Source organism: Primulina tabacum, chromosome 9, assembly GCF_025594145.1.
Source record: "Primulina tabacum isolate GXHZ01 chromosome 9, ASM2559414v2, whole genome shotgun sequence".
NCBI classification, from domain to species: domain Eukaryota; kingdom Viridiplantae; phylum Streptophyta; class Magnoliopsida; order Lamiales; family Gesneriaceae; genus Primulina; species Primulina tabacum.
Window position 1 is genome coordinate 37636833 of NC_134558.1, and position 135709 is coordinate 37772541.

The 135709-nt window shown below is 35.2% G+C and overlaps 19 protein-coding genes, 1 long non-coding RNA gene and 2 pseudogenes across 36 annotated transcripts; 13 read left to right on the plus strand and 9 right to left on the minus strand.

The window, feature by feature from the left end:
• The first annotated feature begins 1361 nt into the window (after positions 1-1361).
• Positions 1362-5638, plus strand: LOC142555833 (glucose-1-phosphate adenylyltransferase small subunit, chloroplastic/amyloplastic). The gene is made up of 9 exons (XM_075666938.1): positions 1362-1776; positions 3013-3309; positions 3523-3792; positions 3899-4078; positions 4176-4279; positions 4374-4485; positions 4572-4670; positions 5115-5234; positions 5356-5638. Exons 1-9 carry the CDS (start codon positions 1498-1500, stop codon positions 5470-5472), a joined length of 1578 nt encoding a protein of 525 aa, XP_075523053.1. The 5' UTR covers positions 1362-1497; the 3' UTR covers positions 5473-5638.
• A 644-nt stretch (positions 5639-6282) lies between these two features.
• LOC142555834 (26S proteasome non-ATPase regulatory subunit 11 homolog) lies at positions 6283-9179 on the minus strand. 2 transcript variants are annotated; one of them, XM_075666940.1, is made up of 2 exons: positions 9015-9179; positions 6283-7795 (listed from the first exon to the last, which is right to left on the minus strand). In XM_075666940.1, the coding sequence occupies exon 2, from the start codon at positions 7767-7769 to the stop codon at positions 6501-6503; it is 1269 nt and encodes a 422-aa protein (XP_075523055.1). In that variant the 5' UTR covers positions 7770-7795; positions 9015-9179; the 3' UTR covers positions 6283-6500. The 2 variants fall into 2 exon arrangements, with proteins under 2 accessions (XP_075523055.1, XP_075523056.1); XM_075666941.1 differs by having other exon boundaries at positions 8868-9125.
• Positions 9180-10241: 1062 nt separating this feature from the next.
• Positions 10242-14649, minus strand: LOC142555835 (calcineurin B-like protein 2). Of its 2 annotated transcripts, none has more exons than XM_075666943.1 (9): positions 14509-14649; positions 13195-13348; positions 12858-12940; positions 12676-12735; positions 12222-12330; positions 11833-11885; positions 10926-11006; positions 10600-10712; positions 10242-10506 (listed from the first exon to the last, which is right to left on the minus strand). In XM_075666943.1, the coding sequence occupies exons 2-9, from the start codon at positions 13316-13318 to the stop codon at positions 10449-10451; spliced, it is 681 nt and encodes a 226-aa protein (XP_075523058.1). In that variant the 5' UTR covers positions 13319-13348; positions 14509-14649; the 3' UTR covers positions 10242-10448. The 2 variants fall into 2 exon arrangements, with proteins under 2 accessions (XP_075523058.1, XP_075523057.1); XM_075666942.1 differs by lacking the exon at positions 14509-14649 and adding an exon at positions 13558-13819.
• Positions 13195-14455, plus strand: LOC142555836 (uncharacterized). The gene is made up of 2 exons (XR_012822463.1): positions 13195-13354; positions 14239-14455. It is a non-coding gene; the product is annotated as an uncharacterized LOC142555836 (long non-coding RNA).
• Positions 14650-19257: 4608 nt separating the features above from the next.
• LOC142555837 (protein phosphatase 1 regulatory inhibitor subunit PPP1R8 homolog) lies at positions 19258-22140 on the minus strand. Its single transcript, XM_075666944.1, is given in 3 exon segments — positions 19258-19971; positions 19973-20267; positions 20826-22140. Coding segments are annotated over 3 exon segments (1263 nt in total). The 5' UTR covers positions 21281-22140; the 3' UTR covers positions 19258-19458.
• An 830-nt stretch (positions 22141-22970) lies between these two features.
• Positions 22971-27046, minus strand: LOC142555838 (farnesyl pyrophosphate synthase 1). Its single transcript, XM_075666945.1, has 11 exons — positions 26794-27046; positions 25241-25265; positions 24986-25101; positions 24802-24888; positions 24592-24708; positions 24419-24507; positions 24074-24125; positions 23884-23979; positions 23697-23741; positions 23510-23599; positions 22971-23422 (listed from the first exon to the last, which is right to left on the minus strand). Exons 1-11 carry the CDS (start codon positions 26923-26925, stop codon positions 23222-23224), a joined length of 1050 nt encoding a protein of 349 aa, XP_075523060.1. The 5' UTR covers positions 26926-27046; the 3' UTR covers positions 22971-23221.
• Positions 27047-28706: 1660 nt separating this feature from the next.
• Positions 28707-30246, plus strand: LOC142504476 (phosphoglycolate phosphatase 2-like; annotated as a pseudogene).
• A 6003-nt stretch (positions 30247-36249) lies between these two features.
• LOC142555839 (SEC14 cytosolic factor-like) lies at positions 36250-39224 on the plus strand. Of its 2 annotated transcripts, XM_075666946.1 has the most exons (12): positions 36250-36546; positions 36660-36688; positions 36811-36864; positions 37092-37175; positions 37265-37318; positions 37428-37505; positions 37605-37658; positions 37788-37847; positions 37934-38029; positions 38141-38242; positions 38435-38515; positions 38605-39224. In XM_075666946.1, the coding sequence occupies exons 1-12, from the start codon at positions 36492-36494 to the stop codon at positions 38920-38922; spliced, it is 1065 nt and encodes a 354-aa protein (XP_075523061.1). In that variant the 5' UTR covers positions 36250-36491; the 3' UTR covers positions 38923-39224. The 2 variants fall into 2 exon arrangements, with proteins under 2 accessions (XP_075523061.1, XP_075523063.1); XM_075666948.1 differs by lacking the exon at positions 36811-36864.
• Positions 39225-39597: 373 nt separating this feature from the next.
• LOC142555840 (sister chromatid cohesion protein PDS5 homolog A-like) lies at positions 39598-54915 on the minus strand. Its single transcript, XM_075666949.1, is given in 34 exon segments — positions 39598-40048; positions 40139-40232; positions 40234-40501; positions 40750-40907; positions 40988-41050; positions 41512-41549; positions 41662-41748; positions 41858-41909; positions 42369-42436; positions 42935-43039; positions 43128-43751; positions 43817-43897; positions 44793-44939; positions 45105-45255; positions 47068-47267; positions 47389-47520; positions 47636-47753; positions 47877-48013; positions 48092-48151; positions 48235-48384; positions 48527-48653; positions 48734-48888; positions 49493-49675; positions 49781-49972; positions 50066-50114; positions 50236-50385; positions 50708-50853; positions 50951-51096; positions 51172-51388; positions 51617-51835; positions 51913-52039; positions 52795-52976; positions 53058-53261; positions 54674-54915. Coding segments are annotated over 34 exon segments (4959 nt in total). The 5' UTR covers positions 54770-54915; the 3' UTR covers positions 39598-40015.
• A 3639-nt stretch (positions 54916-58554) lies between these two features.
• LOC142555841 (tRNA (guanine(9)-N1)-methyltransferase) lies at positions 58555-62060 on the plus strand. Its single transcript, XM_075666950.1, has 3 exons — positions 58555-59163; positions 60669-61028; positions 61524-62060. The coding sequence occupies exons 1-3, from the start codon at positions 58579-58581 to the stop codon at positions 61839-61841; spliced, it is 1263 nt and encodes a 420-aa protein (XP_075523065.1). The 5' UTR covers positions 58555-58578; the 3' UTR covers positions 61842-62060.
• A 504-nt stretch (positions 62061-62564) lies between these two features.
• On the minus strand, positions 62565-71882 carry LOC142504477 (nuclear transcription factor Y subunit B-6-like). Its single transcript, XM_075617335.1, has 2 exons — positions 71757-71882; positions 62565-63202 (listed from the first exon to the last, which is right to left on the minus strand). Exons 1-2 carry the CDS (start codon positions 71815-71817, stop codon positions 62565-62567), a joined length of 699 nt encoding a protein of 232 aa, XP_075473450.1. The 5' UTR covers positions 71818-71882.
• Positions 71883-73380: 1498 nt separating this feature from the next.
• On the plus strand, positions 73381-77342 carry LOC142555843 (nudix hydrolase 2). The gene is made up of 8 exons (XM_075666952.1): positions 73381-73781; positions 74660-74725; positions 74848-74985; positions 75729-75806; positions 75895-75945; positions 76045-76079; positions 76300-76408; positions 76504-77342. Exons 1-8 carry the CDS (start codon positions 73614-73616, stop codon positions 76702-76704), a joined length of 846 nt encoding a protein of 281 aa, XP_075523067.1. The 5' UTR covers positions 73381-73613; the 3' UTR covers positions 76705-77342.
• A 793-nt stretch (positions 77343-78135) lies between these two features.
• Positions 78136-81674, plus strand: LOC142555842 (SNF1-related protein kinase regulatory subunit beta-2-like). Its single transcript, XM_075666951.1, has 4 exons — positions 78136-78691; positions 79453-79631; positions 79714-79876; positions 81122-81674. The coding sequence occupies exons 1-4, from the start codon at positions 78500-78502 to the stop codon at positions 81446-81448; spliced, it is 861 nt and encodes a 286-aa protein (XP_075523066.1). The 5' UTR covers positions 78136-78499; the 3' UTR covers positions 81449-81674.
• A 2443-nt stretch (positions 81675-84117) lies between these two features.
• LOC142555844 (uncharacterized) lies at positions 84118-85713 on the plus strand. Its single transcript, XM_075666953.1, has 3 exons — positions 84118-84298; positions 84387-84468; positions 84834-85713. The coding sequence occupies exons 1-3, from the start codon at positions 84287-84289 to the stop codon at positions 85472-85474; spliced, it is 735 nt and encodes a 244-aa protein (XP_075523068.1). The 5' UTR covers positions 84118-84286; the 3' UTR covers positions 85475-85713.
• Positions 85714-91672: 5959 nt separating this feature from the next.
• On the plus strand, positions 91673-95924 carry LOC142555845 (uncharacterized). 3 transcript variants are annotated; one of them, XM_075666956.1, is made up of 7 exons: positions 91673-91849; positions 92555-92847; positions 93500-93564; positions 93668-93784; positions 93866-94657; positions 94791-95007; positions 95276-95924. In XM_075666956.1, exons 2-7 carry the CDS (start codon positions 92556-92558, stop codon positions 95521-95523), a joined length of 1731 nt encoding a protein of 576 aa, XP_075523071.1. In that variant the 5' UTR covers positions 91673-91849; position 92555; the 3' UTR covers positions 95524-95924. The 3 variants fall into 3 exon arrangements, with proteins under 3 accessions (XP_075523071.1, XP_075523069.1, XP_075523072.1); XM_075666954.1 differs by lacking the exon at positions 91673-91849 and adding an exon at positions 92173-92328; XM_075666957.1 differs by lacking the exon at positions 91673-91849 and having other exon boundaries at positions 92710-92847; positions 93201-93564.
• Positions 95925-98420: 2496 nt separating this feature from the next.
• Positions 98421-101451, plus strand: LOC142555847 (uncharacterized). 3 transcript variants are annotated; one of them, XM_075666958.1, is made up of 5 exons: positions 98421-99032; positions 99928-100146; positions 100445-100543; positions 100788-100901; positions 100996-101451. In XM_075666958.1, exons 1-5 carry the CDS (start codon positions 98535-98537, stop codon positions 101209-101211), a joined length of 1146 nt encoding a protein of 381 aa, XP_075523073.1. In that variant the 5' UTR covers positions 98421-98534; the 3' UTR covers positions 101212-101451. The 3 variants fall into 3 exon arrangements, with proteins under 3 accessions (XP_075523073.1, XP_075523074.1, XP_075523075.1); XM_075666959.1 differs by having other exon boundaries at positions 101044-101451; XM_075666960.1 differs by having other exon boundaries at positions 101089-101451.
• A 1150-nt stretch (positions 101452-102601) lies between these two features.
• LOC142555846 (scarecrow-like protein 21) lies at positions 102602-105136 on the plus strand (annotated as a pseudogene).
• An 823-nt stretch (positions 105137-105959) lies between these two features.
• Positions 105960-109729, plus strand: LOC142555848 (heterogeneous nuclear ribonucleoprotein 1-like). Of its 5 annotated transcripts, none has more exons than XM_075666962.1 (5): positions 105960-106283; positions 106381-106506; positions 106813-107045; positions 108074-109133; positions 109356-109729. In XM_075666962.1, the coding sequence occupies exons 3-5, from the start codon at positions 106824-106826 to the stop codon at positions 109367-109369; spliced, it is 1296 nt and encodes a 431-aa protein (XP_075523077.1). In that variant the 5' UTR covers positions 105960-106283; positions 106381-106506; positions 106813-106823; the 3' UTR covers positions 109370-109729. The 5 variants fall into 5 exon arrangements, with proteins under 5 accessions (XP_075523077.1, XP_075523079.1, XP_075523081.1 ...); XM_075666964.1 differs by having other exon boundaries at positions 106381-106479; XM_075666961.1 differs by having other exon boundaries at positions 105961-106283; positions 106381-106488.
• A 2583-nt stretch (positions 109730-112312) lies between these two features.
• Positions 112313-115219, plus strand: LOC142555849 (inositol transporter 4-like). Of its 4 annotated transcripts, none has more exons than XM_075666967.1 (7): positions 112313-112426; positions 112787-112948; positions 113069-113139; positions 113220-113555; positions 113636-113743; positions 113872-114483; positions 114576-115219. In XM_075666967.1, exons 2-7 carry the CDS (start codon positions 112813-112815, stop codon positions 115041-115043), a joined length of 1731 nt encoding a protein of 576 aa, XP_075523082.1. In that variant the 5' UTR covers positions 112313-112426; positions 112787-112812; the 3' UTR covers positions 115044-115219. The 4 variants fall into 4 exon arrangements, with proteins under 4 accessions (XP_075523082.1, XP_075523083.1, XP_075523084.1 ...); XM_075666968.1 differs by lacking the exon at positions 112313-112426 and adding an exon at positions 112488-112604; XM_075666969.1 differs by lacking the exon at positions 112313-112426 and adding an exon at positions 112488-112506.
• A 62-nt stretch (positions 115220-115281) lies between these two features.
• On the minus strand, positions 115282-120199 carry LOC142555850 (putative MO25-like protein At5g47540). Of its 2 annotated transcripts, none has more exons than XM_075666971.1 (11): positions 119492-120199; positions 118913-119074; positions 118545-118663; positions 118129-118203; positions 117466-117559; positions 116906-116965; positions 116477-116545; positions 116190-116288; positions 115821-115865; positions 115643-115745; positions 115282-115547 (listed from the first exon to the last, which is right to left on the minus strand). In XM_075666971.1, the coding sequence occupies exons 2-11, from the start codon at positions 119072-119074 to the stop codon at positions 115471-115473; spliced, it is 903 nt and encodes a 300-aa protein (XP_075523086.1). In that variant the 5' UTR covers positions 119492-120199; the 3' UTR covers positions 115282-115470. The 2 variants fall into 2 exon arrangements, with proteins under 2 accessions (XP_075523086.1, XP_075523087.1); XM_075666972.1 differs by lacking the exon at positions 119492-120199 and adding an exon at positions 119305-119456.
• Positions 120200-122758: 2559 nt separating this feature from the next.
• LOC142555852 (uncharacterized) lies at positions 122759-124153 on the minus strand. 2 transcript variants are annotated; one of them, XM_075666974.1, is made up of 3 exons: positions 123995-124134; positions 123410-123426; positions 122759-123346 (listed from the first exon to the last, which is right to left on the minus strand). In XM_075666974.1, exons 1-3 carry the CDS (start codon positions 124007-124009, stop codon positions 123040-123042), a joined length of 339 nt encoding a protein of 112 aa, XP_075523089.1. In that variant the 5' UTR covers positions 124010-124134; the 3' UTR covers positions 122759-123039. The 2 variants fall into 2 exon arrangements, with proteins under 2 accessions (XP_075523089.1, XP_075523088.1); XM_075666973.1 differs by having other exon boundaries at positions 122759-123426; positions 123995-124153.
• A 3949-nt stretch (positions 124154-128102) lies between these two features.
• Positions 128103-130410, minus strand: LOC142555853 (uncharacterized). Its single transcript, XM_075666975.1, has 8 exons — positions 130157-130410; positions 129975-130068; positions 129414-129533; positions 129274-129322; positions 128886-128985; positions 128705-128766; positions 128503-128561; positions 128103-128359 (listed from the first exon to the last, which is right to left on the minus strand). The coding sequence occupies exons 1-8, from the start codon at positions 130306-130308 to the stop codon at positions 128255-128257; spliced, it is 741 nt and encodes a 246-aa protein (XP_075523090.1). The 5' UTR covers positions 130309-130410; the 3' UTR covers positions 128103-128254.
• Between the last annotated feature and the right edge of the window lie 5299 nt (positions 130411-135709).

Genomic DNA, 135709 nt, shown 5'->3' on the forward strand with positions numbered 1-135709 from the left:
TTTTAAAATTCTAATCAAACCTAAATATTATTATATATAAACCAGAATTATAATACAATCAGTCATGTAACATTATAAAAAGTAAATATAAATTTAATATAAAAAGTAGATAGCAATGCGTATTAAGGACGCGATATCAAACTGTACACGAAATGTGTGTATTTTTTTCATAATTTATATTATAATATCTATCTATATTTCTTTACCGTGCACAATATAGATAATGCGTGTATTTTTTTCATAATTTATATTATAATATTGATGGTACAAGATCAGTTATTTGTTGGGTTAATAAAATCAATTGGGTTTAGCATTATTGAGATCTAAAATATTGATTATGCTTGCAGAATTTCAAGCCCATTAGTGGCTCTTAAAAATCTATAAATAGAAGAATTTTCGGCCAATTCAATGTATGCTATCATTTTTATAAAAGTTTTTTTGTTCTCTAAATTTTCTTTGAACTACTTACTGACTTGAACTTCAGAGTGTCTTTGCCGGGAACCCTCCCGGCGCCCACTTAACAAGTGTTCGTGACACAGGTGATACCTCGCAAATTAACTGTATATTGCTTACGTAGATCTGTTTACCAGCTAGTTGAGCTCATTTACCGGTCAAGTGGGCCAGTTTATTAATTAGTCGGATCTCGCGTCCGCAATCTACACGACTCATTAGTTTTAGCTGCATCAAAAATCTATCTATATTTCTTTACTATGATACAATGAGTTATGCTGGATGTACATTTAAAGTTACACTAAGAATGATAATTTTCGTTTTGAAGGGTAATAGTCTAATAGAGAACTAAAAAATATAATTGAATTCAAAGGTAAATGTAACCTAAAGTATACACCCAGACTTTTTCATATTGTAATAGCCCATCACCTTAAAATAATCGCTTGAGGTCATGATAAAATATTGGACTTGCCTACGATACCATATAATGCAATATATTTGGTTAATTACATAAATGAATACTTCTTTTTCATTAATGAAGTTAATATTTTGATTATTTAATGTTAAATAATTTGTGACAAGAATATAATGTCGTTAAATTTTTTTATCATTGATATTAAATATCATTTACTTCAAAATACTTCAAATATATAAATATATTACATTAAAATTATATATAATATTCATGTATTATGTTACATACGTAACACGTTACGTGCTTGTTGTTGAGAAGTGATATGTTGTTTATCTGTGTAATTAAAAATATTAATTACAATTAAAAATAGTAAAGTGGGCATATTCCAAGATCTTGCCGGAGCTGAATCATCAACAATATCCTTCCAGAAAAGAGAATTAAATTAAATTTTAAATTTAAATAATATATGTGGCATACATCATCACAAATTTCCATGTCATTGTCAAATCGTCTCCATTGAATCCATCTCTCAACGCACACTCCCAAGTCCCCATCATTGTTATTAATTATTAATCTAGTATTATACTGCGGAGTTCGAGTGTACTTTGGTCTGTAGGTGGCGGAGTGCAAAAATGGCGGCTGTGGCATCGTCGTCGCCCATCGGATTCAAGAAAATTTGTGGGTTTTCAGTATCATCATCCTTTGATTTGAATGGACAGGGAAAGTTGCAGTTTATGCCCGGTTTTAGTGCATTCAAATCGGATCTGTTTGGGGGTCCTGTTAGCGTGAATTGTAGAGAAAGCAGTAGAGTTAATGGAAGGAGAAGAATGCCGGTTACCCGTGTGGTTTCTCCAAAAGCTGTTTCTGATTCTAGTTCTTCCCAGACCTGTCTTGATCCTGATGCTAGTTCTGTATGTATGCTTTCTCATTTGCTGATTTGTGTTTCATTGATTTTCTCATGTTGTGGCTTTTGGTTGGAATTTTGTTGATTTTATTGAGCTTTGTTGCAATTTGATTCCCATACTCTGGCTGATCTGGGATTCATTTTTTTTGGGTCTTGAAATTGTTATATTTTGATTGATTCTTAGAATGAGTGATGTGTAAGTTTTGGGTTGTTCTTAAGTAGCATGGTGATCTGTATCTTGACTCAAGAGACGTGATGTTTTTTCTCTTTTATTTTCTTGAAATTATTCTTCATTCAGTTTTGGCTGGCTTTTTCTCGATATTCTGTTGTGTCTTGAAGTTATTTTGTATAAATTTATTTTTACAAGGATGCATATAGATTGAACTGGTGTTCTGAAAAAAGCATGATGTTGTGTCTCTTGATTAGAGATAAATGCATCATTCAAAGTGAATAAAGTTGTAACTGAACTTTGTTGTAATTCAATCGAATGCATTATGAGGGATTCATTCTTTGTCTTGAAGTTGTTGTATATTTGATTCTTACAATAGGTGTGTGTATACTGAGTGTTCTTAAAACTCGCTGTACTTTTTATTTAAAATTGTCTCTAGTAAAATGGAGATCAAGTCGTATTAGGTTGGAACATGGAGAATCTCATTTCTAAGAACGAGCATTAAGAACTGATTTACTTGCTAAAAGGAAGGATCTTTACAAAATTCTTGAAATCGTTTTACCTGTTGTTTAGCTATTCATCATTATCTATGTTTCTGAATGCACATTAATTACATGCCTTCGTCTCAAATTCTATTCCAATCATCACATCGTAACTTCTTCTGTCAGCTACCTCAAGATTTTAGATTATTGTTTTAGACTTTTAGTGACAAAATCTAAGCATATGGTAGAGGATGTAACTTGTATGTTTGTTCCCCGTATGATTGGATGAAGGTAGGACTTGTATATCATCTTAACTTGAGTGGCGAAAGGCTGAGTATCTGTAAACTTTTATCATCAAAAACCAAACATTGCAAAATTATGGTGGTTTAAGCGCTCCATAGTTTTTTGCTTATGTAGCTTTGGATTCTGTAAAGTTTTCAGTTCATCTAAAAATACCTCTAGATTCCGCTTGCACTTCTTCGGTGGAAGATAGTACAATAATTCCAGTTCTCCAACTAATGATCTAATGCATGAGTTTGTGATTTAGCATGTCACCAAACAAATAAATTTTTCTTGACGTTTGCTTGTGCAGAGTGTTCTGGGAATTATTCTTGGAGGTGGAGCAGGGACTCGACTTTATCCTCTTACCAAGAAAAGAGCGAAACCAGCTGTCCCTTTGGGTGCAAACTATCGCTTGATTGATATTCCTGTTAGCAATTGTATGAACAGCAATATATCAAAGATCTATGTCCTCACCCAATTCAATTCTGCATCCCTTAATCGCCACTTATCACGGGCATATGCAAGTAATATGGGTGGTTATAAGAATGAAGGGTTTGTTGAAGTTCTTGCTGCCCAGCAGAGCCCCGAAAATCCTAACTGGTTCCAGGTAAGAACAATGGGAAAACATGTGCTTACCGTGCAATCTTGTTAGCGGGCTATGTGTGTAAAACTTGATGTAATTTGCATACAAATTTGTCAATAACCTTGATTACTCCTTCGAAAATCTTCGTTTCTCTGAATACTCCAAGTCAAATGGATAACGCTTGAGAAGATTTAAAATGTCAAATTCTTATTGATTTATTTGCTACGGATATTTTAGGGCACTGCTGATGCTATAAGGCAATATCTATGGCTTTTTGAAGAACACGACGTTCTCGAATTCTTGATTCTTGCTGGAGATCACTTGTATCGTATGGATTATGAGAGATTCATCCAAGCCCACAGAGAAACTGATGCTGATATTACAGTTGCTGCACTGCCAATGGATGAACAACGCGCTACTGCATTTGGTCTAATGAAAATTGATGAAGAAGGAAGGATAATAGAATTTGCCGAGAAGCCGAAGGGAGAACAACTCAAGGCAATGAAGGTATAAATAAGAACAACCATCATATTTCCTATATTGTCTCTTATAGCATTTATTGAAGATCTAATGACTGGCCCTTTTATTCATCTGTCTTTCGAGATTTTTCTAGGTTGACACCACAATTTTAGGCCTTGATGACAAAAGAGCAAAGGAAATGCCTTTCATTGCGAGTATGGGTATCTACGTTTTCAGTAAGGATGCAATGTTGAATTTATTGCGTGAGAAGTTCCCTGGAGCCAATGATTTTGGAAGTGAGGTTATTCCAGGTGCTACTTCTGTTGGCATGAGGGTAAGTCATAGTTAAAAGAGTCAATGTTTTCTGATCCACGAGCAAGTCATAATTTAATATATCAGTACTTCCTTTCTGTTTCAATCTTGTGTTTCAGGTTCAAGCCTATTTATTTGATGGTTACTGGGAAGACATTGGAACTATTGAAGCTTTTTACAATGCCAATTTAGGAATCACCAAGAAGCCAGTCCCAGATTTCAGGCCAGTTGGTGAAACATCTTAATGTAATGAATAAAAAAAAATCATCCTTCCACAGAACCAACTGACCTAGATTTGCATTTTATTTTATCTGCAGTTTTTATGACCGGTCTTCTCCGATATACACGCAACCCCGCTACTTACCACCTTCCAAAATGCTTAATGCTGATGTTACTGACAGTGTCATCGGCGAGGGCTGTGTGATAAAAGTAAGAATTTACATTACATACAATGAAAGGAAGATGATTAAGTGCAGAATGAGCTTAACTTAAATACTGGCTCGTAATCTTCGCAGAATTGCAAGATTCACCATTCTGTGATTGGTCTGAGATCATGCATCTCGGAGGGTGCGATTATAGAAGACACGCTGTTGATGGGAGCTGATTATTATGAGGTATTAATAGATTAAACAAGCTCAGGCAATGTTTGTTTCTTTCCTGAAATATTCTTGTCTTGCAGAAACCTAAAAAAATATATCTACATTCTTAAGTCTTTCCTAGAAAGATATTTTCAACTCATTTTGACATTTTCCAATACGATCATTATTTTATATTCAACTTTTTGACATGATACATTATATTTTAAAATAGCCATATAATATTCAAATAAATAAATAGTCAACACATCACGACGTGACTTGAACATTCACCGATTCATTTCTGAGAAATACATTTCGCAGAAAATACATTACATAACCAGACATTCCCTTGTACTTTCTCGCTGTCACATTGAATTCTATTGGGCTTGAACATAGTGTACCATGCATTCTCTTATGAAAATGCTATCTCCAACTATTTCATAGTCCTGGTGGTAATCTCGCTTTTTTCCTCTACACCAGACTGATGCAGACAGAAGACTCTTGGCTGCAAAAGGTAGTGTGCCAATAGGTATCGGCAGGGAATCTCACATCAAGAGAGCAATAATCGACAAAAATGCCCGCATTGGAGACTATGTCAAGGTAGATATCTTGAATGCTTATTTCTAGTGATATCATTCTTGGATCTTATTCTTTTGATTAGAGGATGCTAATTTTCGAACACTGAGATAGTGCTAAATGGCTATGGGCAATTATTTTACAGATAATTAACAGTGACAATGTGCAAGAGGCAGCTAGAGAGACAGATGGATACTTCATCAAGAGTGGCATTGTCACTGTGATCAAGGATGCTTTGATCCCAAGTGGGACGATTATTTGAAGATGCTGGATGACCAATTTTCTCATGTTCCTTAATCTATTTCACTTTGTTTTGTTGGATTGCACTTTCTCCGAAAACACTTGTAGGATTCATTCTTCTGTGGTACCGTCCTATAAATATGATGTTAAAAATGTTTTTTAAAGGAAAATTACTACTACTACTACTACCTACTTATGTTTGTCGATAAAATAGCATGTCTCGATCGCTTATGCTTACTGGTCCGCATATTTTTAACGGATTTGATATCTGCTGCGTTTGTCTATCTTGATATGCATTTTAACTGCACAATATGGTGTCATTTTCTTGTTTAAGTGGAGATTTTCATGGTCCAAACCAATCTAAATGCTAAAATAATGACCTGTTGCTCTCTTATCAATATTTTCTTTGATATATGTTTATTTTCCCACTTTCTCTGTGCCTTCACGCTCGCAAGATGGGGGTTTCATATATCATTTGATTTTAAAAAAAACAATGAAAAATAAAAATCACAAACAAGGATATGATCAGTTTGGGATGAGAATTGAATTCATCCGTCGGCAATTGGTCAGAAAATATATTCAATCAAATTGTCGTATGTCTCGAATTCATCAGTCCAACTCAAATCCGCACTTGGTCAGTGGAATATTTGATTGGTTGATCTAGTACTGGTTTTATAGAAGACCATGATCATGCAATGGGACATGGATTCATATTTTTCAATAGATTCCATTTTTGCTGTTGAATCCATACCCAAAACTGATGAATAAGTCGTGAATATAATTCTACTCCATGCAAACTATAAATTATCACAAGGCCATTGCACACACGAAAGAAAGAAAATGAATAGTGAAGTTTGACTTGCGATCAACACCTCAATATGTCCCGATACATGGCGAATTGACCAGTCAGTACACAAACAACATATAGAGGTAAAACATTAGGATGATGATGCCAGAAAGGAATTCAAAAATAAGTCGGTTTTGTCTTTGACTTGAAATGACGCAAAAGAAATTGGTACTGAGAAAATTTAAAGTTCGTCGATGCGATTCTCATGTCATTATTTTAGCAGACCTCATATAAAGGCTATCCACAACCTTTCCCATATTTGAAATAGTTTCAAGCGTTGCGGGATAGATTGCATCGGTTTTGGGATCGTCGAATATGATTAGACATCCAGCACCTTGGTCTAGAGTTCCAGCAAATTTCTTGTCCAGAATCATCTGAGATAGTTTCTTTTCCACATGGTGAGATGGCAGCTCGATCAACTCTGCGATATGTGCGATCTCAACTCTTGAAAAGGGCTCAATTAACCTGCAAAGATTTTGCTCCAACAGAGTGTCGTAAAGGGAAGAAAGGTGCCTGTGAACAATCGGGTCTTCGTCCAACTGAGTCTTGAAATTCTGAAGCGCCATTTCAAAGAGCTTGAGAGAGCGTTTTGAATGCGCATCAGCAACAGCTCTCATCGCATCAAGTTCTGGTCCTTGGTATTGTAAACCTACTTTAGGGGATGATATGATTCCTGCCACGTCATCAGCCTGATTAACCATAATTTTGCATAGTAACATATATTTGAGACTGAATATGGCCTGGCGATCTTCAAGAGCATTAAATGCTTCAAATGCTTCAAAGAAGTAACTGTAAGCAGTTTTGTAGTCCTTTTCCTCAGCGTGGAGAATCCCACTCTGCAAATCTATAGTACCCTGCTGAGCTGGAGGGACATATATAGCATTGGCGGCTGTCCTAGCTGCTGTAAGTGCAGCTTTGGCTTTGGGAAGGTTCCGCAGAGAGAAATGAAGTTTGCTTTCAAGCAAGTCAATCTCTACAAGCAGTAGCTTGTCATCTAATCTTCTGACCTCCTTAATTAGACCTGAAAGTAGATTCAATGCTTCAGAAAATTCCTTATTGTCCATCAGGAGGGCTGCAAGTCTTGCCTCAATTCGCTGCCGGAGAAAAGTTCGTTTTTCAGCACGTGTCCATTGTACTATTTCTTTACAAAGTGTAATCTGAAGATCAGAAGTGCCAGGGATTTTAGCAACTGCATCAACAATACCACGGACAATTTTTGCAGTTTTTGCCTTCGGGATCAAAGAAAAGAATGGCCGTAGCTTGGTGAGGAGGTCTTGAAGTTCAGCTGCTCGACCCTCTTGTCTAAGAAGATCCGAGAGATTGGTGATGGCCTGTTCTTTTATCCGTAAGGCTTCAGAAGAAGATGAGTTGTTTTCAAGAATCTGGTACAGAATGGAGATTGCCTCAGATGGAGCCTTGGCCTCAGCAGCCTGAATGAGTGAATCAGTATTGGCAGGAAGATACGAAGACATGATCACGACTTGCAGATTTTGAAGCTCTGCACATATAGACTCATTAGAATAACCAATATATAATACAAATGAGATGTATATATCTGCAAACACAAGTTGATTAAAATACTGGATAGTAAAAAATGCTGACTACTTGTGTCTTTGTGAAGACAGGCAGGTATATCAATTGTTAAAAATCAAATGGAAAAATGCAATCAGGAACAACAATACATGGAAGCAAAAAGTAGAGTTATTTTTACCAAAATAACAATGGATTATAGAGGAGATAACTTGTTCTACAGCAACCACCACAACATGATAGAGAATATGAGAGAAAACAAAGATTAAAAGCACAAACGTCACTTATGCAATCAAGAGTTCATACTTTAGATTCAATTTTCAAAATACAAAAAAGAGGGTGGTTGTGACTTGCGAGAGAAGCCAAGAAATTAATTGAATTTCTCTCGAATAACGATAAAGAAATTATGGGTGTTTTTGACCTGCTGCTAAATCAACAGACACTTGACACTAAATAATTAACATTTTCTCAGTAAATTGACAAAGCGATAACACCAGACTTATATCTTCCTTGCATATGATTTTGTTTATATTCTGTTGTTTGAATACTTATTTTCCACATGCCTAGACTAAACCCACGTTGACAAGTTGTCATCAGTTCTATGTAAACCTATTCTGCATATCCAATCATCAAGAGCTTCAAGCAACTGTTTTCCAGAAGAAAAAAAAATCAATAAATATTACTGTTACTGTTTCTGATTCTTGATCCAAACCTCTTTATTCAGCCATAGAGAAATCAAAAACCACATGAGACTTTTAGTATATAAGAATAAGAACAAGAATAAGAATTTTTTGTCAAAGTACACGAGTCAGAAGAGTCAGTTTTACCACCCTTAAAACCTGCAAGATTAATGCGTGTTCATTCAATTTGAAACGAAATGTGGAAAAATGATACCTCACGTACAGAAGCAAACAAACAGTACATATTATTGCACTCCTGTATAAACATACACGAAAAACTATGCACACGAACATACTTTGAAACCAGAATTCAGGGATTATACAAATAAAATACATCAAAGGCAAAAATCAGCGGCTTACAGGCTCGCAATAAATGGAAGAATATCAGTCTCCGATTAGTAAAATATCGTTCCTCTCCTCCAGTAAAATCAAATTGATAGGTACTGATAGAGAATTTAGAGGATCTTGTTACTGTGAGAAAGAGACAGACAGATAAGAAAAGGCTACCTGAATTTAGCAGTATGCTCCGTGAGGCAAAACCCTAGGCACCTAATTACGGAGGGAATCGGGAGAGAGAAAGCTTGCGAGATCGGCAACGAGGATGAGCATTTATCCTATTCCAGCCCTCGATATTTTAAGATATTCTACTTTCACCCATGGAAGATTAGTTATTTATATAAATCCCAGACAACGAAAAGTTGTTCAAATAAGCCATTAAATATCTATAAATTAAAACGCTGTAAATTAACAATCTCTAAAATAATTTTTGGGTATCGGCTATTTTCAGTATACTAAATTAATAATTCCGATAAATTAATAAAATAATATTTTTTTGAAAAACTCATATATCGAACTATATTTCTTCAATTTCATTAATGAATAATTATCTAAAATTACAAACATAACTAGAAACTTAGTAAAATATAATTAATTGCTGTTTTTTTACTATGAAATCCAATTATATTGTTGTTCTATTTATAAACAATGTTAATATAATTTACTTGTTTTTGTAAGTATATATGTACAATGAATGTATATTTATATTAATTCAAAGAATATGATGCATATATTGATATGCACAATGATTTTTTTTAATGTAATTCAATTTATGTTTGTTGAATTTTTTTTTTTAAAAAAAAAACTCTTTAAAATATTAACTTATCGATTAATTAATACTTCTATAAATCAATAAAATTTCATGATTTCGATATTATTAATCTATAGATATTTTATTGTATAAAATTTTCTTTTTGAAAAAAAAACATTATTTTTCACAAAAAACATTACTTTAATCATTTAATTACACACACACACACTCTTTCAATATATAGTTTATTTCAACATGTAAATAAGGTAGGCTGTCTGGATAGAATGTTCATTAATAAGTCTGTCTTCTATTAGAAAATTATTTTTAGATAGAAAGTTCTTTAAGAAAAAAAAAATTGAAAAAAAAAAAAAATATAGCTTTGCTTTACTTTTTTAAAACATTGATTTTTTGTTTATGTATATCCAAAACTATCGCTATCTTTTTAAATAAAAAAAAACAAGGAACAACACAAAAGCGTTATAAAATAATATTTATTAGTTATGGTTTTACATTCAGGTATATTTATCTAAAAAAGTAACATATGAATTGTTTGTCACAAAATTGAGATATTTAGCATTTTTGACATATTTATTGTTTTAGTCTTCAGTGTTGTTTTTACCCTCGTTCATTCTTTCAAATTGAAAACAAACCAAAACAATCCCAGAGAATCTCTTCAGGCTTGAAACAAGGAGTCTACCAGTGCTTGGTTTTGTACAAAGAAAGAAGAAAGATAGATAGTTTGCTGCTTAACAACGGAATAAAAGAATATGTTCTCGACAGATGACTTCAGAGAGGTTTCTTTTATAGAACACGGAGCACAAAATTTCCAATTTGTCTGCATGCATACCCAACACTTAAGAATCGTCGACTTGAGAATGAAAGACAAAGCTGGGGAATGTGGTTGTAATGTCTCTGTCGATCAAAAAGGAAGAGGGATTAGTTTGTCTGCCAGAATTTGTTAAATCGAATAGAAAATTTGTAATAGTTCTTGAAAATGAAACTCACTTGAGATATTGAAGGGTCATATTCTTCAACAGAGATGGATGCCTCAGAACAAGGCTCCTCCACTCTTCGCTGTCAATTTTTCCATCATGTTTGGTATCAGCTTCCTCAAAAGTCTGAAACCAAGAGATCATACAATGACTAAAGAAATAAAGGACGGAACATTGCTCAAACAAAATGGTCACATCATTGCTTCTAGAAGATTGCAAACATCATCATGTGAAGCCCCTGAAAAATCTTTCCTGGCCATTTAAAAACTTTTAAATGCACAATTCATGTTAAACTATAAAACGACTAAATGCTTGAGTTGTATGAGGTTATGGTATCACCTTATCGATGATAATCTCTATGACATCATCTAAAAGGTTCATGCCAGATTCGGCCAGCGTTGCCACAACCATTTGCTTTACCTGCAATATCCGTATGACATGATCACGACCCCCACAACACAGCCTTTAAACAATGGAAAGCAAAATTTCCAGGACACATTAAATTTACAAGTCGACAAGTTACTATTTGAGGACAGATTTTTTGTATGAGAGAATATAAAGGACCTCAAATATGTCATATATATAATAAAATATCAAGTAGCATCTAGCAAGAGGTTGTGTTTCATGTGTCATCAGTGAGCAGAGGGAAAGTAAAATTAAGGGAGCATTCGGAATGTAGAATTCGGAGAATTTGCATTTAAAATCATTAATTCCAATTTCCAAATGCACTCAATATGTCTGGAGAAACTCTTTAGCTCTCAATTTTTCTTTTTTCATTCATAATAATGAATTTCAAATCCTTAGTTCATTGAGGTGCTTAAAATCCACTATTTTGATTTCCTTGTGCAAATCCAATCGATAAATCCAAATGAAACATAAGGTTCAACCGTTCAAGACAAGTGAACCCAACTCCTAGGTTGTGTTTTTGAAAATTTCATTTAAGAATAGATTTTGAGGATTTGAAATGCACAATCATAATCAAATGGAAAGGCTTTAAATTATAGGTAAATGATATTTCAAAATTAGCTAAACAAAAGTAGCGAGTTTATATATGAATTTAAATTATTTGCTCCAAAGCCTTCAACCCAAACATACTGTATTACTGTTAATGAATTCCAAAAATTCTGAACGTTTATATATGAATTTAAATTATTTGCTCCAAAGCCTTAACCTAAACGTACCATTAATGAATTTCAAAAAATCTGAGCATGCATTTTTCGTCGTTTCTCAAGAATAAAAAATTTACCTCTTGTCTTTCAATGAAGCCTTGATGCTTGAGATCATATAATTGGAAAGAAACTGCAGGCATCATCAATTTCAAAAAACATCAGTCGTCAGAACACATGTTTCAAAACAAAACAGAGAAGGTAACATGTGATAGACTGCTAAAATTAATCAACTTTAATGGATACACAAATATTTAAGTCTTCATTCCCAAGATGAACTAATCAAAATGTCACAACAATTTTAGTTTATATATCGGGAAGAGTTACAACTTCCAGTACTTAATATTCATTATCTTTCAACAATTCCAGTGTGTGAATGACAAACGTTTGACAGATAATCAGATAGAAATACAGAGGTAAACTCCATTAAGACCAGAAAATGCGACTTTCTCAAAATTATGATACTCACAATTGATCTTGTCTTCAACAGGAGCATTTGGGTGAAACACTGAAAGAGCACGCGCAAATTCTTCGAAATCTAACATCCCATTATGCTTGATATCGAATAAGTCAAATACCTAGCAATCAATATGATTAATAGAAAAACTCCTACAACACCAGTATCAAAGAAGTCCAGAACACCAAAGCTAGTCAGGTAACATATATAACAAAAAATGAAATTTTATCCCAAGAAGAATAATAATGACAAAACAAAATGATTCCAATTAAAAGGAAGTATTATAAAAGAAAATTAGAAGGATGCGATCAAAAAGATGCCAAATATGGGACTGATAAAGAACAAAAACTTGTGGGCATGAAGACCTAGAAGTATTAGACGTTACCGTGATCTTAAATGAGAAAGTTTAGGAGACATTGATAATGAATAAATAATTCCTTTAGAAAATACAATGAATGAAACTAACCCTGTCTGCAAACAGGCTCTGCTTTTTATTTGTTTTAAATAATGCAAGCTGGAACTCTTCCTGTAAATAATAAAAAACAAGAGACAGGTGTACCAGATAAGATCCACTAATGAACCAAAAACAAAATAAAAGGCATAGGAAAAATTAAATTCTTTGGTGATCATGATAATGGCATCCATTACCTTGTTGATGAACCCATCATCGATCACAGCACTGCTTATCTTTTTAAATAGTTCATACAAGGCTTCTACTTCGTTAACACTGACTGCATCAGAGCATAAAACATGATAAAACACATGTACTGATTAGCAAGCAAATATATATTTTATTAAGTATCTGCCGGACGTCGGCGCACCAGATAACTTTAACAATGACAATAGAAAGTTCTGAAAATTATGCAACCAATTTTCCTGGATGAACACAGTGGAATCTTTAAAACAAACAAAACATGAAACATATCAGGCAATATCAATCTCGCTGTCATAAAAACTGAACATTTCACGCAATAAGGTCACGCACATACTGTCTCCCTTGCTAGAGCTTCGGGATTTTCCAGGTCCCAGTGTTGTTTGTATAGCTTAGAATCACAGCAATTTGCAACAGTTGAAAGTATATGCTTTATCCCATCTAGGCACTGCACCATGGTCTTTTTCCAGAAATCATTACTTGATGCCTGTAAGTCAATGAAGGTGAAATTTTTTATTCGATACCCAACACAATAAAAATAGATATAGTAGTAAACGCATCAACTGGTGTACAAGAAAGTAATGAATCTACTCAAAGATTACCAATACAGGAAAAAACAATGAAAATATTTCAATAATTTATCTATACAATTTCATCATCATAATTTAACCTCATTTTAATGGAATTTTACTAAACTATGCAAAACATCTGACATATACAATCTTCATCTTCGTGTTTTTGAAACTGACAAAGTACAATGCTCGTAAATATTTCAGTTCCAAGTTCCAAATACTATGATGGGGCAAGCAAGAACATCTGTATTAGATATTCAAATCACAGCAACCCGCAATCGATGGACCTGAAACTCAAATAGTTAATGTTTTAACCGAAGTTAAATTATTTGGAAATAGATTACGCAATCAGCAGGGGCTATCCAACTAATTTAAGAAGGTTATAAATTTGGAAATACTCCTCCTGTAGTCTTGATTGTTAATCAAAGCCTTTCCACAGAATCCTAAAAGGCATCGCTAGGAATCCAAGAAAAGCAATAACCTGCTAAATTACATTGCGTATCTACTGGGAAATCACAAAGTTAACACTAAGCTTGACACTCGACCATCTTACAACAAAAAATAATTCGTGAAAATCAGATTGTTGATAGCAAACTCACCAAATCGAAAACCGTTGAAAATATAAATCCAAATTGTAAGCAACATTAAATTTAACATGCATTATCCATTCCAACCCGAAATATAATACCACCCAAAGAATTCAAATCCATGGTTATTTTACACTTCCAAATTTGGTACCTGACAACTCAATCCTAATACGCATACGTAAGAACAGGCCAAAAAAAAAAAAAAAACCTGCCTTTAGGCAAAATTGGGAAGAAAAAAATAGACACGGAACATTATTCGAATGGCTTCCACTCTTTATTAAAGTTCAAATCTTGGAACGTCAATTTAACACAATTAGAGGGTTTTTGTGATTTCCAATCCTTTGTTTCTACAAGATTAAAGAATGCTGGCAACAATTGGAAGGATTGCAGGTGGCAAGATTAATAATCGATGAAAAATAAAGGGACACAGATATTTTGAAGAACAAAAATATTAAAATCCAGGAATAGATTCCTCCAGGTACGGAGACCTAGAAGAAGGTGAGGACGGGTGTGGTGGGAGGCGATGACAAAAAGAAGTATCTACGGAATGAAGATATTGGCTGCGGCATCGGCGCTTCGTTGGCCAAATGATCGTTTTTCACGTGCGGTATATCGACTTTCATTCATTCTATTTTCATTCTACACATGTACATTTAAGAAATTAAATTAAGACTTTTTTTAAGGAAAAAATAAGATTCTTTTTCCTCCTAATAACTGGGATAACATAATAATAATAATAATAATAATAATAATAATAATTCTGCTTTGAATGATGAAGATTACAATTTATATTATAATTGAATGATTATAGCGTGAATGATGACTTTTTTTAAATGGAATTTGGTCATATAATTTGTATATATTTTTTTTGTAATGTTATATGTCAATTTGTTGTTATAATCATGGAAATTTGATTTTTTTCAATTTAAATCATTTTTCACTCGAATGTTATGACACCGATAAATGATAACATGACATTGAGAAATGATAACATGTCATCAAAAAAATTACTAAGATGGTATCGAATATTGTTGACGTGTTTGTTACAACAACGAAACTATGATGAAAAACAGACAATTGCATATTGGTAAACTGAGACCGTTAATTAACCGAAAACAAGACCAGAAATTTAAAAAATATAAAGTTACAAGATTGAAAATGTAATTTTTCAGTATTAATTCGACAAAATATAATTAAACATCATATATTAACAACAAAACAATGTTTAAACCATGAGTTTCTTGAAGCCAACCAAAATATATTTGAAAAACCTGAAATTTCAACTAATCCAGCTCTAATAAAGAGAATTGAATACCACCTGATCGATAATTTTTTAACTAGTAGAACTTATGCATAAGTATAAATTTATTTACTTATTAATATTTTTACAAAAATGCAAACTGGGTGATTTATCAGTAATTTAATTATCATAGTATATATTACTAATGTATCAAAATATATTAACAATGATGATAATAGTTCTACTAGAAGGCCTCTAATGAATAATAATAAAAATTATCTATATGACTTCATCGTTGTCTATTATCAAGCAAGAATATATTTTTAGAAATAGTTAACAAAATAAATTTGATCAAACGTGTTTTTTGAAAACTTATATTCTCAAGTATGTTTAAAAAAACTCAAATTCGTCATAGACTTGTAATTTTCAAGAGCTTAGTTTGATCAAAGTTATTATTTTTTTTTATTTTTTCACGATATTATTTTATCGGGAACCAAAATGTTTTTATTAGTAAATCTAGAAATGTTTCATTTTCACTTTTAAAAAAGAAATTAATTATATCCATGCAAGCGGATAAGCTGGGAAGGGTGGAAGAAGTTGTCAAAAACTCAAAATCAAGAATTGAACCAAAAAATGATTTAAAAAAATAAAATAAACTTGGACACTGTTCCAATGGATATAGAGTGGGTACGTGGGGCGATGAGATCATAAGAAAAAACTGATGCCTGCCACAAGAGAAAGCGACATTTTCCACATTCCCAAGTAAAAAAAGATCAAGAAAAAGGGGACTTTATAGTTTATACTCATGATCAGCATCATAATTCATATGGCTCCCAAGTCCCAACTTCACAGTCTACACCTTTTTGCACTTTATCTCAAATCACACAGACCCGTAAGCATCCGTGTACTCTGTGCACCATGTTTCTAAAGAAAATGTGTGTTATGCGTTGTGTGTATATCGATGTTTTATCTGTCTGCGGGCTTCATGGTTCGGATTTATTTACATTCTTGGAGGTAAGGAACACCCTCAGATTCTGTTAACTCTGGATTCTGTATCTTCATTTCTTGGTTCATGGTTTTGTCTTCGGTATCAAGTATTTGTATATTTTGTTTTCTCGTGAAATTATGTTGGATTGTCTTTGTCTCCGAAGTTTTGTACTTTTTAATTCTATGGTATTAATTTGTTCAAGAGAAATCTGAAAATTGCGAAACTGTGAGTTGTTCTAAAGTTAGTCACAAGAAACGAAATTCGCCTGATTTATGGTTTCTTGATGTGGTAGATCACGCCTTGAATTGAAAGTTTATAGCTTTACATTTGCAAGCTAACCCTTTGATTGTTGCCTTACGAGGAAATTATTTTCAACTGTTTTTTGCCATTGGGTTATTTGGGCTGTTATATCGAGAAATTTCTCGACTTATGATATTTTTTGCCGTATTCGGTTGTCCATCCGATATCCCTTGTGTTGAAAATAAGTTCTTCGCAGCTACTCGGGATACTGCAATCTTGAGATATAAAGAGAAGAAGAAATTGCGCAGGTATGTAAAATTGCTGAAAAATTTAAGTCTGGGAGTGAGAACCAAGTATAATGTTATTGAAAACTTGTTAACAGGTTTGATTAAAAAAGATAAGGTATGCCTCATGCAAGGAGAGGGCAGATTCTAGGAAGCACGTGAAGGGACGTTTTGTGAAGACGGGTGATCCACATGATTATGATTCTTCACACCTGGCAACAAGCCAATGAGCGTACAATGCTCGAAACGATGTATCGTAAAACAAGAAACAAGAACCATGAAATTTGAAAATCTGGAGGATTTGGACTCTCCTGCTTACTTGGTGGTGGTGGATTCTTGTGTACGGAGCTTGTTTTTTCTTGTATATTTTTATGGCCATAAGTATCCTGCCATATAGACTTTGCATTTTCTGTACAAGTGTTAGATACATATGCTGTAACATTTTTCTTCTCTCTTTTACACTATCAGCTTGTTAAAATTTTGACTTTCAATAGCAGCATTGCAAGCTAATGTCGAGTTCATAGTCATTTTGTGTTTTGGTGATAATGTAGTATGAATTGTGTTCAGAATCTTATTGTTTTTTTGTGTTCCTGCTGTCTTTTGCGTCCTTTTTCTTGGGTTTGCTTGGGCAGTACAGCAATTTTCTCTAGTTCTACGTTTGGCCTCAGAGTCTCGGACTCGTTACTTTCAGCTTTCTTCTGAGAATTAGTGGTACAACTATTAACCGATTCTCACCTGGTTATACTTTTTTTCAAAGTTTATAATTTTTGAAGAATGAAAAAAATATTTTGAAATTTTAAAAAAATTACAAAGTGTGAGAAAAGACAACATTTTTAATTATTACTGGACAGCCAAACGGATTGGGTTATCCACTTAGGCTATGTTTGGTAGATAGGATTAGCACATGATAAGTTAACAATCATCATATATCCAATATTTGGTTGGTTTTTTGATCAAATATATGGGCCCGTGAAATAAGAAAAAGCCCGCACTGTAGCTATAATTTGTTGGACAAATAATACTGATAATTTAGGTGTGATAATTTATCCCATTGATTAAAGTAAATTTTACCATAATACACTTTCTATCTCCTTCATCACCACAAAACTGTATTTTTGTACGAGATACTTTCAGAAACATCACCACAAACTATTGTCCTCCATTGGAGCACAATCTTCGCCTTGTAAATGTTGGATTAGCACTTATATCAGTAGGAGTCATGCTGAGTCTTGCCCTATGGATGCTGTACGCGAATCGCCCCCGAAGGAAGGAAGTGTTTGCTAAGATCTCATCAAGAATAAGAGACAGCTTCAGTGGCAACAAATGAAAATGTAGTGAGAATGATGTAACATCAAGTTCAAATATCTCTTTCTCTCTCATTCATCAAGTCCGAGATACCATCCATGTCTTCTGCGCCGATCTCTCAATTTCAATACAATCCCATGTCTTCTGCGCCGATTGGGTGGAGGTGGAGGTCTCGGTGGTGGTGGTGGTGGATTCAAAGGTGGTGGTGGTTTTGGTGGGCCGTGGTGGTGGTGGATTCGGAGGTGGTGGTGGTTTTGGTGGGGGCGGCAGTTTTATAGGTGGTGGAGGTTTGGGTGGTGGCGGAGGAGTAGGAGGTGGAGGCGGCTTGGGAGGTGGTGGAGGTTTGGGTGGTGGCCATTAAAGGAGTTGGGAGTATTTAGGCGATGGTGGTGGACTTGGTGGCGGAGGAGTAGGAGGTGGAGGCAGCTTTGGTGATGGTGGAGGTTTTGGTGGTGGTCATTGAACCAAGAAAATTACAGATGAAAAAATAAATTATTAATGACACAAATGTGGGGATGTTTTGGTCATTTTATGTTAATGTACAAAATTAATACGTAATATTAAAATCATACCAAACACCATAAATTTTATCCCACCATGTTTTTTATCAATATCTCTATTTTTTAATCCCTATATTATTAATCATTTACTTATCCTATCACACGTACCAAACGTAGCCTTAAGAGTTATGACGACTCAACAAATGCTACCGTGACACGTTATTTTTTTAGTACAACTGTTACAAATACTGTGGTGGGGATGGGTGAGAACTACATAATAAATCAAGAAATGACGTACAATATTACAGAAAAGTATTTCAAATTGATTTACAGAAAAGTATTTCAAATTGATTTAATGCTCGAACAACTTGATTCTATTATACTTTACTGAAATACTTTTTAACGAAAATATATATTACTCTAACAAATACAAACTTGTGTGCTTTTGTCGACAACCTTTTTCTTTAATTAGTGTAAGAAATGGAAGAGCGGGGAGGAATAACTGTCCAGTTTCGGTAGGTACAATTTATTCTTATATGGTTTCAGGTAAACTGCTGGCTTCAGAATATTTTACACTTGATATTCTTCAATCAAGAATTTGAAAGCACAAAATGCCGCCTCCATGAGCAAGTATAAACCCTTAGTACACAGAGCAGCAATGATATAGAGATTCAAGAGAGTGAAATGAATTCTCGACAGTCTTGCATGTATATACCAAGCATGAAAAGTAATAACCAAACTGAAGGTTGAACATCCAGGGGCACATGACAGAAGAGAACAAGTAAACAAAGGTACAACAAAACTTTCCAGTCCGGAAGGAGATCATATGCCTGTGATGGAATAATAAATTATGTTCTTTGAGTGGAATCATCAAATTCCGCCTACCCAAACAGGTCATCATCATTATCCTCGTCATTGTTGCGAAGGTCACTTTCAGATTTACTAGGAGATACTTCTTCTCTACCACCAGATCCTGAAGATGTGTGCGCCCAAGAAGAACCAACTGTTAAACCGAATGATTCTCCGTAAAGATCCTCATAGATTCCACCATTATTCGCAGGAGCACCCTTGACCTTGTTCAAAACTTGTTGAAGTTTCTCAGTCACACCTTTTTTATGGGAATTAGACTCCTTCGCAGAGGTCTGTTGTTCTTTTCCTTTCGGTATTACGGTTGTCTGTACAAGGGATTCATATTTCCCAACAAGACTGCCTTCTTTTACACCAACAGGACCAGGTTCTGTCTCCACATCAGCTCCATCTGAATATCCAACTATTTCGACCAGCTCGGCCCCAACCTGATCCTTAAACGTAACTCTTGTTCTTTTGATTCTCTTACGCGGTCTCTCCGTTATCTGGTTTCCATCCTTTGTATCCTGAAGAGTTGATTGCTCCTGGAGATTTCAAAATTATATCAAGTTTTCTCACCCCGTTTAGAGACCAATTGATGTATGTGTTATAAGACAAAACTGCATCTTCATCAGAGGCATCTGGAGGTGGAGGCAAATCAATCTCTGTGGGTTGTGGGGGTGGTGGGAAAAGAGCAGCATTATTCTTCCGCAAAATGTAAGTTCTAGTTGAAGCAGCGAACCGGAGGGACTGCCCAACCTCGAACTCAACAGGAGAATCTTTTGTCAATCTCTCATTTGAGACAAATGTACCATGAGCAGATCCTAAATCAATTACGTATACACTGTAAGAAAGATATGCAAGCCAGTCAGTGCATATGAGATGGAACATGCTTCAGAATAGTCAACGAGGCTTAACTGATAAATAGGTTTTCTACCCAGAAGTATGAATTTGATCATACAATTGTGTGGCATATTACAAGGAGAAGTGACGTTATAAAGCATTACAGTGGCAAACTATTTAAGTGCATTATGATAATCACATGAAAAGAACACCATTAGCACGAACACTTTAAGCCCAAAACTCTGTTCCATCAGAGAAGTAACGTATTGTGTAATAACATGAGAATGGCTAAAACAAAGAAACTAAGCCTCACAAACACCTTCTCATTTAGAGCCACTTTCTTTCAACATCAGCATCTTAACACAGAAAGCATATATGTCATTCATACAAGTAAGTTTACCTACTGCTGCCTAGCAAATATAGACTGTCTAACTAGAGCATTTGCAAGTCCATTTGAGATTCAAGACCTTAAATCTGATAAGAAAATACACTTCAAATAGGAAAGAAAGACAAGAAAGAACATAAATAGAACATCAAAATGGTGACATAGTTATCAAACCTTCCATTTTTGTGAGGGATGACAGCTGCGTGTTGGCGTGAGACAGACTGATGGTCAAGCACAAAATCACAAGTATGAAATTGCCTACCAAATATATTCCTCCGTTTTTCCAAATTAATCACATCCAAAACTTCCCCGTCCTTCATGACATCAAGATAATAAACACCAGGGCGAGGCTCGATTGCCCAATCGGGAGGTTGCCAGGTGGACTGACCCCCTCCAACCGGGGTCAGTGGTTGAGTGGGCACAGCAGTTGGCAGAACATCTGAAGCTGCAGCATTTTGCGGTGTTTTATGTTGGGTTGGGTATTGGCTTTGTGTGTATGAAACTTGTGGGTGAATCATTGAAGCTGCAGCTGGCTGAGTAGCTGCTTTTGTAATTGAATTTGGAGTGACTGAGAAGGGTTCCAAAGACTCTGCTTTCTTGAAACGATCAAGACCCGTTCTTCCATACATAGTTTATGGACTGTACTGCTCATACAAATCCTTTAGTAACACCAACAAGGAATTAAAAGAGACCACCTCGTAACACCACTATATCAACCTATTAACCTAAAGAACAATAACCCACGAAACTATCTCTTGCTTCCTTTTAACGTCACTCCCTGCCAAAAACCCAACTCCCACTGAGAACAAAAATCCTAGGAGTAACCAAAACAACAACGTCAAATAGCATTAATGCTCGAACAAACACCAGTACCCCGAATACTCAATTTGTTAACTGTATTAATCAACAAAAACAGCTTGAAATTCAGCAGGCAAACAAGCAAAAATTGTTATTCTACATACCAATATAATCAAGCACTAATCGAACCCAGCTTCAATTAAACATAAGCATTTCCAAACGACAATGCAAGTGTATGAATCAGTTCAACCCACAAGAAAAAGGTCGTTCATCGGGGAACTAAAATCATAACAAAAAAATAAGTAACGTGATCAAAGAAAGGGTATTTAAATCAGTGATCACTGTTATGTAATAATTCCATCCACTAAACTTCGGGCACAAAAAGTTCGCTAAAAAAAAGTAGTGAGGTGAAAATACGGGGATTTACACTTACCTCTTTGATAAAAACTTACAGCATCTCCCATTTATGGATTTACATAAATATAAAAAAAAGGAAAAAAATTAACACGAAGGTGAAACGAATACCGATCGACAACAAAATGGAGAGGGTAAATTGATGGTGAGAAGCCGACGATAGTAAAGGAGCGACGAGATGGTGAGGGGCAGAAGTCGGAAGAACGATATTGGGCCCGGGCTTATCTGTTCCAAATTCCCATATTGGCACAGTCATCTAAAGGCCCATAGCTTAACTATTCGGAAAATTCCAATTTAGTTCCGTGTTAAAAAAATCCAAATTTAGTGGAAGAATTTCAAGCTCATTCGAGAAAATATTGATAAAAAAAACTGAAATCTCGACTATTAATCAAACGCTTATCTATTTTACCAATTAAATCTTCGTCTTCTAGTTTTAAAGAGAAATTTTGTGTTTGGTATAATATTAGAATATTTATTTGTTTCAGATCATTGAATTTAATTAAACATTTGAAATATAAAATATCTTTAAGTTAAATGATATAATTGATTTAATAAATAATTTAATTGTGTGTTGAAAAATATAAGCTAAGCTTCTTTTATTCCTTCACGGGTGTGTATAAAAAAAAGTAATTAATTTTTTGAAATCGAGAATGATGATGATTATTATTCAGATTTTCTTTTTGAATAAGATTATTTAGACGTCATATGTTTGACTATAATCACAATATGTGTTGCAACTTGCAAGGCAATAAAAAGCATACATTCCCATATGCATTACCAAATTAATCGTGTAAAAAGAGTTGATTTCATAACTTTTAAAAGTATCTAAATAAATTTAAGTAACATCCCAGAATTTTGAGGTATTTAATCAAAATTAAATTAATGGTAATATCATTAATATTATTTTCGGGACTGGTTCGAGGATAATATCTATTATTATTAGTGATAATAATAATATTATTTTTTAAAAAATAATATTATTAATATTATTTTCAGGACGAGTTCAGGACTGTTGATAGTATCCATATACTTGCCATTGAAATAGATTTTGAAAAAACTTCTGAACTCGATAAAAAAGAGGAAAAAAACTAGAGAAGACGAATTGAATTAGTTAGAAAAATGGGTTCGGTAACCTCCTTTTATTTTTAACCCTCGAAGTTACAAATTACAATAGAAAAAGTAGTGCAAACCACAAGAAACTAATACAAACAACAAATAGGGGAATTTGTTACCCCCTTTCTTCCACTAATATAAAGTACAAATACATATCGAAAAATGAAATAGGATTTCTTCTGACTAATCAAAAATTCCCCTGCTTCATTTCTTGATTCAGAATCCATTGCTATCAGCTATCCATCCTACTTCTGTCTCTTGTAAATCTTCCCCAAGAACGATTTCAGAACAGCCTGCACAGCTTTACTCGGATGAGCTTCAATGGAGCTTGTTATTTTCTCATAGCTCTTGCTTTCAAATTCTGTGAATACCCCTTGGAGATTAATGTCATTGTACAGGGCTTTGATTTTCGCCACCTTGCTAGGATCGGGATTGCCATAGTTTTCCTAGCGGTAAATCTATATGTTAATATACACAGTTCTGTTTTGAGAGCTGGAGTAGAAAAGTGGAGATATTTCATTCTATGTTCTTACGAATAGGATTTTCTTTTGCTCATCGTTGCAAACCTCCAAGGCCTTAACTACTAGCCAAGAGCACTTGAAATCTTCAATATCCGTTCCAATCTGATGTTTGCATGACAATCAAATAAGAAAAAACTATAAAAAAAGAAGCCTTTGATTACGGAGGTTCCAATCCAACAAACAATGTTCAGATCTTTACCTTCCCAATCGTGTCAGGATGACCAAAACAATCCAAATAATCATCCTGAGAAAACCACAAGAATAATAATGATAAATATGATAAACTGATCCGTTGCTTGAACACATTACATTGAGACTTTAAATTAACAAACATAATCTTTAACATGCATATCAATATCCAAGAGAGAGATGGCGGAAAATAATACCTGTACTTGGAAATAAATTCCCATATCAATAAGCACGTTCTTCACGTCTATGTGGTTGTCTAGGTTCTCACCAGCCATGAGCAATGCACATGCGACCTGAGAAATAATCAGTACCGTTGAGGTCAAATGCTGAATAACTGCATTTTGATAATCATATGGAGTAACAGATATGAAAACTTTTCCAACTTACTGGGAGGTAAAATGAGTAGTAAGCAGTCTTGTACTGAACAATGCGACGATGACTGCACAAATTTTAAAAAATCAATCTGACCATAAATAACAGAAAAATATCGAGTCACCACATGAACATAGAAATTGGTATCTATCAGTTGCAACATCCAGTAGAAACTAGTATTGCAGAAAAGTGCTGCTATTTATTTTTAGTCTTCAGGCTCATGAAAGGGCTAAACAAATAATTAGTCCTTAGTCTTAGAATATACACTATATACAGTAACTTGGCGTATCATGAGATCTAGCATCTGACACAAGGGATAACTTTACAAGTTACTTATTGCAAAACCCTTCAGAGACTCACAGTGACAATGAGTATTTTGATAAATCCTTTTCCCCTTCGATAGTTGTGATCAAATCTATCATCTGTCCTGAGGCAGTTTGGAACTCCACCTAAAACATGACAAAATGAAGTTGACATGCAGTAACGTGGTAAAACCTTCGAGCCAGATCCAAGTAATTCAAAAGTAAATTTACCTCATTGAACAAGTCCAGCAGATCCACGTAGTACTGCTTTTCCCTGAAATGCTTTTTGAGAATTCTAGGGATATGGTTCCGAAGTAGGATTCCATCATTAGAAGCAATCAGACCAACCTAAAGCAGAAGGTTCAATCAAGGTGAATGGTTAAGTAGACATCCTTTGGATTGTAGTTGTAAAAGAAAAAAACAGTTAACATATAGCCAGACCTTGGGGACTCGAAACCAGCATGGTTGACCACGCCTCGTGTGAGAATTATCCATTATGTCATCGAGGACAAGAAAATAAGCTTGAAGCTGAACAATATATCTCATAAAAGTAAGATTCTTGTGCAGAAAAATGCATAAGATGGATCCATTTTTGGTACTTCGAATAAGAAGTAGAATAACTCACCCATTCTATACACCAGCCCAGTGCGCTAGCAAGAAAAACCTCTTCTTCTGTTAGGTCTCTGCCTTCTTTTAGTAACTTATAGCTATCAATAACAGACAGGCCTCTGTTTAACTTCCCTGCAAGTAACACCTGAATCTTCAGAATAAAATCTTTTGGTTTTAAGAATCTTAGATGAATTTTTTTTTTAATACTAGAGCGAAAACATGCAGGTCAGGAACTCGGCTCTAGAAATGAAGTAAATGATTCATATCCGACCTCCAGGCACGTTGTAGTCCAGCATCTGCCACAGATATTTAAATGGCGCATCAGAAACAATCATCAAACTGTAAAGTAGGAAATGACATGCAAGCTTAGTCAACATTTTATCATCGCTAATATTTAGACCCACTTCATTGTGCAGCTTAAAAACATTAACAGGTGAAAGAAATGATAGCACTCAATGCTCTAATCACTAAAAACCCAATTATTGAAAGTGTATAATCACATTTAATTTTAAAAATGACAAACTTTTAAAATCTTCTACAATTAAACAAGGACTGGATGTCGTGAACTGCCTTACTCAAACATTGCAAAAACCAAAATCAGCCAAAATCAGCATTCTTTTTATATTGTGACGAGAATATTTGTATGAAAATTGTCTTAATTTAAAGGAAAAAATGATATTGTCCACATCCAATTTCAAATTGTTAAGCATACATTTTTATGAAATAGAAACATAAATATATATATGTATGATGTATGGAGGTTGGAGAAGAAAAATAAAAGAAATTTGATGTCTGCAGAAAGCCGCTGTTTTAGCCCAAGATACCAAAGAAGAAGGAAGAAAATCAATTGAATCCCATTAAAAGCCTTAAGATGTCAAATTAGAAACAATATTAGAAGGGAAAAGGAGGAATTTTTAAATAGCAATAAAGCACTTCTGTATATTTAGCGGACATTTCCTGACAGAGGGAATTTTTGCCGATTGCACTAGATTATTCTTTCAATCTTTAATATATGATAGAATCTTGTTAAAAGGTGACACCAATCACTTTAATTACTAATTGATACCTCTTTAGATAGACAAAAGTATGTTACCAAAAAGATCAGCATCCCGTATTCAAGAAAAAATAACATCTTCTATGCTCACTTTAAAGGAACCAGAAGAGCACTTTATGTTGAAAGGTATTTATGATGCTATTTCATCACCAAACAATCCATAGCCCTTCCCACCTTTAAATAATATCTGAAAACAATACCTGTATGTTACAGCCAATTCCAGTTTTAGATTAGCTGTGATCTAAACACGCTCGTGGCACAACATCACACATCTGTCGTGCCAGCACACGCATCACCCTGACACCACTCTCCTATACCGGAGGAGCATTTAAGTATTTTAGGAGTTTCTCAATCTCAATCCATTTCGTTGCTACCAGAGTTTCCCTAAATGGATACTTCCAAAAGTGTCAGTGATGTTTGAGATATTTTTCCGAAAATTTGTTTTTGAAGATTGAACAGAAACCATAGCCATATCAAGTGAAAAGACAATACGATGATTCAACCACCATCCGCGATCTGAGAGTTTCGGCAACATGAAATTGAATTTCAGAGAACTCAAAATATAAAATATCCCAATAAATCGAAATGGTTTCCACCCATCCACACCATAATTCAATAACATAAGTTAGTCCATGTTTGATCTTCTTTTCAAAAAAAATATAATATTTTCCGAAGAGATAATTCCAGCACACCACACATCACATTCCAGTGTCAAACAAAATGAACAGAAGACAAAAAAGGAAAATGGAATTAAAAATTTAAGAACAGACCCGCTCCACCCATTGGCGAGAATCATCAGTCCATTCAAAAGCAGGGTCATTCAAAAGCTCGGATTTGAGCACGGAGTACACTCCCAGAAACGCCGCCCTCAGATCGGACGTCTTTCCGTTCAGATTCGCCATGTCTCCGCCCGAATATTGCAGATTTAAGCGGTCAAGAAATGCTTCCCTGCGTTCAGTACTTTTTGTTTGGCTCTCAGCTTTTGTAGTACTTGCAATTAGCAAAGTGCGGTATCACCTGTTTTTATTGTGTACTCGGAAGTTAGAAGCCTAATTTAAATATTGTTTTGCTCAAATTTTTATTGGAATTACCTAATCTGGGTCTACCAATAAATGAAAATTATCCATGCAAAATTGCGTTACTGTTTAATTTTGAGAATAGGTGGGAAATGTATACCATTCTGTCGAGGGTAAATATGGAAATTGACATAGACTGTTAACGGATCCTCATTCCCATCGAAAGCCAATAATGAGTGAACACGTGTCTTAATGATATGGGTTGGTGGAATGACCACTAAAGTATGAAGAGATTCGAAGCTTTGTTTGGTTTTGACTTTTTTTTTTAATTGTTTGTCAAACTTTGAGATTTGCGCACAATTAATTTTAATCAAGAATATAATTATATAAACGAACCTAGTTGTTTTGTGAGCTCTTGGAGTGTGATTGAAAAATATTTAATTTGTATTTGAGTTCGTCTATGTTCGAACTTTTTTTAAATCAAACTTGAGCTTAAATTATTTTATTTATTAGTTCACAAACCGCTTGCGAGCTTTAATATTTAATATATTAAATAAATAAATTTTGAACATTTCAAGTACATTAGTTCGAATAGTTCGCTAACTTGTCCGAATTTTTTAAGTCAAACTCAAACTCAGCTTTAATTCGAAACGAATTTAAATCAAAAATTTTAAAATTTTTGAAATTCGAATAGAGCTGGTTAAAAACTTAAAATTTTCGTCATATTCAACTCGATTCAATTTGTTTACACACTTAATCATGGCTTTTAAATGACATTACAACTTGAATTATTTATATCATGACTAGAATGAGTAAATTATTAAACTGTTGGTTTTATCATATTTCGTGAATTATATATAAAAAAAGTAAATTTTTAAAAATTAAGTTGTTGATATAAGTGATTTGAATCCTTAAAACAATACATTTAAAGAAATAAAAAAAAAAAGCAAAATCTTTCAAAAATTATGCATGATATTATAGTATAATGTATATTAAAAATAAAACGTAAGTTATGTTATGAATGGGCCCTGATACACTTTTTATGTAAGATTATTGGTTTTGTTTCAAATCCCAAAACTAAATGTTCCTAAACTCAGTTTATTCAGTCTGATTTCCATTATCTTTAAAAAAATATCTATTAAATAAAGTTTCTAAATAAGAGGTGATATTTTTATATTCAATTCAAATATTTTGCTTGAGTTTTTAAATAAAATTTAATTAATTTTTTATTTGAGTTATTTATTATCTCGCTTCTTATCAATGATTTTTAGCTGTAAATAGCTATTCATGTGTACCTTTTAAGTAATTTGATGAACTGTCTATTGGTTCTATACTTACGTTAGTGGTTATGTTATCGTGCCACAATGAAGCAGAAGAGCACTCGTCTTCGAAGCTTGCTATTTGTCTAACTGCGTATTCTTTTGGCAGCGAGATTTTCTGGTACTGCTAGAGGTTGATACTGATTTATAAGTCCTCTTCTTAGTTATACATCTTCATATGAAAGGGACGGAACAAAATAAGTCGTATGATCTGCTTGTAGATAGAGATAGCAGAAAGGGATCAAGAGAAAGAAGATAACTCCTGAGCAGGAACTTAATTTCTCCTGGATTTATTTATGGCTATGCATGGAAAAAATCTTAATACTTTCTTTTTGCTTCGTGTCATTAATGTTTCCATGGCCTCATGTTGTTGCATTGAGTTTTGCAGGTTTATGTATCGGTGAAGAAGACATATCTGAGGAACTGGGGAGCTTGCTGGATTTACCAGTCTTGGTGGCCCGTAAGCATCCTTTTGTTTATATCTCGAGATTCTTTCTTTTTTAATCTTATTTAATATATAACTATCAGTATTTGGTTTTCTTTGAGTCGATTGAATGTTATTCTTCTTATATTGAATTTAGAAGATAACCAAGCTAACATTTTGGAGGAAGATGGGAAGAAGGCTTTGTCAAGTTGTGGCCAAACTTTCTGTTTGACCACAACAAGAGTGTAAAATTTAACAACTTACCCGGCATTGCCTCTTCCTACGCTGTTCTTTGATTCAGAATTGCTAGTTCTCATTCCAGGTAGGAGCTGTGGTGGTTGGACTTGACCAGTACATAAATTATTACAAGCTACAGTAAATCTCACTTCCTTGATGTTTTTTTTTTTTCACTTGATTAAATCATCTGCAGATATCGTCAATATGCTACAATAGCATAACTTATTGTCACACCATACAATATAGGTCAAGCCGAAGTTTGCTTTTCTACTGTATAGCCATGACGGGGCTTCATCAGTCAATTTATCTGAAGCATCTAATTTTACTCATCTAAAGATATGGAACTCTCTGCATTCTATTTATTGCTACAAATCGAGATGCAGTTGGCCGTCTTACTGATCTGCAAGAATGTCCTGGTAAGCTTCTTTCTTTTCGTTAACCTCACCATTAATAAGAAACTTTAGAAGTTAACATTTTCTTGAGTTCAGGTGCGGGATGCATGGTTGCTGCAGTATGTGGTGCGACACAAAGAGAACCTATTGTAGTCGGAAAACCATCAACCTTTATCATGGACTTTTTACTTCAGAAATAAGTCGATTTTTAAATCATGAGATCCAGGCTCACATTAATATGAAGATATTTTAGTGATATTTAAGTTTTTAAGGCCCTTGCCCACATGAGAAGCCCTTCTCTTGGATTAAACTCGCCTGTTATAAAACTAAATGCCAATATCGGCGAAATTGTGGTGTGGTGCTTGACTTTACGAGATTTAGTGGACGAGTTTTCTAAGTGAAATATTCCTCTAAAGCTTAAATCAGAAATTTGATGCATACCACTCAATCAACTATGCGTCATTTTTTCAGGAGTTTAGCACAAGATATGCTGCTTTGAGCTCTTAAACACCTTAACATCTTAATCTTACGCCGCAGATTTAACATCACTAATTCAAGAATCTGTATGGTTGGGGACATACTTGACATTAATCGTATTTTATTCGGACAGAATGCTGGTTGTAGAACTCTACTTGTTCTTTCAGGTTGAAATGAAATCTATCTATTTCTTTATGAAATAATTATGTCTTTTGCTGCTGCTTTTGCTTTTCATTTGTATCTCGAACTTGCTGGCGTGACAAATATAGCAACTCTTGAAGGCCCGTCAAATCATATTTGGCCCGAGTATTACACGAGTACAGTGTCAGATATCATTGCATTATTGGATGATCCATGATTCATTCCAGCCTGAGTAAGCTATAGGCAGCTTCCGTTATCCGATGATATTTCCATTTCTGAAAACTTATTTACTTTTATATTGTCTATTGCTATAATTTCAGCTGTCATGCGATTAAAAATACTAACATTCTAGAATCTGGGGTCTGTTCGTATGGCTCTTTTATTTCTTTTTCTTTTTTTCTAAATACAAGAAATCTGTTTGATCATTTTTTACCACTTCATTCTTTTAAGTTTGTTATTGGGTATAAGTTGTTAATTATATATATACATGATACATATTGAAAACACAAAAAAGTGTTTCGTAATTCGATCTTAGCAAGTGGTTTCGATCGAATATCTTCTTACTTTTTAAAAGCATGGCTTTTAGAGAAAGTAGAAAAGAATGCACGTGTTTATGTGTGTGGCGTCTGGACTTCAAATACTATATATAGCAAAGATCCTTGTCAGTACATACTAATGGGCAAGATGTTACCTAAGTGTGTGTGGTCGGTGGATTAAACAAAGATAGATTAATAGTCAAATATTTATCCAATGTTAGGTTAAAATTTTAAGATATTTTAATAATGATTTTGACCTGGTTTAAGATCCAATTTTGTGGATAACTATTTGATTATTAATCTAATGGGATACACTATCAAAACTTAATAAATTACATTTTCTCCTCTTATTGAATCCAAGTGGTGGTTAAGTTATTTATTGAATAAAAAATTTATTTTAGAGTGTTATACGTTAGATTTCGATCTTGATATTTAATATATATCATTATTATTTAATTTGATTTAAACTTTAAAAAATATAAAGATATATTTTTATTTTGAAAAAATAATTTATTTGTATATATTTTAATAAAATAAAAAAATTAAATTTTAACGTTTGTTATACTTATCAATAATATTTTTATTTTTATTATATTTAATTTTATGATATTTACACTTATTAATTCAAAGATTATTAATATCTTTATTATTAACATTATTATTATTATCTAATATTATGTATTACTTCCAAATGTGTGCAACAAATAAGTAAACTTAGCAAGGGTATAGTAGTAAATTTATTAATATTTAAAATCTAATCACAAATTAAAAATGTTGAACCAAACAATCTTAATAGTATCACATAATATTTGATTAATAATATATCTATAACATAATCAATCATTTATTTATCTCATCACTTGTACCAAACACACCCTTAAAATTATTGACATCATGTCATAAATTATTGACATCATGTCATGGAAATGTGCTCTGAAGAAATAGAAGTTTTGTAATTTGTAGCATGCCCTATGGCTCATTAATGTGCTCTAATTAATTTAATTTTTTTTTTGTCTTTCATCCGCAAAATTTAAGAATTATATACGTCAAAAAATAAAATTAAGAATTACATCTTTAAACCAATTTATAATGCCTTGAATTTTTGTTTTCGATGTGTTTTTTTTTTTTGATCGGTAAACTCGTATTTTTATTATCAATGAAAAGAGTTCAGAGATACAAGATTAACCAACCAAGCAGGAAAATCTCCGTTCACCCAACGAGAAGGTGTAGGTGAGGAAAAAACAAAATGAGCTAATGTGTGAGCAACCAAATTCGCCGAGCGTCCTAGCGTGCTTGATTTCTACAATCTCATGCTCCATTATTAGCTCCTTAATCTCTTGAGCACATGTGCCATTATATCCAAAATCAGATGATGGGTCCATGATTGTATTTACTGCCATCTGTGAATCCGAAAAAATTTGTACCCGGTGAAAGCTTTTTTCATGAACAAGTTGGGCCCCAAGCTTAATGGCCAAGAGTTCAGCGTGCATCACCGATAGAGGTTTCAATATCTTCTGACCAAAGGCAAACACTAGGTTTCCATCTGCATTCCGGAGAACACCGGCCACACCGTAGACGTTTTGTTGATCATTGATAGCCGCATCCACATCAAGCCGGAGGCTGCCATCTGGTGGTGGAATCCATATCCTATCCGAATCCACACCCTTCACCTGTTTATCACTTTGACAGTTTACCAGCGCTGCTCTATACTCCTCAATGTATCGATCATCCCATTGCTTAGGTAAAGAGATACAGTTGTCCTCAGTGTTGTGTACTGCTTTGTTCCGCCCATACCAGGCGCTCCAAGTCCGACATGCAAAACTTTCGAACTCAGTTTTGCTTAACTGCTGCATCATCCATAGTCCAATTTCCAAAGTCGGCAGATATCGAACTTGTCGTAAGAGTTTCTTAAACATTTGGCCCTTCCAACAACCTTGGATTGCTCGGCAGAAGAACAGAGCGTGAGTTGTAGTATCACATTCACAACCACACAATGGACACACTCCCTCTGTAGGAACGTGATGTGCTCGCAGGTTCATCTCCGTTGGTATAATGTCGTGCGAGATCCTCCACCAGAATACTCGAATTTTCGACGGAATAGTTAGCGTCCATATGAACCTCCACCATTTTATAGTAGCGAATTCCGCTTGGTTTTCCGGAGGAGTGTGAAGTCCAATTCCTGCCCTATAACCTTCCCGGACAGAAAATTTTCCTTTAGCGTCATAAATCCAGAATCTGGAGTCGGGGGTATGTGCATGCGGTATTGGGATACATAGCACCTCGTTTGCGACATAAGGCAAGAAGATTTTCTGTACCATCTCTCGATCCCAGGTTCCATTTTTTATAAGGCCGCTCACATTAAGAGAGTTCAACTCCGGGGATCCATGGTTGACAAGGCGATTATGGAATCTCGGCACCCATTTATCGTGAAAAGTTTTGATTGATTTTCCATCCCCCACCTTCCAATGGAGGCCTTTCTCAAGTAGACTTCGGCTCCAAATAATTGAGCGCCAAATATAAGATGGATTACTTCCAAGGGTCGCTTGCATAACATCCCCATGTTTGAAATATCGAGCCTTTAGAGTTCTGCTAACAAGCGATTGGGGGTTTTGAATGATCCTCCATATTTGTTTCGCAAGCAATGCTTTGTTGAAAATGTCAAGTTTTCTAAAACCCATCCCACCTTGGCACTTTGGTTTGCACAATGATGCCCAGTTTTTCCAGTGAAGTCTTCTTTTTCCAGCATCAGAACCCCACCAGAATTTAGCAAATTCTCCTTCGATGCTAGCACATATGGAATGCGGGATACAGAAACATGACATAGCATAAGATGGAATTGCTTAGAGAATCGATTTTATAAGAGTCTCTTTACCTCCGCATGAGAAGAGCTTATTGCCCCAACCAGAAATTTTACTTGCTACTCTTTCCAAGAGGTAAGCAAACTGAATCCTTTTATTTCTGATTGAGAAGGTAGGCAGGCCGAGGTAGATATCATGTCCTTGCACGACTGGGATTGTAAGAATTAGTTTGATGTGGTCCACCACTGAATTGTGTGTATTTGGGCTGAAAGAGAGAGCCGATTTGTCAAAGTTGATAAGTTGTCCCGACGCCTTTGAATATTGATCTATACACTGCTTCACTTGTGCACAGTCTCCTTCCGTTGCCCGAAAAAACACAAGGCTGTCATCGGCAAAGAATAAGTGTGACAATATTGGGCCTGACCTAGCAATACTGATACCTTTGAACCGATCCCGCCTTTGGAAAGAGGACAAAACCGAGGAGAAACCATGAGCACATATCACAAATAAATACGGAGAGAGGGGGTCTCCTTGTCTAATTCCTCTTTTAAGAACCAAAGTCCCATAGGTTCCTTGATTTATCCGGAATGTGTAAGAGACAGATGTGATGCACCGCATAATATTCTCGATCCACGTCGAGGCGAATCCCATCTTAACCATCATTGCTTCAAGGAAACACCATTCAACCCTATCGTACGCCTTGCTCATATCAAGTTTCAGTGCAGCATACCCACATTTACCCACTTTCCTACTCCGCATCCAATGGATCACTTCAAACCCTACCATTATATTGTCTGAGATCAGTCTTCCTGGGATAAAAGTGCTTTGGGATTCGTCGATAATGTGGTTCATGACGAATTTCAGCCGATTAGTCAATGCTTTGGCCACTATTTTATAGCATACGTTACACAAGCTGATTGGTCTAAACTCCTTCACAAGGAGAGACTCTTTAACTATTGGGATGAGAGTAATAATTGTTTTATTCCAAGATTCAAGAGGAGCTCCATTATTAAGGACATCCAATACAGCCGAGGTCACCTCTCCCCCAATAAGGTGCCAACACTTCAGGTAGAAAAGGGCAGACATGCCATCCGGGCCCGGTGATTTATCTGGGTGAATATCAAAGAGCGCTTTCTTCACCTCGCCCGGTGTGAATGGGGCACAAAGTAATGTATTTATCTGGTTAGAGACTTTAGCTTCTACACAATCAATAACAGGAAGCATGTCTACTGGGGAGGGGTCATCAGTTTCAAAAAGATTGGTAAAATAATCAACAACAATCTCAGCCATGCCCTGGGGTTCCGTACAAAGATCACCATGTGAAGTAACCAGCCCTCTTATAGCATTGATCTGCTGTCTAGAGGAAGCTCTCGAGTGGAAGAACTTAGAATTTCTATCACCCCCTTGAAGCCAATCTACACGGCTCCGTTGCCGCCAGTATTCCTCTTCCTGCGTACAAAGCTTCTCTAGGTCAGTCTCAAGGTTATAAACCTGCTGCATGGAGTGGGGCCAGTTCGTCTGACTCTTTAGAGCATTAAGCTTGGATCTCTTCTTTAATTTTCTTAGGCAGAGCACGAAGTTTATGCTCAGCCCAATAATGAAGAACTTCTAAGCAGGCCCGGTTTCTGTCCATTAGTCTCAACTGGGCATCATACAGGCGCCATCCCTCTAGTACTTTGACCCTTCTTTTCATTTATTTATTTTTGTGACATTTCTTGGGAATGACGCTAAGCTACGACAAAATCAATCAAACATACCATACTTGTACTTCTTTGCAATAAATAATAAATATTATTCTGTAACACATGGGTAAAAAATAATATAAACAATATTTTATTCATGAAAAAACATAAATTTTAGCATACCCAAAAAAAAATAAGAATAAGTCTTTTTGTGAAATGATTTTACGAATCTTTATATGTGAGATGAGTCAATTATATCGATATTCACAATAAAAAGTAATACTCTTAGCATAAAAAATAATACTTTTTTCATGGATAACTCAAATAAGAGATACATTTCATAAACAAATTTTTACCAAAAAATTGTATGGCCTCGTGTTTATTGGATATTGAGATGATACTTTTCATTTATTTAGGCTTAATTATAAAGTTTAATTTTTGTGTTTAATATTATTTTTCATATTTTTTTACTAATATCTCTTTATTTTTTAGAATTTTTTTCCCAAAAAAGACAAAGTATTAATTTAATTCTCATTACATATTCATAGATAAATGCTTAACATTTGAAACATCGTCCGTTGATACTCTTGAAAATTGAAAATATAGTCATCGTCTTGTGGTGGCAAATTCAAGTCAAGCAATGGCCTTGAACCTCTTGTTGAGTTAAAACCAAATTTACAATCATCGTTTCATCTTTCGTTTGGCATTCAAAACCTCTTTTCCAAGTTTAATAATCGTGTCTTGTAAGAGATGAAGATGAAATATGTAAATCATAAAAGTTGAAATTTTCTTTTAAGTATATTTTCACGTAATTGGATTATTCTTTTCAAATTCTTTTTACCATATTTTCATGTAAATGGAAGTCTAACCAAGAGAAATGACGGGCTTTCCTTCTATTAAAATATCCTGACGATCTAAATTTTTACTTCTTTTGTAGCCTTTTTGAAATAGGTGTTGAAAACTGTTGTTACAGAAAGAATAGTGATTCCATACAATTGCATTTAATTTTTGCTGCTAAGCTGTCACTTCGTCATTCCATAGCCATTTCTTTTTGAAAGACATCGCCAACGCATTATGAACGGAAATAACGATGCCGTGAAATTAGGCTCTGATAGAAAACTTCTAAAGCCACCGACTTTTACAGAAAGATGAACCAGAAACGAAGCAAAATAAAGCAAACAGGGGAAATAGTGAGTTAACCTTTCTTGAACCTTGACCCAAATTTACCATCTTTTTATTTGTATATATATAGATATATTTATAAAAGTCGAATCTTTACTTGTCTTGCTCTCTTTTTACTGTTCTTCTTTCCTCCCACTTACCTTTATTAGAATATGCAAGTGAAGATTGGATTCTTGATGTATGCATAAGTTGTACGGTTAAGGATTTTCTTAGATCTTTCGGATTGCGGTTGTGGTGGGATAGTCTTTGTTGGGTTCAGCAAAAATGGCTGTGGTTTCCCTGGAAGCCATCAATGAATTTGAAGCATTAATGGAGAAAGGTTTGTTAAAAGAACGTCTTTATTGAGCTTTCTTTCATGGTCCCATTACTTTATTTTTGTTATTACCTTCTCTTTAATTGATCTTTTCCCCTTTCATTTCGGATTTTATGCAGTTGATGAATCACTCAAAAGAACATTTCAGGTTTCTTTTTCCCTTTCCCGCTTATAAACTGTAGTCATGATATTATCAGTCATGCATGTGTGTTCATGTATAGAGAGATATCGACAGACATAATTGTTTTCGGTTCTTTATAAATTTCACAGAGGCGACTACTGACTGCTGAACGAGCTTGGAAACTTGTCCCTCAAAATTACGGCGTATGTGCTAAAAATTATTATTCTAAATTTGCCAACTAATTTTGGATGAGCCAATGCATACGCAGTCACAGTTGGCTGCATATAGCTTCTTCTTGGTTCTTGATTATGAGAAAGGAGAAAATATAAGTTTTGGCTCCCAGTTCGTTGCAGTAAAGTTTCATTTAAATATATAGTTAATCCCTTACGATTGTATGCTTGAAATCCGGACTGTTCAATTCGATATGCAGAATGTCCATCAAGGATATCCTCATGAAACTTTGACACGGTTTCTTAAAGCTAGAGAAGGAAATGTACCAAAAGCTCATACGATGGTTAGAGTTTTGACTTTTTAAAATTTCAGTTATCTTTAAATGTTGGTTTAATTTGGATTTTCTGATCGACGAGTTACTGGATATTTCAGTTGGTTGATTGTTTGAAGTGGCGAGTGCAAAACAACATTGATGATATGTTAAGTGTAAGTCAGGCATGGCTCAGATGTAATGTTGATGGAGTAACAAAAACTTTCATACGATGAAAGTGTTACTGTCGAGTTTTTTTTTACTCTTCTGCTCTTTTAACTGCAGAAAGTCGTCGTTCCTGTCGATATTTACAGAGCCATATGCGATTCACATCTCATAGGACTGTCTGGTTACTCAAACGAAGTGAGGATTTGATGGAGCTAGAATGAGTTGTATCAATTATGTTTTTGCGTTGATAAAAAATTCTAGGTTCTTTCTAATAGCGGTGCCTTTTATTGATAGGGTCATCCTATTTTTGCTATTGGAGCAGGTCTGAGCACGTTCGACCGGGCATCAGTGAGTTTTGTTGTTATCTTTGAATTCTAATTCATCATCATAACAAGACCAAATATTCTTTGAATGTTCTTTTGCATTGGCTTGATACCCGATATTTAGTTGATCTGACAATATTTATCTTCATTTCAGGTTCATTATTATGTACAATCCCACATTCAGATCAACGAATATCGGGATCGTGTGATTCTAGTGGGCCGAAAAGCATTCTTTTTTTTCGATTATTTCCTTCTATTTGGACCTATATATAAGCATTCACCGGCCTCATTTTATTTTAGCCTGCTGCAACGAAGAAGTATGGGAAGCATGTTAACAAGTGCATCAAGATTCTAGATATGACTGGTTTAAAGATTTCGGCTTTGAACCAGATTAAGGTACATATGCAGCAAGAAACTCCTAATTCTTCTGCCTGTTGTTACAGATTGTTCTACCTCGATTCTTCATCTATAAATTTACATGTATAACCGTAATCTGTTCTCATGCAGATCTTGACTTTAATTTCTTCCATCGATGACCTGAACTACCCTGAGAAAACACTAACTTATTACATTGTGAATGCCCCATATGTCTTCTCCGCTTGTTGGAAGGTCTGTTCGCATTTTTATTGTTTCTCTAGCCATAAATAACTGCTAATTTCAAATATGTTAACGCTTAGTTTGAGTTAAAATATTTTGAATATCAATAAAATATTACCTAGGATGACCTAAACTGAAAAAGTTGATGGACTAGCATATTCTCTCTTTACACCTCCAATCACACTACCTTTCATTTGTTATCAGGTTGTGAAACCACTTCTGCAGGAGAGAACGAGAAGGAAAATAGAGGTATTGTCTGGTTCTGGACAAGGTGAACTATTAAAGGTAATATATCTAAAGATGGACTTCTCCTCTTCTTGACCAAGAACTCCGACATATCTCCTATGATGTTGAATCCAATGGTGTTTTTGCAGATGATGGACTATTCCTCCCTCCCCCATCTCTGCCAAAAAACATCAGGTTCTTCATATCATTTAGAAGTCGACGCTGAGAACTGCTATTCCTTGGAGCATCCCTTTCACCAACAACTCTATGCATACATCAAGCAGCAAGCATTGATGCTTGAACCCATTAAGCCAATAAAACACGGGTCGGTGCATGTTACCCTGCCTGAGGATGCTGATGGAGTAATTGCCAAGACTTTAGAATCCGAGTTAGGGAAACTCAGGGATGCAGATGGATCCCCTGAATCGTTCAAGGATCTAAGAATAATCGACGATCACAAGTCCTAGAGAATCTCATTTTCTGTCTCTTGCAGATCACCAGTGTATAGTTACGGGAATGCTGAGGAGGAAGTGGCGTAGTTTTTATATGGTTGATGGACCATGAGTTTGAAGCTGTGTCTAATAGATCGAAAGAGCATTTGCTGTCTCCAATTTAGATGCATATTCCACTAGTACAAGTTCAACAGCGGAAAGATGCACCAGCTTCTAGCGCTTTTTAATTCTCAAGGTTGGAGTGAAAAATATAATCTGTTTGAAAATTATATATGTGGATGACGACTTAATTTATTTTGAAGAGTTTTTTGGCATTTTTAATTTAATTTTATTTTTAATTCTCAAGGTTGGAGTGAAAATATAATCTGTTTGAAAATTATATATGTGGATGACGACTTAATTTATTTTTTAAGTAAAAAATATATTTAATAACATGCTTATTTGATTATAATATTTTATATTGTTATACCCAACTTTTAACGTTTAGTCCAGAAAAGTATCTAGGACAGGTTTGACTAGTTAACACTTTAATAATCAGCTTCACTCGAATCTATAATTTCATGTTAAACGGTAAAAGCTCACACAAACATCAAAAAATGATTTAAATGTCGTTTAAAATAGGGGGTGAAAAAGATCTAATTTATCAAAACGCGGCGGTACAAAACAGGTCCAAGCTTATGATCACGTGTATGCCAGAATAAATAAATAATTCTCAAATATTTGAACAGAAGATTTAGTTCAACAACAAATCTTAAGAAGCACAATACAAATAAAATAACCTAACTTTGATGAATTTTGGATATACATTCAATCAGGAAACTAAGCTACATAGACGGCTAAGGTACCACGATCTTTTGATGTACATAGACCTCACAAGTTACAAATACATAAACTAAATTGTCATAACCAACTGCAGACAAAGTGTTGTAGGAATGAAAACTTCTATCCTATAACATGAACGTCTATGGTATGTTTTAATCTACTGCAGGGGAAATGCACTAAATTTATATCCGTCGCCTGTTCAGCGGCGATATCTCTTAAAGTCAATTTACTTACTGCATAATGAATGCTGGATTGCAGAAGCAGGTTAACTATTATCTGCATGGCCTTATTTTTTTCCAGCACGTTGTTTCCACGTACTCTGCATTCGAAAAGAGAGAAGATAAGTATGCATGCGTCAATACAGAAAAATGCATGATGCTCAGAGCATAGAGCGGAAGTTGTGGAGCACCAGAGTCTCGTCATCAGAAAGCTCTGCATCAGCAAGAGAAGTAGGCGATTTCTTGTCAGCTTCATCTGTGACTGCGGGGCCATCCATGGTGTCCCGTTTCTTCATCTTCTTGGCCAGCTTGTTCTTTTATCTGATCTAGATGCTTCATGTCTGAAGAAGAAACTGCTTCATCATCAGATCCATCAGCATCGAGTGGAGATCCACCAACATGATCACTTTGAGTGTCTTCAGAATCATTGTCTTCCTCTTTAGACTCTTCTGCATCACTCGAACCCTTCTCACTATCTTTCAGTTGTTTATTGTGGATGTCAGATGGCTTCTCTGCGGATAAAACCTTACCAGATTTTTCGTTCTGCTCCTGCTCTAAATAGTTATGAAACAACGGGAAGAAAAAGTCAAATCAATAGAGAACATAAAACCTGTAAAAACTGAAACTGACAAAAATAAGCATACTGCAACAAGACCACTCGTAAATGGTAAGTGAGAGCTTTTAATCTAGGTATCCACCTATAGTAACAAATTAAGTGAGGTAAAATCAAGCATTGCCAAAAGCAACCATCAAATATTGCAAAACTGCTGGATATACGATGGCCAACAGTTTGATTCTTCACCTGAATCTGTTTCAGTCATGGAAGGTTTGGTAAATTCAAGATTAACATCTGGACTTCCCCCACTTCCCATAGAAGATTTGACCTTTAACATAGTCTTTTGTTTTTGCTTAGGACTTTTGCGTGGAGTTCTTTTCCCTCTGACTTGAGATGATGGAGATCTGCAAATCCATAGAATTACATAATGTAATAACAAGCAAAGATGTAATTTACGACTGCTGGGTGGCAATAACCAACTTACTTCTCTTCAGCTTTTTTCTCCAGTTTTATGCTTCCTGTAGCTTTGCTTTTCTTCCCAGATGATCTGCAAAGTCAATGAACTAAGAACATATCCAAGTATCTAGCCTCTGGCAGCATAAAAAGCACACTCAAAGATGTATAAAATGATCAACTAAAGAAACATAACCAAAAAAAAGTGAATGAGGCTTTGTCATCCCTAAATCTATGGCACTATAAAGATGCTTAACAAATACTCAGTTTCCTATGCATCATTACATGGGCATTTTGAACCTTAACTGTGATTTAAAATAAATATAGGACGATTAAAATAAAGCTGTGGGGTAAGATGGACGTAAGGGTGACTCAAAATCCACTGAGGCAGCTTGAACTTCCACTATTGTTATTCTTAGTTCCAAAAAATTTCACCAGAACACAAATTTAAAGTAAAACTCATAAACAGAAATTGATGGAGAGAGGAAGATGAATGATTGAATGCGCATCACAAACGCATCACTGTCTGTAAAATATTATGAAGGCAACACTTACGCTCCTTTAGGACGGAAGCTCTTTGATGAACTAGATCGCTGCACATGATGTTGAAGACATTGTTAAGTCTCGTGCAAGAAGATTTACTTAACAGAATTGATGATAAAATAACTTTCTCATAGGACAAAAAATAGTTAGAGAGTGTAAGACCTTGTCACTTTTTTTGCCATTATCAACGAGTTCCCAACGTTCTTTGTCTAATCTAAGAACTTCCACATCTCCATCCTTGTATAATATCTTCAAACCAAATTGATCGAAAAAAGAACTGTCATGATATTCTAGCAAGAAAACAGGAAAATAATTCTACAGCACGGTACAAGATTATGAGGCTCAAAATTCAGCTCACCACGTGCTTCTTTTTCTCCGTATCAAAAGATTTCACAATACCTTCGTAAAACCTATTAAAATTCAGGAACAATTTTAGGATTGCACTTAAAAGCAGTGAATGGAAAATTTATCCTACCAACATGAAACATTGACAACAGACTGCAAGTTTAGGATTAAGTGTCGGTAAATCACGATCGGTTTACCAAACCTGGAAGATGATCATGCAGCCATAGAAGGATAAACTGTAAAGAAAATTATATCCCCAATTCCTCATTTTCTTTGTTATTGGTGAAGGTTGGTGGTGCTATGAGCCATGAGGATTAACAAGGCTTGGTGCTAAAACTATTCTCATATAAAATTAGAAGCAAGGGTTAATATGCAGACTGATTCTGAGGAAACACTTCAAGAGTGTTAATATTACATGGAGAATGTTCTGATGCTCACCACAAGAATGATATCTCAATTCCGTTACCTCTGGAAACACAATTGTGAAATGTAGATCATAGAAATAAACAGAATTAAGAACGTACTGCTTATCCATCGGCCACCAAACTTTTATCGTGCAATCAACTAAATCCTCCATGGAACTTTGATTGTCCTGGATTGTACAATAGAACAAAATAGAAACAAGATTCAAGTAAATTTAAGTTAAACAGAAGATATGATTTCTTTTCGAACAGATGCAGTAAGAAACTAGAAAAATCTCATAAATATATTTGGAAAAGAGAGAATATTTCTGATCCATATACACCATTGGTTCAAGAAACAGTCAAGTTCAACGCAGTTGTAGATCCTATGTTTCAGAAAAATCCAACCAAGTCTTTGAACAGGGATCGGGAAAATTCCAAGCACCACTGGCGAGCCAGTCAAGCCGTGAGCGTGGGGAAATCAGCTTCCATGCTGTACATTTAATTGATTAACTGTGTTTTCCCACCAATCATTGGTGCATTTGCTAGGTTTCATAGCTCGTACATACTCTATGTCAGTGTACCGGTAAATGATAACTTTAAAGTAGAAGCAAGTAAGGTTGGAAACATAACATGTCTGCATTCACATATAAACCATCTAAAAAACACTGAAGATAGGACAAACCAACCTTTTGTAATCCTGTAACACTTTTTTCTTTTTGCTTCTTCACTGATCCTAGGTAGGAATAATTAGTTCGGTGTGGGCTAGAAGAATCAGTGATTTTCTTAGGCTTCTGCACGATATTAAGGAAAAGTGAGATCAAGAAATAATAATCATGAAGCATCACGCAAACTACAAAATTCATCAGTGTAAGTGCATACCTTTGCATCAACACTTGATTTATCAAATGCATCATCATCTCTGTAGGTTCGTTTACTTTTCTTCTTTGACACAGAGCTGGGTTTATTTTTTATACAATCAACTAACAACTCTGACTCTGGAGGTTCAGAAGGTTTTTCTTGCACAGAATGATCTTCTGAACTACTTGGAAGTTCCTTGTTAATTTTGTTTGAATCATTAACAATTTCTTCCTGATTTCCATCAATATGCCCCTTGGAAACTTTTGGAGCAAATGCTGGACGAGACTTGTGAGCTTTAGCAGATGATGACCTCCGACGTTTAGGGACAGGAACATTGGTTGTTTCACCTAACATTGATTTCCTCTTTTGAAGCTTTTGGCCGCTTCTCTTTTTGTTGACATATTCATGACCATTGCTTGATTCCAACTTGCTACTTGTACCCAGATCAGAATTTATTTCCTTAACCATCTCCAGGATATCAAAATTACTCCCTTTTGCTGCTTCAGCAGGTGAAGACTCACTCTTCACCTCTTTTCTTGTCTTTGCTATTTTGGCCTTCAGACGTTTCATTAACTTGCCCAATGGCATTTCACTGCCCTCACTGTCACTGTCCTTCATGATATCATCCTCAGCAATTTCCGAAATCTGAAGTTGAAAAACTTACTTTAGTTAATTGAAAACAGCTACTAAACACTGCATAGAATTCTTACAATTCCATTAGCTTCCAGTTGGAGTGATTCAAAGTGAGCCAATACATTCTCCTCAGCCAACCAGGTCTTTGCTTCACCAACCTAGCATACAACAGCATGAGAGGTCATCATAAAGATAAATTTTTGCCCCGTCGGTGTAAATAAATGAACACCAAACATTTATCAATGAGAAGAGCACTTGGAAAAGGTCATGACTCCTAATAAGCACATTCCTGAATGCGACGAAGTGCACATTTAAGCACACTTTTCCACTGTTTTAGGTATGATGGATCCCACTTGAATGAATGCTTTCAAATTATTCTTAGAAGTTCTCGACTTCGACAACCGCAAATCATTTTAATGATCTTTGATATAATATAACCATTTTGAAACATATACATCCTTAAGGGGACTGAATTATCCAAGAAATAAAGAAACCTCAAAATATACCAGCAACAACACCAATGTTCCTACATGAAACTTCCAGAAAACTAACTCATGCATAAGAGAGAATCAAGGTAGCACACCACATGATAGTAGCTTAACCATTCAAAATTTACATTATAATTGAGCTGAAATCAGATTTTTATGCAGAGACTTAGAGGAGGACCAAATGCCTAATATAAAACTGAAAATGAAAAAAAAATTCAAGCTGGTAATTTCACTTGACAACTCAACAGAAATGTAGTAGATGACACTTGTTAGGAAAACTTAGGCGCACAAAAGCAACATAAAAAATTTAGAGCTTTGGTTGTTAGCAATTAGCATATACCTAACTACATTGTTATTACTCCAAATTACTAATATTAAGAACATAGGATACCAAATGTAACCCAGTATGACAACTGAAAGAGAAATTTCATTTAAACCAAACTTGCTTCAGATCTAAATATATCCTAGTAGGGAGAAGGAAACATTGATCATCTTGCTATTCATTCATCTCATTTAGACACATGGTGGATGACAAGTATGGAAAAGAGAGTTTAATTACACGTACCAGGGAGTCGCTATCTTCTTTCTTCTCGACCAATTTATAAAGCACAGGAGGTAGGGTCACTGATGCACTTGAGTTTTGAGGAACGGTTTCTTTTGAAGCTAACCTCTTGATAATCGACATTCCGAGATCGCATAAAGCATACAAGTTCTGTGATATATAATTTCAAATTATACCTAGAATCAGAACAACAATGCCTCACAAGCATTCTAACCATAGCATTCTTCTCATTTTATTCTTGTAGTTTTGACTCTCAAAAAAATTTTCGTCGGTTACAGCATTAAAAGACAAACTCCATAATTCTTGGTATCAAACCTTGGATTTAGTTGAATCAAAAGCATCCTCAGAGCGCTTGATTTGTAGAAAAATTGAATTCAACAATGAAGTGCTCTCCTCGTCCTTGCTAATACTGACTTCAGACTTACCATCTCCATGTACCAGCATAGACAGAAACAAATATAGCTGCCTGAAACAGATATAATATAAACAAAATGCATGTAAAAACTCCACTGACAACCATAGCAATGCAGGTATGTCATAGTCTTGTTATTACTGCAATTTACTGGGACTAGCACTGATTCTTGTTGGATTCATCTCATGCATTTCCACGAGAATGTGAATTACAGTTCTTTCAGTAAACAAACATAATGAATGCAAATTGAACAGTAGGATTAGGATCGTTTGTGGTTTAGCCACAGAGCTAAAATAATGCACGCTTGGACTGAAGCCAAGTGCGTATCATACAGTTAATGGCTGCATACTTGCTACATGTTTAACAAGGATCCTGAATAGCATAACTTTAACATGCATCTGTTTTGTACCTACTAAGAGCACATCCAGTGTTAGCAGTAATACCTGTTATATTTCTATGCATGTCAGCAACTAATCTGAATCAAGAAACCGAAAAATAATACCACATATGACATAACAAACTGAAACATAACTGTTCAATATACACATTAATAAAAACATTCTTGTTTAGTGATTCCACTTTCAATGTTGCACTCCTTTTTAGAACCACAAAGCTTTAACATCTAAAAACCAAAATGAACAAAAAAACAAAACAAAATATAAGGCATACCTCCCTACTGTCAGAGCTTAGGCATGATAGAAGACACTTTTCACAACCATCCATAGTTCCACACATGCAAACCACAAGACATTTCAATAAAAAAATTTATGTGTATATACTTTGGTAATTTGGGTTTAAGAAGTTGGTGCTTTGAAGTTTCAACAGCAGCAATGCGCCTCAAATTCTCTCCAACATTTTTTTTCTTGCAGAGGTAGAAGGGATCACCACATTTTATCTTTCCAAGTAGCATTATTGATTTTACAGTCAGTCACTTTCACTCTTCCATCAAATAGAGTAGAACTTATCGAGGTCAACCCTTTAAAGTTACGCCAATAATCTACATCGGGACTTTACAACATAGACAATCGAAAGTTCTATACTTTCAATTTTAATTATTGTCTATGGGATGACTTCCTGTTTACAATCATCCAAATGTTACTGGGAATCAAAAGGCCCACAGAAATCAGCAATATGCTGTCGGAATCACACTTTAGAATCCTCAGCATTGGCCATAAGGCTGTAAAAGTTGCATTTAAGAGTAGAAAATAAGCACAAAATACATTTGTTTCTAATTTAATATGAAACCTGACCACAATGGATATCATCTAAATAATGTAATATGTGGTTCTACCGTGATCAAGTAAATCAAATCTCAACTATTGATTTTATCTACAATCATTTGGATTCAGTGGTTTTGCAGTCCCATATCAAATAAATGTAAATCAAGACTTCAAGAGCCATATAAAATCTTACGACACATACGATAAGCTAATAATAATGAAGGGTGTTAGTTGCGAGTGATTATACACTTAATCTGAAAATTCCAAAACAAAAGTTCACAAAGACCGATTTGATGATTTTTAAACACAGTTACTCATGTTTCTAAATCCCTCAACACATGATCCACATGGGCTTAAATTTAAAATTGTCATTTCAAATTCATATATCTATAAAGGATTTGAAAATCTATGTGAATCCACAACAGAAAATTCAAAGGAAAAAATTCAATCGCGATGCAGCAGCCATTGAAAGAGGTAGAAATTTCAGCGTGAAAACCATTAGCTCACTTCTAATGCCAAAAGTTTGACTATTCACAACAAGACTTCAAATAAATAATTACAAACTGTGTATTCTTTACATGAACTGTTTTAACTTCTTTGAGTGACAAACCATAATTGAAAATCATAAATGTCAATCCAAAATTACCTGTACAAAACTTCAAACATTTTGACATCTTTGCATTCATCAACATTAGGAAATGTACGATGATGAGCAAGGGAATGGACCACGTATGGGAGAATGTATTCTGGATAAAACTGTGAAGAAATTCCATCAGCCTGTGAGAGAATTTGGCGTGCTCTACTTTGCCAACACATCTGAATGATATCACTCAAATTGCGTTTGTTCTGTCATATATATGAGAATTCCATTAAATAATTTCATAACATAAATGTTCTAAGGTGCAGATTCATTTTATGCATCTATCTATATATATCAAAAACACAATAAACACGAAAGTGCACATACCTCTTCCAAATCAGACTGCTGGGAAGTAAAATCAAGCAGGAAGGCACAGGCATACTTGGGATCTAAAATTCTGTCTTTTGCATATTGATGAACCTTGTTGAGAAGTAGTCTATTTACCTCAGGAAAATCATCCTACAAACACCAAAGAGTTGAGAGAATGAGAAAAACATCAATTAAATGCTTTAAGGTAACAGCAACTAGGAAAGTAATCCACAAGAAACCAAATATTTTCATGCAAATACTCCACCTCCGATGTTTTCAAGGTCAGATAAAAGACATCAACAGGAATTTTATGATCCCAGTGTTTGGATAGGCGAAGCACAGCTTTTGCTGCAGCAAGCTTCAAATGCGCCATATCAACCAAACTGCAATGCGGAAAAAAAACAATATTAACTAGAAGCTTTTAAGAAATCTTAGGTTAGAAAGACTAAAATTGCAGGAACACAACCTCTGTATAGAAATTCGTATAAGCTATACTGCCTAATTACCTTGATTTAATATCCCTTGAGTAATCACCAAATGTAAGTATATTCTTGAGGATTAGAACAAGGTCATCAATACCAGAACGAAGGTGAGCGTCTTTGACAGGCAAATAGCTCTTGACCAAAGCTTTAACCCCAAAAATCTATACACAATTCCCAGCATGTGTGAGCAATATGAACAATATTTAATGGCTGAAATACAAATAATCTGGAAAAAAGACCTTCAAGGAACAAAGTTCACTTCTACCATCCCAAGAATCATTTGCCTGGTCTCCTGCTACCTGAGAGAGATGCAAGTTTTACATTAAATTCTTAACAATAAAAAAGAATACAGGACGTGAAATTCTAATCTGAAAAAGCATACTTGGCTGCACTCCAGAATGTTTTCCTTAATGAACTTCTCAACTTCCCTTTCTCTTGTTTCGAACACTGGCATAGCAGCTTGAGCTATACAACCAAGAGACTGGAGCACAGCAGGTAAATGTGACTTATCTTCAAGCATATCAACCAGCCTCTATTTATTCGACCCAAAAACACAGACTGGATCATCAATATTTACCAAAAATCACATGCGAAAAATAACAACGTAAAATAGAATAGAGAAGCCGCAGATGAGAACGGGATAAGATAATAGATTAACATAAGTAAATGGAAACCTTGTAAAGAACAGAAAGTGACATGAGTCCATCATCTTTTGTTATGGATGCCAGTGCGTGGACAGCATATTTGGCCTGCCTTCGGCTACCCTCAATGCATATGCGCTCAAGAATAAGGTCTAATGATCTATGAACAGAAGTACATCATTTAAGAAAAAACACAAAATAAAATGAAGATCAATGCCAGACATATGGTAAGATTCAGACCTTGACGAAACTCCCAGCTGTTCACGGATAGTTCCCCCAGCCTTTGCAAGAATATGCAAAGTACCTTCCTTTATTATTTCATTGTCATCCTCGAGAAGATGTACCAAATCTTCTTCTATCCCAGCAAGCATCGAAGGACAAAAACGTGCAAGAATCTAATCATGGCATCATCAAAAAAGTATTTCAAAACCCGAAGTTACAAAAATAGATTGGAGTAAGAAGCACAAAATATTGATGTAAACGTATTTTCCTGTGGCTGAGGACTCGATAAAAAAATAGTTTGTATTTTTTCCTTGGACGTTCCATGGTTATAATTATAAACGAGATTCATAATGAGTGCCAAGCCAAAACAGGAAATCAAAGAGTCGTATCAATGAAAATTTCATTTAAGCTGAACATGATAAACGCGTTTCAGCTCTTAAATAGCTTATTTTGAGGTTTGCTTCCAGCCAACCAACCAACATAAGCATGACAGATATTATTGAATATTTATGTATGAAGAGTTTTGAGCGATTTCAATGTAACACATGGATGAGCATCTGAATGGAAATGACCCTTACAATCTACTTGATGCAGACTCATAGGTACTGGTTCAGGACTAGATAGTGATAGTTAAACTGGGTTTGGGAACACGTTTTTGAGTCATTTTCTGCCCAATATAATAATTAACCAGAAAGATATACCAAAGTGTAAACATCATTGTATCATGAAACATTTGATAACTATATACTCACACACTGAATCATCTAAGAATCGTACCACTAATATCGTCATGCAGGACAAAATCAACTCATTACTCCCAGATGATTTCTGTACACCAGCCTCCAGAAGAATTTCTTTAACATGATCCTTGTTGAAAAGTAAACAAGAGCATTTCAAAGAAAGACTGCCCAGAAATTCGTAAAGCCGATGCTTTGGGCCAAGGATGCTTAATAAATCATCCTGCATGGGATTGAAAAAGCCAGAGAAGCCCTCACACATTGGTTTGCAAACACTTATAAGCTAAATTCTTTTTTAAAATGATTTCAACATCAGCAAATATCTCACCCGTGAATTACAGGCTTGAAGCCAGCCAGTGTTTGAATCAAGAAGCTGTGTCAAAATTTTCCACATGTTGGAATCTTTTAATTGGTCGAGAAGCTGAAAATTCTCCTCTGCCTTTGCTGGATCAATGAAATAGCGGGACATAACACGGAAACAGAACATCAATTTTTTTTGAAGCTCCGCCACATCACCTTCCTGAATATAAGCCAATATTTAATATTATTTATCAAAGACCTTAATAATATTACTAACCACGAAATCAGAAAAGGATAACTCATTATCACAAACCTGAGACGACAGTCTAAGGGATATGTACTTCTGCATCTCTTGCTGCAACCTACAACACAATTAATAATCCCAAGAAGCCGGCTGCTATTATTTCATGCAAATTGAACAAAATATGAAGTTTATCAACAAAAGCCCCAAAAAATTTGTAAACAAAGGGGCTTTGGGCATACCTTTGTTTCTGCTCCAAAATCTTCTCAAGAGCCTTAACTTCAACTTTGTCAAATCCAGAGAAGATCCTTATCCAATTTAGCACCTTATCTTTAATGGAAAAATCTGCTGGAAACAAGGAAAGAGATAGGATCGGTTCAACTATATCTGACCTGCATGAAAGATTATGACAGTCAGCATGACATGAAATAGCAAATCTGCAAGGCAAAAATTATCAGCCAACTGGTATATCATCTAGCCTATGTAGTATGTAACGTTTCCTTCAGTAGTTTGAATCTAAATAACAACTCCATGATTTATCATAACATGGTGCAGTGGAGACAGTTATTAGAATAACAAACTTCATAGTTCATTCGTAAGGAGTTGATCATGAAACACGCTAATTTATTTGAAAACTTTTATTCAGGCCCTTTATGCACTTAATGTTAATGGAAAAAAAACTAAATCTACTGCAACCACAAACCAGCAAGTTACCTAAAATCTTTATCATAAAAGCATCTCAAAATTTTCCCAACAATCCAATCATATTCAGCATTCTTTTTTGAGTCACTGGACTTGTCAAAGCAAGATGCTCTGTAGATGTCAGCTAATCTCTCTAGAGTATATCTTTTGACCAGAATCTGCATACATATAGGCAAAAATAAATTGGAAATGAGCACTGCAGTGGCCAAATATGAACCACCAAAAGGATGCACATACAAAATTAAGCATACATACAGATTTATCACGAAGACGTTCTGCTACCAGCTTGATTGTTTCAACCTGTATAGATGATAGGGCATGGCATGCCACATCACAAACAACACAGACAACTTGCTTGCGAACATTTTCATCATAATCTAACAATCGATCACTGAGTGCAGCTGGAAAATATTAAATATGAAGAATCAAATACCACACAAGTATATAATTGGCAACAGCAGCTCAAAATTCCTTACAGATTATTTGAGGAGCTTCGACTCGTGAAGGATTTGCGAGAAGAAAAGTCTTTACATGCTCAAGGACTGACATTCTGACCTCCACCACTCTATCAGTCATCCTTTTCAAGAACTCCAAAAACACAGGCTGGAATGAGTCAGAAATAGTAGATTCTGGCTGAGTAAAGAGGTCACCCACTAATCCCACTGCTTTCAAACGAATGTCCAGTTGATCACTCTGTTGACGCCAAACATATCCAATTATGACGAGTAGAAGATCTATGAAAATAACTCTAGAAACAGATACCCCATCACAATCATTAGTCATTGTTGCTTACTCTAAAACAATAATACAGATGACATCAAATTCAGAAAGAAAAACATAATCCGTCAAGTCATTGCATTCTGAATATTTTGTTTGCCAACATAGAACAGAATAAAAGCACAAAAGAATTTGAGTGTTAACCAGAAGCTCTCCGGTAAGATAAGGAACAACTCCAGATAAGATTTGAGGAGCACAACGGCCAACATCATAGAGTACTCCATGATAATTAATCTCAGAATTCAGGAACTTCTTTTCTCCAGACATTGATGAAATAATAAAATGTTTTATGCCAGGTTCCAGTTTTCCCGCACAATGCTCTATGACATTCATAGCAAGCCTCCTCGCAGCTGAGTTTATGTTCTAGCAGCAAAAGTTTCAAAGTTAAACTCTTGTTGGAAAGGCATTCAAATTGGCAAACTCAAAACATATATTCTTACCTTCTTGTTCGGGCCTAAAGCAGACAGTATACTAAGTAAAAGGTTCTCTGGTACATCCTCGCTTTCTTCAAAGAGAACCTCCATAATTGTCTGCATTGAAGTCAAAGCATTCTCGGGATGCTCATCACTGCATGTGGAGAAAAAACACATCCTTAAGTCCATACACACCGTAAAGCCATCATAAAGGATCCATATCAATTATCTCAAAAGATATAACTTTGTTTTAATGAAAATTTTCAGGAATCAACTTCTGTATAGCAATATTTAAGGTTAGATTCACAAGCTACATAGAACAACTGCATTCATTTTTGTAGCAATAAGAGGTCAAAATATGCACTAAGGTTAGATGCACCATATAATTTTGACAGCATCATATATTCTCTTTCCCTTTTACAATGTTTGAGAACTTTGCATTGAAAAGGATACATTACAACCCCCCCTCGTTCCAGCCCAAACCCTGAGTCAGTGAACATCCAAAGTGATGTCCAGAATGTTATTTTACAGTATTTTAATTTAACAAGCAGCTATCATACGCAAAGGAACATATATAAAAGTGATTAGCACCTTCTCCTCCCCCTCTCAGGTCTTTGCAGGCGAGTAGAATGTACCACAAACCAACATATTTTTCCAAATATTCAACATTTAAACTGAACAATTTTCTAATAAATCAAGGTAGGTGCATCTATCAATGAAGAAAGAAAGTTAACAAACAATGAAGAGGCACAGCATTTCATTTTGTGCACAGGTGTGAAATATCCAAAAAATATAACATACTTTGTCTGAAATGGGTTGACATTCATAGAGAAATAATAAGCTGGTAAGAGCCTTGTGAATAGACATGATTTGACTGCGCATAGAGATTTAATATCAGATGGACCGTACCTAGCAACTTTGAAGAAAGTATTGAACATTTCATTTACAAGATCATCACACTCAAGATCCAGCATCACGACACAAGATCTATATCTTGCCAACGTTTCAAGAATTACTACTCTCCTTCCAAATGATGGGCCATTTATATCATTTAAGCCGCTGAAAGTACCCACAATTAACTCAAAAATATCCTGTAATAGATTAAATAGCAATCGGTTAGAATATCCTCAAGTTGATACTTCCATTCGATCGATATTTTAAGTGAGATGTACCTTTAGAACATCATCATCATAAGGAGCCTCTGGTGCAGTAATTCGAGTTATTTCACAGATACATACAGCTACAAATAGCTTAACCTCTCGATCTTGATGCTTTACAAGTTCTGGCTTGGCGATAGAAGTTAAAAAAGCATCCATGGACTCCATTACGGACTTTGGTGGTGTTTGATCTAGTTCGGAAAGACAAGATGCACCTTGCTGCATGTGAAGGAGACAGTTATAACTGTTATTAAGCAAAGCAATAAGTTGAGAGTCCAAATAACTTAATGGAGGCAACTGACACAAAACACTTCCTGTTCTAAAGTCCATCAGAGCCGAGTAAAATTTTAAGTTTGTGAAACCAAATTTCTGGGGTATGCAAAACCAAAGGTAATCATCAAATTTATCTGTGTAAATATATACATAGAAAACAAGAATACAAGGACGGGTGGACATCTCCGATTAAACTGTGTAGCCACGGGCCGGGAATTAATAAATCAAGATCTCAGAAGTTAGAAGTCACTGAGTAAACTAGAGCATTGATACATAAATTTCACTGAAAACTGAACATGTTGAAGGAGCTAACAAGTAACAGGAAATTAATGTGCAACACGTCAAATGACCCCATATGATAAAATAACTCAAAATATTATTGAGACACTTAGTTAAAATAGCCCAATATATCTCACTAACTATGCTAAGTTATAAAGACGTTTCGTTCATCGTCCACACTAAACCATATCAATTTCTAAAACAAATTATTGGCATAGGGACACGTGATGCCTTCATGAAATACATGATTTTCCCTTCTCCATGACTTTTACTTGGTCCATTTTAATCAGGTACAACTACACAAGGCAGAGTTTTTTTTAAAAAAAAAAAGTGTTTATACAACAGAAGCTAGAACTATGCTTCTATACAGAAGTGTTCATATTCTTCTCTGTTTTGCATAAATGCACAGATGCACAAGCATGATAAAAATCAGGAAAGGGGGTCTTGAAGAGAATAACTTCAGAATCCAGTGATTTCCCTTGTATGCAGTCACGTGTTTTAAATGTCCCCGAGATCAAACAAAGACATGTAAAAATTACTAGTAAAAATCTAACCCAAAATAAGAAGATTTACTATTTATTGATATTATTCAAAGTAATATTCTTGCAAAGATGAAGCTTTCTGCCTTCAGTCCTCCTCCCATCCCCCATCCACCACCTAAAAAGAACTAGGACAGAAGAAAATGAGTGAAGCAAAACAATCAGATTCAGACCCTATAAAAAAAAACGACAATGAACCCCAACGAGCACCAAGTAGGGCTCGATCGAAACACCAGAGTGCTCCTGCAAGTTGACCTCATGGACATACAAAAAAAGGACAATCAGAACACGACAGAAGTTACAAAGTTGAAATACAAAGACTCGAGCTTTTCGTTTCCCACGAACAATTGAGCTGAATAGTTCCGCGAAGGAACCCTAATTCCCTACCAATTTCACGAAGCCTCGACTTTCAAAATGAAACAAACATAAATCCACAAATATGACTTCGCACCGAACACGTCAAAAAACGCACAAAAAACATGCTTCCACCATAATTCAAACGCAAGCCAGGCATTTAAATTGCAAAAGGAAACATTTTACCTTCAAGACCTTAATGAGAGCGTCTTTCGAAGCTGGAGGACTTTCCAGCTTCTCACCCAGCTCTCTCAGCTGCTGTTGCAGCTGCTTAAGAGCCATAAAATTCAAAATTTCTCACACCTTGGAATTTCAATCAGCAGGATTCACTTCGTTATTTTAGTGTGTTCTATTGTGTGTGCGAATTGGGGCTTTTCATGGATGGTTCTAACAAGTGAGAAAGCGCGGCCGTTCAGGGGTTCACTGCCCACAGTTGAAGTCGATATTTAATTTTGAGGTTTTTTGCAATTATGCCCTTCTAATTTATTTTATTTTCACTTTCAACTCCCATCTTTTCTCTGTCTTTCTTCCATGAATAAATACAACCTTTATTATTTTTTTTTTTCTCGTGAATCCTGAAGATAATTATTATTATTGTGTTATATATTATGTTTCAAAAAAAAATATGTTATATAATTTTGAAATAACCGGCTAAGATTTAAAAAAATAGTTATATATAATGCGTGATCTTGATAAATATAACATAAAATTTGTGTGGATAATAACGATATATCTTGACTTTAAAAAATGTTGATCTTCATGTTTGAAAAAAGTTAAGGATCGATTTTTCAAAAATGCAATTTTATAATAAATATACCACAAAATGGGTTAGAAATGGAACCAATTAAAGATCATCGAATTTTTAAAAAATGATTCTTTACCCAAATATCTCTTATTTTTGTCAAAAAAATTTGTAAAGTAAGAGATTTTGCTCGAAAAATTATAAAGAAAAATATAATATCAAAGCATGATCAACAATCGGTCATTTACGGTGTGTGATCTTGATGATATATGTGATATTAAATATTTTACTCAAACGGATAGTTCGATACTGTCATATCGATGATATCAATTTATATTTCACATTATGTAACTTATAAGCATTAAAATATGTTAATAATTTTGAAATAACCCGCATATATTGAAAGTTAGTTATATATAGTGTATGATCTCCTTGACATATGACATATGTGATACAAAGTAAAATGGATGATTCGATGCTACCTTGCGGATAATAACACTCTAGATTGAATATCATATATCATATAGATTTTAGATGTTAAAACATGTTGATTCGCGCCGACATTTCGAAAGAATCTAGGTTTAAGATTGAAATTTCATATACAAGCAAACTTCTCAAAAATGCAGTTTGTAATAAATATACCCAAAAAGATGTTTAAAAATAAACCGATTACGAATAGCTGAGCAAATACGAATCATTTGTTTCAGAATCCAAAATGTGAAGATTGAACATTGCAGAAGGAACGCAAACCAAGTGACGAATGATTTGGCTCGACATAGTTATTGGCAACGTAGACAATTTTACTTGCATGTTATTCCGATTGTTTATTGCCAAAGTTGTAATTCATGACTTATTGAATATGTAATAGTAATGATTTTAATCAAAAAATAAAAAAATAAACCAATTAAAGATCGTCTCTTTTTTAGGATTTTGTACCCAAATAAATCTTTAATATGGTAAACAATACTGTAATGAATAAGTTATTGTGGTCAAATTGTAAAGAAAAAAATTAATATCATTATTTTTCAAAAAATTTGTACTGTCGTCGAAAAACCAAATTAGATAGACTAGTTTTCCATTAGCTCAAATAATTTTTCGACTATTTTTTGTCAAAATCAAATATGAACACACGTATTTTTATAATGTTTATTTGTTATTTATATATCTTTCTTACGATAAATCTCGTTACCCCTAATCAATATAAATATATGTTGTAAACTTTAATTTAAAAACACAAATTAAGCATTGGTTTAAATTCTGAAATATTTTTGATGAAAAAGGTATACCTTATATAAATACGATATTCCCTTCGTGTGTATAATACTTTATAGCATGTACCCTAAGTTAATTGTAATTTATACTTATATCGAAACAATTTAAACATCCACAAAATAAGGATTTGCGATAATAATTTAATTACACCAGTTTACACAACATTATATGTTATATTTATCAAGATCATTTTACATGTCAATTTTTGTGAGCTGGATCTCCGACTCGAGTCAAATCTTAAAAAAATATTACGTTAAAAACATTATTTTTCAATGCAGATATGAATCAAATCGACCCATTTTACATATATAAATCATTGAGATCGTCCCACAAGTACACTATTAATTTATATTTGGGTTATAAATTTCTTAATCATCCTTTTTAGATATTTAGTAGGCAAAAATTAGCGGTCCGGTTTATCCAATTTACATGTCGCTAGGTTTGTTACGAAAAAACATGTTAGAAATTTGATGAAAATCGAAACATTGTTATCCATATAATTTATTTATCTCCTCGAGCATACTCAAAATCAAATTTGAGTGTTTTAATTTTGTGAGAAAAAGCAAACTTGATTTGATGAGCCCTCAATAATCATAAATTACCTTACAATAACAATAATGAGACACTGAGATCGAACTTGTAGTCCAGTTGGTCTAACTTATTGTCCCTTTGTCTCTAATCTAGGAGTCAAATTCTCCATTATCTTGTGGGGCCAATTTAAAAAATAGGAGTGAGACAGAAAGTATTTAAAAAATAAGGACTCTGACATTTTTTTTAAGAAACAAGGAGTTGACTCCTGATTATTATATTAACCGTAATTAAACTTTTAACTTAATTAATTAATTGTCATCTTCTTTTTCTTTTCGGTCGACACACGTATTCTCCAATTAAAATTCACAGAAAAATTGATCGATCAAAATTAAGTTAGTCGACCAAGAAGACATTTCTTGGTCGACCAAGAAGAAATTTCATCTTGGTGTTGATCGACCAAGAAGAAATTTCTTCTTGGTGGACCAACATTATGTTGGTCCACCAAGAAGAAATTTCTTCTTGGTCGACCAACAAAATTTTGGGTCGACCAAGAAGAATTCTTCTTGGTCGACCACCAAAGCTTTGGTCTTTAACCAAATCAATGGTCGACCATTGTTTGGTCGATCCAAGCTTTGGTCGATTTTGGACTTTAGATAGATCAAACATGGGTAGACTATGTAATCAAATTTAAAAATATATTTACACTTAAAATACAAGGACATTTAAGTAAATTGACTTATGGATCTTTTTTTTAAATGCTTAATGATCCACTCTCTTTTCCCTAAATTTCCCTTTATCTTGTGGCACGAGCTACATGATTCGTTGAAACGACAAAAGCTGCAAACCTCGGTCAACGGTTATAACAGCTCCCACTGACAGTGCACGCCAAGTAATCGAGACAAATATGGATTCTTAACTGGTTTACTTAAACAAGCAAATAAAAATGCAAATCTGATTTGATCTATTTCTGCCTTAAATTAATAATATTAAATAGCTATTTTGCACACACGGTGCGTGTGTGTTCAATTTTTTTTATAATTATCTCTAGATTAAAATGAAATTTGACAAATTATCGAGGGACTAAAGTGCTATTTGAATAGTTGTAATTTTAAAAAAATTTTAAAAAAATGTTTTTTGAGATTTAAAAAAATAAAAACAAAAATATAATTTTGATATAAAATAAAGGTAAAATTGAAAAATCAAAAAAATGACCAACTTTTTTTGTCTTTGTTTAAGAGATTTTTAACGGATAGTAATAGATGATAATGAATATTAAAATAAATCACTGTTTAAAAAACCTCTATTTTATTTCTAGAAAAAAATTTATGTGAGACGGTCTCACGGGTCGTATTTTGTGAGACGGATATCTTATTTGGGTCATCTATGAAAAAATATTACTTTTTATGCCAAGATAATTACTTTTTATTGTAAATATTGATAAAATTGACTCGTTTTACAAATAAAAATTCGTGAGACTGTCTCACGAATAGGTATATACCTATTCTTGTTCCTAATAGTTTTGAGTTGCGTCTTCATTAACCATTTTATGAAGATTATCCTAAACGAAGCCGTATCGCGAGGCTTGACCTACCACTTGAATGATGCAACAGTGCATATCCTGCACAAGTTAATCTCGACCATTTCCCAAATTCAGCCAGTTCCTCCTCCGTACCTCGCCGCCGACCTCTACTGCGCTAAGTCTGCCCTGACTCTCTCCACAGCTGCAAATTTGATACAAATGGAAGCAACCGCGGACTCTCCGAGAGATGACTTAAACACCCCCATGAACCCAATTTCGAAGAATGCCCAGAAGAAGCTTCTCAAGCAGCAGCGATACGAGGCGAAGAAAGCCGAAAAGAAGGCGCAGATGAAGGATCGGAAGAAGGAGGAGGCCGAGCGGAGGCGAAAGGAATGGGACGAAAAATTGGCCAGCGTTGGGGTAGAGGAGAGAGAGAAATTGATAGAGGAGAGGAAAGGGTTGAGGAAAGAGCGAATGGACCATCGTTCGGAGGAAAGAGGGAGGAAAATCGAGAGGCTTAACGTAGCGAAAGTAAGTGGGCAAAATGTCGTTATCGACCTTGAGTTCGCCCATCTCATGAGCTCTGGGGAGCTCCATAGCCTTGTGCAGCAGGTATCTTTAGTTTCTTTGTAATGTGAACCCTAATGAGCATGATTGTTTATTGGGATGCTATTGGAAATCGAGAATATTACTGCGCAGGAGATGAGAATGTACTTAAAAATATTTTGTGATGGATTAGTCTATGAATCAGTGTTCTAAATGGTTATCTAGACCTTGCTTAGGCACTAAGTGGCGATCTAGGCGGCCGCCTAGGCAGTGCCGAAACGGTAGCGGCCCTCGACCCCCTCGCTTTTCTCTAAATTGGTCTCTGTAAGCGGTTCGAGACTATCCAACCAACGAGGTGGTCGAAAGGATCAATGATTTTAAAATCTGTCAAAGCCAAAATAATTTTAAAAATTCAGTCAATTTAAAAACATTTGATATAATTAAAACAAGCTTCATTGTCTTTTGAATTTATTTTTGGTTTCAAGTGTCTTCAACCATTAGTTACCACCTGGCTCCAGCGACCGCTGCCATCAGCCACCAGCTTAATTATTTGTTAGTTCGCATTTATATATTTATTTGCACTTTGTCTATTACATCGTACGAAGCTTTTTTTATACATAAACATTATTTAATTACATATGTTACATAAAAAAATATATGATTATTTACAATTACATTGCATGATTATACATATTTACATATACAAAATTGATAAAAAAAAAATTCAACCGTCTAGGCTGCCAAGGCGTTAGGCGGCCACGGACCGCCCCACCACCGCCTCCCGCGATCTACAACATTGCTATGAACTAGATTTCGCATTAAAAGTTCAACTTAAATCATATTTGGCTTTTAATTGATCTTTCGATTATAATAGAAACCAGAAGGAACCTAATGTTGTGAGTTATCCATATGCCCAAAAAGTCACCATCTTGTTCATGTTTAAGTTTGACATTCGGAATTGGCTGCTTTGCTTCCAACATCTTTTGCGAAATTCCAAACCTCCTTCCCCTACACCGCTTGAATAAAGCTCTAAGGGTGTTGAAGTTTATACCCCAATTCGCTCCATTAGCAGTCTGTTAAAGCACATTCATTCCTATAAAGGCGCATAAAAAGAGTATCCATTCCTGACCAGATCGGTTGCAGTCTTAAACTCGTTTGTCTTTATTTGGTTTAGTCCACCTGCTTTATACGCTATCTACAATCATGAACTCTTTTTTGAAATACAATGTCAGATTCTGATTTCAGTTTGCTAGCATCATAGTTAATTTTGGGAGTGCTACGTTGTATGTTCCTACTTTGCTGTAACATATTCCCAATTCATGTAGGCTTCAGCTTCTGCTGTTCTCTTGTCATTGAGACCCTTACGGTCTCATAACATGTTAATTTTGGTTAGGTTAGATAGGAGTTGGAACAATAGTGTCCTGAGTGTATTTTGAGCTTATGCATCTGATTTTAGAGTGAGTTTACTAGAAGTTTTGAATCAATTTTTTTTCTAGGCTGTGCATGCAATTAATTTATCTTCTTTTATAGTTCCAGCTTCCAGGATTATCTAATTATTACTGATGTTGCAGATTATGTATTGTTATGCAATTAATGGAAGATGTGCCTCACCGGCCCATCTTTGGCTGACAGGATGCCAAGGAGAAATGCAAAACCAGCTTCAACGGATACCAGGATATGATAACTGGATAATCGAGAAGAAGGAAAAATCATATTTTGAAGCTTTTCTAGATAAAAGAGAGAATTTGGTTTACCTCACTGCCGATTCTGAAATTGTGTTGGATGAACTTGATCCTAGGGCCATCTACATTGTTGGTGGCTTGGTAGATCGCAACCGTTGGAAAGGCATTACCATGAAGAAAGCAAAAGAGCAAGGCATTAAAACTGCAAAACTGCCCATTGGAAATTACCTAAAGATGTCTAGTTCTCAGGTGTGATTTGTTTTTACTCGACCTCTCGCATTTGGTTTGTTTCTTTTTTTTTTTTTTAACGTAGTTTGGTTTGCTTCTGGGTATTCAATGTGGTATGGCCTGATGTAGCTGGAGATTATATTCAGCTGTTGTTCCATACTGTCAGATAAGCGCTTCAAAATTAAGACAATCCAGAGAATTTTCCTTTTCCACCTCATTGTCAGTCAGACGTTATGTAATAATGAAGTTAGAATTACGAAAGACCAGTTGTTTCCCTGGCAGCACAAATATTTCAGTAAAGTTCAAGTTCTCGTCACACAAGTAACACAGTTGTTTGAAGATATTTTTAATATATAGTCATTCTGATGGACCAATGAAGCAACTAGATTGATAGCTGCAACTTGATTTGATACATAACTGATTTTTCTCTCCTCGTTTCCTTATTTATGCTCGCTCGAAAAAACACACTTACATTTTTTCCATTAACAAATCTTTTTGTTTTGTACGAGACCACAGGTCCTTACTGTGAATCAAGTCGTAGAGATACTACTGAAATACTTGGAAATGAAGGACTGGAAAGAGTCATTTTTTCAGGTGATTCCTCAAAGGAAAAGATGTGAAGCTGTATCTGAAGAGAGCAAAGAAAGGCTCGAAAGAAAATGTAATGGTGGATACGAAGATGAGAAAAGGAGTACTGAAAGACTGGAAGAGAAAGACGATGAAAATGAAGATAATAGCAGGCTAGAAGTAACTGATGGTGCAGGGATAGATGATCAGAAGATAAAGAAGCAATGCGTTGAAAATCCAAGTGTAAATGTTTACATGGGAAGCTAACAACCCATCTCCTAAGATTCATATACGATAATTTGCTGGAAATGTGAAAATTTTGATCTAATTTGAAGGAGAGTCAAATGTTCACTCATCTCTCTCACCTGGCTGACAAAAACTGTGAATCATTCGTGAGTCAGTCGAGCAAAAGGGGCCCCCTCGAAGAAGGGCAACTCGCGAGAATGAAGTCCGTTTGATGAAATAACACTTGTCTGGGTTTGGTTATTGTGATATTAATGAGGGTCTTTTTTTATGATGAAATTGTTTGACACAAGAAATGGCTTTATACTTTAAAATGATTAGATTATCTGCCAAATTAATATTAATATACAAGACTCGAGCATGTAAGTTCATAAAATATTAGGCAATAAAGATAACTGCGATCGACTAGATCCCAGCATTGGTATCATGTTGAAACAGTATCCTAAAATCGTGTTATAAAACCTTGAGTTCCTGAAAGATCAAATGAGTCGCTCTTTCCAACATTTCAGAATTATGTTTTTATGAGATTGTAACTGTAGGCCATGGGTTTGGCAGTACCCAGCAAGCAATACTTGAAGTCATGAATGGATAGATGTTAATTTGTTTTCTCCGTCATATAAAAAAAACTAAAGGAAGATAAATTTGTATCAGAAATAGTGAGTAAATTTAACTCTAAGTCCACTGTCATAGAATAGCATGCACAGAGCAAGTTATACTTTACCCATGACCTTGTCTGTTTACTCTTAACTAAAATAAAACCAAAGCATTCAGACACCCATTCACTTTTCTCCTTCTTACAACTGCTCCTGGCTCCACACAGGCCAAAGGCATCGCAGCACCGTGCGATGGATCCACATTGCCTGGATCTTTCAAGAACCCATTCATCATCGGAGCTCCAAAGAAGCCATGGTGATGCGCCACGTGAAAACCCGCCGGGGGAAATCCCGGAAACCCAAAAGAAGCATTATCCGGTGCCCTCTTCACAATCGGCTCCCCTCTCAACGAGCCGCGTTCCCCTCCATCAAACTCGCGGTGCCGGTGCAGGTAGAGGGTCAGCGGCTCAATGTAGTCGTCGTAGCCGAGTTTGCTCATGGCCCATAGAACGTCCTCCGCCGTGATAGTCTTCCTCTGCTCGCGCTGGCACCTGTCATTGGCTTCGCTGGTGATGAAGCTGATGTACTCGGAGACACATTCTTGGATTGTTTCCTTTGCATCGTCCGAGATTTTGGCGTGCGGAGGGAGGATCTTGCGCATGATACGGATTACATTCGCGATTGGCATGAAGCGGTCTTGCTCGCGCACTGTGCATTCAGTGTCCTCAGCAGTGTTGTGGTGATTCGTTTGAGGCGACGGCTGCCCCATACTGATTTCTGGGGATTTCATAGCTAGTACGTGATTTTGCAAATGGTGGGAGAAAAGGATTCATTTGAAGCAGAAAGTTAACAAGAAAATAAAGTGTAATTAACACATGAAAGAAAATAATTAAATGGATGAAAGCAGAGAAAAGCAAAAAATTAAGATTTATCATTTAAGTATATATGACGATAAAGATTTCAGGTTTTACACACTATCATAAAATTTACACCGTTCGAATAATTAAAATTTAAATCCCTTCTTTATTTTCCACAAAATTTCATCTATCTGTCGTCATAACGTGAGGATGGAAAACGACAAGTAGATTTTGGCTGTCTCAAAATGCACGAGTAACGTGGAATTTCAAGAATCCGGTGGGGACGTATATTGCATGTAAGCCACTGGTTACTTATCTGTCTGTTTAACATAGTGTCAACCATTGGCATAATAAATCACATGTTACTTTCCCTCCGTTAGTTTCTCGCACTGATTCGGAGGATTCAAAAGATTCAACAGAAAAATGGAGAAAACGTATCATGCATGCGTGCCCTTCTACATAATTAATTCTTACAATTACAATAATTAACACTGCTGATTGGGACATTTTTCCTACAGTAATTGACGGATGATCAATGGAAACCGGAAAGAGAAGACCGTAAGAAAAATTTCAACCGAACCATCCTCAAAATCTTCTTCATAGTATCTCTCAAATTGTTATAACAAATGATAAAATATTGTTTATCATCTTCCTCGTACGTAGAACCATTTGTTACGGAAATAATCATATAAATATTTCAACATGTAAATTATTTCATATATACAAAAAGAATATCTTCTGTTGCATATCTTTTATGATATCAGAGCTCAAGTTTCACCATTATGTGTTATATTGTCCATAGTTCGGTCACCCGTTCTGTCCATAGTTGAGTCATTTGTAAACTTCACGCTCCAGATGTTCATTCTTGGGCGTGATAGGGTGTATTAGTTATCCCACATCGATTAGATAAAATACTTGGGAGTTGCATATATGGGATTAGACAATCTTCATCCCTTGAGCTAGCTTTTGTTGTTGGTTAGGTTCATGTCCCAATATTAACATGGTATTAGAGCCAAACATATTTAGTGAAATGATCAACAAAAATCACATAATAATTGAACCATCGACAAGTTGAATAGGAGAGGACCCCAGACATCAGTGTAAATCAAATTCAGAGGTTCATGACTTTCCAGACTTGAATCACCAAATGGAAGAAGTTGACTTTTGTTACATAAACAGGATTGCCACAAAGGATTTGGATTCAAGGAGGAGGTTAGCGACACCAAACCAAATTGAACTAGTTTGCTAATTATTTTAAATGAGGGATGACCAAGGCGCCATGCCAAACTGCTGGAGATGCTTTAACAACAGTGCCAGTGGATAGCGCCATGGGAGAGATTTTATTTTCAAAATCTGCAGACAACCACTCATACAGATCATGCTGATTCTTTCCATGGAGTAGTGGAGTCCCTGTACATAAATCATTGACAACAAAATATGATGGAAAAAATTCAATTGATGCGTGATTAGAATGACAGAATTTAGAGACAGAAATCACGTTTGTTTGATAGAGGGAACATAGAGAACATTTGATAAATTAAATGAGGGAGAAAGAGAGACATCACCAGTGTGAGTTATTGGCAAACTTGATCCATGACCTATGTGAATGTCATCAAGACCTTTTTATGGTTGTGTTTCCAAAGCTATTAAACATTTTGAATGGAGGCAGGCCATGTCCGGTGAAATTTCGGCCCTTCTTCGAAATGGAACATGGGAACTAGTTCCTCATAGCACCTTTCAAAATGTTGTTGGTTGTAAATGAGTTTTTCACATCAAAAGAAATCTGATGGCTCTATCTCCAAGTATAAAGCTCGCCTGGTTGCCAAGGGTTTCCATCAAAGGCCTGGCATTGACTTTCATGACACATTCAGCCCTATTGTGAAATTGACAACCATTCGTCTCATTCTCGCCCTTGCTTTATCCTATGGCTGGCCTCTTCGTCAGTTTGACGTCAACAATGCCTTTTTCCATTGCACCTTATCTGAAGAAGTGTTTATCCAGCAACCATCAGGTTTCATTGATCAATCTCAACCTGTTTTGTCTGCAAACTCTGAAAAGCAATTTACGGCCTCAAACAAGCTCCTCGTGTTATGGTTTTGTAAATTCACATAGTGACACCTCATTGTTTATTTATCATACACATGTTGTTACAATCTATTTCCTAGTCTATGTAGATTATCTAATATTCACAGGAAACAATCCCAATTGCCTGGAACATTTTCTAAAGTCTCTGGCCGCTCGATTCTCAATCAAGGATCTTGGAGACCTCCATTATTGTATTGGTATTGAATTTCTCCGAGTAAAATCTGGTCTGCTTCTTACCCAACATAAGTATATTCGGGATCTCTTGGCTAAAACAAACATGACTTGTGTTAAAGAGTGTACTACACCAATGTCATCATCTTAGATTCTGCAACTTAATGATGGTTCCAAGTTAACCGATGTTACACAATATGGCCAAACAGTAGGAGCTCTGCAGTACCTCTCTATTACAAGGTCAGATGTGTCATATGTTGTCAATAAACTAGCTCGCTTCATGCATTCCTCTACAGAGAATCATTGGTCAGCAGCTAAACATGTCTTGCGCTACCTAAAGAAAACCATGCATCATGGGCTATTTCTAAAAAGAAATCAAAAACTTGACCTCACAGCTTTCACAGACACAGACTGGGTAGTAACCATGATGACTTTAGCTCCACCTCTGCCTTCATTATTTATCTTGGAGGTACTGTCATCTCTTGGTGCTCAAAGAAGCAAAAGACTATAGCGCGCTCTTCGACTGAAGCTGAATATCGATTTGTTGCTTCATGTGCTTCCGAGGTCCTTTGGATCAAAAACCTGCTATAAGAGCCGAATGTTACTTATCCTACTGCTCCGATAATTCTCTGTGATAATGTTGATGTCACTTATCTCTATGTTAATCTAGTCTTTTACTCAAGAATAAAGCACATTGCCATTGATTATCATTTTGTCTGTGATCATATTGCTCGCGGCTCGTTCTCTTTCTCTCATATTTCCTCAAAGGGACCAACTTGCGGACGCTCTCACAAACCCCTGTCCTTTTCTTCGTTTCAAACTTTGCGCTCCAAGATTGCTATATCTAATGGGAGCTCCATCTTGCGGGAGTATGTTAGAGAAATCTCATCCGGACCATCCTCAAAATCCTCTCCTGATTATTTCTCAAATTATTACAACAAATGATAAGATAATGTTTATCATCTTCCTTACAAGTAGAACCATTTGTTACAGAAATAGTCATATAAATATTTCAACATGTAAACTATTTCATATATATAAAAAGAATATATTATGCTGCATATCTTTTAAAAACGTCCGAAAGTTCACACATGTGCATGCAAATAAAAAATATTTTGTAGAAGGGTGTTTCTTCAGTTGGTTTAATAATTTCTTGAGAGAAAATGAGATCAATAACCTAGCATATTTTTCTTTTGAATTATGTTTTTTTTTTTTAAAAAAAACAATTCCCTTGAATTATAAGAAAACTTCCATGGGAATAATAATGTTAGAAGAGATATATAAATCCATCAAACATCGTTTTTGCTGGAAGCAGATCCAATTGGAATTTCATCTATAAATTAACAAGAACGAAATTCTAAAGAAATTTGAGACAACATATACTTTTAAGTGTCTATTTTATTATTCATCAATTAGAGTTTAAATACAAGAGGAGGAAAAAATAAAAAGCTAGAATAAAGGAAACAAACTAACAACCCTTGATAATATCAAGAGTTTAAAAACTTAAATACACTATCGGTAATTCCTAAGATAAGGAAACTAGAATATGACACATATTTCTACACTCCCCCTCAAACTGAACCATAAACATTCATGAGGTTTAGCTTGCCACACAAGTTATTAAACATAGGACGGAGTAAGGCCTTAGTGAGAATGTCTGCAACTTGGAGACGTGATGGAACATAGTGCAATGCAATATCTTGATTCTCAATCTTCTCAATAATGAAATGTCTATCAAGCTCAATGTGCTTAGTGCGATCATGGTGAACTGGATTCTTGGCTATGCTCAGGGCTGCTTCATTGTCACAGTGGAGATGGATGGAGTGTTCAAATGGAATTTGTAAACTTTTGAGTAGGCGTTTTAGCCAAATTCCTTCGCAAATCCCGTGAGCTAGAGCCCTATATTCAGCTTCTGCACTACTCCGAGCAACGACTGATTGCTTCTTGCTCCTCCATGTAACCAAATTACCCCAAACAAAAGTGCAATAACCTGAGGTAGACTTCCTGTCAGTTTTCGAACCAGCCCAATCAGCATCTGTAAACACTTCTAAGCTTCGACTGGTGTTCTTTCTGAAGAATAAACCTTTGCCAGGTGAACCCTTTAGGTATCTAAGAATTTTGAAAACAGCTTCCATGTGAGATTCCTTGGGATTGCTCATAAATCGACTGACAAGGCTCACTGCAAAGCTAATGTCAGGTCTGGTGTTAGCTAGGTAAATAAGCTTTCCAACCAACCTTTGATATCTCCCCCTCTCTACTGCAGTTTCAGAGTCTCTAGCATCAATCTTTAAATTCGGCTCCATAGGTGTTTCAGATGGTTTACATCCAAGCATGCCCGTTTCTTTTAGAAGATCAAGAGTATACTTGCGTTGAGATACAGAAATACCTGTCTGGGAACGAGCTACTTCCATGCCTAGAAAATACTTTAAATTTCCTAGATCTTTCACTTCAAATTCAGTAGCTAGAATCTGCTTCGAGCACTTAATCTCCTCCTCGTTGTCTCCTGTGATTATAATATCATCGACATATACACTCAATATGGTAATCTTTCCACTGTGTGTATGCTTAGAGAACAATGTGTGATCTGCCTGACTTTGAGAATAACCATATTGTTTGAGTACTCGTGAAAATCTATTGAACCATGCACGTGGACTTTGCTTTAAACCGTACAGAGACTTCTTCAATTTACACACCTTGCCACGAGTGCGTTGATTTTCAAATCCAGGAGGGATATCCATATATACTTCTTCTGTGAGATCACCATTGAGGAATGCATTCTTCACATCAAGTTGGTGAAGTGGCCAGTCCAAATTTGCTGCTAAAGATAAAAGGACTCGTATAGTGTTGTGTTTAGCAATTGGAGCAAAAGTCTCCTGATAATCAATCCCATATGTCTGAGTGTAACCTCTTGCAACAAGTCGAGATTTTAGCCTTTCAATTGTACCATCAGCATTGTGTTTCACTGTAAATAGCCATCTGCACCCAACCGTATGCTTTCCAGGAGGCAATACAGTAATCTCCCATGTATTATTTTTCTCCAGTTCTCTAATCTCTTCATAAGTAGCCTTTTTCCAATCTGGAATGGCAAGTGCTTCGTACACTGTATTAGGTATGTTCACTTGATCCACTTGAGAAACATAAGCTCGGTATTGAGATGACAATTTCCCATAGTAAACATAGTCTTCAATCTGATATGGGGTGTGAGTACGAGCTGTTTTTCTCAATGCAATAGGCAAATCTAGTTCATTAACAGTTATAGAGTCAGTATTGGAGCTGCTACCAAGTTCAGATGTACCTGGATCATGGTCAGGGGACATTGGAGTTGTGGTTGATTCTTGGCAGCCCTAAACTCGAATATCTGGTGGAGCTTGAATTTGAGTTGTAGGAACAGATGCAGTAGGAGCATTAGAAACACCTGTGGTTATCGACACGTAAGGAACCACAGAAGGAACATCAAATTGATCTTGGTATGTGTACTCCCAATTCTGGTACTCGCTCACATTCTCCCCCTGAATAGAAGAGTTGGGGTAAAAAGGTTTGTTCTAGGAAAGTGACATCCATAGTGTGAAAGAATTTTCTGTGAGATGGTGAGTAACATTTGTAACCTTTTTGGGAAGGAGCGTACCCTAAGAAAATGCATTTAAGGGACTTTGGAGCAAGTTTACTTTGGTCATATAGATGGATAAAAGCTGAACATCCAAAGATTTTTGGTGATATATTGAGGAGTAACCTAGTGCTTGGAAATGTTTTGAGTAATATTTGACACGGGGTTGAGAAATTTAGTACCCTGGATGGCATTCTATTGATAAGGTAAGTTGCGGTGAGTACAGCCTCCCCCCAGAAGTGGTTTGGAACGTTGGACGTGAACATAATAGATCGAGCAACTTCTAAGAGATGTCTATTTTTCCGTTCTGCAATTTCATTTTGCTGGGGAGTTTTGACACAAGAACTAGTATGAACAATACCATGAGAGACGAAATAATTACCAAGAACAGAATTGAAATATTCGCTTCCATTATCAGTGTGAACAATTTGGATATTGGTATTGAATTGAGTTTGAATCATGGCATGGAATTGTATAAATATTTTGCTAGTTTCTGATTTGGCTTTCATTAAAAATACCCAACTTAACCGAGTGTGATCATCCACAAAGAGTAAGAACCATTTGGTATTAGTTACATTAGGTACTCTAGATGGACCCCAAATATCACTATGGATCATAGAAAAAGGATGAGTAGCTTTGTATGGTTTAGGGGGATAAACATTATGTGTATGCTTCGAGAGTTGGCAAATATCACAGTGCATTAACTTGGCATTCTTATTCAAAAATAATGATGGAAATAATCGTGAGAGATACACAAAATTAGGGTGACCAAGTCTACAATGAAGCATCATAATTTCTTGATCATTATTACCAGAAATTGAACTAAAACTAGATGCCAAGTTTGAAGTTGGAACTGGTGGTGGATCAGGGTGTTTGAGAAGATATAATCCTTCTTGAAGATCAGCACTGTCAATCATCTTCCCCGAGTCCAAGTCCTGAAAAACACATGAGTTTGCCGTGAATTGAGTGAGACATTTTAAATCTGTATTTAGCTTATGAACAGACAGTAAATTACAGTCCAAGTTTGGAACAAAAAATACAGATTTAAGTTGTAATGTAAGAGAGATATTCACGGTCCCAATACCCACAACGTCTGACTTAGAACCATCAGCTATACTAACTGTAATTGTCTTATCACAAGGTGAGTATGCTGAAAATAGACTCCGGTTACCAGTCATATGATCAGAGGCTCCAGAATCAACTATCCATGAGGATGAATAATTTGATCTGGTGTGAACAGCCTGAGATATGTTACCTCTTTGAGCAACATTAGCACCTCCAGTAGTTGAAGAAGACGGAGCCAGTGGAGCTTGAATTTGATGTGACTGGTTGATTAAACTCTGGAGAAGTTCTAACTGATCATTGCTAAATAGTGTGGTTGAGGCTGCATTTCCTCGGGACTCTTGCTCAATGGATCGAGATGACTTCCAGTCATGAGGCTTGCCATGAATCTTCCAGCATGTTTCTCTCGTGTGTCCTGGACGACGGCCATGCTCACAATAGGGACGTGTTTTGTGGTTCCTTTTGTCATTTGAAACCTTGGTAGCATGTATCTGATTCTGTGTTTCAACAGAGGCTGCCAAAGCAGAAGCATCTGAGACAGGTGTTGTGGAATCACACATCATAATTTTCCTTCGACTCTCTTCATGTCGAATAACAGAGAATACCTCTCTGAGTGAGGGTAATGGCTTGATGCTTATGACACGCCCACGGGCCTCATCCAGTTCTTTGTTGAGTCCAGACAAGAACTTAAAAACTCGCTTGGTTTCAACGATTTGTCTATAGAGTTTACCATCTTCAGGACAAGTCCACTTTTGAGTGTCGATGAGATCTATTTTCTGCCAATGTCTCGTGAGTAAGCTAAAATATTGAGTGACAGAAAGATCACCTTGCCTTAGCTCATAGAGGAGGCTCTCAGTCTCAAACACTTCGGAAGTGTTTTCAGAACTGGAAAAGGTTACATTGGCTGCTTCCCATATCTCGGCAGCAGTGGCATATAGCAGAAAATTCTCACCAATTTCAGGAGTCATGGAGTTGACAAGCCATGACATGACCATATTATTGTTGGCTTTCCACGCTTTGAATGTAGAATCATCTTCCTTCGGAGCTATAGCTGCACCTGTGATATAATCATCCTTGCTTTTACCACAAATGAACATTAAGACAGATTGAGACCACTGCAAGTAATTTTGCCCGTTGAGTTTGTGACTCGTGACTTTGGCAGAGAAGTGATCTGTGTTTGGTTGGGAGTTTGTGGTAGGATCAGATGAAGTCGAGGCGAAGCCATAGTTGTTTCCATATTTTGTCATTGCTCTGATGCCATAAAGAAATCTGAGACAACATATGCTTTTAAGTGTCTATTTTATTATTCATCAATCAGAGTTTAAATACAAGAGGAGGAAAAACTAAAAAGCTAGAATAAAGGAAACAAACTAACAACCCTTGATAATATCAAGAGTTTAAAAACTTAAATACACTATCGGTAATTCCTAAGATAAGAAAACTAGAATATGACACATATTTCTACAAATTCAGCCAAAGGCTAACATTTAAGCAAAACCTCAAAATTTTCTCTTTAAGATAAGAAGGAAAAAAAAAGAGAAAAAAGCAAACCCCAATTAAAGATTACCAGAGCTTGTCCTTGGAAGCTTCTGGTAGCCATGGAAACCTTCATTTCCTCCGAGTTCCATCTCTCTCTCTATATAACTATCTTTCACTCTCCCACGCACTGAGATTTTGTTTTCCTTTTTTTATGATGAAAGTGAAAGATGGAGAAAAATAAATGGGCAGAGTCCGCATTAAATTATATAGAACCAAACAACAAAATTGCACAGAGAAAAAAAATAAAAAGCGGACAGCACGTGGCAGCAGGCGTTGTGAACGAGAGAACGACATTCGCCGGCGCGCGGGAAATTGCATGCTTTAGCTTTCACAGTTTGGGCAGAGCTGTGGAGAATTCACCGGCAGCGACATACACGCAAACGCAAACGCAAACGCAAACGCACAAAGGGTTGGTTTCTTAACGAGCATGCATGCTTAATTGCTTTAATTAATCAGTTTTAGAGTTCCAATCCAATACAAATTTTCAGGTGGAAAAGAATGGTTTCTCGAATTAAGATAATTTATCGTGTCATGGGGAATATGAACAAAAATAAACTCTGGATCTTACATTTATCTCTTGGAGCTCTTTAATTTCATATTCAAGAAATTGTGTTGGAAAAACTAATTTTATTTAAACACAATATTTTGACTCTCTCAAATGAAATAATACTATTTATTTCCTTTTCCATCGTGCCAAATAAAAATCCTACATTTTCTTCGCGTTTACTTAGTGATATATGATTATACGTGGATAAATCATATTGAGACTATTAAACTAATTTTATAAGATGTGTAATAATGATGGATAAGTAATACTATGTTTATTTTGATTGATCAATTTTATGATTGAGTAATGAGTTATAATTTTCTTAACTGTTTATAATAAATTATCATATTTTTTATTTGTATTTGTAAAATTGAGATTGTGATTATTATTGAAGAATATAAATTTATTATAATTCACATTTCAATTCACCAAAATTATAAGGTATAAATATATTTTTTTTCTAAAAAAAATTAATAATTTGTGTAAAAAAATTTCCACAATAAGTATAAAATCAAATGAGATGTAGTAAATAATATCTTATTTTGTTTATTTTTATTTATGTTTTATAATTTTTGAAATGATTTTTTCATATTTTTTTTAAGTAAAGAATATTAATGTAATTCTCGTCGATTGGGAAGAATGTTAATTAAAAATGATTATTTATTACACTTTTTATTTGTGCAAGCTATTTTCAAAGTCTAAATTAGACAAGTATGAATGTGGTTTAAAAATTAGTACTATTCATAAAAAAACAAGTAAACATGAGATTCTTAGTATCATTCAGGTTGTCTATATATAATAACTTTCTTTTTACATTGTATTATTTTCTTGAAATAATGGTAAGAAATTGGAAGAGCTATTATAAACAAAATATTATTATATTTAATTTTAAAACTCAATTAGTGTTAAATTATATAAAAAAATTAATTTTTATAGGTCGACTACAAAAAAAACCCAGTCATAGGTGTAACTCTATAATGTTTAATTTAAAATATTCATTTTTATGATAATTATTGGCTGACTGATAATAATAATTATCTATAAAATTAAAACAAATAATGTTATAGCAAAAAGTATATTACGCAGTTATTTTCTGACGCCCTTTGCCACTTCAATTACATAAAGCAGTGTGAGTTTCAAGAAAACTATTTTTCGACTCCAAAAAACGCCCCTTTTTCCACTCTAAATCCATCCCTTCGATCCCAAGGTTCCGATGATAAAAACCCTTTTATCATTCTTGAATTCGACAATTAGCGATCCCAAGATTTGTTAATTTGTGGATTAAGAAAGTGTTGGGGGTGCTTATTTGATTGTTTCAGGGAAAACTTCAGGTCGTCGATGAGTTCTTCCATGTTACCGGTTTCGTCAGAGAAGCAAGTGGAGAGGATCTTGGAGGCGAAAAACGATGATCATGGAGGAGTGATAGTAGAAATGACCAATGACCCCATGGATCCTGGTGTATTTGCTTCTTTACTAAGAGCTTCGCTTACCCATTGGAGAAAAGAGGTATATATGTGCTGAGCTGCTTATTATGAGAAATGGAAACGAATGACTGAGTCTTGAATGGTTTTTTTTTTTACGAAGCTTGGAATTTAGATTGATCGGTTAATTGAGTGTTCAGTAAAGTGCTTTATGTTTGCGTGATGTGTTATATTTACAAGCTTCCGATTCACTGCTTCTTGTTTTTTTGCGGTGATAGTAAAGTTTTTCAGGAAGGAGGGATTTTAATGTGAATTTAAATCCTTTTTGTTTATTTGTGGACTGAAATAAACATCTATAAGACCTGATAAAAATATAGTGTCAAGCTATTGTTGTTGGTGTATGCATGTGAATGATTTGAGCACCCATTTAGTTGATACCTCTAAAGAGAACAATGGACATGTGCGAATGCAGAATCGAGTTAGTAAATGCAACTATACATTAAGTTACCCAGAATTTGTCAAAAAGAAAAAAAAAAAAAAAAAAAAAAAGTTACCCAGAATTAAAAAAATTGCTGAAAGCTTTATTAGAAAGATATAATTATGTTCCTGGCAAATATTGCTTCTCTCCCAGTCTGGCCTGAATTCGTTTCTTTTTTTGTTTTTCCCTGTATTTGTAAGTTTGTTGGAGTGGCATTTTGGGGGAGATTAGCTAGTAAGACTGTAACCGTGGAGTTAGATGCAGGGTTGACTTCAAAAAAGGATTGTGGTGACCTTGGGGATAGATTTGGTGAACGTGAGGCTACTTTTTTGTTAGCCCTTCTGTTAGAGATCATGATGACTCATGCATGACTAAAGTAAATATTAATCTTGAGATGATGGTTGTTATCTTTATATTGTTTTGGTAGAATTTACTTTAAAGGGTTAGTTAATTTTCACCCGGAGATTGAGATGAATGATTTGCAGGGAAAGAGGGGTGTGTGGATTAAAATTCCTATTGATCTTGTGAATCTTGTTGAGCCTGCTATCAAGGTAAGTTCTTATGTAGTAATAGTTATAAATTGTCTTTTCTTTTTTAATTAACAAAGTGCTTCTTCTTTTTTAAAAATTTTTTTTTTGTCATTCTTTGCTATCATTGACATCTCGTGTTTCAGGAAGGATTCTATTTTCACCATGCAGAACCTAGATATTTGATGCTCGTGCATTGGCTTCCTAGTGGTGCAAATACTCTGCCAGCTAATGCCACACATCGAGTGGGTATTGGTGCATTCGTCTTGAATGAAAAGAACGAAGTATGCCATACTGTGTTATTTTTTGAATTTTTGGCATTTGCTTTGACAAATGATATTATATCATTTCAACTTTCTTGGCACACCATTTACATCTCTTGAAAGTATTAATTTGCATTTTTAGAATCAGAAAGGTGCATGTGCATTAGGAATTGTCTATTAGCTTTCAGCAAAGATGATGGCCTCAAAAAAAATTTCAGACATAACTTGATTTGTTTGAGATGGGGTGTGTGTGACTCAAATATATGACAACATCCAAAGAAAATTTCCTCTTTACTGCAAGGATGACAAAGAGAAATTTGTAAGAAGGAAATCCAATACTTAGTACCGGAGGGGGTTAGTTGGAGGCCACGTACATGAGTTGATTGTAGTTTTGTCTTTCTTGACCAAAACCTTTTATCTGGCTTATGCTTGTGGCATACCTTGATTATTTGTGCAAAAAACATTTCTTGCTGCTGCTTGAGTGGTGAAAAAGGTATCGCTGTTCTCAAATCTCTGAACCCAAGTATCAGCATTATAGAGAGTAGAGACTTCATCCAACTTAAATGAACAGAACCTAGAAAATGGAAAAACTGGATCTTTGATGTTGGCCTTTCATCACATATGAAATATCAGATTGCATGAATGAAATAGGTTTCTTTGTTCTAGACTCACCCTCTGATTTGATGTAGACACACAATTCTACCCATGCATACACATGAAACGAAATATATACTCCTTTTACACTTGGTTGCGATCCTATACAGGTTCTAGTTGTTCAGGAAAAGAGTGGCAGATTTCGAGGAACGGGGGTGTGGAAATTCCCAACGGGAGTTGTTGATGAGGTAAGTTCAGACTGTGGGTTTTTAAACAAATGACTAAATATGAAACTCCCCCTGCCTTCAACTATATCAATCTTTCTTACACTCACAGGGTGAAGATATCTGCGATACTGCAGTCAGGGAAGTAAAAGAAGAAACAGGAGTAAGAGCAAATTGGCCTCTTCTCTTTTAAAATTTCATGTATAACTAATCTCTATAAATCTAATTCTCTGTGCTTTTCTTCACTCCTGTCCTGTTTCAGATCGACTCAAAATTTATTGAAATTCTAGCATTCAGGTACATACTTTGCTCAATATCGCACCATTCTCTGAGGAATTTGACTCGTAGGCTACATTTTTTATTAAACACCCCTGCACCAAAATAATTTTGTGATTTGATACTGTTCGTGTTGCTGTAATCACTTCTGTGTTGAAACTTCCTCACCCTTATTCTTGATTTTTTTCCTGCTTTATGCTGTGTTGGTTTATTTTATAAATTTTATTCTATGATCCCCCAGACAGAGCCACAAATCATTCTTTGAGAAATCAGATCTATTCTTCCTTTGCATGATGCAACCTCTCTCATTTGACATCCAGCCACAGGAAGCAGAAATAGAGGCAGCACAGGTTTTTTTTTGAGTTATCATCACCCAAGAAACCATTCAGTTATATTATCAACCATCAAAATATACTGCTCCTATAATCTCATTAACGTGTTCCAGTGGATGCCGTATGAAGAATACACAGCTCAACCATTTGTTCAGGAGCACGAGCTCCTTAGATACATTGCTGATATATGCAAACAAAAGAAAGAAAAGGGCGATGAAGGATACTCTGGATTTTCTCCCGTGCCTACGATGACTGGGTTTTCTGATAACAAGGGCTATTTGTACTTAAACAGGCATGACCTCAACCTTTCATGAGATTAGAACTCGACAGCTATATATCTATACGTTGAATGGATGGTTCTGTGATCAAATTTATCAGAGGGCCTTCGGACTTCATCGAAACTTCACAGTGCTGCAGCAAGGTAAAGTTTATATATACTATCTATTTATTTCCATGCCTAAATGTACTCATTGTACTAAAGTGTAACTCATAAGCCGAATCTAGTGTAGAATGCAAGTCGACGGAGAACATAAGATTGTGTTTGGGCAGAAGAATTCATATTTACCCAAAGGACTCGATAGATAAGAGTTCAAATTATATCATCACAATGCTTTGTGCATGCATACATACACAAAAATTCCCAAATTAAGCACAACGGATTTGGAACGTGAAATAGAAATCATTTGACTCGAAACCAAACCCATCCTAGCATAATAGTTTGTCTACCTGGATTGATGATTTCAAGGAATTCTGAAAGGCGATTGAATGCATCAAACAAGACATTAATTTTACTCCGTGAAGTAATTCACGCAGTACATTTAATAACTATCGATGTAAGAATTGTTGTGTGCTAAGATTTCGTTCTTTGAATTTTTTTGATCAAATCTTCCAAGAAAATGACCAACCATTTCAGATATTTTGTTAGATGAACGATAAGTATATAACATACAAACTCCAAATGCGAGTTTTATAGTGATAATAATTCTGAAATGTAAGGTAGGGTAAGAAGCCAAAACACGCTATCGGCACTACGATCTCCCAATCATAATCAATAGAAAACAAACAAGAAAGCGATTTCGAATAGTATTTGATGATTAAATTGCGGACCCAAAATAAATGAATACATTAGCTCTTTTGGCCCCCACCACTCCAAAATTTTATTTTCCAATCTCATCAATCTATTTTTGTAGCCTTCCATTGTGACAAGACATATAACAACCCTTTTCACAATAAAAATTTTCACTGGCGTTTTTATTTTGTTTGATTTTGACGGGGTAAGTGAACGTTTGGTTAATAATTATCATGAGCTCGAATGTTCTATTTTTTTTCTTGTTGAATCTGTCGCATTAGGTTTGTCTATTGTGATTTATCTGACCAACGTGGTTTGTAAGTTACTGTTTTAATTCTAGGATTTATCTAATGTACTCCAACTCGTAAGAGACCTACTCTTTTAAAAAAAGTTGAAATCGAAATGAATTTTCAGAAACTTACAACTATAAAACCGGGATTATCTTCAAACCACCTACTGTTATTTTCACTTTATATTTACTGAAACAAAATTGAAAAAATGGCTGAGATGAAAGTCCATACTGCTGCTTGTCCTGAAAGTAGAGGTAGATGAATGATTTGACCTGCATCCCCCGTTAAACCCACACGGCCACACCCGTTGGGGCCCATTTCTTCCTCGCCACTTACTTTCATCATCGCAATTAGTACTATTAATTTATTTTTAGAATCCAAGATTTACAAATTTAACAACAATAACACATCTCCAAACTCACAGGACAAGATTCGTTACACTGCCAATACATGATTACATTACAAGGGAAGATATGATATCACAACCCTCTTCTCCTCCACTTTCTTGTGATCAACAATCAAACAAAATACCATTTCGTACTATCTAGATTCCGATAATTATTCAAAGGAGATTCATCGATTAAATCTAGCGAACCCCCCTCTTCTGCTTGCCTTCCTTTTTTCTTTCCTTTTCTTCATCATGTTTTTTACTGGGATTATGCTGAACTGGTATCCGTGAACATAGATTCTTGTTGGGTTGGGGGGGTTCGGTTCTTCTGTTGTGTTTTTTCCGACAAGAAGGATAACGTAATGGGGAATGCTAATGGAAGGGAAGAGGTTGGAAGTGACGGCCCATCTGAGGTTGAGGATGAGGTTGGTGCTGATGGTGGTGCGCAGGTTAGCATGGTGGATCAATTTGGTGGGCATGCTGGTGAGTTAATGGGGCAGTCCCCCCCACCGAGTCCTAGGGCTTCACAATCTCCCTTGATGTTTAGACCACAGGTCTGTGTTTTTCTCCCATATTCCTCGTGGATTCTTACTGGGGAAAAAAGCCTTTTATGTTTATTGTCATCCCTGGGCAACGAAAACTTGTTCCTAGTTGTTTGTGGAGTGTAAAGATTGGATCTTTTGTTTGAATCGAGCAAAATCTATGGTTTTGAGAGGTGGTGAGAAATTTTATCTCGTGGGCTATATCGTGTAGTGTATTGTTGATTTCCTTTAGCCTCAAATACTGGGCTAGATCTGCAGTCTTTGGTGGTTTGATTCATATATCTTTTCCATTGTGAGTAAATATTTTCTTCAGATTCGTGGTTTTGGATAATTTTCGACTTTGATAGGCCCTGTATGTTCATTGAAATTTGATGGAAACTAATAATTGGCTATTAAGGTTCTTTAATGTCGAAGGCCTTTAATCAAGATAGGTCGTTATCTTGTGCACATAATTTGGAAGGAATATTATGTGAATAACTGGATATCCTTTCAACGAGTTTCTTTTTTTGAAAACGTATGAATTTACATCCATCAACTAATGGCTGCGTACAATTCTATCCCAAATTTGCAACTACTGTTCATGATTTTTCTGTCTCTTTCAAAATGGTGCTTGCTATGGCAAAGAAGTATCTTTATTTGTTTTCCTTATTCTCTGTGAGTCCACAGACCCAGCCAAGAATGGTGCTTTATAAATGAAACTATGTGGTGTGCAGCTGTTCCATTTAACTGCACAATGTCTACTTTAAAGAGACCCGTCTTATCTGTAATTTCAGATGCCAGTGCTTCCTTTACAAAAACCCGATGAGTGGCAAATCCCCAACCCTTCATGGATGCAAGCTAGCCCGGTGTACGAAGACATGTATAATGGACATGGAGTTCCGACTATGATTACTTGGAGCTATGGAGGCAAGGAAGTTGCTGTGGAGGGGTCATGGAATGACTGGAAAACCAGGTTAATTTCTTGTTTTGCATGGGCATTATTAGCTCGATCTTTAATATCTTAAACAAATTCTGAATCCTTTGTCTTTATTCAGTGAGCCGTTGCAGAGATCAGGGAAAGATTTCACCATCATGAAAGTACTTCCTTCAGGATTTTATCAGTATAGGTTCATTGTTGATGGGCAATGTAGGTATTCCCCTGATCTGCCATGTGATCAGGATGAATCTGGGAATGCCTATAACACTTTAGATTTGCAGGTAACTACTGGTTTCTTTTATTGATGCAGACGTTGGAAACTTTTTACCTTTTCACAAGAAATAAATTTATGGGAAGGCCTTTAAGTTCAAAACTTTTGTGGTTCCAAAATGCATTGACTTCTTCCATGAACATGTCTTAGGTAACACTGATCTGTGAATAATTATACATCCCAACGTGAATGAGCTATTCAAAGATAAGATATTGGTGGCTGAACTGTTGGATTGCTTTGGGCTTTTCATTTCGCTTTTCTTTCAGTTGCTTTATTATATGTGTTAGCCTCTCTCGCCTATAATAGGTTTCCAAAACCATTTGAACTTTTGTCGATCTAAACATGAAAAATTGAACAATTACCGATTTATATATTTTAACGGAGTAGATGAAGGCGTCGTGCGTTTAGAATTTAAAGTTTTTTAGTATATTTACTCATCTTCTAACTAGTAGTTCCTTTAGTTTGGTGAAAAGCATATTATTTTTTATTTGGGACATGAAAACCTATCTATAGTTGGAATGAACCTCAGAATCTGCTCTATACCTTGACCCACCTGTTTCTCTAAGGAGATGATGACAAAAAATAATTCTAGTTTACAGTTGCTGATATATCTAATTTCTAGATTTAGACTGTTCCAACTTCCAAATAGCTGTAGGAAATTCTACTCACAAGTGGAATATCTTGTTTATCTGGGCATGCTTCAGTTGGTGGTTAATCAAATGGGACTGCATGCTTAGTTCACCTTACACGCTAGATAAAAATAGAGTCGTAGGTATTTTACTAGTGTCTAACGGAAGTTCAGAGTTGATGGAGAATTTTATTGCTAAATCTGGAGGAAACCCACCATGGGCGACTTGTAAATACACTGCTTAAAATAAAGTGCATTTGTAAATTTGTGTTTCTGCATCTCTGTGACATGATACTTGTCTTCGCATGGATGTAGAGCATTTATTTTATCTTAGTCTGGGTAGCACAGAAGAATTTAGGAGACTCACTTTGTCACTGGGATATTATACCTCCTTTTGTTTTGAATTTGCTCCTGTTTTGGTCTTTTATAATGATGTTAATGCAGAGTAAATTTCTGAAATATGAAATGCATGATTTCTTTTAGTTTCTTCAAAACAGATTCTTTCCATGACCGCCTAACTCAAAATGATGATCTTCAATCATCGGATCATCTTGTGTTTATACCTTATTTTTTCCATTTATGTGGAGTGCTTCGCTTTGTTTAAATAGGATCTGCAATGTACTGCAGGATTATGTCCCAGAAGACATTGATGGCATTTCTGGTTTCGAACTGCCTCAATCCCCAGATGCTAGCTACAACAACACTCAACTCGGTCAAGAGGATTTTGCGAAGGAACCTCCAATGGTTCCTCCCCATCTAAATCTGTCTTTGCTCAACGCTCCATCACCACAGTTGGAGATTCCACCTCCTTATTCTAGGCCTCAGCATGTGGTGCTGAATCATCTTTACATGCACAGAGACAGAAGCCGGCCATCGGTGGTAGCACTTGGTTCTACAACTCGATTCCTATCCAAATATGTGACCGTTGTGCTTTACAAATCCATACAGAGGTAAAAATTTATGTTAAACGGACATCAGTTTTCATCTTTTACTGTAATTGATATAATCTACAGAGACTTGCCAGGCATATTAGTCATGTTTACTTTGTGAACAGACATAAGAGGAAACATTAGAAAAATTATGTTTTGACATGCACTTTCATGGGTCTTATTAGTTTCTACTTCCTATTTACCCTTCTCCCTATTCTTTTGATATTCTGATCCCGAAGAGGTTCTGTTCTCATAGTTTTTATTTCATCAACCTTGTTGAAACTCTGATGTTTACTTAATTAATTTCGATGAATCGAAAAATGCCAATTGCCATTACAAATTATCGACACATGAATGCACCCGAACCCCAAATGACAATGATATATCACATGACAGAATAATATTTTAGGGTAACTAGTGAACTCCCATGTGATACTTGGATGGCCAATCCTCTGTTATCCTGATCTCATCCTCTTATCATCATCTTCTTTATTACGAGCCTTTCTCGTCTTCTTCCTTCATTTTGTCGTCCTTCGGTATCGATGGTGGTTTATCCTTTCTCTGATAAACATATTCACCAAGTTTCTAGCGTTCGAAAGCTGCGATCATTTGCAATATCTGCTGTCACAGATTGTACCCCTACAAGGCATCATAGCTCTACTAATTCAGCTAAATAGTGATCAAGCAATTTGGCAGCATAACAATTCGTCTCGATATCTGTGCGGAAATTGCTTTTTATAACTGTAAATTGTTTTTATATTAATATCATTTTGAATGAAAAGTTACGAGAAATATGTTTTTTTTTTTTTTTTGAATATGATAAAGAATTTCTGCTGTTGTACATCTTTATGGAATTCAATATATATTTGAATTTCTGGAAAAAAAAAATTAGATTCAAATTAATTATAAATCGTAAATCGTAATGGACTACTTCCCCTGAACTACCCCTAACGTTTTACTAATTGGGCCTCCAAGTTTATTGCCTGAAATCCTCGGCCCACATCAACCCCTTTTAATATGTTTCGGTTACGGTTACGATTAACTTGTTTGTTTGTTGTTTATTTTTTTCTCCCCGTGTTACAATCAAATTCATCATCGATTATCGAATAAAAAGATGAATATTTGAAAGATGGTATAATACTTACATTGAAAGGGATATATTTTGTAGCTTGTCGATCGAATGTAGTTATTATTAATTATTTTTCAGAAAATTTTAAGTCGTATACACATTGTAAGTTAAATATTTCATTACTTAATTTTTGTAATGGATGATTATATATACATATATATTTATTTATTTATATATTTTTTTTTGTGATATTTGGCTTTCTATCCCCCCTGACAAATTCTTGAAACGAAGAGATTGTGGTATCATTGCTATTATTTTTTTATTTTCTCAAAGTTGTTTTTACTTTACTATTATTATTACAAATCTAATAATGAAATTTTCAATCGATTATCGCACTTAGTTCAACAAAATGATAAAAAAAAAAAATTTGTGGTGTTTTACGTGATGTTGGTTTTTATATAGTCAAATTTCATTTTTAATTAATTATTTTTACATTTTTAGTAATTTTTCACACAACATCAACACAACCTTAATGTGGTGTTGAGTTAGCATTCATGTTGAAAAAAGACTAAAATTGTCGAAAATTGAAAAATATATTATTAAAACTATATAAACGATCTAATCAGGAAAAAAATATATAAAATTGAAAAAATTAATAATTAACCTTAAGTAGCGATGAAACAATATTTCAAGATTCACACGCCTTTAGAATGGCCAAATCCAAACGCGTTTTTGGATGCCCATGTGGTTTTCACCCCCTCCATAATAATATAATAATAATTAATAATTGTTAAAATATATATGTGTGCCATCATCCTCTTCCCTATTGCCCTAACCCTGACTTTTAAATCGAAGAAAACGAAAAAATCTACACCATTATACGAGAAACCGATGCTTGTGAGTGGTAAATTCTTTTTTTTTTTTTCCTAATTTGATTCTCGTTTTTTTACCAATATTTACAAGTTTATTTGTGAAAATGAATACATAATACATAATAACAATTGCTAAATTTACTTGATTTATGGTCCGCGTAAAATGAACGAAAACATGATATAAGATGAAAAGTTTGATAAAGAAATCGAAGTTAGTGGAATTTCTTGGATGGTTATACATGTTCAACTACCCATTTCTTTTTTCCAAAAAAAATTGGATTGGAGGATTTTGAAAATTTGAGACTCTGCAAAAAATAAAAGAATAAATAGCATTACAAGTAGATCATTGATTAAATTTATTGTAATTTCCTGGAAATAGATGAAAGATAAATGTTGCAGGGTAGCTCTGTTGAAAGAAGATCTCATGAATATTTAGCTGTGAGATAGTCGTGAGACCGTCTCAGACAAATTTTTGTCTTTCATATCACTAAAATTATTGTAGTCGATATTAAATGTATGGTTAAAAATCTTTAAAGTTATAGATTAGGTTCCATGGACTCAAACGTCACGTTTCTATGAAATTGTATAAGAGATAATCAACGTGTCATTGTTCCGTTTTAAACGGTGGGCGCAACACGTATGGGTGCCACATCAACTACAGTGAAAGGTGGGGTGTATCCATCAACGCCAGCACATGAAAACGGAGTAAAGAGTCAGCAATGTACAATTTTTGATGATTTCATTAATATTCGACGCCGAGTGTCAATAATATGCCGACGTGCTCCCTCCATACCACTGTATTTTCCCACTTGTTATATCTTTTTGACACCCAATTATACAAATTTTATTTCATTTCCCTATCTTTTCTGTGTCCCAAGAAGTCTCTGTCAAGCTCTAGAATACTTCAGATAAGTAATCAGCCATGGCAGAGAAGGTATGCAAGTTTAATTTCCCCCCACAAGGCTTGTTTTTCTTGCATTTAGTATTGATTGATTTTGGAATTGTATCAATGGATTATACAGGTGACCACTATGGTACTCGAGGTTGATCTCCAGTGTTCTTGCTGCTACAAGAAGATCAAGAAAATCCTCTGCAAATTTCCCCGTAAGTAGTATTGCCCACCTTAGTTTAACGTAAAATATAATGGTAAGATCTGATAAAAGATGCTGCTAATCCGATTGGAGAAGATTTTTAGCTGAGTTTTTCAACGGAATTATTAGGCTCATCAAAATTCTGGATTAGTTGTGCCGCCATTGTTTTCGATGAGCCTGCCAATCCAGTTATAAAGTGTATGGTTTGATGAGAAAACAATTGTAAAATTTGTTTATAAATTATCTTAAGATCAAAGTCAAATTGATTGAATCTCACAGTCTGTCAAGCATTGATCTATCAGTGGTTGTTGATACTGGCTAAGTTTCTTGAAATATGAACCTGAAATTTTTTCGTGATTGTGGAATTCCGGACAAGAGAAATTCGGAACCAGGTGTACGATGAAAAGAGGAACACAGTTACAGTAACCGTGGTGTGCTGCAGCCCAGAGAAATGCCGGGACAAGTTATTTTCCAAAGGCGGTAAGGTTATCAAAAGCATTGAGATCAAAGAGCCCGCAAAGCCCAAGGATCCCGAAAAGAAGAAAGAGCCCGAGAAGAAGAAAGAAACCGAGAAACCAAAGGAGCCGGAAAAGCCGAAAGTAATTGTGGTTGAGAAGCCGAAGGAACCGGAGAAGCCTAAAGTGGTTGTGGTGGAGCCCGAGAAGCCCAAGCCCGATGGTGGCAAGCCCCAGGATAAGCCCAAAGAAGCTCCGAAAGCAAAGGGACCTGAACCGGATGCAAAGCCACCTCCCCCTGAACAGGTGAAGTTACCAGCCGCGAATCCGGTAAACGGAACTCCATCGGTTTTTCCGTCAATGGCTTCCTATGGGCCGAGCTACGACGGGTTTGGTGGCGGGTTGCCGTGGTACAATGGGTATGGAATTCCACCGCCGCCGCAACCGAGTTTCAATGGTTATTATGGATACGAATATGGGTACCCGTATGGTAGGGGCAGCAATTTCAACAGGTGTGACGCATATTTTAGTGAAGAGAACCCGTCAGCTTGCTCCATTATGTGATGGTATCAAATATCAATCATAAATTTTACGTATTATTATTCAACACAAAATACTATAAGCTGCAAAGATATACATATATATATCAATATTATGCTCTTTTGGTTGTAAAAAATACACAGAAAATACTGTGATTAAAGAAATAGCTTCGGTGAGGGTGGATGGTTTGATAAATGGTTGTTGTCTCGTTGTTTGAATTATTTAATAAAAGTTGTCATTAATGATTGATGACTTTTGTATTATTTTTCTTTGTCGTTTTTCTATGATTTCTCGATCATTTCATTCCATACAATATATGGTCCAAATCTGACGCTTAGGCCGATTTGTACACATATAACTTAATCAAAGAATATCCTGACATTCATGGAACTCTTCTTAGTTATAGGTTTCGACACTAGGATTATTGGAAGAAAAAGCAAATGTATGGGGATCAAATATTGCATCTTTCAAAAACAAAAGAATAGCCATGTTTTGTTTGTTCCAAGTCATATCCCATTTTAAAATACGTATTTCTTGAAGGAGATTCAGTAACGACTCAAACCTGTCCACTAACATGTGGTTTAAATTGCAAAGACAGAGGCAAATAACTAAGTCGTGGAGTTGCGGCCTTCCATTGAAAATTGCTAAAGATATGATAAAAAGTTAGTTGGTTAATTGTCTCACGTCGGTTTGATAAATGACCTTGGAGTTGTATATATGGCATTGAACAATCCTCCCCCATTGAGCTAGCTTTTGGGGTTGAGTTAGGTCCAAGTTCCAATCTTAACATGGTATCAGAGCCCGAGTTCCACCGTTATGTGTTCGACTGCCTATAATTAGGCCACCCGTTCTACCCATAATTGAGTCATTTGTAAATTCCATGCTCCAGATGTTCATTCCTGGGCGTGAGAGGGGTGTGTTAATTGTCCCACATCGGTTTGATAAATGATCTTGGAGTTGTATATATGGATATTAGACAATCCTCCTCCTGAGCTAGCTTTTGGGGTTGAGTACAATCTTAACAGGAAATCATGTTATTCTAAGCGATTTGACTTCCAAATTTCAAAAAAAATTCACATGATGCACTATGGAGATAAGTTACAGAGCATTTCATCACCAAGTTGACTTAAAAAACATTAAACAATAAACTACAACGTTAGAGCTAGTCAACTTCAAAAGCTCCAAAACCCACAAAACGTGGTAACAAGGTGGCCTACACGTCCACGGGTACCAAAACCCCCGAAATCACCCTCTATATCTATCTATTTCAGCCGTTCCAACTCTAATTCATTCAGCATGGGGAATTGCATAAGCGCAGGATCCACACTATCCCGCAAGAAGCTCCACCCCTCTCCTGAAACGGCCTGCAGCGGCAACTCTCCATTTCCCCAAGAGATTCAGAAACTAATCCCGCAGCTGATGCAGCTCAGTGGCCTGGAAATGAAACCGGGCTCGACTGAGGATCACAGTGGAAAGCGAGTAAAGATAATGGTGACGAGAGAGCAATTAGAGGTGCTGATGAGAAAAGCACCGGCGCTTCAGTCTTTATTGAGAAAGCTCAAGAAATGGAGACCATGTTTAGATACAATTCCAGAAATACTATAGCTGATCAGTTTCTGATCCAAGAAATTAAATGTGCGTCGGCGTTGGTTTTATTTGCCGTTTTGATCTCTCTAGTTATTCTTCGACTATGGCGGCCTTGCAGCTTGCAACCCAAATTTTCCAAGGGATATGACGGGAAATTGAGAGGTACGGTCTTTGTGGTCGCGACTATGTAAACATTTATCGTTGGACTCACTTTTGAGGCCAATACACAGATGTATTTGGAAGTTTAAACATACATCTTACAAATTATTACTTATTAAATTTATTTTTTATTTTATTTGAAAATCATCTAATTTCCTCCAATATTAATTGGGTCCGCCTCATTTATGACCAGAATTTTATATTATTTGAAGATAGAGCATTGGTATATTAGGATCCAACTGAGGGGATGAAGAAATTAAGAAATAAAATATTTAAAATTCAACAACGTTAACATTGTCGTTTTTTAATGTAGAGTAAATATCGACAGTCCAAAAAAATTCATCATCTGTGTTTTTGCAACTGATAATTATTAAGGTCCTATCTCACATTATACTAGATCATAAAGAACAATAAAACGAATTATTATTCTTGCATATTGGATTAATTAATTGGATTATATATACTAAAAGTACATCATATATTTATATCAATTATATCGTGAGATTTTGTATTTAATATATCATAAAATTTTGACAAATCCAATTTTTGTGTTGATTTTTTGTGATGTAAGATTTGGACTACAAATATTGATGCACATGCAGCATGATTTTAATTAATTTGTTGAAGCAAGCATGGTGCAAAGTAATTATCTATTGGAAGATTGATTTCCTGGCATTAGAGGCAAAACAAGACAAGAATAACTGGTCCAGTGAACAAAGGCATATGTACCATTAGGTTATGTACATTTTAGGTCCAAGAATCTTTGCAAATTCCCATTCTCTCTTCAAAAAGCCTCCCAGATTTTCTTGCAATGCGTCATGCAAAAATACCCTCAAGAAACCATGGAAATTTACGGCGTGTTTATGCAATACAGATACTTCTTGGCCGCGGCAACGGCGGTATTATTGAGCACGGCGAGTTTCATGATTTTGGTACCTCGGATTACTACCATTCTTAACTATTTTTGGCCTCTTTTTGTCTCCACGACTGTGGTCTTGGTGGCGATTATTGTCATCGGTCAAATATCACCAATCCCTCCAGCGTTTTCCGGTGGTAAAGAAGGTGAAGCGCTCTTGGATTATGTCGCAGGGCAGCCAGAAAGACTCGAGGATTACCATTTAAGCAAATAAATTTGAAAGTATGATTTTAGTTATAGCAAATCCAATCAAATTCAATATATATATATATATATATATGTGTGTGTGTGTGTGTGTGTGTGTGTGTGTGTGTAATTCGAGGCTTACAAATCTAGTTTTAGGTCTAATAATTTTCTCGGCTGCCTATGCTTTTCATCTCCGCCGGCTCCTTCAGCATATGTATTACGGCTTTTCTCATTCAGACAATAAGTGCTAATTAATTAATATTAGATAAATGTTGATATCATATTTAAAAATTAAAATTAAAATAATTAAATATAATAAATTTTTTTTATAAAATCACCTAGAGAAAATATTAAAAAATTGAAAATATAAAATAAGTAAATATATATCATAAAAAAGTGAAAATGCATTTCCGTCTATGTTATGTTATCAAATTTCCGTGTTAATCACGTACCTTTCGATTTTTGACAATTTTAATCATTTTCCATCAGAATACTGATATAACACTTTGCATGTCAATGCGTAGAAGTGATTAAAATTATAAAAAAATAATAAATATAACATACTAAGACTATAAAAACACGATTGTACGTAAGATATCTAATTGTGCGAATATATTATCCACAGAACCTATAACATAATTTTATCTTGTATAATACGTAGGTCATAAATATAACAATCTAGTCTGTCTGGACAAGCAGGTAGCCAAAAAGTATAAACATAAATGATAAAACCCTACATTTGCTATCACAATTAATACAAATTCGGTAGCAATTCAGAGCGTCCCAGTTTTCTATATATGCTCATTCTGTTATTATAAATTGGTCATTATCTCCACCAGAAACGAGCAATTCTAACCAAAATCGTTCTGTTTTTAGTATCTGGGAAAAATGGTTCCTTGACTTCGGTACAGAAATAATATCGATATATGTTAGAGGAAAGAATTTCTAAGATGAAATGTTTGGTTGCTCTTTCCATTTTAGAGTTCTCAGGTACCTATATATACATATATCCCTCTTTAATTATTCACCAAGGATCTATATATATATATATATATATATATATATATTAGCAGAATTGTTGTCCAGCGTTGATATATTATTCTTGTTGCAGTTGTGGGTATTAATGGTGCATTGGAAGCCGCTAATAATGAAGCTTGCATTCAAGAATCAGTCCTGCCAAGCGGAATTCACGCAGTCACTAATTACACTGGTAATGTGCAAAAAGAAAAAGGAACCCTAGCTATATTTTTAATTTTTGGGAAGAAAATTTGTATCAACTACGTATAGAAATCATTTTTTTTTTCATCGAATTAAACTTTTGCACATTTAATCTTTCATTTACAATATCTTCTTGAATCATATTTACTGGAAGGCGATGAATCCGGTACCATAAGTTGGGTCGGTGCTGGGGCGCCGTCTTGTTCGATATACTACATCCTCGTCGACCAGGGCGCGGCGGAGCCGCTTCCCAATGGTATACCCACGTACACGGTGGAAGTTCAGAATGTGTGTGTGAGTGGTTGCAGCATCTCCAACATCCACCTCAGCTGCGGGTGGTTCAGCTCTGCCAGGCTGGTGGATCCGAGCATATTCCGGCGGGTTGGATACGATGATTGCCTTGTCAACGGCGGAGAGCCCCTCAGCCCCGGAGAAGCTCTTTCTTTCCAGTATGCCAATACTTTCATGTATCCTCTTTATGTATCATCCGTAGCTTGTTAACTATATATGCACGTGTTTTTTAAATATATTATATATACCTATATATATAATATTAGTTTGTTTCGCTAAATAATTATATGAAATATAATTTAAAAAATGAGGCACATATATTCTTCACACATCAACATATCATGCGGATAACTGTTTGATATGAATATTTGATTGATATCTTCAATTTTTTTTTAAAAAAAATCATGATATCTAAAAACTAAATTATATATTAATCACCTACTAATTTTTATGACGTGAGAAACCGTATTCATTATTCTTCGATATGCATTGAGTAAACTCTGGACTAACAAAATAACCTGCTAATCATGTTAACGAGTAACCCGCACTGAGCTTGTCCCGAGAAAATGTTGGTGAGAAGAATTGAACTTCTGGTCAAATTTTTACCTACTCCACCAACTCAAACACCTCGTTTAGAATATTTTACACATACTTTTATATACATCTATTCTTCTATTCTATTTTATTAATGATGAGCACATGATACTAACTACTTAGGAGGAGACCAACTTTTTCTTTCAATTTTACCCTTATATGATACTAATATTACATTTTTGTTATTTTTGTTGTTTTGTTTTTTTTTAACTTCAACACACATTTTTATTTTTATTTTTATTTGTTTCAACAATTCAAATATCGACTTAGTCACTTCATAAATTGTCAAATTACACTTTAGTTCATCGATAATGATAAAAAAAAAAATTTGTACACACACGCATCGCGTGTGCATAATAACTAGTTATTGATGGTTTCTATTGGGTACCTTAATCTCGTGATGGTTTAAAAATATATACTAAATGGGATCATTCTAAAATTTATCGCAACAACTTAGTAATATTAGGGATGTCACCGAAGACGATTAAACGAGTTCTCGATTAGGCAAAAACTTGAGTGAGACGGTTTCACGTGTCGTATTTTGTGAGAGATATTTTATTTGGGTCATCAATGAAAAATATTATTTTTTATGCTAAGAGTAGAACTTTTTATTGTGAATATCGGTATGATTGACCCGTCTCATAGATAAAAATTCGTGAGATCGTCTCACAAAAACCTACTCCCAGACTATGGGATAATTGAACCATACTAATCTATTATTTATGTATCGAACAACATTATACTGATCTAAACACATTATTGGACTGGAGATTAATATGGTTTCGAATTCGTTTTGATTTGACATATTGTTGTGATATTCATTTCAATCTGGTATCAATCGACAGAGTTAACCGAATTATATCCGACCGATTCCAGATTGGTCCATCCGTTGACTGTTGAGCATCCATCCCTAAATAATACGAAAAATTGAATTTTATAAACATTTCTTATGCAATGCTTAGTGTCTATGAATCTAGTCATTCGTGTGCGGCTAAGCTGTCGTATCTTCGAATAATTCAGTACTCACATTAATGACATTTGTCCATTTAATTGGTACCTACGATCGATTCAATTACTACATAATAAAATATATTCTTGTTTCAATTTCATATATCCTAAAATTATTTATATCATAATCAAAACAGCGTATATTTTTTAGAAAAGAAGGATTATTAGATGATGGAGGAATATTTTTAAAATTAATATAAAATTAAATAAATATTTTATAAAATATTAATATTAATATATGACAAATTAATCCACCATGAAGATCAGGCGGGGGGGACTTTGCCTAAGCTCGTCAAAATCCACACCGCTTTTCACTTCTTTCTTTCTCTTTCGGGTTTTTTTTTTCATTCTCACCGCATTTTGTTTGTCACGTAATACCCACTATACGCAACCTTAGCCGCCAAAATCAAAACCAGTGAATATTCTACAACGCTGCTCAGGTTTGTTACTTTCTCGGAGCCGAATAGAATTCCAAGTTTCCAACTTTTTTGCTTCTCTCTGGCTTCTATTGGATTTTTTTTTCTGTTTTTGGTCTCTGAAAGTAGTTATTGCTCTGCGATTGCTGAATTAATCCTTTTACTTTGTGGGAAGGTATTTTTTTAAATAGTGCAGGAGATTGAAGGGCGCCTGTACTTTTTTGTCTGCTGCTGTAATAAGCTCCATCTCATTGTTCTTTTCGTTTCCTCGTTGTTGGTTTGTTTTCAGTCGTAGTACAATCTTCGGGATTCGTAGAAATTGTCTGCTGCTGTAGTAAGCTCCATCTCATTGTTCTTTTCGTTTCCTCGTTGTTGGTTTGTTTTCAGTCGTAGTACAATCTTCGGGATTCGTAGAAATTTCCGGCCGTGGGAAATTTAAAAGATTTTACCGAAAACGCAAGATAGACTGCTTAGGAAAGTCGATTGAATGCGTCTAGGATGTGGTAGCATGGGATCATTGCCCTTGATTTTTTTTTTCCTAGCATCTTTGCTCAAATATTTTCACACGATCAGGTTAATTGTTGCTCCTGTCGTCCTGTGGATAACATTATGTGTACCTTGTTCTGTTTCTGGATAGTCATAGCTCGAACTTGCATTTTCATGAACTGGTCACTGGACATTCAGCGTTTGTTATGACACTTAGCATTTCAACATGTTATGTTTGAACAGCATGATCAATTGTCAAGCTTTCAAGTCATGGGAAGAACGTGTTATTTCATCGGAAAAGGGCAATCGTGTTGTTCACTATTACTTGAAGGATTCTGCTGGAAATTCTGTCCTAGCTGTAGTGGGGACTGAGAGGAGTATAAGACACATGGTCTATGTTGTTTCGGAGGACTTTATATATATTTACGGGTCCACAACCAGAATCCACTGTGAAACAAAGTGGCGGGCAAGGCGAGAGGTTGTTGAGTGGCTCACATCAGTTGTCTCAAGAAGTGCCCCAGTCCTAGAGAACAATGGTATGCAATTGTCTAGTTTTATTGTTGAAATTATAATCTTCAGTCCGACATGGATAACAAATTTTTATTCTGTACTCTGTAGTATATCAATATTCCCATGAACTCTTATTGGGCTATTGCCTTCATCATCGGAGAAATTGCTGTCTAAAAGGCATCACATGGATAACCGGGTCTAAAGCTAAATGAATTTGAAGCTGAATACTCCAAGACAGATGCCAAACTTAGGATATTGTAAGATGTGCATAGAAAAGGAAACAAAATGTATAGGCTATCTACTAATGCACCGGACATTCGTGCACTTGCACATAGTTTGCACAAGATAATGTGAACTATACTTGAAGATCTTTTTACAGGTAACCTCTGATGTCAATCTCTTCCTGGATATGGTTGGCCAAGCAATGTGGATCTGGGGAAAGGATTCAATTTGGGGTTTCAGGGTTTCTCATACTATTATTTTTCTCCATAAATTTTATATGAAATGTGGTTGTGAGTATAACACATGATCATTCTCTCCCAGCTTTTACCTAATATTTCTTTACATGGTTTATTCTATTTATCCACTATTGCTTGATTTTTCTCTAGAGTTGTACTTCTATTACATGTAATACTTATTTGGTTATTATCTTGGTTGATCAACCTTCTATGGACACAGCACCATCTCAAAAACATCTTAAATCCCTGATGATTCGTTTCTCTGATCAGAAAATCCTGTATGAGGTATCTATTATTATTTTATTTTGATTTATATGTTTTCATAAATTCTTTCATGCTAGAGGTTTAACCATGGGATTACTCTTAAAGACCTTGATTTCAAATACAGAACTACGGAAACTTGGTGACCCCAAATTCAAACGTCATATGGTCAGGTGATGCCTGGATATGTAGTGAGCAGCTGAAGCACTATCCGGCTTTTTCCAGGAGTGGAACTGAGATAGCAGTAAGTCCCGAAACCCTAGCATCCTCTCGTACAACAAACAACTTTTGTTACACTTATCTCAATCCTGGTTTTGTCCTTCAGGTTTATTCCTTTGTATGGATCGTAAATGAAGAGGAAAATGACTACCTGGGTTACTTGGAAGATTTGTACGAGGATCAGCAGGGGGAGAAATTGGTTAAAGTGCGTCGGTTTCACTTTAGCGAGGAAATTGAAAGTCTGATTCCTTTGTTACACCCACATCCCAGAGAAATTTTTATCACTCCTTACAAGCACCAGGTTGGTGTAGAGCACATTGATGGTCTGGCTGCAATTTTGACACCTAGTCATTTCGAGAAATGTTTGGCTCTTCTTCCTCCAAGCTTGTCGTTAGGATGTTTCACATGCTGCAGAGAATTCAGAAATGCCAAAGTTAATCCCTTTGTGTTTAGTAAATTAATAGGCTACTGTGAGCAACCAATATTACGAACACTGTCATCTCATGTCTCAGAGCAAAGAAACAATGAATTAAAATCAATTGAAATAGAATGCCAAAAGCGTGGCTCCAAGAGAATTATGAGTTGTAGAATGGATTCGACGCTTGGAAATAGTCATGCTATTCTTAGTACTTCAGTCTCGGATAGTCTGATGGAAAAATATGTGCCAGCGTGTCAGAGATTGAAAATCCAACTTTATGGGCCTGTTGATAATCGGCTCGTTTTGTCTCAGCCAAGGGATCAAATGCTGTACAAATTCAATGAAAATGTCGAGGTTCTTTGCCAAGATAGTGGCATGCGGGGATGCTGGTTCAGGTGCATGATCTTGTATTCATCAAAAAAATTGCTAAAGGTTCAATACTTCGATGTTTTTAATGCTGATGGACCTGGGAAAGTGGAGGTATACATACATACGAGTTAATTTTTTTTGGATATCGAAGTCCAATCAAAGCTATGATAGAAGTTTTAAATTGTTGATCTTGATTTTCAGCAGCCTATGTACGCCTATTGATCTACTTGTATGATGTGTATAGGAATGGGTTTCGGCAACCAGGGTGGCTGGTCCTGATATCTTGGGCGTGAGATCTGCACGCCGACTGGCAATCAGGCCTTGGCGGTATGAGGAATCTTCGGGACATGCATTTGAGGTTGGAGCAGCAGTCGATGCATGGTGGTGTGATGGTTGGTGGGAAGGTGTTGTAATCGGGAACGACACATCTGCAGAAAGCAATCTTCAAGTTTACTTCCCTGGTATGAAATAAAAGTCAGGAAAGTCTCGAGTCTCCTACTCTCCTACTCTCCTTACATTGCCTAATAATCAAAGGCTTTATACCTGATCAGGATAACAATCACTACACTTGATTCTTTTTTACATCATCAACTTGTTCTTATACGTTGGTTAGAATCTTGTTGATTTGGTATTGTTTTGCTCGTTAAGAAATCTTTCCTTTTCTCATTTTGGTTCCGGTTAACTGATGCCTCATTGGCAGAATTTGACCTACGTATCATTTCTTGGCAGGTGAAAATAGATTTTTGACCATAAAGAGGAAAAACATTAGAGTTTCGCTAGATTGGATGGATGATAAATGGGTAAATACTCCAGCAAAGCCCGATATACTCTTATTCCTGACGTCAATTTTCAGTTCCGGGCCACAGCTTCCCCCACTTACAACTTTGAGCGAGGATAAGACCTCTGACCTTACATATGAAGAAGTTTGTACTCCTCCTCAACGTGAAGGATCAGAAGACGACGAACACAAATCATAGTTACTAGGTTTGCATTAGTTAATCAGCATAAGACCTTTCAAAAAAAAAAAAAGCAATACGCCGCTCAACTTCATTTTAAGAAATGACTAAAAAAAACACGAACGCCAGGTTCACAGAAGTTCTGGTCGTATATATAGCACTATGAAGGAGCCCGGCTCTACGCTGATTGGGCTGCAAGCATAAAACTGTGAAGTGGTAGTTGTGAGGTACTACTTGGGGTAATTTTGGCTCTGTACATGGTTGATTTGACTTTCCTTTTTGTGCCTACTTTAGTTGTATATACAGAAATAGACAAAATGCAGACTGACCTTGAATTTTTGGATGCTGTTTGTGAAGATGGTGACTTAAACATGCACCTTATGTCCCTTGATCTTGTGTGCATAGTTATATGTTCAGTTTCACGTTTACTCTTACAACTTACTGGCAATGGCCCATCAACCAATATTTTATTCGCTTGCAGGAAATTACATCCAACTCTCATGTGAAAATTCACGCCGGGCGTCTGACGAGAAGTGTTTACGGTTTAACTCATCGAGTTTTTATGGGCTATTTGGGTATAGTGTACTCGACAACTTTTTTTTATTATTATTTTTATAATTTAGCACCACACTTGTCAATAGCTCACATAAGAGGTCTTTATTATTATTTTTTTTATGAATTTATATTTTACAAAAATGACATTTTGTGTATTTTAGAAGCATAAAATGTGTAATAAATATTATCAGACGCAACTACGGTGTGAAAATTTTAAGTACAGATTTTATGGTATATGAATTTCTGTTTTAACAACACGGGTGGTTAAAAGCCTATTAATATTTAACGGGATTTTAAGCAACTTCGTTTTTTTAAGGGAGCTGGGTGCAATTTTCCTATATTAGCCTTATATATTGAAATACAAGGAAGAATGCTTTGTTAAAAAAACCACATAGTAGTTGCGGTAGGACCTTCTGAGAAACACTCATAATTCAACTATGATTTATCGTGTATCTAATCTTTGATTTTGGTAACATGAACTTATATCACAAATTTTTTTTCTTTAAGGGTGTGTTTGGTCTGAATGATAAGAAATTGATTAATAAATAATCAATCACAATCATTTGTTTGGTACAATTTTTAGCTTTTTTTATTATCTTCAAGGCCCGCACTTTACACACAAAAATGGAGATAATTAAACCCTTCTTCACCAAGTGATTACTTTTGCAGTTTCCATGATAACATGAATGTTTACTGTTTTATCCTTTATAAATTAATATAATATTAAACTAAGACTTTTCAGTATTTGTTTTATTATGCAATACGAAAACAAATAGAAAAACTGGAAAATGTAGTTAAATTGAAAATTCAAAATAAATATTAAAATATAAAAGTTTATACAATAAAAAATAATTGTACAATTTTAAAAATAGTCTTAAACCCAATTAACGGATTTACTACTACTCAATATTTAATTTTTAATTTTTTTTCAAATTATAATATTCAAAATAATAATAATAAATAAGATGTAAAGAATATATCATTAATTATGATGAGAATAATAACTGTATAAAAAAATAAATTTTATAAAAAATAATAAATTTTAATATTAATATCAGAATTTTTAATATTAATATCAGATTTTGTAGAATAAAAAAATTAATAATAAGAAAGAATTTTTTAATAAATAATAATAATGACGAGTCGTAAAAAGAATAATTAGAAAAATAAGAATGAATTAGTAACAAAATAATAAGAAATAATCAATGTATAATAAACAAAGTAATTGTAAGTAATAAGAAATAATTATATAATAAATATTAACAAGAAAAAAAAAGATATAATTAATGATATGAAATGAATTGGTAATTAAATAATAAGAAAATAATAATAAAAAATAATAAGAATTAATCGAATAATTTTTAAAATAATTTATTTATTTATTTATTATTATTTTATTTCTATTATTATTTATTTTCTGTTTATTATATCTAGGTTAGGTAATTATACACATATAGTGAGGATATTTTGATCATTTCAATATAATACACACATTTAATCCACAATTTTAAAATTATACTAAACATCATATATTTTATTCACCATGTTATTTATCATTATCTCTCATTTTTAATAACTCTAATTACTAATCCTTTAGTTATCATATCATTCAAACCAAACACACCATAAATGTATTGGTTGGAAATCTGTTATAGAACAAAAATAAAAGTATTCTTATATCATAAATAAAATAATAAAATCGGAAAATTTTAACACGAAAATGCAAGTATTTAATATGTAGTCCGTACTCCATTTTATGCATCGGGCACAAAAAAAAGAAGGAAAAATGAGACCCCCAAACAGGGATGACAACTTTCCCTACGAGTTCGGAGCTCCGTAAGAAAAACCCGAATCGGAGATAGGGATCCTCGATTTTTTCGGGTTTAGATTCGGTTTCGAGGCGGATATGGGATTATTATCTTCATCCTCGAACCCGTTCCAAAAATAATATTAATAATAAAATAATAATATTATTATTATCATTAATAATAATAGATAATAATAAATATTTCTCCGAATTCGAACTCGTTTTGGTCATTAATATTTTTGAAACAGATATGAGAGCGTTTATATTGATTTGATCTCCGTGGTTTCGGGTTTTAATCCCCGAATTCGAAAAAACGGGTATCAAGGTGGGATGAAATTTAAGGACGAGGACTGGCGAACCCGTCCCACCTAGGCCAGTTGCCATCCCCAACCCAAACGTTAAAATCGTGTTTCACTGAATCTACTCCATACGAAAAAAAGCATTGTGGGTTACAAATCGTGTGTCAATGATGAATCGACTGCACAGTGTCAAATTTCAAACTTTAATTAAAGCGGGAAACCTTTTTTGAATTTTCCAGACCAATTAATTGTCTGACTCTGACAGGAATAAAATTCAAACCTCGGTACTATACCAACCTACAAACGCTCTGCTTCCCTTACGCCACGCCCTAATCAATTCCCGACAGGATAAACCTGAGAATTTCACGGAAATGGCTTCAATCAAGCCTGCAACTCGGTACTCGAATAGCTTAAACAACTCCACAAAATCCGACCTTTCGTCATCATCCGAATTCCCTTCAACTCGTGAAACCTCACGCGCCATCACCAAGAAAAACAGTGGCGGTGGGGCGGCCCAGTTTAACATCAGCTCCATGGTTAAAAAATTGGTGGAGAGCAAGAAGGCCAAGAATTTCAGCAGTGACCCCAAGTTTGTTGTGGCTGCGGATTTTTTGGCCGATGATTTGAAGAGGAACGCGAAAAAGGACCATGGATTGAGTGGGCTACACAAGAAGTTGTTTAAGGGATCATCTTCTGCTGGGACGAAAAGGAAAGAGGAGAGTTCGAGAAAGGCGTTGACTGAGGTGAAGGAGAATACAAGGACATTGGCGATGGTGCTGAGAAGCGAGAGGGAGCTTTTGAGCTTGAATAAAGAACAGGAACAGCAAATTCAAGAAATTAAGTTGTTGCTTGAAGAGAAAACCCTGGAGGTAAATTTCAGCATGTAATTTCTTGTGGGATATTTGAGATCTCTGTTCGTTATTTTGCATGTTCTATGATTAATAATTAAACAACAGGAAATGAGGAAATCGAGTGTCAACTTACGACATGAGACGCACCTCCCGTTACTTTTAGATTCACTGCGAAAGAAAATGCTTTTTCGATTACCTGAAATTACCTATTTCTCATGGCCTTCGGTTTCCTACCTTTTCATGCATTGAAACCACATCATTTATGCTTGATCTACTGGTCTGCATTCTTCACCCTTTGCAAAAGTTAGTGACTTAATCTTCATTCTATAATTCCCGGGCTTTTGTGAGCTCGAGATATTGATATTCCATTTTGGATTAATCGCCCCTCATAAAAATAAATATGTCCATTTTGTTTCTAGGACTCGCTTTTATCTGTAGGTGATTTCTATCTTGGATTAATTCGATTTGATAACGTGATCCTTATTTACTTGAGATGGGATTTGTATTGGCTGTTTATTGTTTTGATACCCTTTCTTATATGTCTTTCGTGCATCTCATTCATTCATTTTGTTTGGGGCTTTTAGACTAATTACCCAAAATCTCAGAGTGATTGCTTCTTCAACAATATTTTGTGATGGAAAACACAAGGAACAGGTTTTTAAAAATCAAAAAAAAATTATGCGTTCAAAATTATGCGTTCTGTGGATGAGTTTCTTAGTTCTACTTGATGCGAATAGAGCAAGTTCTGAACTCCTGAACACATTTGGAATTTGTAGCATTTTATTGAGTGAAGGTCCTAAAACAAAATGAATACCATTTTTTCGAATCACGATCATTTTCAATTTGCTAGAGTATACTCCTTATGGGATGGATCTGTTTTATCTTTCAAGCTTATTAAAAGTGTAATTTCTAGGTTGAAAAGCTGAAAGATTTATGCTTGAAGCAAAGGGAAGATATAAAGTCTCTGAAGAATGCCATTCTTTTCCCCGACGTCACAAATTATCAGCTTCAGGACCTTTTGGAGAAACAGGGTACTGAACTTAACCAGGCAAAACAACTCATTCCAAGTCTTCAGAGGCAGATTACTTCACTAACTGGACAGCTGCAATATTTTGCTGCGGATCTTGCAGAGGTAGCATCTGTATTCTTGTTCTAACGTATATCAAAGACAAAAATATAAATTTCTTGATCATAATTTTGTCATTGATTTTCGAGAATAGATTCAGTAGTTTCAGATGACTGATCCTTATATAGTGGCTTCTAAATGTCTCATATTGTAACCTACTAGTGCTAAAAGTCTTCGACAGTTAATTACCTAAACTTCATTCTTTTGTCATGTTTGATGTGTGCTTAACTTTGTTTTAGAAACAGATAAATTTTGTTTCTATTTTGTGCATAATGCTTCACTTTTTATTTTCTTCTGGTCGCAGGTGAAGGCGAACAAATATTCTTTACAAGGATTAAGTGATGATCATTTCAGTTCTCCCAGGACTCTGTCATATGATCAAGAAGAGACTGCTAATTATCTGGTAAAACCATTATTTAACTATTGAATCCAAATTAGAAAGAAATGATTGCTATGCAAAAACACCTTAAATGATAGAAAATATGAATCTTACCATTGCTTTCTTGATTATATTATTGTTAATGCAAGGTGAGGTTTTTCTATTATTTCTTGAATATATTAACCTAAGACCTGGCGGCTGGCATAGAGATTACTGCAGTTCATATTTTTTATAATAAAAATTTGACAAGTGATTCCCCATTGACCAGTTCGATCAAGAATTCAGTTCTGGGGATTATACAACCCCGCAGAATCTGGACGACATGTTTTTGAAGGATTTAAATCCCTGCCTGACTCCTTGTTATTCCAAGACAAAGTCCAAGGTATCCAACCAACTTTACCACAAAAGCTTGGCTTCATTATTGTTGGCTTCTGTTTTTTAATGTATAAATTAGAAAATGATTAAATTTCTTGTAGGAATTTGGTATTACTGATTTCCCTGAACGTAGCTTATCTAAATACAAGGCTCAAACTTCTCATCAAATCGGGTTTGTTACTTGTGCAACGAAGCTTTCCAAAAGTTCTGAATGTTGCCAATCATCCAAGGCTGGAAATGGTTTAATCCACACAGCTCGAAGGTCTGATGAAAGTAAAATCATTTATGGAAAACAAATGCATCAGAAACTTTTTTGATCAAATTCTGAGGAATTTTGGTGGTGCAATTCAATATGCTCCCCGAATTGCGTCATGTTTCGAATTCCTTGACCTTGTTGACATTGGCAGAACATAAAAACCATTTGTCTGATGAGATATACTGGCGATCATACAGAAGAAAATGGTTCTGTTGTTTGTCATTTTTGCTTGTATAAGACTCTACATATATATAATGAAGTATCATACTTGTTATATTGTGGTATGCCCTTCGAACTTATACCCGCATGTACTTGGTTTATGCTTCCATCTTTCCTTCTATTTTTTTTGTTGAGTTTGTGTGTTTTGAGTGGTACGTAGAAGATGGTTTTTTATAGGTCTAGCCAGACTCGATCCCGACTCATAGTTGGCGGAATCGACTAGTCTTACATGGTTCCAAAAGATTGCCAAACATGGTGCAAGCTATGCTAAATAGGCTGCAGCAATGAATTAATATCTCATTGATTAGTTTTATCATATATTATATAATTTCATGACAATAACATGATTATTGAAAAAATATATTTAGATTTGTAATTAATCAGTTGTGACAACAGCTGGATATCATGGAATATATATTAGCAAATGCATTTGACAACGGATTCCACCAAGAAGAGATGCTTATCTATCCTAGCGTTTGATTTTTGATTTAATAATAATTAAATATAAAAATTAACAATAACTCACAGACTCGTTCTAATGGCTCTTTCCCACTTACTAATTGGCTGGAGTTTGTTGACTTTCCTCTTCTCATTATTTTAAACAAAATAATATGATTTTGACTATTATAATATAGTCAAACTCGATAAATGAATGAGATTGTTTTTTTAAAAAAATCATTACTTTAGAAAAATTGTACTTTGACTTGTGAAATTATATTTGAAAATTTATTCTAAAAAAACAAGCCGATAGGACAAGGAACCAAAAATTTTGCAATGGTACCGTATTTTCAAATTTACTAGACATTGTTTATTTGGGGTGATGAAAATTATAATCGTTATTCTTCGTTGTGTATAGCGTAATTTTTTGGACTAATACGATTGTTTGTAAATCACGCTTAATTAGGTTAATTTCAATGACTAATCTTGCTGCTACAAATTTATGAGACATTTGGGAGTTCTACATTATCCTATTTTTATTGTTTTTTCTTTCTTTTTTTTCATCCAAAGATTTTTTAAATAAATTTTAGAGATGATTTAGTTTTTTTTTAATTTTTTATTATATGATAACCTGTAAAACTTTCAAACACTAGCATAAAAAACACGTGCGCACTATTTGTCTATTTCTTAAAAGACTATTTGTCTATTTTGTTGCTTCTTGGTAGTTGGTAGTTGGAACCCGAAAGGCGCTATGTAAGACGACTTTACGTAACTCCTCAATTAATTTGAAACGCTCGTTCTCCACCCCAACAACTTTAAGCTCGTTTTCCATATTCTCACTTCAGCGCAAGGGGATCACTCTGTCTCTCTTTTGCGCAGTGTCAGAATCTATGGAAGTTTGGGATGATCTCTGTGTATGGTTATTGTTTCTTTTAATCTCATTATGCTGAGGTAGGATAGGATGCTTGTGAGGAGATTTTGGGATTTTATTTTTGAAAAATGGTAGTGTGATGATCTGGGAAAGAACAGAAATGACATATGATACCCTGTCGCTAGGAATTTTTGGTGAACTTTCTCAATTGTTTTGCATATTTCGTCGTATCTGCAAGAAAAAGCCAATCCAGGACACCATTACAGGGTAGTCTTCACTTATTCGTTTTTTAAAACCTCATATCTGGTGGGTATAGTCGTTGGCCTTTAATTAGATTTATAGCTCTCACCGAAGTTCCGCAGTTACAGATACCATCACCACTTCAACCTTTTGGCCTTCTGAATGTCAAGAACCTGTTTGCAACTTTTTTTTCTACTGATTCTTTTAGGGGTTTTGTTTCTTGGTTTCTGTTAAGCTTGCTTGCTAAGCAAATCATAATGTATGATGCACAAGCTCTGAAAAACGATTCTCTGCTTAACACTAAAATTTATGGCTTTAATATGTATTGATACCATGTTGTTTAATGCAGATTTACATGCATTGTCACTCGTTAATGGTGGAGGTGGCTAAATGCGATTTCTTTTTTTGTCAAAATTTTTTTCTCACTTCCAAATGCGTTTTTACCTTGTTCAAGTCACTGATGCAAAATAAAGTTTTGGTTTGGAGTTTATTGGAATGAAAGAGTGCCTGGCACTTCAAGCATCAGCCAATATCTTTAAAGTCGACAATTGATCTATGGAGCAAGTCAAGCCATCACGAGTTTCTACTTTTCAGGTTTTAAACAATGATTTGATTCATAGAAAAGTCCAGGGTACTGATGTTTCATCTCCAGCTCATACTGAAGAATTCTTCACTTTGGAATCAACGCCAGCGACCGGAGATTCTGTCCACAATTCGTCTTCAGCTGTAAGCGTATCGTCCAACAGGGGTCCCTTTTCTCCCCATTGTTCTCAATCATATGCTTCTGATCTCCATCACTCGTGTGATTATACTTATGATTCACCATTTAACGGATCCTCTGTGCTTTGCAATGAAGAGAAATTGGCACATGCTCTGTGGATGTTGAAGAATGATTTGCTAGGACCTGAGTCCGCTAATGGCGATGTCAGTGGCTCCTTAAGTGATATGGTGATGTCCTCCACAAGGTACGGCAAAATCCTGGAAATGGCTGCCCTCATGGACCTGAAGCAATTGCTCGTCGCCTGTGCTGAGACGGTATCAGAAGCTGACTCAAACTCCATGGACGAAAGAAGATTGGCAGTATCAGCTGCAGAAGCTCTCATTGGCATGTTAGAAAGAAGGGTGTCCGTATCGGGTGACCCTTTACAGAGAGTAGGTGCATACTTATTGGAAGGTCTCCAGGCAAGATTGTTGTCCTCCGGAAGCATAATTTACTAAAAAGTTGAAGTGCAATGAGAAAGCAAGTTCTGAATTGATGTCATACATGCACGTGCTTTATGAAATCTGTCCCTACTACAAGTTTGCCTATGTGTCTGCTAATGCTGTGATTAGGGAAGCAATGGAGTATGAAAGTAGAATTCATGTAATTGATTTTCAGATTGCGCAGGGAAGTCAGTGGGTTTCTTTCATCCAATCTCTCTCTAGCCGGCCTGGGGGACCTCCTTATTTACGCATTACAGGTGTTGATGACTCTCAATCAGCTTATGCTCGAGGTGGAGGACTTGAGCTAGTCTGTGAGCGGTTAGCAAGTGTAGCTGAAGAATGTAGAGTACCATTTGAGTTCCATTGTTCAGGTATGTCTGGATGTGAGGTCCAGTTTGAGAATCTTCGGATTCTGCAGGGAGAATCTTTGGCTGTTAACTTTCCTTACATCTTGCATCACATGCCAGATGAAAGTGTTAGCACAACAAATCATCGTGACCGCCTCCTCAGACTAGTTAAGAGCCTTTCACCCAAAATCGTGACCCTTTCTGAACAAGAATCCAACACCAACACTTCCTCGTTCTACCCACGATTTCTTGAGACTCTAGATTATTACTCAGCAATTTTTGAGTCCATTGATGTTGTACGCTCGCGAGATGACAGACAACGGATTAGTACTGAAGAACATTGTGTGGGGAGGGATATCGTTAACATAATTGCTTGCGAGGGAATTGACAGGATGGAAAGGCACGAGCTTCTTGGTAAGTGGAGATTGAGACTTACTATGGCTGGATTTTCTCCAGTCCCATTGAATTCTTCAGTTGACAGCACGAGGAGGGACGTGTTGAGGGATTATAGCTCAAATTACTGGATAGTCGAAGCCAATGATGCATTGTATCTAGGATGGAAGAACAGAGCTTTATACACTTTTTCTGCTTGGAGGTAAAATAACACAGCAAAGAAGTAACCGTATTTGTTTTGTATATTTTAAAGTGTATTTCCTGTGAATTAAACCATTTCGTGTTTTCTATTTTTATATATATACATATATGTATGTATGTATGTATTCATTATGGTGCATATGCATCAAATTTATTATAAATTTGTTTGTGGGGATGACACAACTTGCGTGTCAAGGATAGAAACGATAGATAGGAGCATCCTTCTATCTACAGCCATAAATGAATATTAGTCATTTTCTAGTGACTACTGGTGTTTGACCTAACTAGATCTGAAATAAAATTTTGGTTTTCTTCTTTTTTTACATATTCTTTAACAAATGCCAACGAAATCTTATTTGAATTAGGTTTCCAAGCAACACAAATATTAAAATGAATTGATAGTAAAACATGATTATATATATGGTCTTGTAATGTCTATACATCAAGTGATTACTAATTTTGGAGACCCTTTGAAACGGATCATTACCATCCCATTTGGACAATGCACTTCATGTTGCTATTATTTCATATTTTAGGTAAAAATTATTATTATCGGTATGCTAAGATATATGTTATTCAGTTAGGACAAATGAAAAAAGGATATCAATTGTTTGACTAAATAAAATAACACATTGAAAAATTAATCAGAATATGAACTTTAGAGTATTTGATATTATTTATAAAATGATTATATGCTCCCATGATACATAATTTCTTTATAAAATTGAGCTGTAGTGGTTGAAAAATATTGAATTGCTCTCTCAGTATATTAGCTGGGAAAATATAAAAGACAAATAAATAAAATAGATAAAAATTTTGAATCATTAATTTATTTATTCTTCAACAAAAACTCAAAAATCTGAAAAAACATCCTAGTCACAAGTCATAACTCACAACTCCCATTCTTCTTGCTACATTTCTTACGCAAGAGGATAGCCAAACAGCACTCCTTCCTTACATTCACGCACAAATATAATAACACCGTTGTCACCTATTTTTAGGATGTGAGGAATCAATCTCCGCAGCCTACAAACTATCTTTATTTTTCTATTTTCTCTTTGACATAACATTACTAAATATACTCTCTTTCGCAATTCCATCCAAGACTGAATTTTGGTGAACGAAGCAAACGAAAAGAGAAGAAAAGAGAGGGCCTTTAGCCCTCTGCTTCTCTATCTATGCATCCTATCAGATCTTGAATTCAACAAACTTTTCTTCTGGGTATTTGTTGTTTGGAACTATAAGTTCATATTTATCGATGCATTGATCTTTCTTGGTCGTTCATAATCAGAAGTTTGAATCTTGAATGAATTTGCAGGGGTTTTGGATTATGTGTGCTGTTGGTTATCGATCGGTTTGATATTAGATGGTCTCCTTCTGAATCAAATATACCCATTTGCAGTCGGGGAATTGCCGGGTTTTTGTTGTAATTTGTTTTCTTGATGTTTGTTCTTTATTCAATCTACATTTCTGGTTTTGTATTTATTGGACTTTTTTGCATTGATTACTGATTCTATATTGAGCTAGTTATATGAGATACGGTAGTTGGATTGTAATACGAAATAGGATGGTGTCTAAATTTACTACACTTCCTCGTAGATCCATTACTTGTTCTTAACTTTGTACCGAGTGCTACGGTTTTGACAGTGTGATTCTTTTTGGTGATATTGATGATATGTATTTAAATGTTCATGTTGCTTGGGTGCAATTTAATGACTTATGGATTGATTGATCGGAATATTGTATACAGGTTTGTAGGAAATGGAAATGGATTCCGGAAAATTGTTTGTTGGTGGGATCTCTTGGGAAACCACAGAAGAGCGCCTGACAGATTATTTCCAAACTTTTGGTGAGGTTGTGCAAGCTGTGATATTGAAAGATCGGGTTACAGGTCGTTCCCGTGGTTTTGGCTTTATTGTGTTTGCCAGTGCTTCTGTTGCTGAAAGAGTTCTAAAGGAAAGGCATATCATAGATGGCAGAACTGTAAGTGATGCATCTTCATTTGGTAAAGCATTTATGAATTGAATATTGTGCTGCATTTTACGGTATTGGATTCGGTAGACTTTATCAATGCTCATTAGGCAGCATATAAGTTGTATGGGTTCGTAAGGTTGTCTTTGATAAAATTACACGTGCCAATCTGTATCAACAGTGGGAATGCTTGTGAAGTAGCATTTTCATATCAGTGGATTGGTGACTATACAAATTCGTCAATTACTATAATATTTCAAATTCATTAGATTATTTATGAAATTCACGAGTGCGATATACAATTTAATTACCTCTTGGTACAAAAAATAATTCTTGTTATAGAACACTTGTTGGTGCTCGACTCTTCAGAACGTGCATAACGAAAAGGCTAGGAATCAAGTTGGATAGATACCAGTTCTTTCTACTTCACCTAGTTTGTATTTCTTGTTCCTGAACAGGAATAGAACATACATATAATGAATTTAATCACGAGGAACTTTGTATGTGCTGTGATATAAAAGTGCTGTGATATAAAAGGAACTTTGTATGTGCTGTGATATAAAAGGAACTTTGTATGTGCTGTGATATAGTCGAAGTTTTGAGTGCATGAATCTTGGTGAAGTTAGTTGTTACTTGTTTGAGAATGAAGCTATAAAAGCCTATGCCTTCAATGGTTGCTTTATTTTCTTTGCTCTCTCTTTGGTTTTTTCAGTTCTTTTGGCAAATAGTGTTTCTTGCTGGTAAGGATTTCATGATATGGTTCATTAAAGCATGATTTGAAATGTCGCAAGAATTGATGACCGAAATTGATTCGTATTAGCACTGATTCAAGATAATTCCTTCAGATTTTGTATGGTGTCATGTAATATCTTGATGAGGAGTGTTATTCGCGTTTTATTTTAAGTTATATGCACTCTAATCATAAAGTGGAATCATTCTTATTTTCTTCATAGAAGAGGAGTGTGAATAGTGCCAAATGAAGTACAAATAAAATTAGCACATTTTGACACCGTGGAGTTTTTCTTGTTTTCATTCATCAGGTAGAAGCTAAAAGGGCCGTACCTAGGGATGATCATCAAACTTTTACAAGAAACAATGGTGGTGCTGTTCAGGGTTCACCTAGTCCTGCCCGTACTAGAAAGATTTTTGTTGGAGGTCTCGCTTCAACCATCTCAGAAAGTGAGTTCAAAAGGTACTTTGATCAATTTGGAACAACAACAGACGCCGTGGTGATGTATGATCACAACACCGGTAGACCTCGAGGATTTGGTTTTGTTACTTATGATTCAGAGGAAGCAGTGGATAAAGTTTTGGCCAACACCTTTCATGAACTCAATGGAAAAATGGTTGAGGTGAAACGGGCAGTTCCCAAAGAGTTGTCTCCTGGGCCAACACGTAGTCAACCAAGTAGCTATAACTATGGCCTCAATAGGCTGAGCAGTTTCCTTAATGCTCATACACAAGGCTACGGTTTAAGCTCTGCAAGAGGCTATGGCATGAGAATGGATGGTCGATTTAGTTCTGCAACAGTGGGACGAAATGGGTATCCTCCACATAGCCCGTTGAAATATGACGTAGGACTGAATTTAGACTTGGGGTTCGGTTCGAACTATGGGGCATTTGCTGAGTCTGTTAATGGCTATGGACGTGGAGTGTTCTCTCGTTATACTGGAAACTCAGACAGATTCAATAACTCCATCATCGGAAACGCTGGAAGTTTTGGGGATATGTGGGATTTCTCTCATGTTTCAACACAAGTTGAAGGAACTGGTTCTTTAATAAGTGGAAGTATCGGTTATGGAAGTGCAGAGAGAAATTTTGTTGGCAGAGAGACGGACATTAGAAACAGTGCGGGTTCTACTGGCTCAACATTGTCATATTTTGTCACCGATAATGTTCGTGAGGCAGGGTTGGAGAATATATATGAGGGGGATTCATTTTTTGGAGACCGGGGTGGGCGTTTATTACCCTTAGGGCTCAAGGGTTCGGGCTCATTTAATTATGGGTTCGAGACTACAGCTCCAAATGTTACACCTAAGAATTCAGTTGGTTATGTCGGGGATTATATTGGTGCTAATCGTGCAACTAGATCAAACAGAGGTGGTTGTTAATTTCCCTTTATTTCCTATCTCTGCTATGCCGTTGCACTTTTCTTGCTCGCTCCATTATATTGACCACTATGGAACTATTCTATATTGATTGGAATGAAAACGTTATATTCTATATGAATTGGAAAAACAACAGCTTTATATTTCTCCAGCCGCAGAATGTAGCCAAAATGGTAGTTTTGTGGCTTACAGATAGTGTTTTATTTTTAAGCAGGAATTGCAGCCTAGAGAAAACGTCGAATGGATCTCTTTTTTGTTGTAAGATATATACAAGATGAGCAAAGTGGAGGAACAAGAGTTGCACCTATTCCTGGGTGACATACAGGTATAGCGACTCTGTTTTTCTACATGAAAATTCATCATCAGCTTCCTGCCGAAGATTTTGTGCTGAGATCCAGAAGTTAAACTTTCGATATAGGTTTTATTTGTTGTGAGTTTTATTCGAAATGTAAAATCGAATTCTGGAATACACTCTACTGGTTAGCTAAGTTTGTAGTCGATGCCAGGTTTCTTGTCTATTATTTATTTCTACGTACTGAACAAAAGGGTTTGATTTTCTTTAATAGTTGAGAGGAGTATTTCGGTTTCTTGATTGTTGCATCTTTATGTCATGTATGTGCCTTCAGTATTCTGTTTTTTTGCCGAATACCTTAGATTTTGACACCCAAATCATGTAATAGCTGAGTGGTGCATAACAGAGATGGAATTCAGTCGAGGTCGTCCTGCTCTTGACGAAAAAACTGCTTAAAATTTTGGGTCCTACCAATACATGAAAATATAGGCTAAATCTTCTGCTACACAAATGTAAGTTTACTAGGATATTTAGATTATTTGGACACTGCCCTGGATCCTCAAACAAGTGAGGGCCTACATGAATTCATGTGGGTCAGGGGATCTTGGGGCTTCCACCGCCCGGATGTGCTGCAATAGTGTGGCATAGAATAGGCATCACTGTATGTCCATTGAGCTCCCCACTTGTCTCTGCATCAACATCCTCATTGTTGGTGACACTCGGAAAGCGAAAGTTGCCGGTCCAGTTCAATAAACTCAAAGATTCAGACAGTAAAAACACAGCTTCCAACGTTTTGTTCCCCAAATTCCTTGTCAAATATTGCAAGTGCACCCGCATTACAACTGCCTTAGTTCCTGTTTCGCATCAGAGAAATCCCGTCTCTCAATGCATCAAAAGGATTTTTTCTGGGTGAGTTCTTTAAATAAGTTGCCTACTCCAGAATGCAGTAATTACGTTGTAGAAACAGTTAAATCATAAGTACGTCTGCATGAACACTGAAACCCAGTTGCTGAAAAGCAGTGGTGGACTGTTCATTCACCAAGACAAATCCAAGAAAATTTACCCCTCATCTCGTGAAGTATTTTCAGCAGGTGCATGAATCACACTACCGTGTTGCATGAATAATTATCATGAGAAGAAGAAGAAGAAAATGCTAAACAAGATATTTTGAGGAAGAATGTGAGGGCGTGTATGGTCAAATTAGTTTCATGTCTCCAGCTTGATGTTGACCGGTTTCAATGGAGTCCAAAGTCAAATATTGCGTTACATCCCATTTATTTATTAATATTGAAATAACATAAAATAGCGATTTGTTCAGTTTGTTATAACTTATACATACCAGCCATGCATGCTCTTTTATCCAAAAGATTTTAATAAACACGAAACGCAATTGCGAGATTAATACGAGGTTAAATATAAAAAAAATATTTTAAGTTTTTACTATAATTTTAATTATTTAAAGTCAAAAAATAAATAAAAGAATGAAACTACCATAAATTTAAGTTTATATAAATAATTTTTCAAGTTGTAAAGAACATAAAAGTATTGAACTGCAATAACTAATATAGCTTCATACAAATCTAAAAATTAATATAATAAAAATAAAATTATGGTTGATTAATATGTCATTATATTAATTCAAAATAAATAAATGAAATCTCGTGTTCTAAAATATGTTATTTAATCTCGCTTTAACGTATTAGAATTTAAATGGGGTTAAGCGCCACTTAAACAAACTTTTTAAAACTCTGGTTTAATCCTAATTGCTAGGACGAAAGCATCTAATATTTAGAAAAAAAAAAATTCATCAATTGTTGTTTATTATGATTTTTTGCATGACAAAAGCTTCCGTGAGACGGTTTCACTTGTCGTATTTTGTGATACAGATATCTTATTTGGGTCATAAATGAGAAAATATTACTTTTTATGCTAAGAGTATTACTTTTTATTGTGAATATTGGTAGGGTTGACCCGTCTCACAGATAAAGTTCGTGAGACCTCTCTCAAGAGACCCATTCTTTATATAATATGATATCCATGCTACCAACTCATCAATTTATGTTTTTTTTTTTAATGTGAATTTATGATCTTTTGCATCTTAACCATTGAAATAGTTGTTTCCAAAACAAAAATTAAAATGGTTAATCTTTCAATATCATGATAAAAAGTAAAAAAAAAAATTCGCAATAAATTTTTTATTTATGTTAGTAAAAAAATTCAATCCATTTAATCATCAACGCGTTACTCTCCGTTGATTCACATGCTTTTTAAAATCATTTTTTAAAAGTGTTGGTTAGACGTGCATTCTTGGTGTTTTGTGAAATTTTTTCGAATTTGTTATTATTGGATCATTGTAACGAGAATTATATTGTACAATATATATTTAAAAAATAGTTTAAATTATAAAATATTTGTAGATGTACTTGTAAATTTTTGAAATTAGCCATAAAAATATGTTTTGATCTAAATCTGTTTAGATTCTATATATACTTAGATATCATATTTTTACAAAAACTTTGTGATATAATTTCATAAGTTAATTTTATGAGAAAGATATGTAATTTAATTCGTTTAACGAAAAAATATTTGTTATAAATATTATGTAATTGTCTATAAAGATCTATTTATATTATTATAGTGTAAAAAATTTAATTTTTATTAATAAATGAAATGAAACAAATATGAGGACTCAGACAAGGAATAAATCAAATGAATGGTCAATGATGGATGAGTGCATATTTTTATATTTGTTAATTAATATTAATATATCTATCTTGATTTGAGACGTTTGACGTCATCATAGCCGATCGTTATCGGTTGTCAAAGAGTCAAACCAGAGAAATATTTTCAAACTTCCAACTCTTTCTTTCTCTATTTAATTTAATTTAATAATTTAATTATTGGTTTACATAAAATCTCCCACTATTCATACTCCCAAGAAGATAAATAAGCGATCGAAACGCTCACTTTGAGATACGCTTGATTTGCTCACGGTGATTTTAGCAATGATTTCCTTTGTTTTTTCAGTCAAAACTGCATGCTTGATGTGGTTTCTCCATCTTTCTCTTTCTTTGTAATGTCTCCAGTATTCTATTTTATTTTTTTAATGTTGAATTCATGTAATGTAACAATTCTTTATTGTAATTTTATGGAGTGAATACGGTACTTGAGGTGGGTTTAGATCGGAATTTAAGAAAGCTGTTATCAGTCAAAAAATTTAATGCTTTCGATGGAGTAGATCCTTGTTTAGATTGGATGTTTTGTCCGTGGAAATGGAGAGGGTGCTGGATTTTTCTTTTTTGGTTTGTTTTTATCATATTCTTTGTGTGTGACCGAATCACCTCTGCTGACAGAATCAGATAATTCGGCTGGGATTGGAATGGAGGGGGGAGGAGTTATTAAACCAGATAAAACAGAGTACACAGAATGCTGGCGAACGACCTGGGAAACACCTTACATTATGAGGCTTGCGTTATCAGCAGGCATCGGAGGGCTATTGTTTGGTTACGACACGGGTATAGAACATTTCAATGTGTTACTTCTGTGAATTAGTTCGTCAATTTGATTCGCTGAAGTACAGATTTTGTCCTGGTGTCAATTATTTGTGAAATGATGAGAATAGTGGTGCTTATTAGGTGTTATTTCTGGTGCCCTTCTCTACATTCGGGATGACTATAAATCTGTCGATAGACAGACATGGTTGCAGGTAAATAAGCAGTGGTTTTGCAATCCTGAGTTCCATACCCTCCATTTATGGGATCCATGACCTCTGTATTTTTTGTATAGGAAACAATAGTGAGCATGGCTGTGGCAGGAGCTATCCTGGGTGCTGCTTTTGGTGGTTTGATCAACGACAAATACGGTCGAAAGAAATCCATTCTTTTGGCTGATATCCTTTTTTTCATTGGTGCAATTGTCATGGCTGCAGCTGTGGCTCCTTGGATGATAATCCTTGGACGAATCTTTGTAGGCCTAGGCGTTGGAATGGCTTCCATGACAGCGCCTCTTTATATATCGGAAGCATCTCCTGCTAGAATCAGAGGAGCGCTAGTTAGCACAAATGGTTTGTTGATTACAGGGGGACAATTCTTGGCATATCTTATCAACTTAGCATTTACTAAGGTAATTTTATGACTTTTATAGCTTCAAGCTTTGGATGGTTAATTTCCCTCAAGAGTAATTGGTTTTTGGTGTGGTAAAAGGCCCCTGGAACATGGCGTTGGATGCTCGGAGTAGCAGGCGTTCCAGCTGCTGTTCAGTTCGTGTTAATGCTGTCACTTCCCGAGTCTCCAAGATGGTTATATAGGCAGGTAACGATCTCTTAAGATATTTGTAACACAACCCACGTTGCTGCTTTGATTTTTTTTTTTTTTTTAACGTTTGTTTGGGAAAAAGCCATGTTTGAAAATGGGCCAAAATTTAATCTTTAATCTCGCAGGATAAGGTAAAAGAAGCCAGGGCCATTCTAGAGAAAATATACCCTGAAAACGAAGTTGAAGAAGAAATGAAAGCTTTACAATCCTCCGTTGAAGCCGAGAAAGCCGATGAAGGCTCTATAGGGAAGGACTTTTTTTCAAAACTAAAGAATATATGGGGAAACATCGTAGTTCGTCGAGGCCTTTATGCGGGAATCACCGTTCAAGTTGCTCAACAATTTGTTGGAATAAACACTGTCATGTACTATAGTCCTACAATCGTTCAGCTCGCTGGGTTTGCTTCTAACAAGACGGCCTTGGCACTATCTCTTATTACTTCTGGTCTAAATGCCGTTGGCTCTGTTGTTAGCATGTTTTTTGTTGACAGATACGGGAGGCGAAGGCTGATGATTATATCTATGTTTGGTATCATCATCTGCCTTGTAGCATTATCTATCCTGTTTTTCGAAGCCTCTGACCATGCCCCACCAGTCAGCAGCCTTGAATCCCTCCATTTTGGCAGAAACTCGACATGCACAAATTTTTTGAAAGCCTCCAATCCATCATCCTGGAATTGTATGACGTGTCTGAAATCTTCGTCGGATTGTGCTTTTTGTTCGAATGGGGACAACGAAGTAAGATTTTCTTGAATTTCATTTCCTCTGAGTGCTGCTTTACGTGATACACTTGCATCGTTCTGATTTCTGTTCTGAATCTTTCTTGGTAGCATCTTCCTGGGGCCTGTTTGGCTGTTACTGATGGCATAAAAGGTCTCTGTGGAGGTGAACATCGTACCTGGTACACAAAGGGTTGTCCTAGCAAGTTTGGATTTTTCGCAGTCCTGCTTCTTGGGTTGTACATCATATCTTACTCCCCAGGAATGGGGACTGCGCCGTGGATTGTGAATTCTGAGATATATCCTTTGCGGTACAGAGGCATAGGAGGAGGAATCGCTGCAGTTTCCAACTGGGTTTCGAATCTCATAGTGAGTGAGACATTCTTAACGCTTACAGAAGCAATCGGTTCTTCGGGCACATTTCTTTTGTTTGCTGGATTTTCCACTATTGGACTTGTGGCAATATATATGCTTGTACCAGAAACAAAGGGATTGCAGCTTGAGGAGGTGGAAAAGATGCTGGAAAAGGGCTTCAGACCAAGACTATTTTGCAAGAAAAAGGGCATTGATACTAAATAATGCCATTTCCATCTATCGCAAGATAATATCTCCCAACAAAAGTTTGTTTGCCTTTGCTGCATTAGTGTAGATGTTCTCTGAGGGCTAAAAACACCATAATTCAAATTGTTGTAATTCACATGTCATCCAGCACTCCCTTTAGTCTTCTAATTAATAATCCTGGGTTTATCACTTTATCTCATATTGCACTTTATACCCATCATGGAGCTTGAAATATTATATCCCTAGAAGGAAAACTTTCCAAATAATTTCTATCCAAAAAATTGTTCTGTCGAAAGATGAATCAAGACTTAAAAGTTAACGTCAACAAAAACTGATATTGAGACCACTAATTCACAAGTACATCTGGAAATAGATACCAATCGGGTTTTATTATTACAACATTGGCATTGGCATGAATTGTAAATACTAGGAATGGAACGAAAAATTATTGACGTTCTTTGGGCTCCAGTACAGAAATTTTTTTGACAACTTGTGCTTTATCGGCTTCAAATTGTTCATCCTCTGCATAGTCAGGAGCGAACACCGAGTTAAAACTTTCACTGCATATATAAATAAATAAACGATCAAGCATTTGCATTTTCATTCATCACTCGTACCTTTCTCCGTCTTAAAATCAGCAAAAAGGCGCAGAAGCTTGCTTCTGTTAGTCACCAGGATGCCAACAATATCTGGGGGTTTGTTCTGATTAGCCACGAATAACTGCCCATACGTGTCACAGTCATGCAAAATGAATGGCTAGTTTGAAATAGCTTAAGGAGGATACACAAATCGTACCTTAAAGACATGAAACGCTTCGATCTGAATGCTCTTACTCGACTCCTGACATAAGAAAGAATCCTCAGGATCAAACACGTTAAGTGAATAAATATGACATTCTCTACTGAGATTATCACAAATGTCATAATGGGTAAAGATAGGATTCCAATTCTTTCAGTAACTTCTGAGAGAAATTGTTGCATATTCTAATCTAGCATCAAAGAATTTGTCCAATTGGGGTTCTTGTTGCTATTTTAAATGAACTTTGTTGTCAGTTTAATCACTCATTTTTTCACTTTTAAAGTCTTATCATCCATTTCTTTTCATTCCTATTTTCACAAACACAAGGCGAGGTTTAGTTTCCAAAACCATAGAAGGCAATCCTACTCTGAGAAGATTCATTAGGATCCTTAAGTTGTCCCGCGAGCTAACATATCGGATCATCACAGTTGAGTTTGAACGATCCAACAGGATATCACCCAACAGCTGAAAAAAATACATCATACGCATCAGAATTCACCAAACAAGTAATGAAATGAACCGTCGACAAAAAGACGCCCAGCTGGTATAATATCCAGCGGTTATTCAGTCAAATCACTTTATTATTTTGTTTTTCATTTGTTCGTGACTGCTTCAGGGGGTTCATGGAGAAGGGGTTTGTCAGGTGAAATTACCTTAATAGCCTGCCTTCTAGTGATGTAGTTGGTAGATTCAAGCAGCTTTGAGTTATATTCTGCAAAGAACTACAGCAGTGAAAGCAACAAGAAGGTCAAAAATGGAGCTAATCAAAAGTTCAAGAAAACATTGTTTATTTCCAGTGTCAGAGTGTAAAAGACCGAATTTTTACACGAAATCGAGCATCGCTCTTTATAAAAGCGAAACGGTTTGAAATTCTTATGAGAAAAATAAGCTCTATAAACTAAACCACATCCTCAAAAATCAGATTACGATGTTCAATGAATGTAGCACTTTCTATAATACATACACGAAGACCTTGGCCTAGTGGCACATAGCGCAGGTGTCAGGTTCGACACTCCTTGTGTACTAATTTTTCCCTCCAAATCACTCAAACATGGTAGTCAATCAAAGCCAATATCACTTACCCATTCATAATTTTTGGAAAGAAATTCAGACACAGTCGACTTATGCCTAGTTAATAGTTCCTGTAACAAGATATTCGAGTTGAAACATGTTAGTTGTACATCAATACCAGAATAACAGTACATTGTGAGAGAAAGGAAGAGAAATATTCGATATTTCATCCCACATCTCATGTTTGCACGGTAGTACCATTAACACACACACAAAAAGTTACAGCTCAAGGCATCACGTTACATAGTGTAGTGCCATTTTACATTAATTACAGAGAAGATTCCACACCCACAAATACAGCTGACGGGATCTTTGAAAAAACCAGAGAAGCTGATCATCAGTTGAGAAGTGCCACAAAGAATTCCTCGTCTTAGGTCATGTGGAGCAAGATTTGCAACTTTTCAGAATTACTATGAGACAGAATAAAGACTTGACATAAACATGGTGCAGACCATACAATTGCATACAGCCAACCTAATATCCCCTCTTTTACTTTAGACTATTGGGTAATGTAGCATGCAGAACATCAACCAATAAATGTAAGCACAAAAGAGTTGATGAACTAATTAACCTTGAAAGTGGCAGCAGCATCAGAAGCAATGTCAAAATTTGGAAGTTGTATATAATCAAAAAATTTCTTCATTCGTTCTGATTCCAAAACATACCTGCAAAAGAAATCTCAAATGCAGGTAACCACAACCAAATTCCACATTCTACTGGGTACATACAAAATGATGCACAATGGCCTTCAAATATGTAACTTTGGAAAAAGTGACACAATATTTTTTTAAGAAAATGACTACACTTTTCCAAAAAAGACTGGATGTTTGTAAAGTAGTTTTTCTATTTAGTTATAAAAGTAGTAAGCTAGAGCCGAAGTATATAGCTTGAGAACGTCTGTATTGCAGCGAGGAAAGTACGACAAAGTAAACCAAACTACATTCCATATCCTATGAAATTTCACAGAATAATAATATTAAAAATTTATTTTACCAGTGACTCGCTGGAAAAACACTTGACATAAGCAGTATAGAAAATATATAATCTCTTGTTAAGATAATATAAAAATACAAAAGAGTAGACCGTCACAATCTGATAACTGCATCTCAGCATAAACTAGATTGCAAGTGAATGGATCAATATAATAAAAGTGAAGCTACTACACAATATTTTTAACCTTTCAAAGAAGAAGTAGATACTTAGAAGAGCATGCAAAACAAAGCAATTCACTCACTTTGCAACACTTTGGTGGCGGATGCACTCCCTCGACATTGCACCATAATGTAATGCCATATCAGTATTTTCATAACTAACAGGAACAGGAAAATCAAAATTAATCATCGTGACAGTATAAATTTTCAAAAAAAGAAGAATGAACCCCCCCCCCCCCACCCTTTCAGCATGCTCTCTTAGAAATGAATACTATTCAAACTAGATGTTTCCAATCGAGTAAGATCCAGAGCAAGGAAAATGCAAGTGAAACATTTCTCGGATATGAAATAACTGATACCCAACAAAAATGAGCAAGGGAAAAAAAGGTGGAGTATAATTTAATTTGAGGCTCTTATTCACCAAGTTCCAACTTCCAACTCAAAGAAATTTCATTTACCAAACTAAAGTTTAGCGTTGAGTCTTCCAATGCTAACTTACCCTGTAATCAACACATCCATCAAATCTACGTTATTTTCCAAGTAATCACAAGCAATCAACCTCGACTGAACCTGCTGCCTCTGCAGATTCGCAACAACCTGTGTTGCATTTTTGCGGGTCTGCAAAAGTCAATCTTATTGAGAACACAGATTTTTATATATCTGGCCTAGTAAATAAATGTGATGACAGAATTGTCAAAGTGCATAGTCACGAACAATGCTCATTATTTTTGTACTTTACGTGGATAAAGCTCACCAATAATATTTGTTGAAAAAAATTCACCAATTAGATGAATAGAGCTAATGCAAGATGGAGAAAGAATTAACCTGTTTATTCATTGCATTCAAAGTAAACCATTTAGAAATTACCTCCAAGTTCAGCTCGGGAAGACGTGTGATTAGAAGGCGCAGAGCGTTCTCCCTGAAAAACTCCTGTGTCAATTGTGCACAAGCTTCGGCTACAGGCTCAGTTTCACTATCACCGTAAAGAATCACCTTCAAATCTCGCATAAGTTTGCTTAATTCCATCATCTGGACAGAGTAAAACGTGAAAAAAAAAAAAAGTAAACAACATTGTCAATAAAAGGAAGACTATGTCGCAGAAGGCTATAGGAGCAACAAGGGAAAATTAGAATGGAACCCAAGAATTCGGTCCAGAGCACTGAGTTTTGGCCATTAGGAGGCCAAAGTCTAAACTTTATAAACTGATAAAATAAAATTCGAGCGATTTTAATTTGAGCTACTGCTGACCCCAGGTGTACCTGGTCATCCTGGGAAATCAATTCAAAGATGGAGGACAAAGCAATGACGAATCACCGAAGTAAAGTATCCACCAAAATTTAATCAAAATACTTTGACAACACCACCAATAAATAAATATATATAATAAAGAAAACCAGACGAGTAAAAAACCCAAATGACAAATTAAACACACACATAGATATATACCTTTTCGTCGCGTTTGCTCTCCTTAGTGTCGACACCACCACGATCGATAAAGACGAGTAGATCGCGTGTCTGGCGCACGAGGTCGGCCGGGGTCTGGGCGGCCTTCGACTTATTGACAGCCTTCACCTTGGCATTATCAGCGCCACCCCCATCGTTAACGTCCAGCAGCGAAGGCCTCCGTACGACCGCCGGAGGCACCGAGGCCCGCTGCGTCGCCGGCCTCGGCACCTCCGGCCGGCCTCCACATGACAAACACCCTCCTATTTTTTCTAAATTTTATATCCCCCGACGTGACTTTCGACAATCGGCAGCTGCAAAAAGGTTGATTTTCCGATTTTTGATAAGGGTTTTCAATTCAGCACGGATGTTCTGGTATTATTTTCCCAAATTTTCGGGGTTATTGAAGATCAATGAGGAATTTGAATTTGGTGATTATATATGTGGGACTATCCAATCCATCACTTGAATGCTACTTGTGGATGATGCCACGTTCATCTTCAAAATTGTATGCTAACTGAGACTGGATATTTCTATTGTTTACATCAATGTCAAGCAAATTCATCATCAGACTAGTGCTATGAAGAACAACCGTTGCGAGTTTCATCATTTTACTTTATATTTATATAACATAAATCTCGTATTATTTGAGATTAGACTGACCATTTTAGTTGAATTGTCAGGACAGGAAAATTTTCAATTTGAAGCCAGACAGACAAATAATGTTACGAGCGATTTAGATCATCTTCAACATCAGATGATCATGATGATCTCGTTTGATCAGATAAATTTTTAAATTTATTTCATGTGATGTAATGTCTACAAAATAATCATGTGATCATCTCGTGTAAAAAATATACAGCATCAAATATTATATTTTCAGAAGATCCAAATCCGTTAAATATATCCGCGTTGGGGAGAAAGACTCACCTGTCTTATACGATTGACTTTTTTAATATATAATAATTTTTGAATTATTTTGTTATTGTGTATAACAATAATAAAATATATTAAATATATAATTTATAGGAAATATGGTGTGAATAACAAAATTCTTTCAGTCTTACTTTACTTCTTTTCTTTCTGTTTCGTCGAGGTCTTCTATTAGTGTTCCAATAACGAACTCCCCTCTTGGATGTACCGGAGCGAGGGTCAAGGCTTTAAAAAGGGAGAACCAAGGGAGTAAAGCAAGAGCTGCTTCATCTAATAATTCAGTCCTTAGGCCATGCGAACAAATAAATGTATCTCTTATTGTAAAATACTTGAAGAATCAGATTAATTTTATTTGAATAGTGTTAATTATGAGATTAAGAGCTGTGAGATAGCTAAAAGTTTCATCAAGTTTGCAGCACTTGTAATTAATTACACACAAGCAACGTTCAATATTAAACAAAGATTATTTCATCGTTTACAAAAGTTCATCAAATATAGTATAGCGATGAACATCTATCCAATTGCCGCCCTAGAAATCAATCATTTAATTTCTACGAAAGAAGTGAGTTGCCTGAATTTCTGCCAGGGCTTCACCCAGACAACCGCCTCATAATTCTTCAGCGCCGAGGCCCCGATTTCTTTAGCGGAGATAACCAGACGGTAATTCGTACCGGCAACCACTTGCGTCTCTCCCTTGATCACCTTTACAAACTGCAATTCTGCCCCAGTCTGCTTGTTGTGCTCCTCCACCGCGAATTTAGCGATCCCCAACACCTGCGGGTCTTGGGGGTTGTTGATCTGCTTCCAACCGCCGAGAGCGGGGCCTCTTCCGCCTCCCAAAGCGGCGGAGGCTTCATACATAATAGAAGCCATCAAGATAGGGAGGATTGTGAGGATAAGAGAGCGAAATTTGAGCGCCATGTTTCCGTGCAATGATGAAGATGACGAATCTGCGGGAAAACTGAAATATCAAGATGGGGACGGTTGGGGCACACGGAAGACTGCATTTATTTCTACGTGTGTGAACAAGACATACATACCCGTTATTTTTGGTTATTTAAACTTTTTTTTTCTTCCAAAACTTGTTTGAGACAATATTATAATCATATTTTGTGAGATGGATATCTTATTTGTATCATCCATGAAAAATTATTACTTTTTATGCTAAGAGTACTGCATTTTATTGTGAATATCGGTAGAATTGACCATAAAGATTCGTGAGACGTCTCACAAGATTTTTTATTTTTTTTATACAGCTGAGAATATATTGTCTTGTTATAACAAGACAAGATCTTCTTAAATATTAAAACATATTCTTAAATACAAAGAGTTCAATATTAATTGAAGATAAGCTTTAGATGAAGTTTAGATTACGATGACTGAATTTAATGAATAATATTCAAACCTTTGATTTGAGAGTTAATATCATTATCTACCATGCAAAAATCATATATTTGGGAGAAGGGTTACGGTTGTGATGCTATATGTAGGAAACTTGGGTCGTTGAATTTTTATTCCTGCTTGCTTTTTAAACACTTGGAGTCGTCGTTTTCCGGACTAGTGCTAATGCTGGTGGGCTTCAATATGGATTTGAGATGAGATTAAAGAGAGGATGATTGGGTTGTAATTATTAATTATTCAAATCTTTTGTGATTGGTTTTATTTAATTTACTTTGTATGAATTTAAATATTGACAGGCAATTGTACCTCTCCTTTTTCCAACAACAAAAAAAGAAGAAGAAGAAAAGATGAGAGGACCACTTTGCATGGCTCTACACCATGTCGTAAAATTACTACAACGGCTGAATTCCACATGAACTGTGGATATATAGAGGCAAGTTAATGGATGATATAATCAAGCAACAGACCAAATTAAATACATTAGAAAAAAGTTATCTATAATTGAAAATTGAAATAAATGTCGTTATATCATTGAAGAAAAAAAAATCTGATTTTTGAGTATTAAAACATGTAAAACAAAATTTAATATTAACTACACGTTTTTTCGGATAAAAATTCAACACAAACCACAAAATGAATACAAAACACATTGATTTTTTCTTTTTGCGTGACAACATGCAAAAATCCAAGAAATAATAACACGAGGAGGAATTATCTTCTAAGAAAAATATATTTCGATAGAAACACAAACCACAAAATCAATATAATATCTGATTCATTGATCCATGCTAGCTGCGACCACATTCCATCAAATACTTCCGGACAACTTGGATTGAAGATGGGTTCGTTTGAGTTTAACACGACATCTAAAAAACGTGATTATAATTAAATCACGTCTCATTACTTGGACTAGTTGTGGCCAGCAAATATATATGATCTAAGAAATATAATGGGGGGCTCAACTTTTAATAGAGAAAAATTCGCGCTCTTAACCCATTTTAAGATAAAAAGCACAATACAACTCATGAGATGATACTCATTCCACATGATTTTGGCTTCAAAAACACGAATACAAGAACCCTTAACATTAATATATCAAGACGCGAAACACAAACAAACATAATGACAGAAACCAGTAGACACCAGATCACTCCATAGACTCTGTCTGGTACGCAGCTTATATAACCATAAGAACTGGAACACCGCATTAACCTTCTTCACTCACGATCTTCACTTTTCTCAGCCGGAACTTCTCCAACCGCCTCGGCCTCTTCCGGTGCTGGAGCCTCCGGTTCATCGGTGTAGGCTTCTTGTGTTTGAGTCTCTTCGACAGCAACGGGATCTTCAAAGACCACCTCCTCAGTAGCTTTTATTTCCGGCGTTGGTTCCTCCTCTGCAGGCTCTTCAGCAGCAACTACTTCAGCTGGTTCTTCTGTCGAGGCTTCCTCGGGCTCGTTTTCTGGTGGTACTTCCACGCCTTCAGCCACTACTGGCTCCTCGATCTCGGTCGGCGCCTCCGGAGCAGGTGGCACGGCATCCACCTCGTCATCATTTCCTGGGACTGCTTTCTCTACTCTCTCTGCCGCCGGTGTTGGAACTGTCACCTATGATTAACAAACGTTTCAGATATCATTTCCCAAGAGTGTTAGATTTCACACTTATTGTATTATTTTCATGTGCCTATCCAAGAATTAACCCGATGGATTTAATTCGAACCGAAGCTCGAATTTTTAAACAAATCCAGCACCAAGTCTTAGTTTTGTTTTTCATATTATAATTAAACCGAGAACAGATCAAATATCGATCGTTCTTGAAATATATATAGTAGAAAATAAAGGAAATCAAACATCAATGTGTATATACATACTTAGATCTAGCTAGCTAATAGATCATCAAGAAAGCTATCAAATCTTGACTGATTATATATTTATATAATATATATATATATTTATATGATTAAATACTCAATACTCAAAGAATATCATTCAGATCAAATATATTCATGCAATAATAAGTTTGATACATCTCTTAGCGTCACAAGATGCAAAATTTATCAACTAAGACTCCATAATTCACACCCACTTATCGAGATCTGAAAAGTTTAATTCAAGATAAAGAAGTTGAGCTATTTTCAAGAACTTGATCAAGAAACCATATATGATGCATGGGTACCTCAGCTGTGGCCATAGTGTTTTGGAAAACGAGAGACAACTAAATGAAGAAGATAGTAGTGAAACTGTGGTGAAAACTAGAGAAAAAAAGAAGAGAAGCACTACAAGTGATGTTCTCTAAAGGGGTGAGGAGAGATGATCATTTCTATGGGTACTTTATAGCGATGAAAAATCATTGGTATATCAAATAAATAAATAAAATAAAGAAATGAGGCACAAATTTCGGGAGCGATGAGCATTATTAGCGGAGTTGGCATATCAAGATCGGATGTAAAGTATAGGTGGACCAAGCGGTTGGCTAATTTAATTTGGACAAAACATTCATTCAATTGACGTGGAATGCGTAAAATTTTGAAATTTTCTAATACTTTTTTAAAACATATTCATATGATATAATTACATGTCACCCTTGTTTTAAATGTCTTAAGGTCTCTACATCAATGAATGTTTGGTTGTAAATGGTTTTTTTACCATTTTATCGATTAATTTATCTTATATCAATATTTCAAATTTAAGACGAATACAAGATTCAATTGCATAAATCTCTTGTCTAACTCAACAAAATAACAAAATAAGTGGGATTTTGAACGGACAAAGACACACGGTGGAGCCAAATTTACTCTGCCTGTCGTTATCTTTACTTGATGGCCTGTTCTGTACTGATAATTGCGTGAGCAAGTGGCGACTACTATTTCACCACTCTCTCATATCTGGTACTAATTTTTATGTTCACATTAAAAGTACTTCAAAGTCCTAATAACTTTACGGTATTATAATATTTTTAAAATTGAATTAATATAAGAACGTTTTATAGTATATTTTAATATTTTTTTTTCAAAATACATTTTTACCCTACTTATATTTGTATATAATCATTTATTATGTCTAAGTTTTAATTTTCAGCACTAACCGAAATCAGAGAAATATTTTACTTAAAAAATCAATCTGAAAGGGAAAAATTATAATTTTTCAAAATATAAATATAAAATATATGAAAACAGAATCACGAGAGACCAACCAGTCCACCCCATCTGTATTAAATAAATTCATATATATATAATATTAGCTTACTGTTGATTCACGTGGCTCCCAAAACTCTGGGATTTCTATGTTTCATTTGGATCAAACAGATATTTTGTTTTGCATAAAATGATCGAGTAAACATTTTATTTGAAAAAAATAAAATAAAATTTATCGATAATTTTGTATTTTATAATAAAATGATCGAGGCTCGATCATTTTATCAAGATACACTAAAAATAAAACTTCCATATGATATATACAAACATCATCTCCCATTCCAAAAGTGAATCTCCGTCATCCAAGATTTTGAATCTGGGCGGGACCCATTTATCAGATACTTTCACTTGGAAGTGAGGCCCATTTACATAAGCCACGCTGGATCTTACTCATCACCGATTCACACGGGTTTTTTATATTAATTTTTTAAAAATATATAATTTCCAAAATTAATGTTGCCGATGGTGTTTTAAAAATTACCGCACAGTGCCACTGGCAACAGAGGACATGTTCGTCCTCAGTGGCAGCTGCCGCTGTTTATGTGGCTGCGTTCGTTGGCTCGGATTAAATTATATATTGTATTACAATTTATATCACAATAAAAAAATATCATTTTTTATTGTATCAATTAAATTATATATTACATTAAAATGTCATAATTAAGATTTATATATTTTATTTTATTTTTTAAAAGTAAAATCAATACTTTATATAATTCGAAAATATATAAAACTTAATTATAAAATTTTAGTGCAGTATATAATTTAATTGATACCCCCGCTGCACAAGCATTAATTTCTTTCATTATTATTATTGCATGGTAAGTTTACTTTAATAATTCCTTTTGAGTAAATAAATCGGTCATTTGCATGACATTTTTAGAATGTGAATCATTGGGGTTTTTTCTTCTACGCAACCCCCGGCGCTATCTTTTAGGTGTGCCGTAAGTAAATATCAATGTTACAAAAAGTGGTGGTAGGACTATCCATACCGACAATCATGGTAAAACATAAAATAAAGTTATCTACTCAGATACCAGATTAGATTGAGAAAACCCTTGACCAAGGTGGGGCCGATATGTCGTGGACAAATAGGACAAAGACACGTGTGATTGTCGGAAGAATAAAAGCCGCCCCCCACTTGTACCATGTTCTTTCGACTTCAGTGTGTGTGTGTTATTGAAGCCAAGATTGAATTAGTGACACCCACGTATTAACTACTAGATTAAGTCCCCGTAGATCAGACTTTGAAAAAGAGACGTCATAATCCTTCTATTAATATAATTTACATAGACAAAAACTCGTGTGACGGATCATATTTTATGAGACGGATCTCTTATTTGGGTCATCCATAAAAAAATATTACTTTTTATTGTACATATCGGTGAAGTTGATTCGTCTCACAAGAGATATAATCATTTACATAATATATATTAAGCAATACAAAATAATAATAGTGTACTGTTCCACAGATATAAAATTATTTAAAAAGCCGTTGAAATACATCATTAAAAAGATATGTATTTTCAAGTAAAATTCATGATAAAGACTTTATAATTATTTTATGGTCTAAATGATACCACAAAATTAAAGTAGAAGGTACCATCTGAATCCGCCAACTATGATTTACGAAGCATGATCATCATCAATATTTGTAAGTAAAAAAGATGGATCTGTAAATTGTAAAAGTGTAACATAAAATGGACCAGATATTCAATCAAAATTTAATATAGATAATAATAATAATAAATAAAACTATATAATTTGACAAAAGAGTTAGATATGTATAAAAAATTTGTATACACATTAATCTACTGGATTCCTAAAATGTTTGTAATTAAATAAATAGAACTTCCAAATAATAAATCAAAGAAATTGATTTTTATTCTCCTACAAATAAAAGTTGATAAATTGAACACTACAAATTACAATATGTTCTAAAATAATATAACTTAAATAAAAACAATGGATAAATAAAATAAATTAACATAAGAAAATGGAAATAAGAACATTTCAATAAATATATAATAAAACATAAGTATAATAAGCTTGATAGTCGTCGGCAACACAATTTTCGTCGTCCAAAGTAAGTTTGATAGTCATTCTAGTTTTTCAAAATCTACTATTGATTTGTATCGAGTTTTGAAAAGTGTTCAACATGAAAGTCGTGGGAAATGACAAGACGCATATCTTGTAAAAATTCTGGTCATGCTTATAACACAGCACCCACATTTTCATGATATTTCCGAATTCCGAATGATTATGCACTATCTTTAGATATTTCTGGATATTTTGATGATTTTTGGATTTGTATTTTAATTGTTATGAATTTTTAAAGTATTCAGTGAAATTATCCGGTACAAGTTTAGACAAAAAATGATTTTGGAAGATTACAACACCTAGTACATATCTTAACTAATGTAAAATTACTCAGTTTATATTTATAAGAAATAATCTTGGCTTGTGATTGAAACTGAGATGAAAAAGTAAGCTACCGAGGTGATGTCTTCCTATCGATTTCTTCAATAATAGAGTTTGACATTTGACATGTAATTTACAAAAAATTTATTAACTGCTGATTCATTTATATATTGCATCATGTTGTGCATGTCACAATTTATTAGTCATATTGTAATGCATATTGAATTTCTAGAGTTATTGGTTTTTGACTAATTACTGATCGATTATTACTGATTACATGACTGAATGAATGAGCCCGAACAACGGTATATGTGCCGGACGGCTAGTCCACTGGACAATGCGGCTTTAACCCGAGAAGTGAGTCCAATGAAAAAGTTTACAATCCAAGTGTAGAAGGATTGGTGGCATTCATAATCACCTATCTAGCTCTTGAGATGCATATCTCTTCACTTTTAAGAGAAAGAAAGATGTTGATTACTACTAATGTTCAAATAAAAAATTCTCTTGATTCTTTTGGTATGTTCCATTCGTTTAATGTTATATTCATTAAAAGAAATAATCCTCCTATCACCAGGCCTGGCTCGGCCGAGCGTGATCTTTAAATGTATGGTTCAACCGGGATGGTATAAACTTTGGCTCTTGATCTGACGAGGGCGATTAAGCAATCAGTAAAACATAACAATAGAAGTGAACACATGCAATAAGATTTTGGCTGTTTAGAAGCTTAAAAGCCTCAAGTCAACTTGCAATAACTGCGCCAACCAAATTAAAAGCTGCAACGAAGTAATACAACTTGTTGTGATGCGTACTCTAATTCTTTCTCAGCTGACGAGCTTCTTCAAAACAGCTTCTGCTCGTTGCTCAAATTTTGGCAGGGCCCAATCATGCTGAACGATGTCTAGGTTATCTTTCTCTGCACTCAGACTCTGAGCCAATACGCAAAGATAATAAATCAAGACACAATTGTATGCATATACATTTACTAAGGACAGTCACGTTAATTGATGCTGATTACTGAGCGACATTCATAAAATATATTGGGGAACAAGACAGAAAATTAAAGGTGTACCCTTGTGGGGTCAAATCCAAAACCACTCATTTGCATCATACGTTGTGTATCATCGGTTGCTGATCAAAATCAAATACTTGTGTTAATTCACCATCATACCCAAAGAATACATAGAACCCGGCCATAAACCATTTTTACAACACAGAAAAGTAAGCAACAAAATACATGAATTAGGAGGATTTAAAGTTCAAGAAACACTTACCATTATCTTCTCCCAGTATAAGACTGAAGAGACCTCTAAGCCCGAATAGATTGAGAAAATACCTGGCAGCATGAAAAATTAATCATCAGATCCACTGAGCAGCGTGAGAATCTATAGCACAGCTCGCTACAATCTGTGTTTCATTGGTGATATGAAAGGTCATAGCAAGGTAAAAAATTACCAGGAACGACTGCTAACATAGCTGACATCAACAGTACTCAAGTCTATACCATTTTGCAGCATTGCCCTGAATCTTTGAGTTAGTGGAAAAGGAATTTTTGCTGTGAAACAAGACGCGCAAGTACTCATGTTAGTACAATGCGTGAGAAGATGAGAAAAAGAACATGCTAGTCGATGACACATGGCATTCATTCTTTTCTATTTCTTGAGACCAAACAAAATCAATCTTACTATTAGAAATTTCAAAACAACTGAATCTAAATATTCTAAAAAGAAAAATGAAGCGCATGAAACTTACAATCAGAGATAAAGCACGCTAAAGAAAAAGTACCATTTTGAAAGATTCAATTTATTGAGGACAGGAAAGAAAATAAAGAAAGAAAGCCAACCTGCTACAAATCCGGAGAAGAAAAAATTAACCCATGCAAAAGTAAGCGTCTGTAAAATAAGACGATAAATATGGTAAGAATGACAGTTCTTGCCACCTAGAAATTGACGGAATTCTGATCGAAATATGCAGGAAGTACACCTGTGGTATAATCATCGAAAGATTTTTCTTCATCATATCCATAGCCATATTTGGATCAGAAAACATCTGAGCCTGCGGATTCTGAGCTTGACCCTTGGGCACGTGCAATAATCCATTCTCCTGCAATGTCAAATCATATTTTACCTTCCAAAAAAATAATAATAAACACAACTCATTGCCGTCAAGCAATAAGATTTATTCCTACGAGCTGAACTCCCTTAGATAAAAGTACTATGGTGGCCGTTTACATACAAAACATCTTCTGCTGTATTCATTAAAATTTGCATTCAGCATCATAATCAACATTTCAATCTACGATCGGTGTACTCCTTGAATTCGAGAGACGGGCAATTTCTAGTTTCCCATCCTATTAACTTGTTTTCGCATGATTATTTGAATGCTTATTTCTTACCATATGCTATAAAAATACAATCTTTCCAGCTTATCTTATCTTATTAAATAAACGAGATAAAGGAAGCATAGAGGCGAAACTTTGATGACAACAAAGCAGCAAAAATCAACATAAAGACAGTTCCCAAATCAAAATTCTTAGTTCCTCACCTCGTTGCTGAAATAAAACCTGCGAGCACGAAACGATTTCTCGGGAATAAAATTCGCTGCTGCCCTAAGGTTCCTTGCCCTAATTATCACTTGCCTGATGATATAAACAAAAAATGAAAAAAAAAGAGCTGATAAATCTAAATTCGCAGCTGGAACAATCAACAAAATGCAAGAAAGAGTACCCTTCTTTGACCATTTTGATGTCGGGAACTTGATCGGAACGGATCAGCTTGGAGGCGAAGTAACGGAGGATCCCGATGAGGACCATAACTACTGATAGTGGTATCAATACCCAGTTTCTGATCGCCGTGTCCAGAACCAAATCTTCCGCCATTGGAGTATCACAATTCAGATCTCGCTCTCGTTCCGAATTTTACAAGAATCTCCGGGTTCTGCAGGCGACCTTGGAACGGAGTAGCCCAAATATGACTCACAAGAGCATTAAATGGGCTTATTGGCCCGTTATAAAACGGGCTAAAACAAATGGCCTATTGCTTATTAAAAAATTATATTTATGTAATTTTTTCCAAAAAAAAATATTAAAAATTGTTGAAAAATATATTTAAAATGTGTGTATTGAATATTTGAATGTTGAAAATAAGAGTTGTAAATATTGAAAATTAGTGTGTGATGATGTAGGTAATGATGTATTTTATTTTTGGATTATTTGTAAAGATTTCATATAAATAGATCTCTCATTTGTGAAGAAAATCACAATTGAGTAGAGAGAAAAATATTATAAAGTGTGTAGTTTGGTAAATTTTGAGAGTTTGAGATTTTTACTTTTTACCATAAATTTTTACTTTTTCACAACACGTTATCAGCACGAAGCTCTAAAAGTCCTACATACTTTTCCAAGCTCCAAACAGAAGAAAAAGGTAACAAAAATAATTATATTTATTTTACTGTTATTTATTTATTGTGTATTTATTTAATATACAATATAATGTTATTATTAGAAATAATAAAAATAAATTTTTCATAAACTTGTTATAAATCCTGGGAGGATGTTAAGACGACATCCCACACTCCCGGTAAGGGATACGACAAGTATAAAAGCCTATAAGTTTTTAAACAAAATAAATTATGACACTCATTATAATATTATGATATGATATACATAATTATTTAAACATGTCTAATATTATATATATCATATTATTACCATAAAATTATACAAATACATACCTTTATTTTTTTTTGTACCCCAACGGTCATAAATGGTAAAAAACGGCTAGTTTTTGCCCTATAAATATGATCTCACAAACACATTCCATCACTCCAACTTTCTCTTCTTCTCTAAAAATTATTCATCATCAAATTTTTCGAAGAAAAAAGAAGATTGCTTTCTCAATGATATTTTTAATTATTTTGGTTGTCATACTCACGAGTCTTGTATTTATCGGAGAATATCCTCCTCGTGCGTTTTCTTTATTTTTACAAATACTTGTACTTGTTTATCAATTACTTTGTATTGCAATATTCATTAACTAATAAAATGCATCGTAATTTTTTTAGTACCACCATGTCAAACTTGGCAAAACTCGAATTCATTGCTCTTGATATCACGGAAAAAAATTATATGCCATGGACTCTCGATGTATAAATGCATCTTGAGTCATTGGGTCTAAATGAGACCATAAAAGAAAATGGCATATCGACATCCCAAGAAAAGACAAAAGTCATGATATTTTTGCGTTGGCATCCCATGGCTTTGTGGAAGGGATTAAAAGAAAGATTCGAACAAATGAATTTAGTGAGAAATCATCAGGCACGACCCACTGGTTCAACGGCATTTCCTGAAGTAAATGTCGTAAGCAAAAATGAATTTAAATCTGGAAACCAAAATCAAAGTTATAAACAAGATTTTGGTCGAGGACGAAATCGAGGTCGTGGTCGTGGATGTGGACGTGGAAGTGGTCGTGGTCGTGGTCGTGGACGCGGCCGTGGTTTTGAAAATAATCGAGATAGCTACTTTTATAACTCATCTCAAAAGAACGTCCCAAACCATCCACAGAAAAGGCATCATGAAAATATGAGTGTTAATGAGAATCACTCAAAAAGATATGAAAGTTCTTGTTTCAGATGTGGTACTCCAGGACATTGGTCCCGTATTTGTCGAGCCCCTGAGCATCTTTGTAAACTTTATAAAGAATCATTAAAGGGGAAAGAAAAGGAGACCAACTTCACTGAACAAAGTGAACCTTTGAGTGATTCAACTCATTTTGATGATGGAGATTTTCTGATTGATTTCTCAGACAATGATCAATTTGCTGGTAGAATAAATATGTAAAATATTTTATGTACCCATATGATAATGTTTTATTGTGTGCTATATTTTTGCATTTTATTGTCAGTAATTTTATTTCATTGCATATATTTTTTGAAGTTGAAATATGGAAAATACTATGAGCAAAGCTGAAGTTTGCATACCCGATAGTGGTACAACGCACACTATCCTCCGAGATAAAAGATATTTCTTGGAACTAAAACCAACAAAAACAAGGGTGAATACAATATCAGGTCCTGTAGACTTGATTAAAGAATGTGGTAAAGCACAATTTTTGTTACCTAATGGTACAAAATTTTTTATCAATGATGCTTTATATTCACCACAATCGAAAAGAAATTTGTTGAGTTTTAATGATATATATTTCCATGGGTATGATACTCAAACAATGAATGAAGGGAATGAGAAATATATGTGTCTTATCACATATAAATCAGGAAAGAAATATGTGATTGAAAAACTACCAATGCTCCTTACTGGATTGCATTATACACATAAGTCCCATTGAATCAAACATGGTAGTTGATAATTCTTCAATATTAACCAATTGGCATTACCGATTGAGACATCCTGGTTCAAAAATGATGCGAAGAATTATAGAAAATACACATGGTCATCCGCTGAAAGACCAGAAGATCTTTCAGAATAATAAGTTTCAATGTAAAGCATGTTCTCTTGGAAAACTTATTATAAGACCATCACCAGCCAAAATCCAAACTGAATCACCAATGTTTCTTGAACGTATTCAGGGTGATATTTGTGGACCAATCCATCCACCATGTGGACCATTCAGATACTTTATGGTATTGATTGATGCCTCCAGCAGATGGTCACATGTATGTTTATTGTCAACTCGAAATGTTGCATTTGCAAGATTACTTGCTCAAATAATAAAATTGAGGAATCAATTTCCCGATTATACAATCAAGAAATTAGACTTGATAATGCTGGTGAATTTACTTCCCAAACTTTCAATGATTATTGTATGTCTATGGGAATCATTGTTGAGCATCATGTTGCTCATGTACATACACAGAACGGATTGGCTGAATCATTGATTAAACGTCTGCAAATGATTGCTAGACCAATGATTATGAAAACAAAGCTCTCTATTTCTATATGGGGACATGCAATTTTACACGCTGCTTCATTAATTCGCATCAGATCAAGTGCATATCATAAATACTCCCCATTGCAGCTTGCATTTGGTAAAGAACCAGACATTTCTCATCTGAGAATTTTTGGATGTATGGTGTATGTGCCTATTGCACCACCGCAACGAAAGAAAATGGGACCTCAAAGAAAGGTTGGAATTTATATCGGTTATGATAGTCCATCAATCATTCGATATCTTGAACCTCAGACAGGCGACGTGTTCACAGCACGTTTTGCTGATTGTCATTTTAATGAGGAAATCTTCCCAATGTTAGGGGGAGAACAGAAACATACCGAAAAGGAAATTACATGGTATGTATCATCATTGTTACATCTGGATCCAAGAACAAAACAATGTGAAAAAGATGTACAACAAATTGTACACTTGCAAAGAATAGCAAATCAAATACCAGATGCATTTGCAGACATAAAAGGGGTAACTAAATCATATATACATGCTGCAAATGCCCCTGCTCGAATTGAAATTCCAAAGAAACAAATGGAAGATACTCATGATGTCATTAAACGCCTGAAGCGTGGAAGACCAGTCGGTTCCAAGGATAAAAATCCTCGAAAAAGAAAATTCATAGAGAAACACGATGATCACAAAATAAAGAATGACGTTTCTGAAGAAACACATGATGATCACAAAATAGAGAATGGTGTTCCTGAAGAAACACATGATGATGAAAATGTTCTGTCAGAACCACAAACTGACGAGAATCATGAAATCTCTATCAATTATATTAATACTGGAAAAATATGGAACCGAAAAGATATAGATGAAATTGATGATATATTTTCTTATAATGTGGCAATCGACATCATAAATGATAACGAAGATCATGAACCAAAATCTTTTGGTGAATGTAAAAATCGGCAGGATTGGATAAAATGGAAAGATGCCATCCAGGTTGAATTAAATTCGCTAAATAAACGTAATGTTTTTGGACCTATAGTCCTTACACCTGAAGGTGTAAAACCTGTTGGATACAAATGGGTTTTTATTCGAAAGCGAAAGGAGAAAAATGAAATAGTAAGATATAAAGCTCGACTTGTTGCACAAGGTTTTTCTCAAAAGCCTGGAATTGATTATGAAGAAACGTATTCTCCTGTGATGGATGCAATTACGTTTCGGTATTTGATTAGCTTGGCGGTATCTGAAAATTTAGAAATGCGTCTTATGGATGTTGTTACAGCTTACTTATATGGATCACTTAATAGTAATATATATATGAAAATCCCTGAAGGATTTAAGATGCCTGAAGCACAAAGTTCAAAACCCAGGGAATGTTATTCTGTGAAATTACAAAGATCATTATATGGGTTAAAGCAATCAGGTCGAATGTGGTATAATCGACTAAGTGATCACTTGATGAAAAAGGGATATGTAAATAATTCAATATGCCATTGTGTTTTCATTAAGAAAACAACATCCGGATGTGTAATTATTGCTGTATATGTTGATGATTTAAACATCATTGGAACGAATAAAGAAATTCAAGAAGTTGTGTCATACTTGAAGGAAGAATTTGAAATGAAGGATCTTGGAAAAACCAAGTATTGTCTGGGTTTACAAATTGAACAAAAAGAATGTGGAATGTTTGTTCACCAGACAAATTATACAGAAAAGATCCTTAAACGTTTTAATATGGATAAAGCAAATCCTTTAAGTACTCCAATGGTTGTTAGATCATTAAACATAGAAAATGATCCATTCCGTCCATGTGAAGATGATGAAGATATTCTTGGTCCAGAAGTACCATATCTAAGTGCCATCGGTGCCCGTATGTACCTTACAAATTGTACAAGGCCTGATATATCTTTTTCCGTGAATCTGTTGGCAAGATTTAGCACATATCCAACAAAGAGACACTGGAACGGAATTAAACATATATTCCGTTATCTACGAGGAACGACAGACTTGGGACTTTTGTATTCAAAAGATGCTAATCCAAGTATAATTGGTTATGCTGATGCTGGATACTTATCTGATCCACACAAGGCACGTTCCCAAACTGGATATGTATTTACTCGTGGAGGCACTGCAATATCTTGGCGTTCTCAGAAACAAACGCTCGTAACAACTTCATCAAATCATGCCGAGATTATTGCACTACATGAAGCAAGTCGTGAATGTGTGTGGTTAAAATCAATGACCCAACATATCCAAATTTCATGCGGATTATCATCTGATGAGAAGCCTGTGATACTATATGAAGATAATGCTGCATGTGTTGCTCAAATGAAAGAAGGATACATAAAAAGCGACAGAACTAAACATATTCCT

Bases quoted from the DNA above. Each gene is read 5' to 3' on its own strand.
- LOC142555833 (XM_075666938.1), top strand. From the start codon at position 1,498: ATGGCGGCTGTGGCATCGTCGTCGCCCATCGGATTCAAGAAAATTTGT. The intron at 4,079-4,175 runs GTAAGTCATAGT...CTTGTGTTTCAG, and splicing joins CTACTTCTGTTGGCATGAGG to GTTCAAGCCTATTTATTTGA. The intron at 4,486-4,571 runs GTAAGAATTTAC...TAATCTTCGCAG, and splicing joins GCGAGGGCTGTGTGATAAAA to AATTGCAAGATTCACCATTC.
- LOC142555834 (XM_075666940.1), bottom strand. From the start codon at position 7,769: ATGTCTTCGTATCTTCCTGCCAATACTGATTCACTCATTCAGGCTGCT.
- LOC142555835 (XM_075666942.1), bottom strand. The intron at 11,007-11,832 runs GTAAATTTTTTA...CGGATATTGCAG, and splicing joins GCTTCATTGAAAGACAAGAG to GTAAAGCAAATGGTTGTGGC. The intron at 10,507-10,599 runs GTGAGTTTCATT...TTTGATCGACAG, and splicing joins ATGACCCTTCAATATCTCAA to AGACATTACAACCACATTCC.
- LOC142555838 (XM_075666945.1), bottom strand. From the start codon at position 26,925: ATGGCGAATCTGAACGGAAAGACGTCCGATCTGAGGGCGGCGTTTCTG. The intron at 24,889-24,985 runs GTGAGTTATTCT...TATATTGTTCAG, and splicing joins TGGGCTGGTGTATAGAATGG to CTTCAAGCTTATTTTCTTGT. The intron at 23,600-23,696 runs GTAAAGATCTGA...TGCAAACATCAG, and splicing joins ATCCTGACACGATTGGGAAG to ATTGGAACGGATATTGAAGA.
- LOC142555839 (XM_075666946.1), top strand. From the start codon at position 36,492: ATGGCTGTGGTTTCCCTGGAAGCCATCAATGAATTTGAAGCATTAATG. The intron at 36,547-36,659 runs GTTTGTTAAAAG...GATTTTATGCAG, and splicing joins TGAAGCATTAATGGAGAAAG to TTGATGAATCACTCAAAAGA. The intron at 38,243-38,434 runs GTCTGTTCGCAT...ATTTGTTATCAG, and splicing joins TCTTCTCCGCTTGTTGGAAG to GTTGTGAAACCACTTCTGCA.
- LOC142555841 (XM_075666950.1), top strand. From the start codon at position 58,579: ATGAAGATTATCCTAAACGAAGCCGTATCGCGAGGCTTGACCTACCAC. The intron at 59,164-60,668 runs GTATCTTTAGTT...CTGATGTTGCAG, and splicing joins TCCATAGCCTTGTGCAGCAG to ATTATGTATTGTTATGCAAT. The intron at 61,029-61,523 runs GTGTGATTTGTT...ACGAGACCACAG, and splicing joins TAAAGATGTCTAGTTCTCAG to GTCCTTACTGTGAATCAAGT.
- LOC142504477 (XM_075617335.1), bottom strand. From the start codon at position 71,817: ATGGAACTCGGAGGAAATGAAGGTTTCCATGGCTACCAGAAGCTTCCA. The intron at 63,203-71,756 runs GTAATCTTTAAT...ATCACGTACTAG, and splicing joins GCTTCCAAGGACAAGCTCTG to CTATGAAATCCCCAGAAATC.
- LOC142555843 (XM_075666952.1), top strand. From the start codon at position 73,614: ATGAGTTCTTCCATGTTACCGGTTTCGTCAGAGAAGCAAGTGGAGAGG. The intron at 74,726-74,847 runs GTAAGTTCTTAT...CTCGTGTTTCAG, and splicing joins TTGTTGAGCCTGCTATCAAG to GAAGGATTCTATTTTCACCA. The intron at 75,946-76,044 runs GTAAGAGCAAAT...GTCCTGTTTCAG, and splicing joins AAGTAAAAGAAGAAACAGGA to ATCGACTCAAAATTTATTGA.
- LOC142555842 (XM_075666951.1), top strand. From the start codon at position 78,500: ATGGGGAATGCTAATGGAAGGGAAGAGGTTGGAAGTGACGGCCCATCT. The intron at 79,632-79,713 runs GTTAATTTCTTG...GTCTTTATTCAG, and splicing joins TGGAATGACTGGAAAACCAG to TGAGCCGTTGCAGAGATCAG. The intron at 79,877-81,121 runs GTAACTACTGGT...AATGTACTGCAG, and splicing joins ATAACACTTTAGATTTGCAG to GATTATGTCCCAGAAGACAT.
- LOC142555844 (XM_075666953.1), top strand. The intron at 84,469-84,833 runs GTAAGTAGTATT...TCCGGACAAGAG, and splicing joins AATCCTCTGCAAATTTCCCC to AAATTCGGAACCAGGTGTAC.
- LOC142555845 (XM_075666954.1), top strand. The intron at 94,658-94,790 runs GTATACATACAT...TGATGTGTATAG, and splicing joins ATGGACCTGGGAAAGTGGAG to GAATGGGTTTCGGCAACCAG. The intron at 95,008-95,275 runs GTATGAAATAAA...ATTTCTTGGCAG, and splicing joins TCTTCAAGTTTACTTCCCTG to GTGAAAATAGATTTTTGACC.
- LOC142555847 (XM_075666958.1), top strand. From the start codon at position 98,535: ATGGCTTCAATCAAGCCTGCAACTCGGTACTCGAATAGCTTAAACAAC. The intron at 100,147-100,444 runs GTAGCATCTGTA...TTCTGGTCGCAG, and splicing joins TTGCTGCGGATCTTGCAGAG to GTGAAGGCGAACAAATATTC. The intron at 100,902-100,995 runs GTATCCAACCAA...AATTTCTTGTAG, and splicing joins ATTCCAAGACAAAGTCCAAG to GAATTTGGTATTACTGATTT.
- LOC142555848 (XM_075666962.1), top strand. From the start codon at position 106,824: ATGGAAATGGATTCCGGAAAATTGTTTGTTGGTGGGATCTCTTGGGAA. The intron at 107,046-108,073 runs GTAAGTGATGCA...TTCATTCATCAG, and splicing joins ATATCATAGATGGCAGAACT to GTAGAAGCTAAAAGGGCCGT.
- LOC142555849 (XM_075666967.1), top strand. From the start codon at position 112,813: ATGGAGGGGGGAGGAGTTATTAAACCAGATAAAACAGAGTACACAGAA. The intron at 112,949-113,068 runs GTATAGAACATT...GGTGCTTATTAG, and splicing joins ATTGTTTGGTTACGACACGG to GTGTTATTTCTGGTGCCCTT. The intron at 113,744-113,871 runs GTAACGATCTCT...TTAATCTCGCAG, and splicing joins CAAGATGGTTATATAGGCAG to GATAAGGTAAAAGAAGCCAG.
- LOC142555850 (XM_075666971.1), bottom strand. From the start codon at position 119,074: ATGATGGAATTAAGCAAACTTATGCGAGATTTGAAGGTGATTCTTTAC. The intron at 117,560-118,128 runs GTGAGTGAATTG...TTTCTTTTGCAG, and splicing joins CGCCACCAAAGTGTTGCAAA to GTATGTTTTGGAATCAGAAC. The intron at 115,746-115,820 runs GTACGATTTGTG...ACGTATGGGCAG, and splicing joins AAGCGTTTCATGTCTTTAAG to TTATTCGTGGCTAATCAGAA.
- LOC142555853 (XM_075666975.1), bottom strand. From the start codon at position 130,308: ATGGCGGAAGATTTGGTTCTGGACACGGCGATCAGAAACTGGGTATTG. The intron at 130,069-130,156 runs GTACTCTTTCTT...TTATATCATCAG, and splicing joins ATCAAAATGGTCAAAGAAGG to GCAAGTGATAATTAGGGCAA. The intron at 128,360-128,502 runs GTACACCTTTAA...GTATTGGCTCAG, and splicing joins TTGGATTTGACCCCACAAGG to AGTCTGAGTGCAGAGAAAGA.